The sequence below is a fragment of the Caretta caretta genome, chromosome 3, assembly GCF_965140235.1.
Source record: "Caretta caretta isolate rCarCar2 chromosome 3, rCarCar1.hap1, whole genome shotgun sequence".
In the NCBI taxonomy this organism is placed as follows: Eukaryota; Metazoa; Chordata; order Testudines; family Cheloniidae; genus Caretta; species Caretta caretta.
Genome location: NC_134208.1, coordinates 125,533,234 through 125,677,412, shown reverse-complemented (window position 1 = coordinate 125,677,412; position 144,179 = coordinate 125,533,234). Strand labels below are relative to the sequence as shown.

General features: G+C 44.4%; 1 long non-coding RNA gene across 1 annotated transcript; it reads right to left on the bottom strand.

The window, feature by feature from the left end:
- Positions 1-27,816: 27,816 nt before the first annotated feature.
- LOC125634963 (uncharacterized) lies at positions 27,817-111,515 on the bottom strand. The gene is made up of 4 exons (XR_007356099.2): positions 111,371-111,515; positions 70,365-70,507; positions 30,047-30,294; positions 27,817-28,150 (listed from the first exon to the last, which is right to left on the bottom strand). It is a non-coding gene; the product is annotated as an uncharacterized LOC125634963 (long non-coding RNA).
- Between the last annotated feature and the right edge of the window lie 32,664 nt (positions 111,516-144,179).

Genomic DNA, 144,179 nt, shown 5'->3' with positions numbered 1-144,179 from the left:
TCTTTGTGTTTTAGTTATTTACTTTACCCTGTGCAAATAGAAGGGACTGGTATGATGTGGTCGTGGGAGTCGGCTTCTTAGCACCCCAGGGAACAGGACTTAGCTGCCTACCATTGGACCCTGGATCAGACCCCAGTGGAGGGGTTGGGCCCAGGCTCCCCTGCTATCCTCTCAAGAGGGAAAATGATGGAAGTCTATCCCTTGGCAGGGAACCTAGTTGGGGGAATACCCTCTTAGTAAAAGTGTCCGGACCACAAGACGCCAACCCCAGGAGGAAGCCTTGAATCTCTTGTTGAATTCTGAAGACTTCCCAGTTGCTGGACTCTTATACATACCCTAAAAGGAGTGGATTTGAAAGTGTGATCTGGCCATAGGGTTAAGTCACTGAAAGAACAGACCACGGTAGGGTGGAGCTGTAGGGGAACACCCAGAAGGAAGACAAGCTGCCACACCTCCGCCTGACCACTAAGCAGCACTGGGGGTAAGTGTCCTCCATCACAGGTGGGTGCAGAACTGGTTGAAAGACTGTATTCAAAGAGTATTTATCAGTGGTTCACTGTCTAGCTGAGAGGATGTGTCTAGTGGGGTCCAGTCCTAAGTCCAGTGTAATTCAACATTTTAATTAGTCAGTTGGATAATGGAGTGGAGAATATGCTTATAAAATTTGCAAATGACACCAAGCTGGCAGGGGTTGCAAACACTTTGGAGGACAGGATTAGAATTAAAATGGACCTTGAGAAATTAGAGAATTGGTCTGAAATCAACAAGATGAAATTCAATAAAGACAAGTGCAAACTACTACACTTAGGAAGGAAAAATCAAATGCGCAATTACAAAATGGGGATTAACTGGCTAGGCAATAATATTACAGAAGAGGATCAAAGGGTGATAATAAATCACAAATCTAATGAGAGTCAACAATAGGATGCAGTTGCAAAAAAGACTAATATTATTCTGGGGTATATTAACAGGAATGTTGTATGCAAGGCATGGGAGGAAATTGTCCTGCTCTATTCTCCACTGGTAAGGCCTCAGCTGGAGTAGTGTGTCTGGTTCTGGGCATCACACTTAAGGAAAGATGTGGACAAATTAGAGAGTCCAGAGAGCAGCAACAAAAATGATAAAAAATTAAGAAAACCTGACTTATGAGGAAAGGTAAAAAAGCTGGATATGTTTCATCCTGAAAAAAGAAGACGGGGGGGGGGGGAGGCGGGGAGGACCTTATAACAGTTCTTAACGTATTTGAAGACTGTTTTCAAGAGGATTGTTCTCCATGTCCACCAAACGTGGAACAAGAAGTAATGGGTTTAATCTGCAGCAAGGGAGATTTGTTAGCTATTAGGAAAAGCTTTCTAACTATAAGGGTAGTTAAACTCTGGAATGGGCTTCCAAGGGAGGTTGTTGAATCCTTATCACTGGAGGTTTTTAAGAACAGGTTGGACAAACGCCTGTTGGGGATGGTCTAGGTTTACTTCGTCTTGCCTCAGTTCAAGGGGCTGGACTTGATGGCCTCTCAAGATCTTTTCCTGCCCTACATTTCTATGATTCTATGCGAATTGCAGTGATGAGGACACAAGAAATGGACTGAAACCACCTCCTGCTTCATGTAGCACTGCCAGATAACCATCAACATGTTAATGTTAACAATTTTATACTGTACCAATCAAGGCTATAAATGAACCGGTGACCTAAATGTGAATAGCTCTGTAACCCATTACTAACCTCCTGTGCATTCAGTCTTTTTTATATACTACTTTTTTCTGTTTTCAAAATTACTGTATCTATTATACACACCTTTGCATTTTGCTGTGGCCTCATAATATTTGGAAGGTGGCTAATAAAGGATTTCTCTCAGACCTTTGCAGACTAGTAATCTTTCACCTAGAAAAAACAACATGGAGAAATGTTCTAAATGCAGCAATTAGAAATAAATTATTCAAATGTAGTCATATTTGTATGGTGGTGTGACTTCTGCTCCTCCTGGGACTTCTTAAAGAAACCTGAAAATAACAAAAGGTGTAGTATGCAAAGTAACAAAAGGCTGATAAACTATTCAGTACTGAGATGAAAAAAATAGGCTCCTAGATTAACTTGCTCTTTGAAACCTTTTTCTAGCTGTAAATATACCCAATAGCATGAGGTTAGTGGACCTTACTCTTACTGGCACTAAATGAGTTAGAGCACATCAGGAAACCACAATAACATTCAAAACATAGGCATGTCATAGAATCATAGAAATGTAGTGCTGGAAGGGACCTTGAAAATAATCAAATCCAGCCCCTTGACTAGTGATAGGACCACGTAAACCTAGAATATTGTATGTCAATACAAACTGGCCACTAATCACTTCAAGACACGTCCTTCTTTTTTTAATCAGACTATGTGGAAGTTTAGTTTGCTACATGCACTAGGGGCATGACCAATCATGTCTCAGTTACATGTGTATTTATATTTAGTCAGAGATACACACATTTTGTCTATCTATATTTATACACAACTCTATGCATATACTCAAATATTAATAGCTTGTTTACTAGCTGGCAATCACTCCTGAATGTTTGTCAGTATTTAACTAATACCCCAGCATGGTGTTAGGTGGCATTGTACTCTTAGGTTGTTTAAACCATGGACCTGGATAAGTGAAAATCACTGGGAGTTTTGCTTTATTAAGGAAGATGAGTAAGGACTGCAAGACGTGGCACCATTATTGTAATGTATCCTCCCTCTCCCTTGCAAGCCAGCTATGTTAGGAAATGTGGCACTTGTTGCAATGGCTGGACTGTCAACTGCACTGTTGTGGGCAAATTCCAGTTTCAGTCATTACATTCTCTCTACCTCAGGGACAGGATGTGATCGTCCTTTAGACAGGTGCCTGCAGGAAAGCACAAAGAGCCGCCTCCTCTCTTTACATTCCCTATACAAGGCCCAGTTAAAATGGCAGAGCTGGGCACATGCTAAGGGAGGGAGTCAAGATGCACCTTCCTGAAGACCGATGCAGCCTGCACAGTACCTGAAACACTGGGGCCTCTGAGGGAGCAAATAAGCCTCCCCAAACTCCCTTTGGACCAATGGGGCTCAACACTGCCTGCTTCTCATCAAGCTAGTGTGAGTATAAAGAGAAGGTAACAACAGCAGAGGTGTGGCTGAGCCATGCCAAGTACATACCCACCGGTATGAGGCAGGTTTGTACTCTGCATGGCTCAGCCATACCTCATGCTACCACAGCTACACTGCTATTTATACATACACCAACTCAATGACAGCTCGCGTGAGTATATTTATACAAGCAAGGGAATCGCTCCTACCTCACAGTGTAGACATAGCCTCAGTGGTTCAGTGCAACAATTTGACTATAAATTCCCCAACAGTTTCATTTGGATTTGGTTTCATTTTTCCTTTCCAGGCCTAGTATGATGTAGTGTTGCTGTGCACTGTTAAAACAGCTTCATATTCTGACCTAGGACGTGTGTAATGAATCCATGTGCTGCAGACAACAGACACAAAGTATTAGACAAATCACAAACATCTTGGGATAGGGAGCCATGAGTAGAACACATTGTTTTAGCTCATAAAACACAAGCATCTTTCAGGGCAGCCCCAGGATATCTCCTATAACTAGGGTTGCCAGCTATCCGGTTTTTGACCAGAACACCTGGTCGAAAAGGGACCCTGGTGGCTCCAGTCAGCACTGCTGACCGGGCCATTAAAAGTCCAGTTGGCTGCCCACAGGAGGGCAGGCAGGCTACCTGCCCAGTTCTGCGTGGCTCCCAGGAAGCTGCTGGCATCTCCCTCTGGCTCTGAGGCACAGGGGCGACCACAGGGGCTCCACATGCATCAGGATTTTCCACAAGCCTTCCATAGTGAAATATGGAAGGGACACAATTCTGTGCTGATGTAAACTGAATGCCATCACCGGGCGTGTGTGAGGTGTAAAGTCAGTGCAGAATTTGTCTAATGACTGCAACCACATTTTAAAAGAAAAATCTATTAAATGAAACAAATGGGAATTTTGTTTGTGCTTTTTCATTTTCTGTAACTGCCTCAGTGTCTGTGAAGCTGTTTAAGCCCCAGTTCATACTGCACATGAGAGCAGTATAATCTCCCATGTAAAATACTGACTGTGATTTGTTCCTTGAGTGCAAAGAATAAGGGGACAATTAGGTTTTAATATATTATCATAGAATATTTGGATTTAGTAGTAAAATTAACCTTGAGCCAAGGACCTGCTAGGTGGATTGGGATTTATCTTGCTTTTTAACAGCAAGACCTAACAAATGATGTTCTCTTGGACCATAGTATCATTTATGTTCCAAAGTCTGGAATACACATGTGTAGCTTCAAGTAGGGCCTGCCCTTGGTATGTTACTGCTTAAAAGAAAATCTCCATATTCAGGTCCCTTAATATTTTTTGAATAGTTTTTAATTAAAAATTCAAATTATTATTTTTTGATGAATGACTGCACAGTGATAGACAGCTGCAGGTGTTTGCAATTGGCTGTGCTTCAGTATGTCTGTATTATCTGTAATTAGAGAGGGTCTAAAACCTGAGCTGATTTTTCCCCCCAAAGTTTGTGTGTGTTCAGATTGGAGGGTTTGTTTTGACTCCTTATGGAGTGGCTAATAGCAGAGTTCAGATCTACATGTGGACTTCCACAACGTTTGGCAGTATTTTGGTCCGATTCAGCATCGTATATAGGTATGTACTTAAATTCATCCCTGTGGAGCACAACACTTCAGTTTGATTTAAGAATGTGCTTAAAATTAATGGGATTTAAGCCTATACTTAAAGGTAAGTACTTAAATCATGTGCTGACCTATGACTTAGCTCTGTGGTTCTGATTAGGCCCATCTGTATGTGGAGTAATATAAACAAAAGTAATTATAAACCACAAAAAATTAAGAATTTATCATCAGGATTTTATAAAATTGCTAGAACCTTTTAGCCTTCTTGTTCTTTATGTAAATTCACCAGAGCTGCTCCCAGCAATGAAATTCATGGACCCCAAACAGTGGATGAGGCAAAAATTGCTTGTCACAGAACTAAGAGGTAGAACTTCTGTAATTTTGAATGTCTAGGTGCCATGAAAGTGGAAGAAACCCAAATCACTCTAGTGATAATGATTAGAATAAGGCTGGAAACTAGTACAATTGCAAGTTTGCAGCGCTGGCGGCATGGCTAGCTGAGGCTGCGAGGGGATAGTTGGTGAGGGGCTGCGGGGGTAGCTTCCCTGGCCTGGAGCTCAAGGGCCAGGCGGGCCGGTCCCGAGGGCCGGATGTGGCCCATGGGCCGTAGTTTGCCCACCTCTGTTTTAGCCGGTTCTTCAGCCACCCACTGGCCAGGCTGTCAGTGGCACCGGAACCTGATCAGCATAGCACACCACAGCCCAGAACCCCTGAGAAATCCGCCAGCCTCAGCCTCCCAAGTAGCTGGGATTACAGGCGTGCGCCACCCTGCCCGACTAGCTGCCTTAATAGAATTAGAATAATAATAAATAATAAACCCCTTTGTTTAAGATGGCATGGGATGTATAAAACCCACACTGGCTGAGAAGGGGTTAACCGAAGCCTGAGACCTCTGTTAGCTCCACCTTGTTACACCTGAAGTGTATATCAGGCTCAGGGAGAAATTAAAAGGAAGTAATTCAGAGCAGTTGGAGGATGGAGACCAAAGAGGGAGGTGGTGTGGAGTTCCCACTCTGTGGGAAGGGCCTGATAGGAGCCAAGCAGAGAAAGAATTGTAGGAAGGCTACAGGAGTGGCATTAACTTCTGTCGTGGAACTTTAACATGGAGCAACACTCCAGGGGAGCAGCACTGTGGGTCAGCTTTCTGTAGAAGAGTGAAGAACTGAGGAGAACCTGAACTGGATTAAAGGCTCAAGCCCACGATGGGGGGAAGTTGCTTTGTTTGTATATTGTCTGTTGTTGGCGTTGGCTGAAGGACTCCAGGGAGATGCCCTAGAGCTGTTGCTCTGGAAGAAGAGTGAGACTGAAGAGGAGCCCAGGAAGGGCAGAAGATGTTGTTTTGGTTGCGATTATTTTGTTGCACATTACTGGTTTGGGACACTGATACCCTGGAATGGGTAGAACTACAGTGTAACCATGCTGGAAGGCCAAGTCACCACCATCCTAGACCACTGAAGTCCCGAGGATGAGAGGGGCAGAGCTGCTGAAATATTGTGTCATGCTACAAGGGGACACTCTGGAATACTGAGACTTTGACTCAGCGCTTCTCATCCAGGAGATTTCAAGGCATTCAAGAAATTGTACAGACATGGCTCTATTCATTTGCCACTGAAATGCAGCCACTTCTGCGGTAAAGTTTAGCAGCTCTTTTTAGCCCTAAAGTATATATCTAAAAGTCTGCTTAACTCTTCTTTTGCATGATGAGGTCTCTAGTGAGTCAGAACTACCCCTCTTCCTCTTTCCTCCCATGCCTTCTTAAATTGGACTCAAAGTAATTTTCAATTCTTTCAGAGTATTTGCTTTTGAAAGGAGACTGTGTTAATGCTGAACATGTTGTTCTGAACTCCAGCAAATTAATCTGCCATTAATTCTTTGCTGCCCAGAGACAGGGAAGATGCCAGACTGTCCAGAGTTTTATAGGTTCCTCATACCTGGAGGTGACATGACAATCTTTCTCATCATTTGACAACAAATATAAAAATATTTGTCTGGAGACAAAAGTCACCACTATAAAGATTGCACAGCATGCTGCAAGATTTAGGCCATTGAGACTTATTTTATTATAGTGTCTTAGAGAGGAACGCTCTTTTGTAAACAGCCCTTGTCTTTGGAAAAGACCTTCCTCTACTCCTATAATTTTTTTTGTGCATCGATGACAGAGTAGGCATTAAATCTGGGCAGAGATAATGCCAGGTGATAAATTCTTTCACTCCTGACCTCATAAATCAATTGGCACCACTGCACATTGCTTGGTGTAACAGTATGCCATTTTTAATTTGTTACTACTGCAGTGCAAACTAATTTTAGCACCTTAATGCCTGCTCTTTACTGCAGTTTGCAAAGCAACTTCAGCTAAAACAATACAATGAGCTATATTTATTGGGCTTATACCAACAACTGACAAAATGAAAATCACAATTGATGCCAATATTAGTGTTGCTGCATCCTGGTGACGGCAAAAAAACAATTGCATTTTTAGTATGATTTTTTATCAACTCATAGAATTCTGTTAGTAACTCACTGGATCATCAAAAGGCCCTTATTCAGAAATATGGGACAGACATGGGGCATTCCCAGTGTTTATAGATCCCACTTTACTCAAGCTAAAAAAGTCTGATTCTCAACAAACATATTTATAGGTAGGAATGCTGCACCTCTGGATGGTCATAGAATCATAGAATCATAGAATATAAGGGTTGGAAGGGACCCCAGAAGGTCATCTAGTCCAACCCCCTGCTCAAAGCAGGACCAATTCCCAGTTAAATCATCCCAGCCAGGGCTTTGTCAAGCCTGACCTTAAAAACCTCTAAGGAAGGAGATTCTACCACCTCCCTAGGTAACGCATTCCAGTGTTTCACTACCCTCTTAGTGAAAAAGTTTTTCCTAATATCCAATCTAAACCTCCCCCACTGTAACTTGAGACCATTACTCCTCGTTCTGTCATCTGATACCATTGAGAACAGTCTAGAGCCATCCTCTTTGGAACCCCCTTTCAGGTAGTTGAAAACAGCTATCAAATCCCCCCTCATTCTTCTCTTCTGCAGGCTAAACAATCCCAGCTCCCTCAGCCTCTCCTCATAACTCATATGTTCCAGACCCCTAATCATTTTTGTTGCCCTTCGCTGGACTCTCTCCAATTTATCCACATCCTTCTTGAAGTGTGGGGCCCAAAACTGGACACAGTACTCCAGATGAGGCCTCACCAATGTCGAATAGAGGGGAACGATCACGTCCCTCGATCTGCTCGCTATGCCCCTACTTATACATCCCAAAATGCCATTGGCCTTCTTGGCAACAAGGGCACACTGCTGACTCATATCCAGCTTCTCGTCCACTGTCACCCCTAGGTCCTTTTCCGCAGAACTGCTGCCTAGACATTCGGTCCCTAGTCTGTAGCTGTGCATTGGGTTCTTCCGTCCTAAGTGCAGGACCCTGCACTTATCCTTATTGAACCTCATCAGATTTCTTTTGGCCCAATCCTCCAATTTGTCTAGGTCCTTCTGTATCCTATCCCTCCCCTCCAGCGTATCTACCACTCCTCCCAGTTTAGTATCATCCGCAAATTTGCTGAGAGTGCAATCCACACCATCCTCCAGATCATTTATGAAGATATTGAACAAAACCGGCCCCAGGACCGACCCTTGGGGCACACCACTTGATACCGGCTGCCAACTAGACATGGAGCCATTGATCACTACCCGTTGAGCCCGACAATCTAGCCAGCTTTCTACCCACCTTGTAGTGCATTCATCCAGCCCATACTTCCTTAACTTGCTGACAAGAATACTGTGGGTGACCGTGTCAAAAGCTTTGCGAAAGTCAAGAAACAATACATCCACTGCTTTCCCTTCATCCACAGAACCAGTAATCTCATCATAGAAGGCGATTAGATTAGTCAGGCATGACCTTCCCTTGGTGAATCCATGCTGGCTGTTCCTGATCACTTTCCTCTCATGTAAGTGCTTCAGGATTGATTCTTTGAGGACCTGCTCCATGATTTTTCCAGGGACTGAAGTGAGGCTGACTGGCCTGTAGTTCCCAGGATCCTCCTCCTTCCCTTTTTTAAAGATTGGCACTACATTAGCCTTTTTCCAGTCATCCGGGACTTCCCCGGTTCGCCACGAGTTTTCAAAGATAATGGCCAATGGCTCTGCAATCACAAGTCATCTTCTTCAGAGTAGTCTGTTGGTGCAATTTTGGGGGGAAGAAAGCTATGTGGGCATTGCCTCATAGAGTTCTTCCCATGTTGTTCCATCAGAGGTTGGGAGGGCTGCTTGTACAGGGAATTAGAGGAAGAGTGGGGGAGGCATACAGAAGAGGCATATCCTGAACTTGGTGCATCTCTGAGGAATCCAGCTACTTCCCTTTAGAACCCATATGCCTCCACACTAGTTTTGGCCCCTCGCAAGCCCCGGAGTTGCTCTACCAGAGATTCTTTGACTGGCCTGAGACCCCTAGTAGTGCTCTGTAGAAAAAACAACACAAACGTCTGTGGAAGATGATCCAGACGTTCGTGTTGTCTTTTCCACAGAGCAATGAGCTTAGGAGTCTGCTGCAAAGGGGATTGTTTTCTGAAATTGACAACCAGCAACAGAAAAGAGAACCAGAGAGGAGAATATAATACAAGTACAGTCCTGCAGTCCTTAAGAACATACTGGGTCAGACCAATGGTCCCTCTAGCCTGTCTTCCACCAGCGGTCAATGCCAGGTGCTTCAGAGGGAATTAACAGAGCAGGCATCCATCCCATCATCCTCCCATCTTCTGGCAATCAGAGACTATGGACATCCAGAGTATGGGATTACATCCCTTCCCAAATAGCTTATAGCCATTGCTTTTAACATTCCAATCATATGAATAGTCCACCAACTAGATCGAATTTATGCTCATAAATGAGCAATTCCAGTTCCTCTTGTTTGTTACCCAGGCTCCTCACATTGGTATATAGACATCTGAAGAATTTCTTCTCTTCATGTCTTTTGGTTCTTTTTTATTCATTTTGTTATCAACATCTTGATTTTTGTGCTAATTGAGTGCTCATAATTTCCTTCTTTTTACCATGTCCATGATATCTTTACAGACTCTGCAGCATAGAGGTGGGGTTGAGCTACATTCTGTGCAGGGTGGTGTAAGGGAGGAAAAAGGTATTTTTAAGCTACATTTTGCATCCCTTGTAGTCAGATCCCAGCTGGAGGCCTGCCCAATCCCTGGTACAGTTTAGAGCAGCTTGCTCAGGCTATACCCCCTCCATCATCTGCTAGAAGACCAGTTATAGTGATGGAAGCAAAGATCACTCCTTTACTTCTCTGCTAAGACTTCCATCAAGAGTGCTATTTACAATCAACATTCAATGACTTTTCTGATATAAATTTGTTTCCACAAGGAAATAGACACCAAACATTCTGACAATTTAGTAAATGTTTGTCTCTATCTACATCAAACTACAATCTCCATTTTGATTTATAAACATAATTTTGAGTGTGAGACTGTCCTGTGCCTTCCCTGTTGTCTTTTGCCTCTATGTTTGACTGAAATGTCAAGAGGTGTTGAGACAGTGCAAACAATGTGAAGTAATAAAGGGTCATTAACATTGAATGACTTTGCAGAACCACTTTATCTAGCCTGGACTTCAGTTAGGTGGTAACCAAGCAACAGATCACCTGATGGGGGACCTTGACCACCTGATGGAGGGGGGTTGAGGCTTACCAGGAGGGTCACATGATGGAGGACATTGGAAGTTATGAAAGGAAAAGGTCTGCTCTTAGTAGCTGATTCTCTAACCCAAAGAAGAAGGCAAGACTGAGCAGGAGGAAAGAAGGAGTAATGGGATCCAGGAAAGGGGATCTGAGACCCCTGAAAGCACTGACCAAAACCCAAAGAACAGTCAAAAATGGTGAGGACTCTGAGGGAGGAAACTGCATACTGTGTTTATTAATTTGCCTAGATCTGTGTATCTCTTGTGTTTTATGTATGTGTAAAGCATTTTTGGTTTAGAAATCCCTTTGGAAAGGGGGGTACGTGTGTTACTTCAATTATCACATATCCCTCAAGGGATAAACTTTAAACTGGAGTACCCCTAAGAGTAGAGCTCTGGAGGGTTGTGCGGTGCTGTAGACCTCTGGGGTCAGCAATGGTCCTGGGGCCCAGGGCAGCTGGACTCATTCCCAAGAAGTGGTACCAGCTGGAGAATGTGCCCGAGATGCCTGAGCTAGAGACTCTGACTGGAGTCTGCCCGGACCCAGGGGATCTTAGAAGCACATGGATCCAAGCGGAGCTGTCTGGCAAGCATTCTTGACAAGAGGTCAACCAGGACTGTGACAGCTGGCAATTCATTTCATATGGCTGTCTCTCTGAGGGTAACAATTTACTGTCAATAACAAGCTGGACTGGATTTGCAGATGCCTACTTTTCTGGATGGTGCTCTTCAAGTTGAAATAGCTTCCTTTACAGCAGGTACACCAATATATATGCTCACCCTCAAATCCTTTCATAAAATATCTTAGAATATCAGCACACATTGCATGGTCTACTGCACTTCTTTTGCAAAGCTCTTTTCAAAACATTTATCTAGTCTAATCTTCTTACTTCCTTATGCAAATGATTTCAACTGTTTGCAGCCAGGTACTTAAGGTTTTATCTCCTAAGGCTTCTTACATCTGGCTTAAATAAAAGTCTGCTCACTGAGTGGTCATAGCTAATGTACACTTTTCCTCTGTTGCATCAACTTTCCTAATTACCACTCTGGATTTTCCAACAATAAATAACCAGTGGAGGCCAATTTGGAACTCTTAACTATACTACAAGACTGAAAATCTGGATTCAGTTCTTGGTCAAATGGCTGGGAGAGTTATGTGCCTGGTCTCTGGAGGGAGGGAAAGCCTTGCATAGCTCAAAAGCAATCTTTCTTGTCCAGTCAAATAGAAGTATTGGTGGGATCCAGTGGGAGTAGAACCACACAGAACAAAAAAATTAATGCTTGTAATGTGGGACCTTTGAGAGCGCAGAGTGGAAAGGAAATAGGGATCCTCACATCTCCAATTGAGGCATAGATAATCATATTTAAAGAGTTGAATTAACCAGTTAGATGACTAAATATCTTGGTCATAAGATTTCCTGAGGGAGGAATAAGAGTGGGCTTGAAGGCTTGGGGCTGGGGTTATATTCCTGGTTCTCCCACAGATTCCATTGTGGGAAGGGGAGGTTGAGGAAGTCATTTGGTCCATAATTTTCGTAAGTGACCACTCTGGGCCTGATTGTTCAGAAGTGTTTAGCACGTATTCAACTCTGTTTTGGAGTCAGTGGGATCTGTGGGTGCGGAGCACAGCTGAAAACCAGACCCTATGTGTGTCAAGTTGAGCACTCAAAATCAGCTTATGGAAAATTTGCCTTCACCTCATGTTTCAATTTTTCAAGCTGTAAAATGGGGATAATGATGCTTTCCCTCACAATACACTTGTGAAATAGATAAATTCATTAATGAGTATGACATATTCTGATAGTACCATGCTGAGTGACCTAGCAATGCTTATAAAATAAATATAGCATTGTCACTGAAAAACTGTCATGTGAAAATGGTTTGTGTGAAGCCAGGGAGATGGTCCATGATTATAGATAGGGTGGGAGGGAAATTGCAAGTGGAATATCACAGAGATCAGTATTGTACCGTGTCTTGTTCACAACCATATAGTACATCAATGGGCTGGAGATGGGAACATGTAGAAGACCCAAGGGTGGCTGGCCAGAGCCAAAGAAGAGTGAATCTGAATCAAAAGAGGCAAAGAAAAATGGGTGATCAGGATGATAAGTAGCATAGACAATTTAATGTAGAAAAAACTTGTAAAGTAATGAGGCTAGGGTTGAAAATGACAAATGGGATGGAATTTTTATGTGTCACTGGCAATCCAAAATCACACCATAGAGTCACGAAGCCCTAGAAAGAATTAACCATGAAGGAAGTTTAGACATTTCTTTGTGCTGAGGATAGAAAAGTTTACTAATGGCACAAATCAAAGCTGCAGCTGTGAACATAATCCAAAGAATGTTAAGCAAGCACTAGAGGGGAAAAACATGACAGGATACAAATGCTAGATTTAATTGGCTACATGGTTTTATTCCATTCTACAATGTCACTCTGCAACCAGTGTCAACGTCGCCACTCATCTGCACTCCAGGTGGAAATAATCCCAGCTTTTGTACATGTCAAAATTGGGTTTTTTACTATTATTATTCCAGATAAATCTGCACATATAGTCATGTATTGTAAAGAATTCTTAACTTATTGAAAATTCCACTTGGCCATTTCACTCCATAAAAATGTGTAACTTTGAGCTGAGGTTGCTCAAGTGTATTTCTTATCAATGCACTAAAAGAAAAAAAAATCCAAGGAGGTGACAGGAAAGGCAACATTAACATCACAACTAATCTCTATTCACCTGCCTTACCACTCCAGAATCACAGTACCCAGTGCACTCAGCTTCATCACCTCCTCAGTGAACTCCCATTCATTTGCAACATACAGATACCCCCATGCATCCCTTTCCTGAAAAATCATACTCAAAAACCACAACCTGGCTTCTGACCTCAGCAAGCTGCTGATACCTTACCAACCACCAGAAAAACTTGCACTTTAAATGTGTAGAATGTATTATTTGTACCTATAAAGAATGATGAGGCTGGAGATAAACTTGTGCTTTCGAGAGTGATTTTTTTTGAGGACCTGAATGCAAGATATGCAGCCATGCAAATGAAGACGGCTGCTAAGCACTTCAGAGACTGAAGAGTATTAGTTCACCGTCTGTTGTTATTACCATTATAATTCTATTTCTAACTGCATTTGCTTTTGGCTAAAACTTGGCAGATGACATCTCAGAACTACATCCTACTCATGCTCACGCTGGTGCAGGTAGGAGAAGGGTGGAGATAGACACAAAACCTCCTGCAAAGAGTGATAAGTTCTCAGCTGCCAGGCAGAATCTCTCCATGGTGCTCTCAAGAGTGCATGGAGAAAGGCCTTATGGGGAGGCATGTGGTGTTCAGGAGAAGAAGTCTGTCTAGGCCTCCTCACTGCGCTGGTATGTATTTGGCTAGTGGCAGCAAGTAGTACCTGGCAATGGAAAGCGCATATGTTGTCTCTGCTCAGAGGAGCAGCAAAGCACACACACAGCACAGTGTCCAAGCGTACTTTGTAGACTCATGTCTGGCACCAGCAGGTTTCTTTTTAAGAGAATACTTTGGCCAGCATCTCTGCTCCCCTTTCCTACACTGCCGTGCTGGAACCATGGCAGAATTTGACGTAAGGCTGGTGCAGCCTGCACACAGGGTTGCTAAGGGAAGGATTATATTCAGGGAGGAACACTTTTTCCTGGAGTGCATTCTGTCCAGAAGGGCTGCAGCATCGCACTGCAGCTCACACAGGCCAGTGGCTAAATGCTGCAATGTAGCCTTATATTATCAGTGAGTTATTGCCCTTTGGCGACAGTATCACCTACCACCCATCTCTATACAGTTAGGGAATTTTTCAAAGGTTTTTCTCCTTACCCTTGTGAAAATTAGACTAAAAGTTCCCTTTCAGGCTTCCTAAAATAATGCTTAGTTCGTCAGAAAGTCTTGGATTCATAAAAGCTGAGTAATTTGGAATTACAGCTGAACCTGCAGGGTCAAAATCTCGTTTCAGTTACGGCAGTGTAAGCCCCATATAACCACCGCAGCCATGCCCACAGTGACAGAAGAATCTGGCTCCTAGGCTGTATTTTTTTTAATTAATTTGGACTCCTGCTTGTACAGTTGTTATTTAAACATATTCCTGGTTACCTATTTGTGGTTTTAATCTATTATTGCATTCATTATATAATTTATGGTGGTTTACGTACTGTATCACAATCGTAAACCACAGTACCACTATTTCATTTACATGCTTATTTCTGTATTCACAGCATTCTCAGCCTCTGTAATAGATCAAAAATAATAAAACATTTATAAACTAAGAATATTCCCTTGGCCTTCACTTGCACCACTTTTTAATTTAATTTTAATTATTAATTTTATAGTTGCTCTTTTCATTTTTACATTTTGCAATGTGCGAAGGCCAGAGTCTTGGCCTCAGTTTTGCAGCTCAGATCCCCCTAGATGTCATTTTCAGCAACACCGATAACCTTATTTCACCTTTGTTCGTTGAGGTTAACTTGGGAATAATTTGCTGGCATTTTTCCACAGATGCTGATGCATCATTACATTTTGTGATCAGGACGCACTGTTGACAACGTGAAACATGGATTTCAGGAAAGAGCTAGATACTACAATGTTGCCTGAGGAGTTCATGTTATGTTATAAATTATCAAAATGCTCTGACTTTTTGAGATGGAATTTCATTGGGTATGCAGTAGAGAGAGGAGCCAAAACTCTTGGTAAAAGGTTTCATGTCCAATCTTGGGTTCATCCATTTACTCGGCTTCTGAGCAGGACATGCCTCTTAGTATATGTGTGTCACCTGTTGCACCTGCCTGCTGTCTGGTCAAACGCTTCTCTGGAGGAAAATGCCACCCTATGAGTCTATAGATTTTTTTTAAGTGGCTCAGAAATCATGTCTGATGTCATTTGAATTCTCTTTGACTTCCTGACATTTTGAAACAAGCAGCATTCCATATAGAGGGGGGAAAAAACATTGAACAATGTGGAAACTATGTGACAGATATAATATGTGGATTTGTATTTTAGAGATTAAAATGAGTTTTATTGAACTCTTCAACCTCAATATCCATTGTTAAGACTATGTTTTAATCATGGGTATTTTTAGTAAAAGCCATGGACAGATCACGGGCAGTAAACAAAAATTCATGGCACATGACCTGTTCATGACTTGTACTATATACCCCTGACTAAAGCTTGGGTGCTCTGGGGCGCGGGGGGGGGGGGGCTGTGGGTGCTCTGGGGCTGCAGTGGCATGCAGCCTGAGACCCCCACTGGTCCTGGAGAGGGGCGGACAGCAGCGTGCAGCCTGGGACCCCTGCTGCTTCTAGGCAAGGGAGCTCGGTGGCCCCAGACTGTTGCTGCTGCTCAGGAGGGGCACAGTGTCCCAAGACTGGCCCAGCAATGGCCAGGGGAGCTGCCCATGTTGTGCAGGCAGCCCCTGGACCAATTGCACCCACCGCAGCAGAAGTCACGGAGGTCCCAGAAAGTCACAGAATCCATGACCTCTGTGACAGACTCACAGGCTTATCCATTGTGTGCAGGTAGAGGCTGCTGAGTTTCATGCAGCACCTGTCTTTAACAAAACACTGAACATATGCCCTGAGGGTACTTCCTTTTCTGATTCTGGCTTTATAGTGCACTAAAATTTTGTGTGTATGTGCAGAGAGTGTTGAGAGCTATGTTATACCCTGAAACCCCAATATTCACCACTGTCATGTAAATATGATATGTCTTATACAAAGTATGCCTTGTGAGGTGTCATTCTAAAAGTTTTGTTCTGCTAGATAGTAATATCTCATTGGATTGTATGTGCTATTGTTGTACGTAAAGTTATGATGTTTGGCTGTGTATGTGGTGCTGAAACATGTCCTGAGGTTGAAAACACCCACAAGCAGCCTTTCAGGTACGACAGTAAAAAGGCCAAACAATGTTAATGGCTTATTGAGGAAATGCACACAAGCACAAGGATTACCCCAGAAATTGTGTACAATAGAAACCTCTCAGAGATAGCACTACACAATGGGAACTGTTTGACCCAGGTCACAGCAAAAGAGCTTTCCAACAAGTGGGGAAATGACATTATGGGGGCACTGCACTCTCCCTGCAACAACACACGTGGAAAAATGATGAACAAAGACTGAACTGTGGGATGTGATGGTCCCAGACTAGAAGGATTTTTAGACTGTGTATGAAAACCTGGGAAAGCCAAGGCAACTTGTGACTTAAGAATCTGCCAGCTAGTTTATCACTCAGGGTGAGAACTTGCTCATTTATATCTTACCTATCTAGTATGTTAAGCTCAGTTTGTGTTTTTTGTTTATTTACTAAGGTAATCTGCTTTCATCTGTTTGCTATCCCTTATAATCGCTTAAAATTGACCTATTATCATTAATAAACTTGTTGCTTGTTTATAACATAACCCATTTTGTGCAATTCATATCGGGGGGGGGCAAGAAGCTGTGCATATCTCTCTCCACATTGAGGGAGAGGGCAAATTTTTATGAGCTTGCGCTGTGCAGAACTTTCTATACAGTGCAATACAATATTACTTTGGGTTTACTCCCCAAAGAGTGTGTTCATGTGAGTGCTGGGTGAATCTCCAAGCTGAACCCTCTCACACAGAGCTGACTTAGGTCTGTGTCTGCAGCTGGGTGTGGTCTTACCGGTGTGAGTGTGCTAGCAAAGGCTTCAGGGCCTGGCGCCACATAAACAGGGTGAGGAAACCCAGGCTGGTGAAACGGGCGGGCTCAGTGAGACCCCGGCACATCAGGTGGCATCCCGGATTGGGGAACCCATCACAATCTCCTTTTTTTATTTCTTTTGGCTAGTAGATTCCTTTCAGAGTGATGTAACAAGTGTTTGTGGGAGAGAATTAGAATAAAGTGGGTGAACACAAGAAATGTACGAAAATATGACAAACTAGAATTTATAGATTCATAGATTAAGGCAACAAAGGACCATTATGACATCTAGTCTTACCTCCCATATATATCACTGACCATAGCATATCATCCAGTTACTCCTGTATTGATCCCAATAACTTGTAGTTAACTAAAGCATATCTTCCAGAGAGACATCCAGTCTTAACATAACATAGGGCTACAGTGTATCTCCAATCCAAAAGTACAGCTCCCATCAAACTCAAAGGAAGTCTTATATCTGAGTACATTGGAGGCCTGATATGGGTTAGAAATGTTGAACTTTATTTCCCTCTGTGATTTTGTCTGTTTTAGGATTTTGTTGCCATACCCATCACTCTAGCGCTTCCCATGTAAATCAGATCTGCATAACAAGAGCCCCCATGGATCATAGTTTCTTCTAACTTCCGCCATACAGAGGCTGTAATTTTTTGTGCAAATGTTTTCTTCCTTCCTTTCCTTCTTGAAGGATCTGGATATTGTAGAAAGGTTCTGTCCAGAAACCAGAGTTTTGCGTGCACCCTGAAAGTGGTCAGGCTCCTGGTTAGCCTAACCTCCTTTCTGTTCAGGGTTCTATAGTGGTACCATACAGGCAAAGTAGCATCACACAGCAAACACCCCAATCGCAGCTAAGTGTCACTGTGCACTGTGCTAGGTAGGAGATATTTTTCCCCTCTGATCTTTATATATGTTTGAGTTATTTGCTCACAAAACGGGCTCGTGTCCTTAAAACTAACATTGAATAAATTCAGTGAGAAAGGAGCATTGGTCAGAGTGGAAGGTCATGATGCCCCATGAACGAGGAAAAGAAATAAATATTTTGAATTGCATATACATTTCCTTCAATATATCTTTATTGAACTTCACTAATAGACAGAAGCATCCAGCATCTTGAGTCTTCATTTGGGATCCCACAACTTGCGTAACTGCTTGTCTTTAAAACTCTCAAGTGCCCAAGGAGCTCCTTAGGTAGAGGGAAAGGTAGTGCAGTGTTTCTAGTACATCCTGCAAATGACTTAAAAGTGCATTTGGTATTATTTAAACCATTATACATAAACTGCAGTGTGTAATAAAGGCAATAATGATGCCTAAGCAATTTAGTAAGTTTTCTAGTCTCTCTTTGTTCTTCTTCTGTCATACTGATACTCACATGGTAAACTGAAAATGGATGGGATACAAATATTCAAACATGGTTTCTCATTTCTGGGAATATTCTATTTATAGTTTATAGTCTCTTTCTATGTAGCTTACAGTTAAACCAGGGAGAGCAGAGATAAGAGAGAAAAATCACCCTCCATCTCCTGTACATAAGATTTCTCTATTGCAACATGCTATCAATAGTTGAGAATTCATCAGTTTCGTAGAAAATTTACTTGTTCTATGGCATTAGTAATCTTGATCATATAATGTTTATATTTCCTGCTATTCGGCTTCATGTTGTAATTTCACCACATCCTTCTATCATGGCATTCCCATTCCAACCCCAGTTTATTCTCTAGTTATAGAGAATAAATTTGATCTGATTGTTGCCATCACTTTTTCTCTGCGACGCCTCAGGACACTCTCTCAGCCCTGTCAGAACTCTGCGGATCCAAGGGGATGCTGATTATACACAGCAACACATTTTCTATTGGCCATGTAGTAAGGACAAATTGTGATATTTTTCAAAGTATTTTGTGTGTGAATGATCTAATTAAGGGCCTGAGCCTGCCTTTACTTACCACCACTTACTATGCCTACTATAGGACCTACTTCATTGAAGACAAAGGGGATCTTTTAGTTGATTTTAATGGGCTTTGAATTAGGCCCATGGTGAGTAGTAAGTTGTGTCCAATTTTTTGGCAAATAATACATTTACCAAAATTCAAGCCATTTGCAGATTTTGGTCAAATTCAGTGTATAATTTCTGTCAGAAAAAGAGTGCACTTTTAAAAAGTTGAAACAGTTCATTCTGACAATTTTGAAAACAAAATGTATTGACTTTTCATTTTGAAATATTTTATTTTCAAATTTTGCTATATTTTTATTAAAAAAACACACAGAAAAAGGGTGAAAAACATAGTATGAAACAGAAAAAATTCCTGATTGAAAAACACCCCAGAAACTAAACAAAAACATGCAAAACATTTTGTTTAGTTTCGTGTTTCTCAACCCAGCACAAAAAATTTAGGGGCTTCTTGTTTTCTCAAGAAAAACCTGAAAAAAAAAATCAGTTTTGGTTCAAAATGAAATGATCCTCCACTCCACCCCCCAGAGGTGGGCTCTTGGGCCAAAAAAATCAATTATTCTCTCAGCTCTTGTGAACAGTCCCGGTGATTTCATTGGAACTAGTCAGAGTAGCAAGCACTGCTCCTGGTAGTAAGTATTGGGACTGAGTCTTCCACAACCCAACTCCTTTTATAAAACAATAATAAAATTGGATCACCTACAGGTGGTAAATACTGTAATATGAAGTCATTAGTCAAACTGAGAGGTGGTTATAAAATGCTAAATTTTTAGAAATGTAAGAAACAGCTATAGCTCCAGTTAAATCTGAGAGAAAACAAAAGCACACTGCTGTATCAAAAAACACTAAAAGTATTATCTATATAGAGATGTCACAGCTACCGTGCTCCAGGCTCCACATGAAGCATCAATCTATTACCAATGAGATCATGTGTACAGCACTCATAAAGTACTGCACTTAGGAAGGAAAAATCACACGCACAACTACAAAATGGGAATGACTGATTAGGTCGTGCTACTGCTGAAAAATGGATCTTAGGGTTATCCTGGATCACAAATTGAACATGAATCAGTTGTGGAAAAGGCTGGTGGTTGTCCTTGACTTGCTAACACCAACCCAGCGGTGACTGCTAGGCCAGATTGCTCACACTCTGGTCCCTCACAACTACTCAAAGCATTTGAGAAATTAGTTCAGTCAAGTAGTAAATATATTCTAAGGTCACACAGAGCTTTAAGTTAAACAGCTTCTGACACGTTTGGACAAATACATAAAATAGGGGTTTGGAACCCACGCTGGGGAAAATCACCATGGCTCCTTTGACGTCAATGGAGCTTAAACAACATTTGATCAAAACTCCTTTTGATTATCTCACACATTTTCTTCTCTTTCTGTCAATCCAGCACCTTTCACAGGTGATGAATTTACATGAAAAAAGAAAGTAAGTCTTGCTACAGTAATTTAAGTGATATTTTTATATTGCCTAAAGTCATGTACAAGCCTAGAAGAAAATGTGGTAATTAACAATCTGCACTTTATTGTGTGTTTCCAAGTAATACACTATTTAGCTTTACATGTAAGTACTAAGGACTTTCTAAATATATTCTGTTTATATCAGTTCATTTTACGCCTGTGGAAATAAGTGACTTTTTTTTTAATTTGATGTCTGAACCGAAAAGGTTTAAATAAAAAGTTTCAGGTCAAACATAATGTTTCATTTGAACTGAAATGAAATATTTCATTTTATTTTGGGCTTTTTAAAAATGTTATTTAAAACAATTACAAAAATGGAATAATGTCTTGAATCAAAATGCTTTTATTAGAAAACAAAACCTTTTGATATTTTTGGATTTTTCTCTTTTTTGAAACAATTTGTCAAATTTGATCCAAATTTACAAATTGTTTAAATCAACCCAAATATACAGTTTTCAGCCAAAAGAGGTTTCACGTAAAAATTTTAGTTCATTTATTGCTAGAACCTTCCATCCTTATTCACACTGAGTAGTACCTTACTCCCTGAAAGAGTCCCATTAAAATTAATGGGTCTGTTCATCCACTAAGCTACTACTAACATGAATAAGGGTATCAGAATCTGGCCCTACACCCCATCAATCTAATCTGAACTGTAAATGATTAAAATGTATACCCGAAATAAAACTTACGAGAGTGTGCACCATAGTCAAGTTACCATTGCTGTTAGCAACTTAGCTCTTACCTGTCCTAGCTTTTAAACACCCACTAATATCTCAATCCTGCAAACACTGAGGGATGTTAGTAACTTCCCACAGTATTCTTGCCAGTAAGTTGAAGAAGTATGGACTGGATGAATGGACTATAAGGCGGATAGAAAGCTGGCTAGATCGTCGGGCTCAACGGGTAATGATCAATGGTGTACTACTTATGGCTGCCAGTCCTGGTGCTCCGCCAGTAGCCCATTCCTACGGGGAGAAATTTAATACACTGCACCCGCGGACAGAACCCCAGACTGGCTCAGCCCGCCGCCAGTCTGGGGTTCCGGCCGCTGGTTCCTGCCAACCGGGGTCCCAGTCACCGGCCCCACTCAGCCTGCTGCTGGCCTGGGGTTCCGTTCACCCAGGCCAGCAGCGGGCTGAGCAGGGGCGGCTACCAGGATTCCGGCTGACAGCAGCATGCCAGTAAAAATTGGCTCGCGTGTCGCCTTTGGCACTCATGCCGCAGGTTGCTGACCCCTGATCTAGATTTAAGCTTTGCCTTCCAGCCTGTTCAATATTGATTTTTATTCTCCACGGTGGGGGAGAGAGAGAGACCGTTCATCTTCCTGACAGCAAAACAACTAACAGCCTTTCAATTTCAATCACAAGAAGAAGTAGTTTAGAAACTACTAAAATCCCTAAAAGACTACACAATGGCCACTATTTTATTGTAGGTATTTCCTGTTGCTTCTAAAAGACTCCCATGAAAATGGCAGGCTGTTTTTCTGGTATGTAGATCCTTTCGTAAACTCTAATTGAGTTACACTACGATTCTTTGAAATAAAATTCTGACCGTCCACACTGTGTGTGATAGCATTAGCTGTGCTGCTTGCACCTACTGGCATTTTTACGACGTGCCTGTCTCTCTTGCCCTGTTAAAATATGCTACTGTGGGAATTGGCCTGTCTGTGTTTGGAGGTATGGCAGCATTTTGGTGGGTGCTTTTATTGTCAGCTGTATTCCTCCCTGATTCATCTTCTCCGTCTGAGACAAAGCCATCATAGAGAGTCATAGAGAGACTGTGTCACTGGTAGGTTTCCCCCACAGTTATTCTATCAGTTCTGGTCTCAGAAGCATCCCTCTGTACAACAAATTTCATTCTCTCCATCTTTTAAGTCAGTTGTCTTGTTGTCACTGATAGATCAGAGCCCCTTCAATCTGTTTAATTGGAAGTGCCTAGTGAGGGGGTATCATGGCATTGAAGTACAGCAGGGTTTAATGCCTCTGTTGGATTGGTGGGGTTTTTATGTGAGTCTTGAGTGGACTGATGTCTTACATATCTCTTCCTCTTTCTTCCTCCACCTCATTGCAAGCTATGGAAAACAGGCCTGTTAGGGGTTGCTTCATTGTGATTGATTGTACTAGATGGACTGTGCTGTAAGAAAATAGGAAATTGACTTAATGAAAGGAATTGAACTTTGGAATTGTAGACATGTGAGGGTGTCTATCCACTATTAGTCCTTGATTGACTTGGTTGTAGCTCTCATTGACAGGTGTATAAGCTTGTCTCCATGAATCAAAATGAACCATTCAAGATCTTGGTTACTAGAATGGAGGACCATAATGATCTTTAAGGGATTTTCATAGGTTACTGGTTTAAAGCCAGCTTGATGAGGTGCTTTTATTTTTTTATGCTAAAAAAAACATTTGTTTGATGGCTGGTGTAAATGCTTGGCAGAACACAATGTCAGCTGCACAGCATGGTGTGTAGGAAGGAAGGCACATAAGAAAACAGTGAAGGATTGTACCAGGATATACTAAATGCACAGCCAGCTAGTAACAGTGTTAGCACCATATAGGTTTTGCTTCACAAACTTTGGTTTAAATAAGCAAACTGAAAAGAGGTTGGCAATCTAAGAACAAAATGTCCGCAAGCCATGGACAACCCTACAATTTGCTTATCCCTACTTAGGTGTGCTACCCCGTGCACTACTGACTTTCTGTGGAGTCGAAGGAGATCACCATAATTAAGGCTGAATGACAGTTAGGTGTTAAGCCTTATTTCTAACTCTCTTATCTTTTTCAGAAGACCTTTTAAAGCATGAAGTTTTTCAGCCTTTGTTTCAATTCTGGGTAGACACTTTTTTATGCTTGTACTTTATCAAAGAAAAACATTCGGAGCAATGTGATTTGATTTGGTTTTTAATTGCTTGCTTTTCCATTTCAGAAAATTATTCAAGCTTTCCTCAGTAAGCTGTGTTTAAATTGTGTGGATTAAAAAAAAGTACAAACCAGTCTTCTTTTTTCTTTGAAGGTCACAGGAAAAAATAGGTATTGACATCGAATCATAGAATATCAGGGTTGGAAGGGACCTCAGGAGGTCATCTAGTCCAACCCCCTGCTCAAAGCAGGACCAATCCCCAACTAAATCATCCCAGCCAGGGCTTTGTCAAGCCTGACCTTAAAAACTTCTAAGGAAGGAGATTCCACCACCTCCCTAGGTAACGCATTCCAGTGTTTCACCACCCTCCTAGTGATAAAGTTTTGCCTAATATCCAACCTAAACCTCCCCCACTGCAACCATTACTCCTCATTCTGTCATCTGCTACCACTGAGAACAGTCAAGATCCATCCTCTTTGGAACCCCTTTTCAGGTAGTTGAAAGCAGCTATCAAATCCCCCCTCATTCTTCTCTTCTGGAGACTAAATAATCCCAGTTCCCTCAGCCTCTCCTCATAAGTCATGTGTTCCAGTCCCCTGTTCATTTTTGTTGCCCTCCGCTGGACTCGCTCCAATTTTTCCACATCCTTCTTGTAGTGTGGGGCCCAAAACTGGACACAGTACTCCAGATGAGGCCTCACCAATGTCTAATAGAGGGGAACAATCACGTCCCTCGATCTGCTGGCAATGCCCCTACTTATACATCCCAAAATGCCATTGGCCTTCTTGGCAACAAGGGCACACTATTGACTCATATCCAGCTTCTCATCCACTGTAACCCCTAGGTCCTTTTCTGCAGAACTGCTGCCTAGCCATTCGGTCCCTAGTTTGTAGCGGTGCATGGGATTCTTCCATCCTAAGTGCAGGGCTCTGCACCTGTCCTTGTTGAATCTCATCAGATTTCTTTTGGCCCAATCCTCTAATTTGTCTAGGTCCCTCTGTATTCTATCCCTACCCTCCAGCGTATCTACCTCTCCTCCCAGTTTAGTGTCATCTGCAAACTTGCTGAGGGTGCAATCCACACCATCCTCCAGATCATTTATGAAGATATTGAACAAAACTGGCCCGAGGACCAACCCTTGGGGCACTCCACTTGATACCAGCTGCCAACTAGACATGGAGCCATTGATCGCTACCCATTGAGCCCGACGATCTAGCCAGCTTTCTATCTACCTTATAGTCCATTCATCCAGCCCATGCTTCTTTAACTTGCTGGCAAGAATACTGTGGGAGACCATGTCAAAATCTTTGCTAAAGTCAAGGAACAACACGTCCACCACTTTCCCCTCATCCACAGAGCTAGTTATCTTGTCATAGAAGGCAATTAGATTAGTCAGGCATGACTTGCCCTTGGTGAATCCATGCTGACTGTTCCTGATCACTTTCCTCTCCTCTAAGTGCTTCAGAATTGATTCCTTGAGGACCTGCTCCATGATTTTTCCAGGGACTGAGGTGAGGCTGACTGGCCTGTAGTTCCCAGGATCCTCCTTCTTCCCTTTTTTAAATTTGGGCACTACATTAGCCTTTTTCCAGTTATCCGGGACCTCCCCCGGTTGCCATGAGTTTTCATCTCCTTTCTCTATAGACTAATCCTATTCTAGTCAACAGGACCATGTGCATAAGCAAGGTGAGAAGGATTTGACCTCTTATGATCACTAACCATGTGGATGCAGTGACCTTCCCAGTGGTATTTACCAGGGCATAAAGTGGTTTTATATGGTTATAAGATGGGTTGGTCCTGTCCATGCAGGCAGAAATTTAAAATTGGGTTTGTGAGGAGTCTTAAACCCCATCACCTGGAAGAGAATAATTAGTTATGCTCTGCATCTGGGAGGTGATTAACTGACTCCTGGTCTTGGGAGTAAGAGATAGGGAGTTCCATCTACCTGGGAAGGGCCTGCTGGAAGGGGTAGTAGACTTGGCTGTGGTCAGAAAGTAGAGCTATAGCAGCAGGGTTAGCAGCTGTGGTGGGACCATAGAATGAGATAGGGTCTATGACCACCAGGGAATAAGATAGAAGCACAAGAGTGATGGAAAGCTAAATCAAGTGGTATTTGGACTCCTAGCAGGGAAAATCAGTGGCGGATCAGTGCCCTGAGGAGGAGGAAGAATTGAAGTCAAGCCCAGGATGAGCAAAGAGCCTCTCTTTTCAGAATTGAGCCCAGGAGGCGCAAAGGACTCTTTGTTTACATCTGAACCCCACGAGGGCTCAAACTGTTGTGTGACATGGCCAGAGCTACCGAAGACCCAGTAAGGCAGTCCAGGGAAGGCACTGGTCATCATGGCTGAGGAAGTGGCCGCCAGAGAGAATACAAGAAGCAACAGTGTCCGGACAGGAGGGGCACCCTGGAGGTAAGGACAGTCCCTGATAAAGAAAAAGAAACCCTTTTCTGCTGCAACAAGAAATGTTGCCCCACAAAACTAAAAAATGTTCTGTATTTTGTGACTTAAATAATATTTAGTGAATGTTTCTAAAGTGCTCTGAAGATGAAAACCGTTCCGAGGCCAGGTGCTCAGTTGGTAAACTTGGGTAGCTCCACTGAAATCAGGGTTTACTAGAATAAACTATTCCCTGTCTTGCCTGATTTTCCTGCAGTTGATTATTTAACAATATTAAGACTAGTTGATGGAAATCAGTGTAACTCCGCTGAAGTCAGTAGATATAGGCTGACTGTTACCACCTGAGAATCGGACACTACAATTGCCAATAATCTACCACAATCTTCTGCAGAAGGGTAAATATTATTTTACAAATGGAGAAACTGAGGCAGAGAGGCTAAGTAGTTTTCCCAAGGGGAAAGTGGGGATCTGTGTCAGAGTGTAATGTTAGAGCTTAGCTAGTAGCCTTGTGATGATGGAGTAGGCTAGAAATACACTCCAGCAAGTTGAACCCTAATCAGAACTCTTTGAACTTCATTGCAAATCAGCTGATTTGTCCTGTTCTGGTTGGTGAGGCATCCTCAACACTGCTCCAGGGCTATTGTTCCAAGAATATTATGTTGTAATAGTGTGGTCTGTTCCCTTAAGGTCCAGGATGGCTGGGGCCAGCTAGCTGTGTTCAGTTATCGGACCCATCTGGCAATGGGCCAGGTGATCACTATAAAGGACTGAGAGAGTGCAGTTGGTGCAGTAGGCCTTGAAACAGGGGGATTGAAAGGAAGGGTATGTCCTCCTTTCAGCACAGAGAGGTCAGGAGAAAAGCCCCTGTGAGCTCTAGCCCATGATGGGCAGAGGAAATGCTTTGTTTTGACATTTTGCATAAGTTTTATGTGTAAAGAGTAAAACTGTGCTCTGAAGAAAGTGCCTGAAAAGACTGGGTGTGGTATTAGTCCTTCCTGGCTGGGAAGAGAGGCCAGCAGCTTACAGGTGTGTGGTTACCTTTGTGTGGGATGGGGGTAGAAACTAGATGCATTCCTTTCACTCTTTAATTCATAGATTCTTCAGGAAAGGCAGGCAAGTAGGATTGCCAACCCTCCCAGTTTTGCCAGGAGTCTCCCAGAATCGGGCTCTATCTCCCAGAGGCTACTGAAGCCAAAGTGGGAGATTTTAGGCCGTTAAAAGTCTGGTGGCACAGCAGGGCTGAGGCAGGCTCCCTGCTTGCCCTGGCCCTGCACCGCTCCCGGAAGCAGTTGGCATGTCCCTGCGGCCCCTGGGAGAGGACGGGGCGTCTTCGCATGCTGCCTGAGTACTCACTCCACAGCTCCCATTGGCTGGGAATTCCAGCCAATGGGAGCTGTGGGGCTGGTGCCCGCCCAGGGGCTGCATGGATGTGCGGGCCACTTCCAGGAGCGCCGCACGGAGGGAAGAGCCTGTGGAGCTGCCTGGTTCCACTTACCTCAGGCGGCTCCCAGGACAGCTAAGACAGGCTCCTCCCCCACAGCTCCCATTGGCCACAGTTTCTGGCCAGTAGGAGCTGTGGAGTTAGCACTCAGGGCGTGGGTAGCGCGCGGAGACCCCTGCCCCTCCTTCAGGAGCTGCAGGGATATACCAGCTGCTTCTGGTAGTGGTGCGGGGACAGGGCAGGCAGGGAGCCTGCCTTAGCCATGCTCCACTGCCGCCTTGGAGCTGCCTAAGATAAGCACTCTCCGGCTGGAGCTCTCACCCCCTCCCATACCCCAACCCCCTGTCCGAGCTTGGAGCCCCTTCCTACACCCAAACTTCCTCCCAGAGCCCACACCCATCATCCCCTCCTGCACGCCAATCCACTGCCCCAGCCCTGAGCCCCCTCCCGGAGCCTGTAGTCCCTTCTGCACCCCAACCCCTCGCCCAGCTGTGAGCTCCCTCCAGCACCTTAACTCCCTCCCAGATCTTGCACCCTACACCTGCTCCTGTACCCCACACCCCCTCCCACACTCTGAACACTTCGGCCCCAGCCCAGAGCCCACACCCCCTCCCAGAACCCAACCCAGCCCAGTGAAAGTGAGTGAGGGTGGGAGAGAGTGAGCAACGGAGGGAGAGGGGATGGAGTGAGTGGGGCGGGGCCTCAGAGAAGGCTCGGGGAGGGGTTGGGGTGGGGCAAGGACGTTTGGGCTTGTGTGATTGGACAGTTGGCAACCCTACAGGCAAGAAAGGGAACAGATTATCCTGCTACTCGTACTTCTCCCAACGCAGCTGTGGTTCTTAGAGGTGTTCAGATTGCCTCCAGCTCACTCTCTCCAGATCTGCTGCTGCAAGACCCAGTGCCCTTTACCAGTGCTGCCAGACTTCCTTCATCAGATGGACCTGGTGCTGGGCTTTTCTTCTAACCTAGCTGACAGAAGGAGAAAAAAATGTGAAACATTTTTTTTTTTATGCAGCCATGTCATGTTAATATAACTGGCTGACGATCTTTACTGGTTAAAATTTCCTAGAATAAAGATAGTCTTAGATGTGCTCTCTCTTTGAATTAGAATATAAATAACTTGATGATGAGCTACTCACATTTTACATTTCCTTCTGCATTATAGCAGGGAAGAAATGTACAAGGAGGTTTAAGTGGAAGAGTAACCAAATTCTTCACAAAAAATGATTTTGAGTTGTGGAATTGTGGGGTTTTTAAATGAGATCTGTAAAGGAGAGAATACAAGCTACTTTAGCTGTGGGTTGGTTGGGCTGTAAGCTACTTTTTGATTACTAATGTGCATATCTGGAATATAGTCTTTGCTGCAGGTTCGAATTTCAACCTTTGAGATTACTTGCTAAACTCCTTGCTCTCTAACCTTGCAGTTTATCCACCCCAGAATTTAGTTATTACAATAAAATAAGCTACTGAAATAAACAGGAAGCACCTTCAAGTGGTCATTAAACATCCTGGGCCAATAAACCCCTCGGCTTTCAGTTTTAGCATCTGGTGAGTTCAGGATAGGGTTATTATTGCATAAACAGGAAGCATGCTGATTGCCCTGTGCTGGAAATCCACATTGAAGATTGACCTACAGTATGGATTCAACAGCTGAAAGGTATATCTTTGTGCTGGAAAAGCAAATCAATCTGCAAGACAAAGGGGGAACTATATTCTGAATAGTGTACTGTAGTCTGAGTATTTGAAGACTCAGGAAGGGGAAGTAACCCCTTCTCCCATACACCCACACCTTGTCCTTCTATGAAAAGGGTATAGTTTTGATGAGATGCCCTTTCAGAAAATAAATTGTGAATTTCTGGATTAATTATGCAGTTATTATGTATGTTCAAGCCTCTATATTCATTAAAGTAATACTTAAAAATAGCAGGAAGCATGCACAAGTCATCTAAATTGTACAATTACCAGTTTAAAAGCTAGCAGTCAGAATGATAATATCCTATTGAAAATATAATCTGTTTTAGGGAACAAAAGAGATGTATGAGGAAAAAGAAAAGGGTTTGTGTTTTGTTTTTTCCCCCAACATATGGATTTCTTAGCTGAATTCAGAATAGCCATGTAATCTGGGGAGATGTAGTGTACTATTGGTATCATTCTGACAAACCACCAAAATAACCTTTAAAAATTGGATGGCATGTCCCTTTAAATGCCTTCCGAGACATTCCCTAAAAATAGTTTACAAAGCAACAGAATCAAAGTGTTGGGGAATTGCCCTCAAATGCATTAGTGAGTCTATTCCTGTGGCACTTAAGCCAGCCAAAGTAATAAATATAAAATGGTAATTTTTCTCTGTGAGCCACGCTTGCAGCTCCCACATGATTTCATTCCCACCCAGGAGTAATATAACACTGCCTGCTCACACAATCCCTTGGATTCATGGAATAAGGCAGCATGTGGCTGCTACTTTGTTAAATGTGCTCAGAAGAAGTCAGCAATTACAATTAATCCCTCCTTTGCGTGAGCACAGCCCATCAGTATTTCCAAACCACAAGTGTCACTGGGTTTTTAAGTTGCAAGGAAATCTAGACCAAGCAACAGATTAGAAGAATCTATTTTTCATTTTTTTGTTTCATGTGCAGTGTTGGCAAAATAGGATTATGCTCTATTTCCTGTCCAAGATTGTTTGTGTGGCCTGATACTTCATTGACTTGGGGGTAATAAGCAGTGTAAATACTAAAAATAGGCTTTCAGAGAAGTGCTGCCCCATCATTTCTCATTTCTTTATCACTCCCAGAATTAATGGCCGTCTCTTCAGTTGGTGTAAAGTGGCATAGCTACATCTACTTCAGCAGGACTGTGGAAACTCACCCAGTTGAGAATCTGGTCTGTTGTCTCAAATTCTGCAGGGCGTACTCTGTTTACTCTGGGTCAGAGTCTTCTCTGCTTAGATTTTGCCAGTGCTGCTCAATGAGGTTGTGGGAGTGCTCGGGGAGCTTTCAGCTATGTTGCGTGTGTTGAAGCCATGCCCCTCCTTGCTGAGTAATGACCGCTTTTGGCAGTGCATGTTGTCCATTCCTGGAGGAGACTGCCACTTCCTTGCTTTGGCTTCCTACTTCCTGTGAAAGTAATTATTTAGACCCACGTAAGAAACCAAGTCTCAAATTGTTTTGATTCAGTACAATATTAATGTGTGCACCTGAGCTGTGCAGGTGCCTCATGGGCACCCATTTTCTCTCTGGCTGGTCTCTCTGGGCAGACTATCTCCTATGATGGAACTGTGGTCTCCCCTTTAGGGAGCTACTGCTGTGCATCATAGGAACCCTGTAACTGTAGACATCATGGGACAATCAGGGATCAAAGCCTGTAGAGGAGAATGGAGGTGTGATGGCCCTGAACTTCAACTCCTGTGAGGCCCTGAGGCAGCTTGGGTAGATGTAATTTGATGCTGAGCTGAGGCAGAATGAAACATTTCGATGCAAGATGAAAACCAAGGTGGAGATATCACAATTTCCAGTGGGCCAGGAATTCTGGACTCTTGACCAGTTCTAACATTGAATCAAATATTTTAGCCTTGTTTTCTGTATCAAATGTGAGACTTGATTTTGGAAACACCTTTGTTTTCACTCTGCCTACAAATTCACCTGACAAGGAGCTTTGATTTGCTCTGTTTCTCAGGTAATAATAAAAAGAATCCTGCATGAAAAAGGGAATGGCCTGTCCTGTCCTGTTCTGTCCTGTGTAGACAAGTGTTGGTCCTCCCTTTGCGGGATGTCTAAGACTGCATGCCAAGGACACTTCACCTCTCCCTAGTGACAACTGAGAGAATTAGGTCAACCCGAGTGGTGAGTGCCCCATTATTTTAAGCCGCCGTGATTCTATCTCTTCCTCCAGACTGTCATACCCACAGCATATTGGATTACTTCCGCTAGGGTCAGTTTGGTTTTATTGGAGTGGTGAATTAAGTGGATAATCCATGTATTGGAATTGGAGGTAATTAAACCAGCCATTATACCCAGCACTACTGGCTGAAAAGGAGGATTTCTGAAGAGTGGAATGAGATGGCTGCTTGCGGGGGAGGCAGAACGATACATTGGCCCAGGTCCTTGCCAGCCTGGAAGGTGCCTCTGCTGAGTCCTCAATTCTCTCATTTCTGGCCAAGAAGTAGTTGTGCCATTCACTCCCCGGACAATTTCCTTCCCAGGAGAGGGTACACTAAACAAGGGTTATGGACTGCCATGCATTGTTCTGTATGCAATGTTGTTGCAGCCGTGTTGTTTTGACAGAGAAGACTTCTTAAAGGATCCCATCCCCTTGGAGCACCCCACGAGCCATACGGTTTACAGGCCCGTAGCTAAAGACTTCCTCTGCCTCCTTCAGCCAGTGTTCCAAGTTGCTTTCTGTTCCTGTCGCATCTGGGTCAAGATTTTTTTTTTCTAGCCTTAGCAGAATAGTTGAAGTGAACAAAGATTTTTATATGCTTCAGTGTGCTTATCTCTTTATCTCTTATGCTCAAATAAATTGGTAAATCTCTAAGGTGCCACAAGTACTCCTTTTCTTTTTGCGAATACAGACTAACACGGCTGTTACTCTGAAACCTTATCTCTTTAAAGGTTTTGCCCTGAGCATTAAAAGCTGTTGCTTCCCTTTGCCCATCAAATATATGTGCCTGAGGAGCAGTGAGGTGATAATAGGCCACTCTGAGGAGCTCTGTGAGCATTTCACCTGCCTTGTCACTCTGAGCTGCTGTTTTTCCTCTCTGGCTGAGCAACTAAGGAACAGCCTGAAATTTCTCTCAACCTTCATCAGCATCCTTGATTGTGACTTTCCATACTCCTTTAGAGTGCATTTTATTTACCATTCATACATTTGTATGATTTTGGGGAAACACTAGGAATAATTTGACTTCTGTGTGGGTTTTTTGTTTGTTTGTTCGCTTAAGGACTGCGGTAAGAAGAACTACTCTTTTTTTGCAAGTTTCACTAGGAGTTGCTGACTTTGTTTTTTCCAGAACGTCTCCATCAGGAAAATTGTCCCACTACAGGTACTTTATTTTTAGTACTGCTAAATGGACATGTACACATCTAGGAACAAAGAATGCAGGCTATACTTACAAGATGGGGTACTCTATCCTGGGAAACAGTGACTCTGAAGTTTTAGGCGTTGTGGTGGATAATCTGCTGAACATGAATTCCCAGTGCAATGCTGTAGCCAAAAGGCTAATGTGATCCTTGAATGGACAAATAGGAATCTCAAATAGGAGTAGAGATGTTGTTTTACTTCTGTATTTGGCCTAGTGCAATTGCTACTGGAATACTGTGTCCAGTTCTGGTGTCCGCAATTCAAGAAGGATGTTGATAAATTGCCGAGGGTTCAGAGCAGAGCCACAAGAATGATTAAAGGATTAGAAAATCTGCTTTATAGTGATAGACTCAAGGAATTCGATATATCTAGCTGAAAAAAGAAAAGGTGACTTGATCAAAGTCTCTAAGTAACTATATGGGGAACAAATGTTTGATAATGGGCTCTTCTATCTAGCAGAGCTGTAACGAGATCCAATGGCTGGAAGTTGAAACTAAACAAATTCAGACTGGAAACAAAGTGTATACTTTAACAGTGGGTAATTAACCATTGGATCAGTTTACAAAAGGTCATGGCAGATTCTCCATCTATGGCAATTTTCAGATCACAATTGGATGTTCTTTGAGAAGAGACGCTCTTATTCAAAAGCACTTATTTTGGGGAATTTCTATGGCTTGATTATTCAGGAGGTCAGTTCAGGTTTTTGGGAAAGGCCACAGTAATGTTCACTCAGTACATTTTTAACTAGTCTGAAAAGCAGAATGGAAAGCTTTTTATGAGTTGTTTAAGATCCTAGTCTAGTTACAGAAAATATCTAGTTAAACATTTAAAAGTAAGTAATTTTAAATGATCAGGGGGTAGCCGTGTTAGTTTGTATCCACAAAAACAACAAGGAGTCCAGTGGCACCTTAAAGACTAACGGATTTATTTGAGCATAAGCTTTTGTGGGTAAAAACCCCACTTCTTCAGATGCGTGGAGTGAAAATTACAGATGCAGACATAAATATACTGGCACATGAAGAGAAGGGAGTTACCTCACAAGTGGAGAATCAGTGCTGACAGGGCCAATTCGATCAGGGTGGATGTAGTCCATTCCCAATAATAGATGAGGAGGTGTCAATTCCATTATTGGGAATGGACTACATTCACCCTGATCGAATTGGCCCTGTCAGCACTGATTCTCCACTTGTGAGGTAACTCCCTTCTCTTCATGTGCCAGTATATTTATGTCTGCATCTGTAATTTTCACTCCACACATCTGAAGAAGTGGGGTTTTTACCCACAAAAGCTTATGCTCAAATAAATCCGTTAGTCTTTAAGGTGCCACCAGACTCCTTGTAATTTTAAATTAGCTACTCTAAAACTGCCATTGTTGAAATGTTAACCTCTTTCCTGTTACCTTGAAACTTGGCTCTCTATTTTTTTAGAAACTTGTTTGAGTATTGAATGGCAGTAAAACTTAACATGGGCATAAGACGGTTACACATATATATGACTCCACAAACAAATGGCATTGAAATCCTAGCTCCTTTAACGACCTTGAAGTTTAGAGGTCTGTTTCTCTTTCTGCAGATGATTGGATGGAAATATATTGGCTGGGTCAGTGTTAGGGCAGTGCCCCTGGCAAGCAGTTGAAGTGCAAAGAAATTGCCTTGGTTAATCTCACATTCATGGTTCAGTTCAACACCTTTTCTCAAAAGGTGTAAAAGTCAAAGGAAACAAGAACAAAAGCAATGCAGCAGCATCTTAATTTTTTAGAAGTTATTTTCCACTTGTGCAGTTTTCATTGGCCTAATGGCTCAGGAAATCTTTACTAACTTTAATTTGATCAATTATTTCTGCAAGGACCTAATTCTGGCAGCTCACACCTGGAATCCTACTGACACTTGGGCTGGCATGGAAGAGATGGTCGAGGCACTACCCTGTTTGTTGCTAGGCCTTACTGAATACAGTAGGTTGCAGGACTGCTACTAGCAGGTCAGGCTTCTGTCCTAGAGATGGACGGGAACAGAGCTTCTGTCTCAGAAGGATATACACCGGCTGTGATCACTATACGATCCTTCAGTGATCTGCCAGATATGAATGCTAGCTTAAATAAGGCATGTTACATACAGTGCCGTGCCATGGCTGAACAGTAGAATAGTTGAACATTCCATTACACCCATCTCTTTTGGTGTGCTGTGGGGATTTTGGCTAGACTGGCATGTACTATCCTGGGTACCTTATGAGATCCAGAGCCAGGATCTCCTCTTCTGTGCATCTTACCAAGTCTAATGGCTCAGGAAATCTTTACTAACTTTAATTTGATCAATTATTTCTGCAAGGACCTATAGGACTATAGGACTTGCTTAGATGTGGGGTAGGGGGTTGCTGTTTCAGCACTTCTACAGAAACGAAATGGCATCGTCCACACAGCAGGACCTCAACTTCACCTGAACTGTCTGGGTATGCTGGCAGGGTCCCGAGTATCTATACTTAAAAATAGGACTGCATCCAGGCATAGGGAGGAGAGAGAGCACCATTTTCCTATGAACCTTGTGCCATTTACTAGCTTGTGTCTTAGGAGGCATGAAGTAAATGAGGAAAGTCTCCTGTAGAACTCACTGTCTACCATCACTAAGGTTTTAACTGCGCAGGTAAGTTAGCCAGGTATGGAGAGCATGCTGTTATGAGCACAGTGTTTTCCTGGTTAAAAATACAGTGCCGTATGCACAGTACTCAGTTTTCAAATACTCCTTCCCAGTTACAACAAAATACACTTTCACTGGCACATTCAAAGGCACTCCTGTCCAGAGAGGGCTATTTACATGACGAACTTCAACCATATCAGGTTTCCCCATTGCTCTGTCTGCCATCTAGTAGCTAGATGGTAACATGGAGTCAACCATTTAGCAGAGTTCCCCATCCAAGAACTGGACTTGCTTTGTTTGAATCGTACCCATTACTAAAGCTAGAACGTGAATTGGAACTTTGGTGCTCTCTAGAGAGTTGGTGCAGCCAGGTGATCAAAAAGGGAGCTAAGCGAGTAGGAACTGTGTTAACCAATTGCAGTACCACTGAGTCTTTTTCCTAGCCTCTTTGTATACAATGCTCTACCCCACTTCCTCTGGGTACAGTTGCACTAGTTAGCCATGCAGCTGTGTGTGTCTCTGTATCCATATATGAATTATGCAGGTCTAGCTGATCTGAAGTGTGCTCTTTTCAAAATTCCAGGATACCTTTAAAGCTAGAGGTTTCAAAGCAGTGTGAAGGAGATACTCAGAAATCCTGTTTAATGGAAAATGGGACTGTATATACAATCCCTACAGCATACCATGGTGGAGATGTTTGCTGATAGGGAAAAGCCTAGAAATGGATCTATAGTAAGTTCCAAAAGACCAAAATAAATCTTAAAGTTTTCAGCTTCTTCTCCCATGCCTGCTGCTCTTGGTTTTCATCCCAAGTATTTAATGTGAGCCATAAAGTTGTCATGGCTTATAAATCTGTGAAATTAGCACTCTAGAACATTTAATCTAGAGAGAGCCAGCAATATCTGTAATGGACAAAGCCATATTCTGTAAGTGACTGCATATACAGACTTATTTGTGTGACCAAGAGTAGCTTATAGCATGGTTCATGAGACAATTTACTTTGTCAAGACCACACAATTTCACCTCCGTTCTTTTGGGAACAGAATCAATACTCTCATTGGAATTTAAATTAGAATGTAACCAGATGGGGGCCTGCAGATATCTAAATTTATCAACTCCAGTCTAGTCAGATATACCCAGACTGTGTATTTTAAAGTTAGATATGACTGCCTTGGTCTCTGTGTCGATTCCAATAATGTTGTTTTAGTAACTGTTGTCACTTCTTCCGTCATCACACAGTATAGAATCAGCCACCAGAGGGAAAAAGAAATCACCGTGTTTTCTTGAACCTTACTGCCCTTCCCTTCTTTAGTCTAAACAAGGTATCTTATTGTGCAAAAATCACAGTACCCTGCTCTTAAAATTTCATAAGATCCTTCTGTTTTGACCATGGTGAGTGGGGCTTTCAGTGCATGCATATGAAACAGACCATCTCCTGGTAAATCATGAGTGATGATTATGTACAAGAAGCAACATGGCTCATGAGAGGCCTTGGCCTTAGAAATATGTCTTCAGTCTATTGAAATTCTGGCCACAGATTTATTTCCAGTTTTGTAAAACAATCTTATGTACATGTGATACAACTGTAGATCTCAGGCATTGTGGAAGGCTGCTGATATGTAAAAGCAGCTATAGCTTTCCGGATCCAAAAGGCAGAGAATCTTTCCCAACTAATCAGATTTGTTCTTTCAAGCCACGTCTTTTTATAATAAATAACACACAGCAGAGCATGTGTTCATTAATCAATAAGCAGTGCTGTCAAGTAAGAACTGTGGTGATTCCCGGTGAATAGCTGACAATTTGCAGAGGGGAAAGTCTCTGCAGCTAGTAGAAAGATTTTGTTGTTGAATTAAAGAGGTATTTTAAACAATCTTAACATTCAAACACTGCTCCTAAAGTAGCCCAAGACTTTTCCTCCTGGCATTGAGGGAATCCATGCCCTGCACGTTATTGTGGGGTATTAATGGTGTAATGTTGCCAGGTGGGGGCAGGATGGGAGGCATTACCTTAACTCTCTAATTCCTGGGTTTCAGAGGCTTACGGTTGTGTTGCTTTCACTCTGCATTAGCTGACATTTTCCAGAGATTTGATTGGCCTCCCTTCACATTCTGGAAGGGTGAGTGGCAGCACTAGGCAATTTTAACTTTGCATAATGTTCTGTGCCCTGAATGTCTTGATAATACTGGACCTAATTCTCCAGTGCCTTGGGTCCTCCACACCTGTGCAAAGTTGGTAAGATGCTGCCATTTTGATTTGCCAGCACTCCATGCATGGCTGTCGCAGTACTAAATGACAACACAAGGTGACAACAATCAGCTTGATGTGTGCAGCACGTGGATGTACAAAAGTTTCCACACGGGCAGTTTACAGAGGGCTTGCATGTTGTGGGTTTATTTTGGCTCTATTTTTAAAAAGAGAAGCAAGAGGGAAGAAAATGCAGAGGGCGTTCAGTGTTCTAAATCTTCAATCTTGTAATGCTTTGACACTCCATACTCATGTAAGGTTTCTGCATTCGTTACGTGAGGAGGAATCCTTACTTACGCATGTAGCTATTCAATGGCTATTAGCCTGGATGGGCAAGAATCGTGTCCCTAGCCTCTGTCTGCCAGAAACTGGGAATGGGCGACTGGGGGTGGATCACTTGATGATTACCTGTTCTGTTCATTTCCTTCTGGAGCACCTGGCACTGGCCACTGTCAGAAGACAGGATACTGGGCTAGGTAGACCATTGGTCTGACCCAATATGGCCATTCTTATGTTCTTAGTCTCATCAAAGTCAATGGGACTTCTCACACAAGAACTACTTCCCTTCAGGAAGGGTTGCGGGAACTGGATGCTAGTTATTTTTCTCTAGAACAATGACAAATGTTTTAAACTCCCTCTCTTAACTCAACCCTCTGTTATATTTGCTATTCTGATATGGGCTGTAAAATTCTGAACAGAGAGGGAAATTAAAAACACTAATTTTAAAAATCTGCAGCAAAGGAGGAACAAAAATAATTTTGATAGTGGTCTTGCCACAAATGATCACAGTTCAGCTCTGCCATTTGCCTTTTCCCCTTTCTGTTTCCTGACTCTTACCTTACTTTCCTCCGCTCTTTGCCTAGTTCAAGACCATTTCTGTTAATTATAAACCTAATTCCAGGAACAGGTGAGATGTTCCCCATAATATCTCCATTTATCCTGGAGATGATTACTACCAGATGGCAAGAAGTCAGGGACAGGAAAGTTGCATAGTTTATAGCCACAGCACTAGAATGATTTTCAAAGACACTTGAATTCAGAATGCTCTTTTGAGTGTGAACCTTCGTTAATATTCATTAGCTTGAATTCCCTTCATCAGCTTTTCTTCGTCTTCCTTCTCATTCCCACAGTGAACCCTGGAAACAGTAGGAAAATACGAGAGCTTCTGAGGATATGTCTCTGCTGCAGCTGAGAGCGTGCCTCCCAGCTTGGGGAGACAGGCATGTGCAAGCTCTGTTCCATCTACCATGCTAAAAATCTCGGTGTGGAATTTCAGCACGGGCACCCAAGTACAAGCCTGCTCATCCCCTTGGGTCTGAGCTCGGGTAGCTAGCCCATGCTGCTGCTGCCTGTGCCCTGATGTCCGTACTGCATGAGGTTCTTTTTTTGGTTTTTGTCATTTTTAAGTGGGCTAGCTCAAACAGAGCTAGCACATCTGTCTACATGGGCTGGAAGGCACAGACCTACTCTAACAGTCTTTGAAAACCTAGTGTCTTGCTGTGGGAAAGGGATACTGCTACCTATTAACTGTGGGTGCAATTCACCTCTGTGCAGAAGGTCAGAGTGAATCCGTTAATGTGAGAACCTATCCAAACTGCCACCCTTTCTAGGAATAGAACTTAAACCTTGAGTAGAATTACAGAAGAACAGACTCATCCCATTTCCATCTCACTTGTCTGTCTCACTTGTCTTTCTGATGCCTGGAACCTTTTAACTCTCCTTTTGGTGAGTGGCTTCCTCCATGGCCCTTCAAAAGGCTTTGCCTAGTCTTTTCCTTCACAAATCCCAAGGGGTGACTCCAGCCTACTTAAAGGTCATCCTAGTCCATGTCCAAAGACCTGATCCAAAGTTCCTTGTGTCAGTGGGTGGAATCTTTCCATTGATTTCCATGTACTTTGCACCAAGCCTCTAGATCCCAATAGTCATACCTGTGATAGACTTACCAAGACTCCCTCTTTCTCTGACATCCCCCTAGATTCTTCTGTTCCCTTCACCTTTAGAAGACCTTTGTGGGATCCAGCATGTCATGCATTGTAACTGACTGATCTCCGGTCTGCATCTCCTGTCACACTCCGGTCTCCTATCTGTCACACTCTGGGGCTTCTCCAGAAATGCCTCACTCAGAGTGTATATTGCTAAGTATATGTATGCTACTTGTACTGGGGTGTGTGTGTGAGGTGTAGGCAGGAAGGGTTGGTGTGTGTGTGTGTGTATACACAAAATTTCAGAAAATGTCACATTTGTATCTTCTTTTGAAATAGTCATCTTGGCTCTGCTTTTAATTAGCAACTGAAATGCAATTACTGAAATAATAAATCTCAAAGTATGTGTCATTTTCCAGTTAGCAGCAGTCACTTCCATAAAGACATATGAAAGGAATAACCTTGAAAACTGCTGCCTTATAGAGACAAGTGTATCAGAGGGATTTTTCTCATAGTTCATGTGGTATCTAAATTATTAACTTTCTTGATGAGGTTCACAGAAATTCATTTAATAAGTTGCTATGATATTAACCTTTTGTGTTATACAAGAATTGCACTTAATGATGTTTAAATGAAACTATTTGTAATCTCTTTGGCTTTAATCTGATGTCTGTATTTTTTGTTTTAGAATGCAGAAATGGTGAAATTTAGTCAGGGTCAGTAAAGTGACAGTACAAAAATGAAACCTTACTTTTTGTAACTGAACTTCTACCTCTGCAATTTTGTGCCTCATCGCTCCCTCAAAAGCATACATAAGCATTTGCCTTTTTAAAATTGAGCATGCAAACATACATTTGATTTTGGATATGTTTCGTGTCCAGCTACTGAACATGCATAGGCAAATACCAATGCATGTATGTGCTTGTGGGATTGTTTGCTGTGTATTCACTAGGAAATTACATCGTTAGGAAATTTTCTAACTCATAAGGTGTAAATCGGGCCATATCCTGTTTCACATCATGTCCGCTGATTGTGGTTAACTCCCTTCCTCTCCCAACCCCCAGTTAATCACAACCAGCTGACATGGTGTGAAACATAAGTCTTGGCTTATGCTTAGTGCTGTGGTATGTTTAACATCATGTTAACACTTATTCTAACACATTGTAACTTCCTACTGTTGACAAACTCTGAGTGCATTTCTTTGAGTTCTCACTTCTGCCTAATCTTCTCTTCTCTTCTCTTCTCTTCTTTTTTTTTTTTTTTGAGCTGAATTTTTTAATTGTCAGGCACTTATAATGATGGTTCAGGAGGTGCAGAGTTGCGATATGCGGCTGCAAAGTGACTGTGACTATGTCAAAGAAAAAGAGGTGGCACTCACCAACTATCAATGACAATTTTCTTCCAAGACTGTGCTACCCGTGGCATTTGGTTGTGGAGGGACATTGCCATCTTAGAGGAAACTGCTACAGAATGATCAGTCTTGACAACTGCTGCAAGAGAAGGAGGGAGGGTAGTGGCGGGGGGAGAGGAGACTAAAATCTGTCTCTTAAGTATTTATAGAGCAGCCCTCATTATATTATTTGAGCATTAAGTAAAAGCCACACAACCAGGATCCTACTCTGAATACATGACCTGATAGGGAAGGGAATCCTTTTAGCATATGTCCTCTGGCTTGGTGAACTGAGAGGCAGACCAGACTCCGATACATGAGGTCACACTAGAGAAATTTAAAACTGTGGCAGATTCTTTTTCCCTTGGAGTCATTCCAGAGGAGAATAGCTAACTGCTTAGGTATGAAGAAAAGGAGGACTTGTGGCACTTTAGAGACTAACAAATTTATTTGAGCATAAGCTTTTCAAATAAATTTGTTAGTCGCTGAGGTGCCACAAGTCCTCCTTTTCTTTTTGCGAATACAGACTAACACGGCTGCTACTCTGAAACCTGCTTAGGTATGGTACATTGCTTACAAAGAGGGCAGTAGAGTGTTTTTCAAATGGGAGTTTAAAGTCTCTGCTTTCCTCAACAATCTTTAAGTGAAGCATTCAGCAGGCTGAATTAGGTTGCAACTGGTTACATCAGATCACCTGATGAGGTGAGAGTCTTAATTTTGTACCTCTTCCTGATCCTTCTTCAGCATTCAAGAAAATTGCATTTTTTTGGTAAGACTAAGGGCAGCTCTGCACTTAAAACACTGCAGGGGCACAGCTACGCTTGTGCAGCGCTTCAGTGAAGATGCTGCTGTGCAGCTGGGAGAGCTTCTCCCGTTGGTGTAGTTAATCCACCTCAGCGAGAGGCAGTAGCTATGTTGACGGGAGAAGCCCTCCTCTCAACATAGCGCTGTCTACACTAACGGTTAGGTTGGTATAACTACCTCACTCGGGGGGTGTGGATTTTTCACACCCCTTAGCAATATAGTTATATTGATTGTAAGCTTATAATGTAGACCGGGCCTTAATCTTGAAAGCAACAACACTTGGGTTTTCTCATGCTATTCTGCATTTAACAAACCCTGCCTAAGGCACAGTTGAGAGATTCAATCTAACGTTTGAGTTTTTTCTTAATTTTAAAGAAACCATGAATGACATCCATATTCTTTTGTGATAGCTGTTACAGTGGATACTGCTAGGGCCAGCTCCATTGTACGCATCCCACAGGTGGTTGCTTCTAGGACCTGACACATTAAAAGAAGCATGATGTTTAGGGACTGTGTGTGTGACTGCGTGTAAGGAAGGGTGGATATTTTCCAGTTTGCCTAGAGCAGCAAAACTCTGTAGAGGCCGGCCTGCTGCCCTAGATCTGCATGTACAACTTCCATTGATACTGGTGTGGGTCCCCAGTGGAAAGTGACTCTAGGATTAAAACTTGACAGACAGAAGAGACTTTGGTAATACTTTATTGGTAACATTTATCAATTTCTACTGCTATTTATTAGTCATAACAGTACAATCTTCCCTTATTATTAAGTGGATTATAGCATTTTATAAAAACAATTTTGAATGGTTAATAAACCTGGTACAAAATATAACAAATATGTAAAATCCCTCTTACATTTCTCTACAACGTGCTTTATAATCAAAATAATTTATTGGGGAAAAAGCAATATCTATATGTAAGCAAGGTCTGAATGAGCTTTCCCCTAAAAGCTGGAGATGAGCTATGGGGCAAAAGGCTTCAGGACTAGACTGTATTTATATGAACACACCTACTCTGCCTGGTATCCAGCAAACAGGGCTGTGTTGACCTAGTGATCAATTTTGGCTGGCATTGGGTTACAAACAACTTCAGTATTGAATGCAGGGGTAATGAAATGTTGTTATCCTTATTCTATGAGTAAAGGGCAGCAACTGTACTTAGCCTGTCCTGATGGAAAGTGTCACCCTTAACTGAACTGCACTTGCTAAGCAAGGGGTTTGGATGCCAAATCCCAGTAGGGGGGGTGAGGGGGAGAGCGGGAGGGGATAGATATTTCTGCTTGGTGGTGTGGGATCTGCCTAAGAGTCATAGGCACCATTTGACCTACCCCTCTCCTCTGTTAAAAGATAGAACTGATTATGCTCCACTGAGAGTCTTTTGTTCTGTTAAGTGACCACTAGAGCTGAAATCACTGATAATCAGGTCTAAGTGCTTAGACTTGCTGTCGGAGATTGCCCAGCTTGCGCTAGAGGTGAAGTGCCTCCACTGGGAGCTGGGTGAAACCTCAAGAGACCGACTCACAAAGGTCACAGTAGAGAGGCAGGTGGCAGCAGAAGATGACAGCACAGGGCCGTCAGCGACAGAGCAGATGACAGCATAGTGGAGTGAACAATGGCACAACGAATGACGGCAGCAGAGTGAACAATAGCACAGAAGTGGCAACAGGAAGTGATGCAGAGTGAACAGCGGAAGCCGTAGCAAATGCATTGCTTGACGTTTCTACTCCCCCACCCTGAGTGGGAGGTGTACTCAGGCAAATGCACCTCTGAACTCTGGGTCTCTGATGACCAAGGACAGCAACTGTGAGTGAGGTATGGCCAAGGTGGGCATGTTAAAGGGACATTTGTTTGGACTTTCACACCGGAAAGTGAGAAATGGAGGCAAAGGATACTGCCCAATGTACTCTGGAGTGCGGGAGTCTTGCTCATGGTCAGATGTATTCGAATCATGGTTGTGGTGTTTTCCCACGTTCCTTTCCTCTTCTTATTAAGTTTTCTCCGCTACACACAGACTCAGTGCTTGTGAGTGGGGAAGTATTACCTCTTAGGGTATGTCTACACTACGGAATAAGGTCGAATTTATAGAAGTCGGTTTTTTAGAAATCGGTTTTATAAATTCGAGTGTGTGTGTCCCCACAGTAAATGCTCTAAGTGCATTAAGTGCATTAACTCGGCGGAGCGCTTCCACAGTACCGAGGCAAGCGTCGACTTCCGGAGCGTTGCACTGTGGGTAGCTATCCCACAGTTCCCGCAGTCTCCGCTGCCCATTGGAATTCTGGGTTGAGATCCCAATGCCTGATGGGGCTAAAACATTGTCGCGGGTGGTTCTGGGTACATATCGTCAGCCTCCCGTTCCCTCCCTCCCCCCGTGAAAGCAAGGGCAGACAATCATTTCGCGCCTTTTTTCCTGAGTTACCTGTGCAGACGCCATACCATGGCAAGCATGGAGCCCGCTCAGGTAACCGTCACCCTATGTCTCCTGGGTGCTGGCAGACGCGGTACGGCATTGCTACACAGTAGCAGCAACCCCTTGCCTTGTGGCAGCAGACGGTACAGTACGACTGGTAGCCGTCATCGTCATGTCTGAGGTGCTCCTGGTCGCCTCTGTGAGGTCGATCAGGAGCGCCTGGGCAGACATGGGCACAGGGACTAAATTTGGAGTGACTTGACCAGGTCATTCTCTTTAGTCCTGCAGTCAGTCCTATTGAACCGTCTTATGGTGAGCGGGCAGGCGATACGGACTGCTAGCAGTCGTGCTGTACCATCTTCTGCCGAGCAGTCATGAGATGTGGATGGCATGCAGTCCGTCTGCTGCCAGCCAAAGATGTAAAAGATAGATGGAGTGGGTCAAAACAAGAAATAGACCAGATTTGTTTTGTACTCATTTGCTTCCCCCCCCTCCCCTGTCTAGGGGACTCATTCTTCTAGATCACACTGCAGTCAAGGTGCAGCGAGGTAAATCTAGCCATGTATCAATCAGAGGCCAGGCTAACCTTCTTGCTCCAATAAGGACAATAACTTAGGTGCACCATTTCTTATTGGAACCCTCTGTGAAGTCCTGCCTGAAATACTCCTTGATGTAAAGCCACCCCCTTTGTTGATTTTAGCTCCCTGAAGCCAACCCTGTAAGCGCCCCTCCCAGCGTCAGAGCAATGGCAAACAATCGGGCATCTGAGAGTGCTGTCCAGAGCAGTCACAATGGAGCGCTCTGATGGGGCTAAAACATTGTCGCGGGTGGTTCTGGGTACGTGTCGTCAGGCCCCCGTTCCCTCCCTCCCTCCGTGAAAGCAAGGGCAGACAATCATTTCGCGCCTTTTTTCCTGAGTTACCTGTGCAGACGCCATACCACAGCAAGCATGGAGCCCGCTCAGGTAACCGTCACCCTATGTCTCCTGGGTGCTGGCAGACGCGGTACGGCTTTGCTGCACAGTAGCAGCAACCCCTTGCCTTCTGGCAGCAGACGGTGCAATACGACTGGTAGTCGTCCTCATCGTGTCCGAGGTGCTCCTGGCCGCGTCGGCTGGGAGCGCCTGGGCAGACATGGGCGCAGGGACTAAATTTGGAGTGACTTGACCAGGTCATTCTCTTTAGTCCTGCAGTCAGTCCTATTGAACCATCTTATGGTGAGCAGGCAGGCGATACGGACTGCTAGCAGTCGTACTGTACCATCTTCTGCCAGGCAGGCAAGAGATGAGGATTGCTAGCAGTCGTATTGCACCATCTTCTGCCAGGCAGGCAAGAGATGGGGATGGCTAGCAGGCGTACTGTACCATCTTCTGCCAAGCAGCCATGAGATGTGGATGGCATGCAGTCCTTCTGCACCGTCTGCTGCCAGCCAAAGATGTAAAAGATAGATGGAGTGGGTCAAAACAAGAAATAGACCAGATTTGTTTTGTACTCATTTGCCTCCTCCCCTGTCTAGGGGACTCATTCCTCTAGGTCACACTGCAGTCACTCACAGAGAAGGTGCAGCGAGGTAAATCTAGCCATGTATCAATCAGAGGCCAGGCTAACCTCCTTGTTCCAATAACAACGATAACTTAGGTGCACCATTTCTTATTGGAACCCTCCGTGCAGTCCTGCCTGAAATACTCCTTGATGTACAGGCACCCCCTTTGTTGATTTTAGCTCCCTGAAGCCAACCCTGTAAGCCGTGTCGTCAGTCGCCCCTCCCTCCGTCAGAGCAACGGCAGACAATCGTTCCGCGCCTTTTTTCTGTGCGGACGCCATACCACGGCAAGCATGGAGCCCGCTCAGCTCACTTTGGCAATTAGGAGCACATTAACCACCACACGCATTATTCAGCAGTATATGCAGCACCAGAACCTGGCAACGCGATACCGGGCGAGGAGGCGACGTCAGCGCGGTCCCGTGAGTGATCAGGACATGGACACAGATTTCTCTGAAAGCATGGGCCCTGCCAATGCATGCATCATGGTGCTAATGGGGCAGGTTCATGCTGTGGAACGCCGATTCTGGGCTCGGGAAACAAGCACAGACTGGTGGGACCGCATAGTGTTGCAGGTCTGGGACGATTCCCAGTGGCTACGAAACTTTCGCATGCGTAAGGGCACTTTCATGGAACTTTGTGACTTGCTTTCCCCTGTCCTGAAGCGCATGAATACCAAGATGAGAGCAGCCCTCACAGTTGAGAAGCGAGTGGCGATAGCCCTGTGGAAGCTTGCAACGCCAGACAGCTACCGGTCAGTTGGGAATCAATTTGGAGTGGGCAAATCTACTGTGGGGGCTGCTGTGATGCAAGTAGCCCACGCAATCAAAGATCTGCTGATATCAAGGGTAGTGACCCTGGGAAATGTGCAGGTCATAGTGGATGGCTTTGCTGCAATGGGATTCCCTAACTGTGGTGGGGCTATAGATGGAACCCATATCCCTATCTTGGCACCGGAGCACCAAGCCGCCGAGTACATAAACCGCAAGGGGTACTTTTCAATAGTGCTGCAAGCTCTGGTGGATCACAAGGGACGTTTCACCAACATTAACGTGGGATGGCCGGGAAAGGTGCATGATGCTCGCATCTTCAGGAACTCTGGTCTGTTTCAAAAGCTGCAGGAAGGGACTTTATTCCCAGACCAGAAAATAACTGTTGGGGATGTTGAAATGCCTATATGTATCCTTGGGGACCCAGCCTACCCCTTAATGCCATGGCTCATGAAGCCGTACACAGGCAGCCTGGACAGTGGTCAGGAGCTGTTCAACTACAGGCTGAGCAAGTGCAGAATGGTGGTAGAATGTGCATTTGGACGTTTAAAGGCGCGCTGGCGCAGTTTATTGACTCGCTTAGACCTCAGCGAAACCAATATTCCCACTGTTATTACTGCTTGCTGTGTGCTCCACAATATCTGTGAGAGTAAGGGGGAGACGTTTATGGCGGGGTGGGAGGTTGAGGCAAATCGCCTGGCTGCTGGTTACGCGCAGCCAGACACCAGGGCGGTTAGAAGAGCACAGGAGGGCGCGGTACGCATCAGAGAAGCTTTGAAAAACAGTTTCATGACTGGCCAGGCTACGGTGTAAAAGTTCTGTTTGTTTCTCCTTGATGAACCCCCCCGCCCCTTGGTTCACTCTACTTCCCTGTAAGCTAACCACCCTCCCCTCCTCCCTTTAATCATTGCTTGCAGAGCCAATAAAGTCATTGCTGCTTCACAGTCATGCATTCGTTATTCATTCATCACACAAACAGGGGGATGACTACCAAGGTATCCCAGGAGGGGTGGTGGAGGAGGGAAGGAAAATGCCACACAGCACTTTAAGCACAGCACTTTAAAAGTTTACAACTTTAAAATTTATTGAATGACAGCCTTCTTTTTTTTGGGCAATCCTCTGTGGGGGAGTGGCTGGTTGGCCGGAGGCCTCCCCACCGTGTTCTTGGGCGTCTGGGTGTGGAGGCTATGGAACTTGGGGAGGAGGGCGGTTGGTTACAGAGGGGCTGCAGTGGCAGTCTGTGCTCCAGCTGCCTTTGCTGCAGCTCAACCATACACTGGAGCATACTGGTTTGGTCCTGCAGCAGCCTCAGCATTGAATCCTGCCTCCTCTCATCACGCTGCCGCCACCTTTGAGCTTCAGCCCTGTCTTCAGCCCGCCACTTACTCTCTTCAGCCCGCCACTTACTCTCTTCAGCCCTCCACCTCTCCTCCCGGTCATTTTGTGCTTTCCTGCACTCTGACATTATTTGCCTCCACGCATTCGTCTGTGCTCTGTCAGTGTGGGAGGACAGCATGAGCTCGGAGAACATTTCATCGCGAGTGCGTTTTTTTTTCTTTCTAAGCTTCACTAGCCTCTGGGAAGGAGAAGATCCTGTGATCATTGAAACACATGCAGCTGGTGGAGAAAAAAAAAGGGACAGCGGTATTTAAAAAGACACATTTTATAAAACAGTGGCTACACTCTTTCAGGGTAAACCTTGAAAGTTAACATTACATACATAGCACATGTGCTTTCGTTACAAGGTCGCATTTTGCCTCCTCCCACCGCGTGAACGGATTTTGGTTGAATGCCAGCAAACATACACTGCAATGCTTTGTTCTACAGTGATTCCCCAGTACGTGTTGCTGGCCTGGAGTGGTAAAGTGTCCTACCATGAAGGACGAAATAAGGCTGCCCTCCCCAGAAACCTTTTGCAAAGGCAGAACCGCAAATGCCAGGGCAAAGTAATCCTTTCACATGCTTGCTTTTAAACCATGTATAGCATTTTAAAAGGTACACTCACCAGAGGTCCCTTCTCCGCCTGCTGAGTCCAGGAGGCAGCCTTGGGTGGGTTCGGGGGGTACTGGCTCCAGGTCTAGGGTGAGAAACAGTTCCTGGCTGTCGGGAAAACCGGTTTCTCCGCTTGCTTGCTGTGAGCTATCTACAACCTCCTCCTCATCATCTTCTTCGTCCCCAAAACCTACTTCTGTATTGCCTCCATCTCCATTGAAGGAGTCAAACAACACGGCTGGGGTAGTGGTGGCTGAACCCCCTAAAATGGCATGCAGCTCATCATAGAAGCGGCATGTTTGGGGCTCTGACCCAGAGCGGCCGTTCGCCTCTCTGGTTTTCTGGTAGGCTTGCCTCAGCTCCTTCAGTTTCACGCGGCACTGCTTCGGGTCCCTGTTATGGCCTCTGTCCTTCATGCCCTGGGAGATTTTCAGAAAGGTTTTGGCATTTCGAAAACTGGAACGGAGTTCTGATAGCACGGATTCCTCTCCCCAAACAGCGATCAGATCCCGTACCTCCCGTTCAGTCCATGCTGGAGCTCTTTTGCGATTCTGGGACTCCATCATGGTCACCTCTGCTGATGAGCTCTGCATGGTCACCTGCAGCTTGCCACGCTGGCCAAACAGGAAATGAGATTCAAAAGTTCGCGGTTCTTTTCCTGTCTACCTGGCCAGTGCATCTGAGTTGAGAGCGCTGTCCAGAGCGGTCAGAATGGAGCACTCTGGGATAGCTCCCGGAGGCCAATACCATCGAATTGTGTCCACAGTACCCCAAATTCGAGCCGGCAAGGTCGATTTAAGCGCTAATCCACTTGTCAGGGGTGGAGTAAGGAAATCGATTTTAAGAGCCCTTTAAGTCGAAATAAAGGGCTTCATTGTGTGGACGGGTGCAGGTTTAAATCGATTTAACGCTGCTAAATTCGATCTAAAGTCCTAGTGTAGACCAGGGCTTAGAGGCGCCTGGAGTGGCATTCAATTTTCCCAGATTACTGTGTGGGGGCTCGAGACAGTTCTGTGTTATGTTGTTGAGGGACCCTGGTATATTGAACCTAGCCCTTGTTCCTGCTGGCTCCACCTGACAGAAGGGTTACATATATATCAATAGCTATATTTACATTTATAGGCAGAGCTGGCAGTGAGGCTATTAGTTAAGGTTGCCTAACACTTTCCATTATAAGACCCTGTTTTCAGTTGCTTATAACTTTGCAACATTTAACTGTTTGGGCTGAGATTTTTTTAGGACAGGTTTCTAGCTAAATGCTCTTGGAAATTGTCAGCAAAAATGGTTCAGAAAATGAGGCTGGAGAAAAATAGATTGTTTTGACAATGATCAAAACATTGATCGATCAATGTTCGAGCCATTTTAATGCCTTCAGGGACTGCAAGTTTGGCAGAGGGGTTGCCTGAGAGAGAGAGCCGTATATTGCTGGCTGAGGAAAAGTCAATCAAATCTGGCAATTATAAGCCTCTGAAAATAATTGCTTTCACATGCTCAGGAGAGGTTACTTAGAGGCTGGCAGCAAAGTTCTCCAAAAGTTTCATTTGCTTTGAACATACCCCACCCTAGGGCTTCAGGAACTGAGCAGGACTTTCCCTGCATTTACTCCTCATGACTGCCAGGAGCAGCTGTGCTGCCAGACATTGGAACTGAGAGCAGAAGACTGTTTCTCTTGTGCTTTCAGTGCATACCATGTTAGTATGAAAGACAAGGAGGAAGCTTCCTGACTCAAATATAGAGGAAGGTCGACTGGGGCAAAAGGGAAGAGGCTAGGGGGAAATGCTAGAGGAATGGGGCAGGCTGGGGGGAAATGGGGACAGAAGGACCTGTAACTACTAGATATACCCCACTCCAGAACCTGGAAAAGAACCCAGGTGACTTGAGTCTCTCCGTTACTCTGCTGCCAGCAAATATCTGTGAATCCCACTATCCAAGTGTGTTTCATTCCCTTCTAGTGACTGTTTGATGGAGAATAACCGTCTGCTACTGCTACAAGTTATTGTGGATGCAGTGGTCCAATCTTGCCATGGACGATGGGTATAATAGGCCAGGAAAGGCTCTGCACCCGGTTGCAGGTTTGACAGGAGAAGATTTTTGCTTTATTATGCCCCATGTAGTTTCCGGGGAGGCTGAGAAGGCGATATGTGCTATTCAGCTTCCTGATTTCTCAGTAATCTCCCTGGACTCCAGAGAGATTACTGATGAATCCAGAAAACTGAGTAGCAGATACTGGCTTCTCAGCTGCCCCAGAACGTGCATGGGGCATATCAAAAGCTCAGGTTCTTCTTCAGGGAAGAGACGCTGTCATGCTGCAGCTTTTCTCGGGCAGGTTGGGGTCTGGGGGGAGGACGGGAGGGGAAGACGAAGGGAAGTGCGGCTGCGGCTGGCCCGGGGCTCCTCTGGGCAAGTGTGTGTGTTGGGAGGAGGGGGTTCGGGGCTCCTCCCAGCAGATGGAAGTGGCTCGGATGGGGCTTCTCCCTCTGAGGGTGAGGGGCGCTCCGGGCTCCTCTGGGCGAGGGGCATGGGCAGAAGGGGCAGAGCTGTGGTGGGGAGGCTCTACCCACCACCCATAAACTTTGCTAATAAAACATGTGGATGGTCAATTTGGCTCCACACGGTAGATTTTTTTTTTCAGTTTGCCTTTTTAAACTTGAGAAATTACATTTTAAACAACCTCATAGCCCATTATGAAGGTTGCAAAGTCAATCAGTCAATCGGTCAAAAGTGAGGAAATCTCAGAATTAAGGTGGCCTGGGCAGTACTCTAAACCTAGACAGTACTACAAAAATGCTAAGCCCTCTGTAAAATGACTGCACCTTCTAGAATCCCTACAGGCATTTTCCACCCCAAAGGTGCAGGGAAGAGGCATGGCCCTGGCCTCAACCCCTCCTCCACGCTGGCCTGCAGCACATGTAGGAGAACATCTTGTATGCCCTGTGGGTGCCAGGCTGTATGCTGGCCAGGGAACAGAACACAGTGTCAGCTGCATCCACTGCAGCCTAGCGGGTCACCTTAGCCACCAATTTCCCTTTGGGGTAGGGGCACAGGATGTTGGTGTGTGCCAGACCATCTGGGCTGGTTCCTGTATGGCCTCCTGTATAGGAAGGGCCAACTTGGACAGTCCCTGTGGCTAAAGGATCTGCAGGAGATGATGATGGGAATCTTGGACTGTCAATTCCACATCTTCCTCCTCGTACACTGATGGAGCTGGCTGGCACATGGGGGAGGAATGATAAGACCCCTGCGATGGTGCCTGACATCTATGGTGTACAGGTCCCAGGGGCTCCAGTAGAGCCAAAGCAAGGGGGTCCATCAGTCTGGGTGGACCCCCTGGAAAGCAGTATCAGGCCTCCAGGGGACGGGGGCGGTAAGGGTGACTCGGGCTGTCTCTCCGGGGTCCTGCACAGCAGAAGAAATGTTGGTGGGACTATGTCCTGGGACTCCTCTGAGTCAGATGATGGTTCTGTCAGAAATGGCAGGTCCCAATCCTATGGCTGGGGAAGGGGCTTTTCCTATAACAGGAGAAATGGTTCATCCTTCGGCACAGGGACCTCCCAGAGAGCATATGAGAGCCCAAGAGGAGTGGAGGCATTAGGAACATCTCTGTACATTCCAGAGTCCATGGGGTGCCTGTGGAGACTCCAGAGAGACCTGGTCTGGTTGTTGGAGCTGGCTGGTTTGTGTGTTGGTGAGGTGGCACTAATGAGATATCTGGAGCCATACTCATAGGCAGGTGCTCCATGTGTCTTGTTACTGAGGTCACCAGTGGTACGAAGGGTTCCAACTTCTTCTTTGCCTTATCCTCCAGCTCGGGGGCTTTTGGGGCCTGTTCCATGGGATCCACTTGTGACATCTCACCCCACCCGGCAGAGCTCCCAGAGGAATGTGTCTCTTATGAGCAGTCCTCTGTGGGGACCTGATCTTATGCCCATAAAAGAGTGTTTCTTACTCTCATAGTGGGGCTTGTCCTTGGACTTTGGTGCCAGTGGCTCTGCACCATGGCTTGTACTCAGAGGGCACTACTGATCGACAGAGACCACTGTAGTGGAGGCGGCGGGGGGGGGTTCCTCCCTGGCCTCATAGCCATCATGAACTTGTGGAGTCGGAGTTCACAGGCCTCTCTAGCTCTGGGCAGGAAGGACTTACTGGTGCCACACTTCATCAAAATGTGCACCTCGTGCAGACAGCAGAGGGACTGTTAATGTGCATCACTGATGGAAAAGGATTGAAGGCAGAAGATGCAGTTCTTGAAGCCAGGGAACTAATTACACAACAACTCTTAGCAAGATAAGAACAAAGGCGGGGAAACGGTTACTTGCCTTCTCATAACTGTTGTTCTTCGAGATGTGGTGTTCACATCCATTCCAATCAGGTGAGCATGCGCCACGTGCATGGTCCTCGGGAAGTTTTCCCTTAGCAGCTCCCATCGCGTCAGCTGTGGAGGCCCCTGGAGTGGCGCCTTCATGGCGCTCAATATATGACCCTGCTGACCTGACCCCCCTTCAGTCACTTCTTGCCAGCTACTCCAGCAGAGGGGAAGCAGGGTGCGTATTGGAATGGACGTGAACAACACATCTCAAAGAATAACAGTTGCAAGAAGATGAGTAACCATTTTTTCTTCTTTGAGTGCTTGTTCACGTCCATTCCAATCAGGTGACTCCCAAGCTCTACCCCGGAGGTGGGGTCGGAGTTAAGGAATCACTGATTGGAGCACCGCCATGCCAAATGCTGCATCATCTCTGCCATGTTGGGTGATAACATAGGGAGAGGTAAACATATGCACCGATGACCAAGTTGCTGCCCTGCAGATCTCTTGTATCAGCACCTGGGCCAGGAACGCAGCTGAGGAGGCTTGTGCTCTTGTGGAGTGTACTGTAAGAGTTGGGACTGGGACCTTGGCTAACTTGTAACATGTGCGGATGGAGGATGTGATCCAGGAAGATATTCTTTGAGATGAGATTGGGAGTCCTTTCATCCAGTCTGCTACCGCCACAAACAGTTGGTTTGACTTCCTCAATGATTTCGTGCACTTGATGTAGAATGCTAGTGCTCTCCGAACATCCAGTGAGTGCAGACTCTGCTCTTGGGTACTGGTGTGAGGCTCAGGATAGAAGATGGGTAGAAAAATGTTTTGACCAGTGTGGAATTGTGACTTTCATCTTCTCCTTGTGAAAAACCTTGTAGGGTGGGCCGGAGGTCAAAGCCTTTAATTCGGACACCTGCCTGGCTGACGCGATGGCTACCAGGAATGACACCTTCCACAACAAATAGAGCAGGGAGCAAATTGCCAGTGGTTCAGAAGGGGGCCCCATGAGCCTGGTGAGTGCCGGATTAAGGTCCCATGTGGGAACCAGTTGCCTAATCTGTGGATATAGGTGTTCCAAGTCCTTGAGAAAATGTCCTACTATGGGGTTAGCGAACATGGAGTGTCCAGACATTCCCGGGTGCAAGGCTGAGATAGCAGCAAGATGCTGCAGATAGGGCCTGCTGTTTGAGATGCAGAAGGTACTCCAGGATGAGTGTTATAGATGCCTGGAGTGGAGGTGTGTGTTGCTGGGCACATCAGCAAGTGAATCTCTTCCACTTGGCTAGATAAGTAGACCTTGTGAAAGGTTTCCTGCTGCAGAGTAGAACATCCCTTACTGGCTCTGAAGATAGGAGATCTGTGGGGTTTAACCATGAAGCTTCCAGGCCATGAGGTGGAGGAACTGGAGGTCTGGGTGGTGGAGGCAACTGTGGTCCTGAGTGATCATATCAGGGCAGAGTGGTAGCAGGATGGGGGTGTCCACCAACAGCTTCAGAAACGTGGTGTATCAATGTTGATGGGGCCATGCTGGGGCCAGCAGAATCAGCTCCGCTTTGTCCCTGCAGATCTTGAGCAGCACCTTGTGCACAAGCAGGACCGGTGGGAAAGCATATATGAGGTGGTCTCCCCAAGGTAGCAGAAATGCATCCATGATTGAACCCGGGCTGTGTTTCTGGAAGGAGCAGAACATGGGGCACTTCTTGTTGCTCCGGGTGGCTAATAGGTTGACCTGGGGAAATCCTCACCTTTGAAAGATGGGATAAAGAACATCTCGATGGATGGATCATTCGTGGTTGCAGAACAATCTGCTGAGATGACCTGCTAGCTCATTCTGCACTCCTGGGAGATAGGACGTGTCCAGGTGAATAGAGTGGGCTATATAGAACTCCCATAGCTGGAGGGCTTCTCGACATGGGGGGAAGAATGGGCTCCACCCTGTTTGTTGATGTACAACATAGCAGTGGTGGTGTTCGTCATCACTGCCATGCTTTGGCCTTGTAACCAGGACTGGAAAGTTTGGCAAGCCAGTCGCACTGCTCTGAATTCCCTGATATTGATATAAAGGGAGAGCTTGTCCTGTGCCAACAGGCCCTATGTTTGGAGATCTCCCAGGTGCACCCCCCAACCCAGATCTGATGTGTCCGTTACTAGGGACAAGGAATGCTGTGTGCTGTTGAAGGGGACACCTTTGCATACCATCTGAGGGTTGAGCCATGACTGTAGGGACTTGAGAATGTGTCCTGGCACCTTCACTACTGAGTCCAGCCTGTCATGCCCCAGCTGGTATATCTGGGAGAGCCACACTTGAAGGGATCTGAGCCTCATTCTGGCTTGCTTGACTATGTATGTGCAGGCCGCCATGTGTCCCAGGACACTAAGGCATCCCCTTGTAGTAGTGGTCGGGTACCACCTGAGACTTTGAATAATGTCTGTCATGGCCTGGAAATGGGTTTCTGGCAGGAATGCCCTTGCCTGTACTGAGTCCAGCACCGCTCCAATGAATTCTATTCTTTGGGTCAGTAGTACGATTGACTTACGTTGAGGAGGAGTCCAAAACTCTGGAAAGTGGACCTGACCATACATGAGACTCTACCTGCTTCCTGGTATGGCCCCTGAGCAGCCAGTTGTCTAGGTATGCATATACCTGCACCTGCCTTCTCTGGAAGAAGGCTTCTATGGCCGACATGCACTTGGTGAATATTCGGGGGGGGCTGTTGACAGACTGAATGGGAGGACCGTGAATTGATAGTGTTTGTAGTTGAGCGCAAACCAGAGAAAATGTCTGTGCGCAGGTCTATGTGAAAGTACGCGTCTTTCATCTCGAGGGCGGTGTACCAGTCTCCCAGATTCAGGGAAGGGATAATAGTGCTCAGGGAGACCATGCAGAACTTCATCTTCACCATGAACTGGCTGAGTCCTCACAGGTCTAAAATGAGACACCCCCACCCCCTTTGCCTTGGGAAATAGTGGGAGTAGAATCCCTTGCCCCTTAGCTCCCAAGGAACCTCCTCCACTGCCCCTATGGCGAGGAGCGATTGCACCTCCTGGGTAAGGAGTTGCTCATGAGGACCACAGTGGTGCCAAGGACCCATGCACTGACGACCGGTGTCGCGATGAGGTGTGGGACCAGTGCTGGGATGATCTCGCTGGGGACCAGTGCATGGGATCCGGCGATGGGGAATGGTAGCGGGTATCTGATGCTGGCAATTGAGGATGAAGGCCTGGTGCCGCGGGTCGGTACTGGTCCTCTGCTGGCGCCGGGGATTGGTGCTGGTCTGGCCTCAGTGTCAACGACGGGGAACATCACGTCACCAGTGCCAGAAGTGTTCTCATGGGGCTCAGTGCCAGGGAGCAGTGCTGCAGCAAAGGCGACCAAAAGCGGTGCCGGGTATGGTGTCAAGCTGGGGACTGCAAGTGCCACATCATAGTGGGCTTGCCTCTAGACAGTACTGGTCTTACCGGAGGCTTGTCCCTGAGAGCCGGGGACTGTGTGGGGTGGAGGGTGGGTCTAACACCTCCACCTGGCACTGCTCTGCTGGAGACTCACTACATGCCGGACTCAATGGTCCCCTGTGGGGCACCAAAGTCAATGGCACCGACTCATGCTGACTTGATGCTGGGTCCTTTCTGGGGTGTGCTCATGCATCCCCTGACAATCCCGTAGATATTGGGGCTGGTGAGCGCCCTCTCTCAGCCTTCTTGTGCCTCTTGTGTTGCATCAGGGAAGTTGAGTGGTGCTGGGCCACTATCCCTGGGTTTGTGGCCGCGGAACACCCATGGTGAGGGTCATAGGTGCTGACTGCCCCGCCCCTGCACCACCCTCACCCAGCAGTCAGGCTCCAATTATTTCCAGAGCTTTTCATACAGGACTGAGGCAGGCTGAAGCATCCAAATCCAGGCTCTTTTCACCTCTTGATCTGGTGTATGGATGGGCATCTAACATAGAGTATGCATGTTCATCCCCAGTCCAGCAGATCCTTCACCAGAGTAGGAAAGAGTCCACCAGAATGTGCTACAGGGTGAAATGGCATCACTTCCTGGAATGGGCCCACTGCCATCACCATTCTCTTGACACGATGACCATTCAGCCATCCTAGATTACCTCCTTGCCCTGAAAACATTGGGCTTACTTCTCAGCTCTCTTTGTGTGCTCCTGGTGATATTTAGTGCCTTTCTTCCTCCAGTGGAGGGATGCTCTATTTTTACATATCCTACAATGGTATGCTTCATGAAAGGCTTGATCAAAACCTTCCCACCACTTGTCAGATCTATGCCCAGTAGGATCTTAACCTTGTCTTCTCAGCTGTCACGGGACCACCCTTCAAACTTAAGGCAACCTGTACCATGACTAATCTTTCCGTGAGAGTGGCATTCCTAGTTGCCATCACTTTGGGCAGTCAGTGATCTGGCAGACATGATGGCAGACCCTCCTTCTGTGGTCTTTCACAGGGACAAGTTTTCACTGAGGCTATATCGCAAATCCCTTCCCAAGGTTGTGTCTGAATTGCATCTCAACCAATCAGTCAACTTACCTGTATTCTGTACAAAACCACATGCCTCTCCTGGCGACAAGAAGCTACACTTCCTCACATGTGCCCTGGCGTTCTACCTACACAGAACTAGGCCCTTTCAAAAGTCTTGGAGACTCTGTTGCTATGGCAGAGAGATCAAGGGGCCAGGTCATATCCCCACAAAGGATCTCTAAGTGGGTCTCATGTTGCATACTGGAATGCTACAAGATGTCAAACCTCTTCCCCTCCAAGGGACACTCTCCCTGTGTGTGCACAGGTCACTTTCTCCACTTTGTTAGTGGATGTTACATGGCAGGACATTTGCAAAACCACAATGTGGCGATCTGTTCACACTTGTACCGCACACTATGCCCTGACTCATGCAGCAGCCATGGACACAGCTGTAGGATGAGCTGTCTTACAAATGGCTCTGCCATCAACCTCCTCGCACCCTCCTCCACACTGATTACTGCTCACACGTCACCCATGTGTGTAATACATGTAGGAACTATCACTCGAAGGAGAGGAGCTTGCTTACTGTAGCTGGAAGTTCTTCAAGATGTGTGATCCCTATCTGTATTCCATTACCTGCCCTCCTTCCCCTCTGCTTTGGACTTGGTTGCTTTGCAGTAAGAGGAGGACTGAAGTGGAGTCAACCCACACCGCCCCTTATACCTTCAGTCGGGAGCACAAGGAGAGACCCTGCACACATGTGGGTCAATGGATACTGCTTGGAGAAAACTGTCAGACTCAAGCGCATGGTGCACATGCTTACCCATGTGTGTAATACAGATAGGGACCACATATTTTGAAGAACCTCCAATTACAGTAAGGAACCTCCTCTTACATCCGCAGATTCACTGGAAACCAAACACCAGTCACGTGAAGAATGAAACACAAAACTCATATCTGGGGGGGGGGTGAATAAGACTGGGAGGAGATGGTAGGAGAGAAGAGAGGCTTGGAGAACGAAGAGCCTCATCGATGAGCTCCAAATTGGGGGTCCAGAGCTGGGGAGACCCAACTTCCTAGAATTCAGTCAGTGGGATGACTCTCTATCCCCTATTCCTCCAGTTAGGTCCTTGAAAAATAATGCAGAATCATTAGAGATTGCTACTGTAGCTGTAGAAATAAAATGTAACAGGTACAATTACCTTGCTGATGCACGCAGAACTGTTTGGAAGCACCTGAGGGAAAAAATGAGTCTTCAGGATAAGTTAAAATTGTATATAGAGTAAACATCAAATCACTTGCATTGAAGTCTAATAGAGTTTTAAGGATGTGTAACATTAAATAATGGAATAAGAAACTGATTACTCACTGCAGGTGTACAACGGTGTAAAAGACAGGAAATGATTATATGAAGGAAAGTTCAAAGGGTTTCTCAGCTTCCAGAAGACAGTGCATTGAATGTTCTCCTACGTGAGTCAGTAACACATCATTTGTGCCAGTAAGGATTAACTCACAGGTAAAACGATTGTAAGAGTTTCTACCACTCTCCTAGTAATAAACAAGTTAGCAAACTGGTAACTTTCTGAAGACTAAAGAGTTAAAACAGAATACATAGGTGCAACAGATAACTGAAGCTGAAGTAATGGAAGAGAAGTTGTCTGAAATGATTTGTCTGTTACTCCAGGGCTGTCACAAGAGCCCAGATAAATAATGTGTTTAGTTTTGGCTATTTCCCTTGGTCAGTTAACTCGTAAACCTCCTTGTTCAAGGGCATGTAGTGAGGAGTCATGAAGGTCATGGGAGCCATGATTATGTGAAATGAAGTGGAAAACTAGAGGTCTTTTTGGAGCACTTCTCATGTTCCTGATTCTGTTAGCAAGACAACTACCGATTTCCCATGGGAAATACAAGGAAAGAAACCATAAGAACAATCCGTGGAGAGGGAGGCCATTATTGGGAAGGCAACAAGTTCTGCCATCCAGCAAAGAAAGAGAATGGGAAACTATTATGGCACTTGTGTACTAAACTTCTGCTAGTGTTAGGTGCACACTTACATACAGAAATTAACCAATACTGTGTATAAAAGAATGAGTTACTCTATGTATAAAATAAGATTAAGCTGTTTTATCAGATTTTAAGATAGCAAATGATTGCCATAGCTTCCCAAGTTAGAAATGTTCCCATAGCAAAGGAAAATGAAATGGGTGGCTAGACCTTGATATACAATTTTTTGCAGAGTTGCCAGCTTGGTGTACGGCTGACTCATTGTTCCGGTCACATAAAGTAGCTGACAACTACCATATGCATAATTCAGGCCTGTTAATGGAAATTAATATCTTCACTGCACAACTGTTGATATTAAAAAGATGGTAGAGAGATCCTGGCATTACTACTCTGGAAAAAACAATCAGCATTCTGCTATTTAAGACTTTGAATTTGATCATGCACTATGATTTCTAATCCAATATTTCAGTCAAGCTACTGATTGCAAACGCAAGGTTATTTTGTGTAGGTGGAAAAAACTGTGAATGAAAAAGAAAATGCTTCCTGAGATTATTTTGAAAATTACCATGGAACAGGAATCATTGCTATGCACATAATATAACTGATTAGTGCACAAAAATCTACATTAACCCTATAATGGAATGTAAAAACAGTGGCTTAAATTTTCAAAAGTGGCTAGCGATTTTCAGAACCTCAATTTTTGGGTGCATTAAAAGCACCTGATTTTCAGAAAATGGTGAGTATCAACCCTCTGGAAATCAGCCCCATTTAAGATCTCTCAAGTTGGGGGCACCCAAATATTGAAGGACACAAAATCACTAGCCCCTGTTGAAAATCTAGGCTATTTTCTGTAACCTGTTCAAGCAACACACTTGAAAAGGTGAGCTCTCTTTAGAGCAGTGTAATTTAAACGTGCAAAACTCCAGCAGAATTCCACTGTAGTTAGATTGCAACTTGCATGAAGAAGAGGGGCTGCAGAATGCAAAAATGGGAAGTGATGGCTACATCTCCAAATGTTTGTCAGCTTATTAGTATACGTGTGAAGAAGTATCAATGCTTATCCAGAGCTGCTCAGACCTTTCTGAATGTCTGTGGAATCAATCTAGAGATCATCTGAAAACAGGTTGTTTTCTGAGATTTCCAGGATTTTTTTTCTTGAGGTCAGGCTAGAAGTGTTGCAAGAACAGAGTGATTTATCACAGAATTCTGCCATTTCTGTGTCCAGTCAGAATCTGGAAATTCAGAGGGGCAGAAAACCAGAGAAGTTAACTTTTTTGGGTTTGAGCTTGCTCCATGTTTGGGATGAAAGTTCAGAGACTTTGATATAGACATGGATGAACTGGTCTGTAAGTGATACAAAGAGAATTTTAAAAACAAGTGATGATGGTTAGCACTTAAATACCACGCGTCACCAGTGAATATCATGTTAGAAATGGGGATTCGAGTACAGAGACTTTAGCCTGCTTATTCTAGGGTAGCAACAAGCATCAAAAACTTTGTAACCTTTGATTAAAGATACCAAACAAAAGGGAAAAAACACAAACGTGAAATGTATAGTGTTAAATAAGGAGTTCATTTTAACGATCTATTGGTCCCTTTAGCTGTAAAGAGTTTCTATAAGGAAACCTCCCTCCGTGACAGTCTTTTAGATGGTATTAAAGATGGTGGTAACTGTCCTTGTGCGGAAAAGAGAAAAACATTACTGTAGATGGACTGCAGCTGCTACTGTTGCTGCTGTTAAAGTCGGATCATTTTTCTGTGAAGAAAAATATAAGACCAACATGCACAGGGGGAGAGAACAGCAAAGATAGAACATGCCGCTTCTGGGTCTGCTGCTGACTCTTATTTGCAGCCTTGCTGCTGGAAAAACACAAGTACAGCAAAAACAGCCTGATTAGCCACTCTGAGCCCTGGCAAGCGTGTACCATGGTTGGGGTGGTGAGGGAAATGCTTTTAGTTTCCTCTCTGATGTTCTAAGCCCTAAGATCTGACACACCAAATGTAGTTCATTTAATTTCCAATTCCATTCTCCTTCTATTTATCAGTCCTAATATAAAAACAGTCTTTGGGTAGTATCAGTAGATCATTTTGTTTGGACTAATCTAGTCTGTTTCCTTTTCAAGCCCGTTCTATATTCATTGTTCAGGTTATAACACTACGAACTTTCACCTATTTTGCAACAGTTGAGCTCACAATAGGGGTAGGTATGTTAGGTTTCAGTTATTACAACCGTGCCCCAACAACTGGACTGTACTTCTCTTGGAATCCTTAGTAATGTACCTTTTCTAAAGGGCCTAGTTAAGGCAGAAGCACATGCCTACCGCCCTGGTTTCTGGAGTTATGTTGTCACAATCTCAGCCATGACTTAAGCTCTCTTGATTGTGAAGAACATCTTAGGATACGTCTTCACTAGCAGCATTAAACCATCCCAGTAAGGGGAGCCCGGCTACCAGCGCTGGGAGCACTGTCTATACTGCCACTTTACAGCACTGAAACTTGCAGTGCTCGGGGAGGGGGAGTGGTATTTTTTCACACCCCTGAGCGAGAAAGTTGCAGTGCTGTAAAGTGACAGCGTAGACACGCCCTTAGAAAGGTGATCAGAGTGTAACTGATGCAGTGGCTTCTGCCCAGTTACACAGCCAGCCTGAAACAATTGCTCTGTGAGATGTGAACTTCCTCGTTCATCTCAATGGGCTGTTCAAAGCAGCCAGTTTCAGAGTGAGGAATGTGTGTGTGTGTGAAGTTGCTGGCCTCCATTGTCACCACCTCAGCAGAGGACTGTGTGTGTGATGAGGAGAGAGGCCTCACTGCTACCCCCATCTCCACCATGCTTTGTTGGCCTTCCCCTGCCATCAGTCCACACACAGAACCCTCTGTGGGCTGGATGGGGTTGAATCTTCCCTCCTCCAGGGCAAACCACAGCCTGCCTAAAGGCTGGAAAGGAGAGAGACTCCAACCTGTACAAAAAGGAGTGTTTAGTTGTGCCCTGAGCAGTCAGCAGATGGCGCTTGAGTGAGTCTGATCACTACTACCCCAACCAAAATTGTGGCCACAGCCTGGGGCTATTGTGTGGGTAGGGCCATAGGAAATCCCCTATGTGTGCTTAGGACTTTACTCTTCCTTATTATATCCTTGCAGTGTAAACTGCAGATCACTTACACTGTAATTTGATTATTTTGCTGTTGTGCATGATGAAGTTCCTCCATTGACACAATCAAGGCCTTAGGCTTCCAGGTTACAAGTGATCTTTCTTCAGATTTCAGCTTGTTTCCAGGCTTCAGTCTACCAGCCTTTGCTAGTGCTGTTACAGTGGTAATCAGTATCTGTAGTTATCTCCTTTCTTTCAGTCCCTTCATCTTTGATTTTCTTTCTTTTGTGACCTCTCTTTCTTCTTTGAATTTATTACTTACTTTCCTTTGGCTACATCTGTAAATATGGGTATCACAATTAGTTTCCTCTCAATGTGTAGGGGATTTATGCCTCTATATCATGCTCTCCACTTAATTTAATGACAGGTTAATTAGATCCTCCATTTAATTAGATCAAAACCTTTCTTGAGTCAAATTATTTATATTAAAATGAGACAGCACAACTTCTACTCTTTTTAGTTTGATCACTTTAAACAGGTACTCTTGGATAATTCAATCATGGAGTGTAGACATTTTCGATTTAATAAGAAAGGGCAACACTCTGAATGACAGAAGAAAATGCCCGAAGACCCATGAGAGTGACTGAACAAATGTTGACTTTCTTTGCAGACACTTGCTGCAGTTATGGCCTTAATTCTGCATCCTCAAAGTCTGCCCCGGGAATTGTGTCATTGACTTCAGTAGGAACATGACCAGGATGTGTAAGACCATATATTTGTCACCTGCAGCATCATGGTGGTAGCTATATGACTGCATAATTAACTGTCAACATGTTCAGAGTTTACTGGATTGAAATACGAGGAAAGCACTGTATCCCATCATTACTAATGAGAATTAGCTGCAAAAATCTATGGGAGAATAGACCCACTGAATGTTTATGCATCTCATTACACTGTCAATTTCAAAGCAATGATGATACATCTGAAAGCTGGTTGGTGAGGCATCAGTCTTGAGTAGTTTAGTTTCAGCTGGTGGGCAATGGGGAAGGTGACCTTTGGTCATACAGTGTCCAGCTCTGCTCTTTAGTAATTGCCAGTGTGTTGATAAGGTAATGCATCCATATTCCCATAATAATATTGATTACTTGTATTATTATGGCACCCCAATCTGTCTCAGGGCTGCGTTATGCAATATGCGGTAATATATGTTATGCTATGCAATAAAACAGTAATACTAACTTTGGTTACTAAGAGGCCAGTGTTATGTGGTGTGTAAATTCACATACAACATCTGAAGGTATGGGGAAATTATGTGCTACTACACTCTTTGGCTTCAATGGGACAGTTTCTGTAAGAGCTCATTCACATAAGTATATGCTGCACAAGCAAGCCCAGTGTGACTTAGAGATGTGTCCAGATGTGTATTACGAGACATTTCTGAATTCTAAGCAACTAATTGTCCTAGAATTTATTGTGACCATAACTAGAAGGATGGTAATGTGACCCTAAGAACTCCTCAGCTCAGTGACAACCTCAGCTACTCCTATCAAGGCGGACACATTCAGGTTCCCATAGCAAAGTGATAAATTCACTTTGCCATCATCAGATGTTGGGCCTAGTATTCCTTGATGTAGAAGCCTGGATTATCCCAGCAATTCAATAAATGTTGGTAACACTTTAAGTTAAGGCAGCATTTCTATGTATTGTACTCTGTTAATACTGTAATTAACAAAGGATTAATAAAACTTGCTAATACTTGATGATTTTCAAGTTAGAGTCTGACTCTAAGAATAATATTCAACATCCAACCCTGGTGCCTTTTACTCCCTCCTTTTTGAGAGTTGCGATATTAATATCCAGAAACTCCCTACAGATTTTAAAGTATGAGACTACCTCTTATTACAATTTTTAGGGAGGGAAAAGCAATTTCTTGTAATTGTTTATAAGTTAATTATATGAATACTTCATGTAACCTTAATTTGGAATATTATGTAGATTCTCCCTCCCCTTTTTTTATTATACTTGGCAGGGCTCCTTATGAGCACTCAGTATTTTTCAAAGAAACATGCAGCTATTTGTGTTCTCACAAGAGGAATAAAGTGGCTTCCGGTTGTGAAGCTGTTTAAAATCTTTTTAATTATAACACTTTTGTAAGTAAAAGTACTCTTTGTCCACTGATTTCGCAAAACACTTTACAAAGGTGAGTAAGTGTCATCATTTCCCCTGTGTTACAGGTTGGGAATTAAGGCACAGCAATTGATTGGATTTTCAAAAGTAGCCTCTAATTTTGGATGCCTCAAGTTTTGGTGAACAACTTTAGGGCAAAATGTTTAAACTTGGACTAAAATGAGGCTGCAATGCATAGTCTGCTACCTAACTATAAGTGGCCCAATTCTCTGAAGACCTGGGTTTGCAGAGTTCCCATTCCGTTCCCTTGAAGTTCTGGATTTTTAGTGTTTAAAACAAGGCCTAGGTTTCTGAAGATGGTTATTTAAAAAAGCCTCCAAAATTACAGGCCACTCGTGAAAACTTGGGCCTAATATTTGCTGTATGACTTTGGGCAAGTCAGAAGCACAGCGGGTCCCATCCTGCAAACACAAAGGCTGCAATCCCACAAATCACTCTCTGCAAGTGCAACCCTTTGCTATTGCAAAGGGCCTCTGTGTCAGCACAAGGGCCAACTGCACAAAATGACTTGCAGGATCAGGGCCTTATGTGCAGGCATAGCTTTCTACATGTAAGTAATTCTGTTGACTTTGATGGGACTACTCAAATGTAAAGTTAAGCTTAGGCCACATGGCTTTTTTTAGGCATGATATAATTTTTCTAAGATGTTAAGTACTAGTCATTGTTAAGTATCAGTCAAGTTCACATAAGAGAACATGGGAAGAAATAGAAAAGAGAAAAACCACCGTTGCAAAAGTAATTCCATCCCATGTTTTCCATAACGTATGAAGATGAGGTAGGTTTTAATTAGCTGTTTTTATATGTGGGGGAACTTTGCTTTGCTAATTTATTGCATAGCAAGTATAAGAACTTGATCTCGGGCTCGGAGGGGAGTAAAACCAAGTGTTGAATAAATTTTGGTTGTTTTTCCGAGAACCTAGCTATTTTGCCATTTTTAATGACGAGAAAAGAAGTTTTCACAGTGGGGCAAAATTTCACTTAAGTAAACTAATTAAATGAATTTGCTCTCCTTAGGAAAATTGCCATTAAACTGTCTTGGCAAGTGCAAATGATGAAGTGGCCTCCTTAGACAAATCCAAAAGTTCTTGTGAAAAAGCTGTGAGACTTTTCAAAGAGAAAATGGATTTTCACGTGACTGAAGAAAGAAAATGTGTTGTCAATAATCTAGTCCAGTTTGATAGTGACCAAAATTGCTCCCATCTGATGGCAATTTGGTGGCCTGAAAGCAATGAATTTAGTGGTGTCAATCCACTCAATCTCAGTTGTTTACATCACTAAATCTATCATAATTGAGTCCAGTTGGTAGGATCAGCTGATGGATATGGAGCCTAAACTCTTTTCTTCTAGGGAAATAACCCTTTCAAAGCAGGGCTTTCTTTGGCAACAGGGTGGGGCAGCATTGGGAAGCTTGCTTTGCCATTTGTTCGATGGCAGAGATCTTCCGTTTCCAGGGCAGTCAATCTGGAACCTTTTGCCAACACTGTCACTTTAAAAAAATGAGCAAATGCTATTCTGTTGGGAATATATTGTTCCATACATGCTGCAAAATGTCTAAGCAGCCTTCCCAAGTTAATAGCACTGGCATAAGAGTGTTGGGAATTTCTGGTTTCTATAGAAACTTTAAAAACATTTTTAAACCTTTCACTTTAGCAAATATGTTCTATTTTATGATAAACCAGATGCTCCAACTGTTACCTTTTCAATATTTTGAATAATTTAGAAAAATTGGTGTTTGTAGAACAGTGTCAAAATCTGATGAAATTACAGAATTCCATACAATCTCTTTCAAGCAGTAACTTGCATATTTAATTTAAAAAAAACCCTATCCTAAAAGAACTTTACAGTATTAAAATGTCTTGCAAGTATGACACTTGAGAAGAGGAGCTAGTGTGGCCTAGCGCTTACAGCAGTGGTTTTCAATCTTTTTTTAATTTGTGGACCCCTAAACATTTTTGAATAGAGGTGCAAACCCCTTTGGAAATCTTAGACATAATCTGTGGACCCCTAGGAGTCCATGAACCATAGTTTGAAAGCCACTGGCTTAGAGCACTGAATGAATTAACACATTTTGCACTAAACTTTCCATTCTGAGAGAGTTCACACCACTAGCTCTGTTCTAACATGGTTGATTCAATTCTACACTTGCATGCCTTTTCAATCCTCCATGCAGAACTGCACTGGATTAATTAATCTCAAGAACTCAGCAGTGTTCTCATATAGCTGTAATCTTAATTGATTTTTATCTGCACGTGTGAAGTTTTAGTTGATACATTGAATCAGAATGCCAACCTCAAAGAGCTATGCTAAACATCTGTAGTGCACTTAATCTAATCCTCTGCCAGAAATATACAAAGGCATGATGTCTCAATACTAATTACTGAATCACTGTGTTGTCAGAAGGGAGAAGTTCCCTTTTTTATTTATATAGTGGCAAGTCTCCATTAAAACCTTCTACAGTTGCATGCTTTTTTAGTGGTGATCCACAAAATGGCATCCTGCATGGGCCGTGACCTCCGGATTCCGTCCGAACGAACATGATAGATGCCACTTTGTACAACAGAATAGCATCCTTCGCACAGCGTGACCTCACACATGCCATACATCTGAGGACATGCTCCATGGAGGATGACATTTTGTTCCACATGCACTCCACGCGCTTTCAGGAGCCAGATGGAATAGTCAAGGTTATTCCACACACACCACACATACCTGCAAGTAATAGGGTGATTATATTTCACAAAGGGAAAACGGGACAATGCATGAGGCTAACCTGAGCCACTGCCCGCCCTCCCTCCACACATGGGGCTGGCCTGAGGCCTGCTCCCCCCACCCCATGCAGGGCTGTTATGCAAGCCCAGCCTGCTCCTTGCATAGGGCTGGCATCGCTCCTCACCCAAGCCCTGCCTGTCCCCCTGTGCAGCTGGCATTGCTGCTCATTGGAGCCCTGTTTTCCCCCACAGGCCTGGTGTCGCCATTCACCCACCTGCTCCACACCTTCCTCTGCACCCTGCTAGAAGTGTGCACCCCACTTTTTTGGCAAAAGTCAGGACGGCAAGGACAGGGCTTAAAAAAGGGACTGTCCCGGCCAAAATGGGACATATGGTCATCCTAGCTAGTAAGTTTAATCTCCTGGTTTTTAGCTGTCTGGTAAAATTTCCAAGCCTTGTGTAACTGAATGAGGGTGAGATAATGTGTTTGAATTGGTGTGGGGAGGATTGTGTGTGTGTGAATAGGAGTGGGAGAGACTGATGCAATAAGTTATAAAGATACAGAAGAGAGACCAATTTTTCAGAGAAAAGTAGGAAAGGGGAGACAGAGAATACAGTATAGGGCAAGACAAAAACAGATTGCTCTTTTCCTTCCCTCTCTTCTACCAAGGTCGGGGATACTGAAGGTTACTCCACAGTAATTAAACTTTATCTGTCATAGTAAAGAAAAAGTAAAGGGAAGCCAGGAAGGGAAAGTGCAATGACAGTAAGTGAGATACAGTAGGTCATTTAAAAAAATAGTTGGTTGACAATGGTACAATTAGAGTGCAAAATATATAGTACACAACTGTATTAGTCCTTTGAATTACAGGTGGTGTGCCTTTTTGGTGGACATGGCCATGGTGAAGTAACACAGCTCTCTTTCACATTGGCTAATAGACTTGGTCCTTGGATTAGTGAGTGTCCCGGCACTAAAACCTGCTTAAAGCTACTTGGAGTCATACACCTCCAATAAAATACATAATCCATTTATCTTCTATGCACCTGCAGTTTTTCATGTCACTCAAAGCTATTTGTTTTTAACAAGGGTTTTCTTTGTCTCAGCCCATCTTCTTCTCCTATTAGCTGACGTCATGCAGTGCTGATATGGTGACACTGCAATCTCTTTCATTGCAAAAGTCATTAGGGATGTACCCAGCAATTTGAAATATGTAAATATTCTGACAAGTCAATTGCCCCCTGCCCACTTTATACTCATCATCTGCCAAGGTAGGCCTGCCATTACAGACAACATTATCACTAACACAGCATGTGCAGTCAGAGTGATATCTAGCAGTAAGTTAATATATGGCTTGGCGAAGAACAACAAAAAAGCAACTTCAAACAGCAACAACCTGCCAGTTGCAAAAAAAATGTTGCCCTGAGGAAATTAAAAATTGTACACTATGGTGATCATAGTATATGCCTGACTACACCCATGGATGCCATAAACATAAGATTATGAATGCACTACAGTTGAGGCAGAATCTGAGGTGTGACAGAAAGGTCTTGCTCAAATCTTAATGCCTCTAGTAATAAGAATGCAAATATGAAATATTCATAACAAAATGTGGTATATATTTTTTCTTAATGGTGTTATGTTTTCAAGTTTGCCTTGGAAAAGTTCTTCTCTAATGAAATGCGCAGAAAGACTTGCAAATCCCAAAATATGCACAGTGCTATTTTGTGGTTCTGCTTTGGGTAAAGAAAAAACAGAGCAGATGCTGTTTCAGGTAATCAAAACAAATTGCAATCTTAAAAGATCATAAACATACACCATATTTTCATATTATTCAACAAGATCATTGTCGGTAAAGTATTCTTTTTAAAACAAGATTACCAGAAGTAAATTACCTTGAGTTACCGCAATTAACATTACCTGTTGCTTTGGACTTAAACCTGAATATTAACACTTTTTCCGGTGAAGGAGTACAGCACTCCCTGTGGCATACAGAGGTTAAGTGACTTGCCCAAGATCAAGCAGAACTAGGATCTGAACTGCTGCTGAGGGGTCAGTATGAAGATATTACCTAAAATGGCATATGGCCCATCTGTGACTGCTGTTAACATATCTCCAATGGATGGAGAAGGGACATTAGATACAGAGGGCTCTAAGTTATTACAGAGAAACATTTCCCAGGCTAGTGGGTCTTGTCCAAGTACTCTGGGTCTAACTGATTGGCACGTTTTGCAGTTGGGAAGGAATTTCCCCCATGTCAGATTGGCAGAGACCCTGAGTGTGTTTTGCCTTCCTTTGCTGTGTAGGGCATGGGTCATTTGTTGGTTTCAAATAGAGTCAATGGTGGATTCTCTGTAACTTGAAGTCTTTTCATTACAAGTTGAGGACTTCAGTAGCTCAGCCAGACGTTATGGGCCTTTTACAGGAGCGGATGGGTGAGGTTCTGTGGCCTGCAATGCACAGCACGTCAAAGTAGATTACCATGATGGTCTCTTCTTGTCTTCAAGTCTGAGCCTATGAACTCATGAGTCCTGTCTCCCAAGCTTCTGTAATAGCCATGAGGCCACATTCTCAGTCATCATCAGTATTCGACTATAACTTCAAGCTAAACTTGAGATAAAATTAATGGAAAATGCAGTTGCTTTGCTTATAGTCATAGAACCTGGTTTTCCTACGAGTTCCTCTTTCAGGACACACTATTGCACAGAACTCAGAAAACACCTTTCTTCTCATTGAGTCTTCACTGCAGATGCAGGTTTAAAACATTTGGCATATTTCCTGGAATTCCCCTGAAAAGGGTGGTCTTAGGGATAAGGCATTGAGGGATTATTTCCAGTACTAGCTAAGTGTGAATTTAAACCACTATAGTTAAACTAGGATAACTCTCCGTGTGGGTAATTGTGTTGAATGAGTGCCTTTTTCAGTTTTGCTTATATTGCTCTGCAAGGGGTTTAAGCTAAACCAAAAAAAAAAATCACTCTTATTTGTCCCCATTGGAAGTTATACTGGTATAACTGTAGTGGTTTAACTGTTCAGCTATAATTATACTGGTATAACTGGTAAAATTTTCCTGTGCAGAGAAGCCCTAAAACTTAGGAGACCTAGGTTCAATTCCCAGCTCTGCCACAGATTTCCTGAGTGATCCTGGGCAAGTCCCTTAGGCCACGTCTACACTACAGAGCCTTAGCCAGTATAGCTACACCGGCAGAGCCCTTAGTATAGACTCAGTTTATGTGACAGGGGTTCTGCCAGTATGGTAACACCAACTCCCTGGAAGATGTTAGCTCAACTGACTTTAGCACTCTTCTGTCGGTATAGTTGCATATACACTGGGGGTTTTGCTGGCATAGCTATGCTGGCTGGGGCTGTGAGATTCCCCCCCCCCCCCCAGACTCCTAACTGACATAACTATGGAAGCAAAACTTTGTAGTGTAGACCAGGCTTCCGACCAATCTCTCTGCCTCATGTTCTGCTTCTGTATTGTATCCATTTCTCCCACCCTTTCTCTCTTGTGCATTGAGATTATAAACTCTTTGGGATGGGCATTGTCTCTTATTAGGCATATGTCAAGTGCCTAGCACAATGCAGCATTGATCGCAGTGGAGGCCTCTAGGGTATTATAAATAAATAATAATTCAGTAATAGTCAATGGCAAACCTTATTAGCCTCCAAACGTTTCATTTCTCTGCATTGCTTGTGTTCATGCTGCTGGAGATTTTCACTGTCTCTGCTTTTCAGCTCCAAGCTCCAGGTGATGTGAGCCTTTCATCAACAGCCTCCCAAACTGTGGCTCTTGGATTCTATGTACATAAATCATAAGTCAGAAATGGACTTTCAATGAAGCGGTTAAAATTTAAAACCTCTTCCTTTGTATCTTGGTACATCTGGGGACATGTAGCAATGTTTTTAAATGTCATCTTATTAGGTAATTTGAGACCATGTAGCCCCAAATACTGTTTGTTTAAAAAATGAATTGCTACAAATGTAAAATGGTAACTCTTCTGTGGTATACTGTTGTTTTTTTCAGTAGTATTTCAAGAACAATGAGGGTTACAATGGTTGAACTCTCCACTACATCACAGAGAAATTACAGGTTAGGAGTGTCTTGCTCCATTATTGGTGAATAATAACCTCAAATATATGCCTAAAGGCAATGAGCCCCAAGGTTTTGATAAATGTGTGCCTTTTATCAGTGTAGCTGTGAGAGTAGCTTAAGCAATCAATGTGCTCTCACTAGTCCTCATTTTAAGAGGGAATAGAGCACAGTATAAGTGGTTAGAGCAACAATCAGGGAGTTAAGATTCTTGTGTTCTATTCTTGACTCTGCCATTTACTCCTCGTTTAACCTTCAGCAAAATACTTAGTGAAAGACAATCGTTGCGTCAGCTAATGCATTTGTAAATGAGTATAACAAAACTTGTTTAGCTTACTCTCGTTGTGGGGCTTGCTTAATTGAGCTTGGTAAAGTGAGTTAAAATCCTTGGATAAAAAATGTTATGTAAATGCCAAATATTTTTATTTAAAGTTTTTTAGACTCTTACTTAATACTCCTGAAAATATTTTTTTCTCCATCTCAATGGGATTTATAGTATTTAGGAGACTATCTAGATGAGCTGCAGCAGAAATGAAGTAGTATACAAGCTTCTTGTATGATTACGGGTAAAATATTCAGTAAATAAAACAAATTAATACAGTTAGCATGTTCCAAAAGATACCCTGAAAGCACTGGTGTTCACTAATTCCTTGTGGAAGGAATGATGGCTTTTGTACATAGATCCAAAAATATGATTTCTTTTATTGGCAGCGGGTTGGGGAATAAACTGCATCAAGACTAATCCTGAAGAAGAAAACACCATTTGATAGAAGTGCACTGCTAGGAAAATGAACATTGAAATTATATAAATGCAAATTTTGCTGAGGTTTTGTTTATCCTAATGTTAAAGATCAAGAAACTTCATTAAATCAATACCATGAATAAATACAGTGATAATGATTGATAGTAATTTGGTTGGACAAAACAATGTACACAGGTAAGCAGTGGAGAGAGCAGCAGTAGAGTTTCACATTAAGTTGAAGGGAAACTAACTAAATCTGGGCAAAAACTAGGCTGGTTTGAGTCCAGATGGGAATGGGGTATTTATAAATAGGAGAAACATACAGTTTATCATAACCCAGCTCTTATCAGTGCATTTTGTACTATATTATACTGATTTTCCCTCTGCCTCCTCTTGAGGTTTTGGTGTTTCTTGGCTTCCTTGGTCTGTTAGTGGCTAAAACTGAAAGACTTGGCATTCTTGGTATTTACACCCAGCTAAAGATGTGCTTGAATTCCTTGCTGAGTTGAGCAATCACAGGTTAACTTATAGATCTTCCCTAGATGGTACAAAATAATTTTGATTTATCATTGTATTTAGTCAGGCTTCTTAGAACTCACAGATAATCAGAGAATTCCCAGATTTTCCATATTTCTGGGTAGCTCCCAGATTCCCATGCTGGAACTGTCTAGTCACAGATTACTTCACTGATTGCAGTGATTAGTTCTTGGCTACTTCAGAATACTTGAGAGAGGGAAAGAGAACCAGGCAAGCCTCACTGCACTGACCATCAATGCAGAGTCAACTATCTTTTTTTTTCCTTTTTGTGTGTGTCAATAACAGGGTTAAAATACTTTAGTTGAACGTCTGTAAGAGCGCAGAAGCTAAATTAAATGAGGATAGAATGGTCCAAATGATCAAAAAAGTGTCACAATGGACTCCTTTAAGTCTGTCTTACTGAGGCAGATTGGTGACTCTCTTAAAATGATGATCATCGGGCTCAATGAGTAGTGATCAACGGCTCCATGTCTAGTTGGCAGCCCATATCAAGCAGAGTGCCCCAGGGGGTCTGTTCTGGGGCCGGTTTTGTTCAACATCTTCATTAATGATCTGGATGATGGGATGAATTGCACCCTCAGCAAGTTCACAGATGACACTAAACTGGGGGGAGAGGTAGATACCCTGGAGGATAGGGATAGGGTCCAGAGTGACCTAGACAAATTGGAGGATTGGGCTAAAAGAAATCTGATGAGGTTCAACAAGGACAAGTGCAGAGTCCTGCACTTAGGATGGAAGAATCCCATGCACTGCTACAGGCTGGGGACTGACTGGCGAAGCGGCAGTTTTGCAGAAAAGGACCTGGGGATTACAGTGGATGAGAAGCTGGATATGAGTCAACAGTGTGCCCTTCTTGCCTAGCTAACGGCATATTGGGCTGTATTAGTAGGAACATTGCCAGGAGATTGAGGGAAGTGATTATTCCCCTCTATTCAGCACTGATGAGGCCACATATGGAGTATTGTATCCAGTTTTGCCTCCTCCACCCCCCACTACATAAAGGATGTGGACAAATTGGAGAGGTCAGTGGAGGGCAACAAAAATGATTAGGTGGCTGAGGCACATGACTTACGAGGAGGGGCTGAGAGAACTGTGCTTATTTACAAAAAGAAAAGGAGTACTTGTGGCACCTTAGAGACTAACCAATTTATTTGAGCATGAGCTTTCGTGAGCTACAGCTTACTTCATCGGATGCATACTGTGGAAACTGCAGAAGACATTATATACACAGAGACCATGAAACAATACCTCCTCCCACCCCACTCTCCTGCTGGTAATAGCTTATCTAAAGTGATCATCAAGTTGGGCCATTTCCAGCACAAATCCAGGTTTTCTCACCCCCCCCCCACAAACTCACTCTCCTGCTGGTAATAGGCTGATTGGCCTGATGGGCTCAATGCTCAAATAAATTGGTTAGTCTCTAAGGTGCCACAAGTACTCCTTTTCTTTTTGCGAATACAGACTAACATGGCTGTTACTCTGAAACCTGTGCTTATTTAGTCTGCAGAAGAGAAGAGTGAGGGGGGATTTGGTAGCAGCCTTCAACTATCTGAAGGGAGGTTCCAAAGAGGATGGCGCTTGGCTGATCTCAGTGGTGGCAGATGACCAAACAAGAAGCAATGGTCTCAAGTTGCAGTGGGGGAGGTTTAGGTTGGATATTAGGAAAAACTATTTCACTGGAGGGTGGTGAAGCACTGGAATGGGTTATTTAGGGAGGTTCATCCTTAGAGGTTTTTAAGGCCCAACTTGACAAAGCCCTGGCTGGGGTGATTTAGTTGGGGTTGGTCCTGCTTTGACCTCCTGAGGCCTCTTCCAACCCTAATCTTTTATGATTCTTTGATTATCCCCCAAATATAGCTGCATCTGAATGTTGAAAGGTGCCTGCATTTGCATGGGGGGGGAGCACAAGATGACACAGGGCACTCATTCTTACGTGTATGTTTGAGGTTGTGTGTGCTGATTAAAATCCACACAGCCAAATGCTGAAACTAGCCTGCAGCCTAAGTGGTTGGGTTATGGGCTGGGGATCTCTGTGGGGGCAGTGTGGAGAAGGAATTCTCCACCTCCAAGACTGCTCAGCAATGCTGGAGATACACAGGAGAAAATGGCTGTTGGATCAGTGTAATTTTGGATTCCTAGGCTCATCCCCAAAATTCCCTGTGCATTTTAGTACAGAGAATGCCCATGCTCCATGGGGTATGGAGCCTCAGTGTGGGGTCCCCAAATTCTACCCCTCTTCCCCCCCCTCCCCCGCAGAGGAACTGCACCAGTTCTGTTGAGTCAGAGCCCCACGAGTGCCATGGAGTAGCAGGTTTTGGTGTTTACTGAGTGACCATTCTGTTAAATGGCACTTCCTTGCATATATTGTATGCCATTCTTTTTACAAAGTGGCTTCTACAACATAATTTTCTTTTACTTGACTGATCATATATCTGTTGAACTTGCAAGTGATTTCTGAAAGCCACAGAATAAGAATACTTGCAGTGACACCCAGTGATGTGCGAAGAGCTGCTTAGCTGTGAGGCTTCTAATTAGCTCACCAAAATTTAGACAGGCATGACATTTACATTGTGATGTTTGCAATCAAACTCCATAAGTGATTCAAATAGTAGAGCCATGAATGTATCTATAATACAGTTGTTTTCTCCTGAAGTGATGAGCCTAAAATGTAGGAGGTCCTAAACTAATGGCTTCATTTATGGAAGCTCTGGCAGAAGTGATATGACAAATCCATGTATTATTAAACATACTGTATTGCAGTTCTGTTCCCAATACAATTTAGTCAATACATTTCAAACAATACTAGTTCCCTAAAAATCAACTCCTATATGATCTTCCCCTTATCTTGAAGTTAGATTAGTTAGTCGCCTGGATTCATATAACCATTGGTAGAGAATTCTATTAGCCTATGAAGTGTGGCTTTAGGACCTATGATCTTTTTGATGACTTCTTCATTTAACCCACTTCCTCTAGGCTCTTCATACCTGAAGGATGCTTTTCTGAGGCCGGGGAAAGCTTTTCTCTTGAGTAATAGGTGGGCAATAGTTCTGCAGTGGCAAATGAAAGCAGCACTCATTTTGTTCAGCTTAGGTTTCAGGGAGGGGAGTGAAGGTCTTTAGATATCTAAATGTAATGTGAAATTAAATATTAGGAATACAAATGGGCCTCCTGCTGATGGCAGCCATCTTGTTGCATAATAACATCACTTGCCAAACCAGAAGAATGGGATCCCAGTCTCTCAGATATTTGTAGTAAATCCATTTCTATCCTGTTTTAATGGTGATTTAGCCATTCACTTCAGGGCGTTACTATTTAAGGCGATATTTACTTAAAGTGGTGCAGTTCTTTTTCTGATTATTATATCTGCTGTTAAACCAGTGTGAAAATTGATTTTGTATCTGATGTAGGATGCCTACACTGCTAGTATCACCGATTTTACTCTGTAGCAGTGATGCTTCACAGGATTGGTTAATGCAAAAAGGAGCTTTCACTCCTCCCACCCTCCAAAATATAGCCCAGATTGGTAATGATTAAAACCTGTAATTCTGTGATATCGGAAAGCCCCAATTCATTACTTTCAGTCCATTTTTGAGCTGTCAAGTGTCTTTGGCACAAAACAATCAACATGATTGGCACTATCTAAAGGAAAGGAAGGATGGATTTGTGATTAAGACACAGAACTAGGTCTCAGATGTAGATTTTTTGCCTGTCTCTGCTATGGACTTCCTGGTGATATCACATGTGTCTTTAAACATTCACCTGGGATGTTGTGCAAGCAATTCTACCAGCCAGACTGGCCAGCCCTGCATGGCTAATAATGGGAAAGGGAGCAAATACCATCATTGCCCTTACATGTGCAGTGAGAAGCCATAATTGAGATTCCTTGAGTAGAAATTCATTGCAGACTTAGCACAGCTTGCTGTTAGTCCACCTCTGGAAGCAACACTACTGTATCCTATTAAGAGGCGGCATTGTGCCTGTGTTGCGCTGGCTTCCCTGGGAGTTCCTGGGGCCATCTTAATTCTTAAAATAATATAATAAATATAGCACTGGTGAAAGGCATCAGGTGGATGCTGTGTGGAGGGGGTGATGAGCCTCTGCGCTATCCTTGGTTCAGATCTATGACTTAATGCCAAAATTTAATTCTCAGACTTTGTGTCTCAGTTTTCCAGCTATGAAATGAGTACCGTAATACCTACCTTACCAAGGTGGCATGAGACTTAAGGTTACAACATTCAAAGCCAGATGAAACACACATTGTGGTTTTTGGGTTTGTTTTTTTTTAAGACAAAAATTGGATTATCTTGGGGAGAGGGTCTGACTCTGTGTTTTTTATAACCACTGTGTTTGGCAAAGAAACATTCTGCACCAGAGTGTAAATACACCAACCTGAGCTCCAATGGGAGATTGATCCATGGAAGTTACTTGTTAATTTTGCATAAGGAATGTTAAGCAAACCAATGGGATGCTCAGACCTGGCTTCCCATGTTCCTGGGAGATTCAGGCACCCAGGGGGCCCTCCCAGGGGTTCCTGAATCTCCTAAGGGTAACAGGGAGACTCAATAGGAAATGGAGGGTGAGATGCTAAACATACCCCACTCCTCATATGCCTAGCCTCCATGGTCTCTGGTAGGTTTCTCCAGTCTGACTGAAGCAAAGTAGTAGAGACCATAGAGAATAGGAATGTGTGCGGATAGCATGTTTGCCCTCCCTTCCTGTCAGAAGACAGAGGATGGGACTATAGAGTGTGTTGGGATGGAGCACCTCCTACCCGCACTCTGTGTGCAGAGGGGTGGGGGCTTTCAAAGCAGGATTAGCAGCTATGGGGAGGAGGAACAGAGCACAGAATGGCTGCTAGCAATGACAAAACAGGGCCTGGGGTGACTTCTTTGATCCCTGGAGTGCCAGGTATCCTATGGCATTAGTAACAGGAAGGGACTTAACATGGCATTTTTCTTCGTTTGACTAGAACAGCTTTCTCTTCTCACCATGATGTTCGAGCTCAAGAGTTTAACTTCATCTTATATTTATGTTTCAGTTTCATGAGGATTCAAAAGCTCCTAAATGTATAGTATACTTTCTTTTACTGACTTTCACAGCCTGAAACTGTGGAGAAAGCTGGGAGTAGCAGAAGAAAACAAGAACTTTGTATTTTTGTGAAATCTGCAAATGTGGCAATGCATATTGATCAATATGCCAATTAATGCATTGCATTATTTGCATATGACCATTAGATTTCTGGATCTTCATGGTTAACAGAAATGGAAATAGCCACTAGAAGGAGCCATCATGGACTCTCTGAGGGATAAATGGGATGCTCCAGTAGAGCTGAAGGGGTGAAGCAACCAAAAAATGCAGAGAAGAGGAGCTTGAATCTTAAAACAAGCAATCAGAGACCAACTTCAGGCACAAGGTCACCAGCAAAGGCACTGGCAAGGGCAGCCAGAGTAGCAGCAAAAGAAAGGGAGGGACAATAGTGGTTTACCAGACACCAGTAGACCTTGGTAGCTGCAGCCAGGATAGATCCAGCATATGTCTTGGGGTTCTGGGAGGAGGAGCAGTGGTAAGTGGTTCCCCCACCCTCTCATCGCCTGGAAGCACAGACAGTGAAGGTAAGTGCTATACTGGTGTTTTCTGGCTAGCTAGAGAGCTGCAGGTAAACTGACCCTCTGTGCCACACCTGGATCCTTCTACAAGGAAGTCCTTCACACAGACAGACAAAACCAGAATTGTCTAATTAACAAGCAAAAAGACCCACCCAAAGCTAGTGCAGAAATAAAACTATTACCTCCACATCCAACCAAGCCATAAGCATCTCCAATAAGTACATATTATATTTTGTCCCTCATCCGTGTCTTTCAAGAACCTTTCCTGACACCAAAGTTGCATGTCCACAGCTATAGATTTCCATGTCTTTCTTTGATCCCTTCTTAAATATGTATCATATTAGTTTTCATAGCTTCTATAAATTTCTCTCTTTCTATTTTGCCTCCAAAGACTACAAGACAAAAAAATCTGCTTCTGGTTATTTTACTTCATTTGCCATCTCACACGGCTATGGATTTGCAGGAGCTTTCACCATTCAGGATTCCTTGATAGATTAAGTAATATTAAGGCAAGCATGTGAACAATGTATTTATTTCAGAGAGCAGGCACATAAAAATCTTTCAGGAGAAAACAGGAAATAGAATCTCTTGTAACGGTTCATTTACAAGTAGCTATAAATACTTCTCTAATGGTGCAAAATGCTTCAAGATGGCAAAAATGTATGAGCTGGATATTTCACAGGCAGGATTTCCCTTATTAAATAAGACAAACAGGTATTGTAAGGGCTTTGTCTCTTTGCTAATAAATCAAAAATGTTTTTCTTCACAAAAGAGAACTATATGAATCTAGTTCAGTGATATTATGCATCTAGCTCTTGTTTCAAGGAAGAGGCTGGTTGAAAGGGATAACCAAGTATAGGGCTATTCAATTACAGTGCTTTGGCAGGTCTGCTGTTGCACCTATGAAACAAGTCACTTTTTAATAGGCAGAGCGGGATCCTTGCAGAGGGCAATAAAGCTCAGCTTTGCTCTTACAGGGATTAGTCATAACTGCTAGTGTGTACGCTAACCTCTTGAAATCTGACAGAATTCTGAGTCCCCTGTGACCAAGTGAGGCCCTGTATACACACCCTACACACCAATGTAATAATCTTTGCACAAAATGTTCTTTGTGAGGTATTAGATTTCAAGTAATAACTTTCTGGTCAATAATATCATGGTAAAATGTGTGTAGCAACATTACGTGTAAAGTTGTGACCATAAAAGGTCTGAAATGTGTTTACCAGACTAGTTTGAGTAAACCAGTTTCTCAAAGACAAAGGACAAGCTGATGCTTCTAGCCAGGTGTCATCAAAGTTGATGGGCCGTCACCTATCTGGTGGCCATTCTTTGGCAAGGAACAGATCTGCATTTTAGCAAACAGCATGGAACCTCTTTCACCACCAGACTCCTTGTCTCCATCCTCACAGCAGGAAGGAACTTTATCTAGGGGTGACCCTCAGGAAAATGCATTCTCAAAAGGTGACTGAACTATAAAAGTAAGGGACAAAACACCCCTTATCCATCTATCTCTGTCACAGAAGACAAAAGAAACAGCCTTTTGGGCTTTGGGAGCTGTTCCTGGCCTGAGAAATGGGTCAGCAATGTTACCGGGAATATGTGGTAAGGGATTTCACCTTGAACCAAGTCTAGTTTAGGTTTTAGTACTAGGAAGCGTTTCATCTTGTAACCATTTCTGACTTCAAAGCCTTATACTTGTACTCACTTAAAACCTATCTCCTTGTAGTTAAACTCATTTTATTCCTTAATCAAAATTAATCCAGTGTTGTGAACTGTGAGGGTAACTCCATTGGGGGTAGCAAACTGTTTGGATATCAATCCCCTTACAGAGGGAAATGAACCTAATATATCTGGACTGTCCAGGAGAGGGCTGGGCAGCACAGAACTCATGTTTTGGGGGGAAATCCAGATTTGGGAGTGTGTTAGGGTTACCCTGCAAGTGGTAACTAAGGCTGGTGGAAACCAGAGTGTGACTGATTTGTGGCTGGTAGGCTGCAGCTATACAGACACTCAGGGTGCTACCTGCCTTCTGGCAGGCTGTTTGTGAATGGCCCAGGTATGAGCTACAGCAGAAAAGCATTGTGAGGCACGCAAGGTTGCAGAGCAGGGGGTTACACAGCCCCTCATTGATCTGGGTCATATCCCCAAAAGAGGAAACAGCTTCATTCATACCATCCTAAACAAAACCTCTATCATGGCTTTGGGGCAGGAAGGGGCTTTGGACTCTTTGTGTATCTGAATTATTTTATGGCTCCTGGTGTCTCTGCTTTCTCTCCAAGGAGATAAACATTCTAAATATAATTTAAGTGCCCTGAATATATGATTTTCGCAAAGGTACTTATCTTCATTGAGGACTCCAGATATTTAGAGAGGAATGGTTATCTTATGATTAAGGCACTTGAATGGGACTCAGAAAAGCTGGGTTTGATATTGACTCTGTCCCAGATATATTATATAATCTTGGGCAAGTCCCTTAATCTGTTACTAAATTGCCTAATATGGAGTTGTTAATACTGCCTTTATCATCCTTGTGTATTTAGTCAGTAAGTTCTTCAGTGCAGGGACTCTGTGTGTGGTTTGTTCCCTCCCACCACCCATAAATGCCTAGCACATCCAGTTCCATTCTCAGTTGGCTCCTCTAGGTACTACCTATCTTAATATCAATAACAATATTAGGGCCAAACTCTGCTGTCAGACAAGCAGGTATGTAATCCCCTCAGTCCATCTTGAGGAGTTACTCTGTAATTACATCATGTGTCTTACCAATGGGCAGTCAATCATTGCCTGTAATGTGGAAGAGCTGTAAGGTATGCACTGATAGAGAAAGGACACCAAAGCATAAGGGACATGCACAAGTCAACTGGAATCTTCCTGTTTCTGGCCTCTAGCCAACCTCCTAGTCTGTGTTGTCTTTTGCTTATTCTGTTCAATAGTGCATTTAAACAGGCATAAAATAATTGAAACCAGATGCAGCTGGACCAGATTCTAGTTGTTGTGACAGTCTCAGTCTGGAGGAATTCCACTACTGTGAGGTTCAGACACCTGTGATCTATTTTCATTATTTCTGCAAAGTACATAGAACAGCAGGGTCAATGACACTTCCTTCTCCCTCTCTTGCGGCATGAATCCGAAGCGGAAATCTATTTACTTATTTTTGAGTAGGTTCTGCTCTTGAGCTGAGGTTGTCAGCCATGTTTTTAGTAGTTGCCCAGGTACTACAACTACTGCAGGGGCAGAGGTCCATATTGATATCCTAGGTCTCAATCCTGTAAACATGGACTAGCGCATGGAATGTGAGCATTGTGGAAATCATGCAGGTCAGAGATCCATGCTAGCATATCTGTTGGCAGCACTGAAGCCCTGGTATATATGTGACTGCCAACAAAGTCCAATGGCAGTTATGCAAATGTACCGAAAGAATAGAATTTGGCCCATTTTGTAAAATGCTTAAGGAACCTTATAGATGAAAAGCTTTTATAAATATGTACTATCAGCTTGTTAACATTTATTCCATTGAACTTGGAGTTTTGCTTATTTCAACTGAACCTAATACTGCTAACAGAGAGACTGAAATTAGGTTTGAAAAATGCAAGTGGGCTGATTAAGTATAAATATTTCCAGGAAAATAAACTTGATGGAACCATAGAAAGGAGAGGACTTTCCACATGCGTCAAACGAATGCCAAAGGGCCAGATATGAAATGATTTCTACCATAGCTCAAAACTTGCCCATTTGAATTAAAGAAACCTAGTACAGAATGAAAAGTGTTCTCTGGAGCTGTGCACTAAATGAGCTGCACAGAGAGAGAATGAGATGTTCATCTGATTTTCCACTTAGCACATGAATTCTTATAATGCCAGGCCTGCAATGGTGCCAGGAATGTCACAGACTGTAGACCATGGAACACAATGTAATGACCCACCCCTACCCCTGTTCTCATTCTGGCACCCCCTTTTTAAATTCACTCTTCATAAAATAATACAAAGCCAAGAATTTTTGTGTACAAAAGTGACAAATTAGAACATACTGAGCAGAAACATAGTTGTAAGCCACATTAAATGAAGCTATTTAAAGGCAAGGGGGGGGGGACTTAAAAGCATGAACACATTTATAACAGGTTTTAGCAGTCTGGACAGATATGGCTCCAGCAGAACTCTGGGGCTTGGCTCAATCCTTTTCTTCCTGCTCCAATACTCCCATTAAGTCAGGATCTGACCTAGCTGTGGCCTGCTTATCCTTTGGAGTGAGTCGCCTCTCAACTGGACATCCTAAGAATGTGTTTGGCTGGTAATATGGCAAACTCCAGTGTCCTTATCTAGTCATTTTTGCTGGTAGGTGTTGGGGAGGGCTCTTTTCTGGGTCTTCCTTTTCCTTGATAGTCAGAAACTTGATATGAACACTGATTAGGGAGATTGTTTGATGGGAGCTACAGAATTGTGATTTTGTTCAGGTGATATTTTGAATCCTGAAATATACTGGGACCATATCTAACATCAAGTGAAAATGTGTGGCATGAGAGAATATGTGAGCAGCAGGTTCATGCAAATGGGCAGATAAGACTGGTGTTTTCATAGCTGATGTCTCCTTTAACAGGACTTGTGGATGAGAGTGAGAGGTTGTTTGACTCAGTCAAATACAGGAGGCCGTTCTAAGCACAGGAAATTGCTCCATGTTACCAGTATAGCGGGTGTTGCAGATGCTGAAAGATTACAGAAAACTAGGCTTATTTAGCCTAAAAGAAGAGACACAGGGATCATCACTGAGGTATTCATGCTGGTTAAAAGAAAAGGAGTACTTGTGGCACCTTAGAGACTAACCAATTTATTTGAGCATGAGCTTTCGTGAGCTACAGCTCACTTCTGAAGTGAGCTGTAGCTCACGAAAGCTCATGCTCAAATAAATTGGTTAGTCTCTAAGGTGCCACAAGTACTCCTTTTCTTTTTGCGAATACAGACTAACACGGCTGTTCCTCTGAATGCTGGTTAAAATAGACTGTAACAGGAGTAGGGACATCTGTACAAGAATGCTGCTTATCCAAGCCACAGAGAGAAAGGGGCAGCTCTTCCTCTGCATTTAGTGGGGGCGGGTGCTCCTACCCTGCCACCCCCAACACTCCCTGTATCTATATCCCCACAGTATTCACATTATTATGGGCATAATGAAAACACAAGAGCCCCTTATTTTCACCCTATCACAAAATATGGGTAGAAGCAGACATGGAATAAAATTTAAAAGGCAGTACATTTAGATCCAATAAAAGAAAATACTTTTTACATAGTGTGAGAGGGTCAGGCCAGATAGCTGGAGTGATAGAAGGCAGGTATATTAGCCCCAGGTTAAGTAGGTCCCTTTTCCCTGGGTAAGGTAACAGGGAAAGTTTTTTTTTTTTTTTTTTTTTTTTTTTTTTTTTTTTTTTTTTTGAAACAGAAAAGAAATTTATTTGTAACAATTACAGAAAGTACAAAAGGATAAAGAAAAACTTAGCAACAACACAACGCAATCAGAAGGTATAACACAACAGCTTTTCAGGAGGGAGAGGTGTTCAGGTAGCCCAGGCCCAGAGCGGGGGGGCTTCCTCGACACTCGCGGTCTTCCACCCTCCTGAGTTACCTGGTGGCCTAGAGCGGGGGGGCTTCCTCGACACTCGTGGTCTTCCACCCTCTCGAGTTACCTAGTGCCACGCCCAGGGTCACCGACCCTCCCTCTCCCGAGAGTGCCCGACAAGATGGGCACGGCTGCGGGGTGGGTGGTTGGGAGGGAAGGGGGTACACCCATGTATTATAGGACCCTTCCTAGAAGACAATAATGATGGTATTCACAGCAACTAACGGCTGTGACTGGCGGCTCTCGCTCTTTCCCTCAATCAGAGGGTCAGACGGAGGGAACCGGACGGGGTCACCGAGCAGAGAACCCCGGACAGCGCCCACCGCTCCTCAAAGGTGTCAAGGGAGTCGGTGGACGCTGCCCAGAGGAACTCCGCCCGGATACGTGAATGTACTGAGAGTCGGAAAACGGCCTCACAATCGCAGGACGCCTCATGAGCCAACCTCCGCTCTCTGGTCTTATAAATGGCTGTTTTAGCCAAGGCTAGGAGGAGGTTAACCAGGAGATCCCGCGACTTGGTGGGGCCACGGATGGGGAGTGTATAGATAAAGAGGTGGGGGGAGAAATGAAGCCAAAAGCGCAAAAGAATATTTGTGAGGAGCCGAAAAAGAGGCTGCAATCTGGCACACTCTAAATAGACGTGCGCCAGGGTTTCCCTCACGTTGCAAAAAGGGCAAGTCTCCGGAAGGGAGGTAAAACGTGTCAAAAACACGCCCGTGCTCACAGCCCCGTGAAGGAGCCGCCAACTGATGTCCCCGACGGGCCTCGGGACCAAGGTGGAGTACAGGCTGGCCCACCGAGGTTGCTCACCCTCCAAAGGTGGTAAGAGATCTCGCCACTTTGTATCGGGGCGGGACACCAGGGTGCGGGCATGAAGGGTATGAAGCGTGAGTGTATATAAATATTGCCGTGATGCAACTTGAAAACCGACCGGTTGCAGTTCATGCAGCCGGCTTGCAGTGAAAGGATGAGGGGTGTGTTGGGATCGGCAGGGTAGGGGCCCAACGAAAAGGTCCGGCGGGCCTGGGGTAAGGGATGGGCGGGGCGCGCCCTCGCGCAAGGCTCGGCTAACATAAGCCCGAGCGGCGGGGGTCAGAGCGGCCTCCACCTCCTGAAGCACGCGCCGGGGGGTGCGAAGGCTGGAGAGCCCCATGCGTCGAGCGAGCGTCAGGGGATCCAGCCAGTCCCCCCGGTCGTAGTCCAGGAGGTCCCCGACCCTCGTAACTCCCGCCAGGACCAACCTCTGGCGCACCGTGCGGGACTCCGCCGCCTGCACACAAAGTTGGGGGTTGTGTAGCAGGGGCTCCGTGAGGAGATCTGCCCCCACGATGGCCGCCACGGACCTGGTCGTTGAAAACAGTTTCCAGGCCCGGAGGAGGTCCTGGTAGAAATCCGGCAGCCCGGAGAGGTCTCGCGGAAAACCTCTCGGACAAAGATAAAAGAGCTGTCGGTCATATCGGAGCCCATGGAAGCGGCGTAAAAAGGCATGCGCCAATATGCTCCACGTCGAACTACCTGCACTATAAAGGAGCCTCTGCAGGGCCTGGAGGCGGAAAACGCGGACCTGAGTGTACAGACACTTCAGGCCCTGCCCTCCTTCCTTCAGGGGCAAGTGGAGAACTCCAACAGGGGCCCAGTGCAATCCTGACCAAAAGAACTCCAGAATCAATCTCCGGAGGTGGGACAGGAAACCCGGGGCCGGGGCTAGGGTGTTGAGCCGGTACCAGAGCGTGGACAGGACTAGTTGGTTAAGCACCAGTGCTCTCCCCCGAAGGGAGAGACATCGGAGTAGCCTCGTCCATTTCCTGATCCGCTCAATCACGCCGCCTTCCAAATTTTGCCAGTTCTCCGGCGGAGAAGGGTGCGTGGCAGAAAGGTAAACGCCGAGATAGAGCAGAGGGCCGGCACTCCACCGGATGGTCTGAAGCGCGGGTGGGAGGGAGCTTACCTGCCGCCAGCCCCCTACCGCCAAGCCAGAGCTCTTGACCCAGTTGACTCGGGCGGAGGAGGCTGCCGAAAAGATGGTTTGGCATGCCTCCACTCGCACCAAGTCGCCCGGGTCCTGGACCACGAGGAGGACGTCATCGGCGTACGCCGACAGGACCAGCCGCAGCTCCGGCTCCCGCAGCACCAACCCCGTCAACCTCCTGCGGAGGAGACAGAGGAAAGGCTCGATCGCCAGAGCATACAGCTGGCCTGAGAGGGGGCACCCCTGCCGCACCCCTCGCCCGAAGCTGACCGGTTCGGTCAGGGTCCAGTTGAGCCTAACCAGACACTCCGCGGAGGCGTACAGCACCCGGAGAAAACTCACAAACTGAGGTCCGAATCCAAACGCTCGCAGGGTGCTCAGGAGGTACCCATGATCTACCCTATCGAACGCCTTCTCCTGATCGAGAGACAGGAGGGCGAACGACAGACCGTCTCTCCGCCCGAGTTCCAAAAGGTCTCGGACTAAAAAGAGGTTGTCAAAAATGCTGCGACCCGGGACAGTATAGGTCTGGTCTGGGTGAATCACGTCCGCCATCACGGACCCCAGCCGCAGCGAGATTGCTTTCGCTACGATTTTGTAATCCGTGCTGAGGAGTGAGAGGGGACGCCAGTTTCGTAAGTCGCGGAGGTCCCCCTTCTTCGGCAGCAAGGCGAGCACCGCTCGTCTGCACGAGAGAGGGAGGACCCCGCCCTGCAAGGACTCAGCCCAGACAGCGACTAGGTCTGGGCCAAGGATGTCCCAGAACGCGCGGTAAAACTCCACGGTCAGCCCGTCCATGCCCGGAGATTTATTGGTGGGCATGCGACGGAGGGCTTCCGAGAACTCGGCCAGGGTGAGAGGCAGCTCTAGCCGGTCTCGGTCGCCCACGCTGACCGTGGGGAGTTCCTCCCAGAGCACCCCGCAAGCGCCAGGATCGGTCGGATCCGGGGAGAAAAGGTTTGCGTAGAAGTCACGGGCCCTCCCACACATCTCCTCCGGATCCGTGAGGGGGGTGCCGTCTTCCGCTAGAAGGCAGGTGACGTGTTTTTTGGCCCCCCTCGTTTTCTCCAGGGCGTAGAAGAAGCGGGAGCCGCGATCCATCTCCCGAAGGAGGCGGATGCGGGACCGGACAAAGGCACCTCGGGCCCGGTGGTCCTCGAGGGCTCGAAGTTCCTCCCGTTTCTCCCGGCACGCTCCGCAGAGGGACGGGTCCCCGGGGCTGGCGGCCAGGCGCCTCTCCAGCTCTAAGACCTCCCGTTCCAACTGCTCTATCGCCGCATTTCTCCGTCGGCTGGTGCCCCGAGTGTAGTTGCGGCAGAAGAGCTTGGCACGTACCTTCCCTAAATCCCACCAGCGCCGCACCGAGGGAAAGGCACGCCACTGCTCCCGCCAGGCCAGCCAAAACTCCCGGAAGAACATCACAAAGCTCTCGTCCTCCAACAGGCTGTTATTAAAATGCCAGTAAGCCGGCCCCGGTCCCCCTGCACGGAGGGAGACCGTGACGGCAACCAAATGATGGTCGGAAAAAGGGGCCGGCCGAATGGTGGAGGAGTGGGCCTGTGAAAGATGGAGACGGGATAAATAAATACGGTCTAACCGAGAGCGGTGTGACCGACGGGCCTCCACCCGAACAAAGGTAAACGTGGAAGTATCATCTGGGTGATGGTCACGCCAGACGTCCACTAGGGAGTGATAATCAACTATGTCTCGGAGAATGGTCGCAGCGGCCGGGCTCGGCTCGGCCCCCGAGCGGTCCCGTTCCTCGAGGGTGGTGTTAAAGTCCCCTCCCAGGATTAGGCACTCGTGTGAATCTAGGGTGTCGAGAAATTCGGACACCTGCTGGTAAAATTGTGGCCGCTGTGAACTCACTTGCGGGGCATAAATATTAACAAAATTGACCACGAGCCCCTCCAGACGAACTCGGAGGTGCAACAAGTGGCCCGGCACGGCCTCAGTGACTCCTAGCACCTCGGGCCGCAGGGTGGGGGAGAACAGGGTCGCCACTCCAGCTTGCCAAGCCGTGCAGTGGCTGAAGTATACCCCGTCCCCCCACTCCAGCCGCCACCTATCCTCGGCGGTCGGGTCCGTGTGGGTCTCCTGCAGGAAAACCACAGAGTACCCCCCCTCCCGGAGGTAGGAGAGCACCTGGGACCTGCGGAGAGCCATCCTACAGCCCCTGGTGTTCAGGGTTACAATGATGAGAGGTGTCATGCGGAGGGCTGGGGGGGTGGGGAGTTCTCATTGGTGGGGGTACACGAGGCCCCCGGCGGGTCGCGTAGCAACCCGTGTCCCATCCCGTGAGTAAGTAAATCTTTCCGGAAGCTGCGGGCCCGCTCGTAGGCCGCGGCACCGCCCTTCCCTTGCCCTCTACCCTCCCTCATAAGGGCTCTCGCGGCCCGAAGGAGTCGATCAAAGTCCCCCCACTGCTGGAGAGCCAGCTGTGCCCTATCGCGGGCACCACGGCATTGTTTTAAGAACTCCCGTAGTGCATGCTGCAGCTCATGGGGGGGTAGGGTTACAATTCCCAGAGCAGTCCCTGGTGCGGCTTTTGATACAACCTCGTGGTCCGCTAAGGCGGGTAGGCAGGGTGCGGACCGCCGACGGGGTGTCTGACAGGCTGGGGTTATTAACTCCATCTCGTGCCTTGGGGCGGACGGGGATGGCAGGGGGAAAGGTGCAACTCCTGGGGAGTCGCAACTAGAAAACGTAAAGACTGCTCCCTGGGGGGAAACTGCAAAAGGCGGAAAAGAAATAACCCCAGGGGCGGCGGTAGCCTTGCAGGAGGAGGGAAACTGAACCGGAATAGGGGTGGGGGCAGGGGCAGAGGTAAGGCCCTGGGCTTCAGGAGGCGAGCAACAAAAAGAAGGTGCCTCCCGAGCAGGGTCGGGGGTTAAGGGGCAAGGGAGGGGGCTCCGAGGAATGCTAGGTACTGGCTCCGGGGTGGTCGTGGCAGCCATGGCCTCAGGTGGTAAACCACTTTCCATGGGGTGCTCACCCGGAAAGGCGGTCAGGGGGAAAGAACATGGGGAGAGGGGGCCTGGGGTGAGATTGCCCAAATCGAGGCCGGCCGTCAGTAAATCATCCCCTCCCTGGGTGACCGGGGTCAAATCAAGGGCTTCAATCTCTGCGTACACAGAGGAGAGGCCAACTCCCACCACCCCAGGGGCCTCTCCGCTAGGGCCCGCCTCGACGGTCACGTCGGGGTTCGCTGGGAGTTCAGGTGGCATCCGGTTAGAAGGGGCTTCCCCCGGGGCTTCGGAGGGGAGGGTCCCCCGCGGAGGGGGGATTCCACCCTCCAATGCTGGTCTATCTTCACCTCCCGACACCAGCGAATGGATCTCACTCGTGGCCGAGGCGGGAGGCTCAAGGTCGGTGCCTCCCTTCCTGGTCTTCCGGGGGGCTTCCGCGTCAGATGAATGCAGCGGAGCTCGAGCCCTCCGCTTGCCTCGCTTCCCCTGGACTACAGTCCAGCCCTCCATGGCGTCGTCCGGGGGTTGAGTAGCAGGGGACGGAGCGGGGCGCGGAGGCAGAGGTTCAGGGGTTTGGGGGGGTAGCGGTAAGGCAGCATTAGGGGCGGGGGGTTCTCCGTGGGGCGAGCCCTCTCCTGCACCCGGCAAAAGCTTTGCCACACCCCCCTCCATGGACTCTGCCGAGGTGGTTACGGCAAGAGTGGGACTCCCGTGGTCGCCCGGGCGTTGTTGGAGGGGCGCCTCTAGGGCCCGGACGGGGGCAGCGGTGGATCGGGTGGGAGGGGGGGTGGTGTCGGGTGCCGGGTGGCCGGGGGTGTCGGCAACAACAGGGCCGATATCCCGCCGGGTCTCGGGGGTCTCAGGTGCCCCTCTCCCCCGGGCCAAAGGGCAGTCCCTGCGGACATGCCCTGCCGAGCGGCAGAGGTAGCACCGGGCCTCTCCGGTGGAATAAAAGACCCTATAGCGGGCTCCCTGGTAGGGAACTTGGAAGGACCCCTCGAGCGCCTCTCCGTCACGCACCCCCGCCGGCAGTGAAATCTGCACTTGCCGGCGGAACGAAAGGACGTGACGGAGGGCGGGGTCCTTACAGCCTAACGGGAGAGGGCTAATAACAGAGACAAGCTTCCCCAGGGCGGAAAGAGCAGGTAACAGGGCAACATTAGGCAAAAAGGGAGGAAAGGAGGTGAGGACGAAGCGAACGCCCAGATCTTCTAGCGGTTCTAGGGGGAGAAACACCCCCCCCACCACTAGGCCCTTCTCCACCGCCTCCTGGGCGGCAGTCTCCGAGGCCAGAAAAAAAACGACCTTCCCATACATCTTGGAGGCCGCCACAATGGCCATGGGTCCTACCACTTTCGCCAACGCCTGCACGTATGCCTCCACGTGGGGCGAGGCGGGCACTAGGAGGCAACGGACACCGTGCTTCCTGGTCAGGGCGGGAAAAGGGCCTCGATTGCTAGTGATGGCAGCGGAGGCAGTGGGTGGGCGAGATGAGGAGGCGGCAGGTGAGGGGGGGCCTGTCGCCACCCGGGCATACGTCCTGGGGGCCGGGGGAGGGATGGTCGCAGAGCTGGTGGAGGGAACAGCTGGGAGGGGTGCCGCGATCGATGACGAGGCCACTGTGGTGGGGGCGGCCTCTGCCACGGAGGGTCCAGCGGCATTAGCGGGGCCCTTCCCTTTTGGCCCGCTTCGATTTTTCCGTCTAACCGGGGGGGGGTTCCTAGAATCTAATGGGGCAGAAACCAGAGCAGCAGTAGTAAGCGCCCCGGTGCCTCCTACTGCCGATGCCCCAGCGGGGGCGGTGGCAGGGGTTCTAACAATGGAGGCGGTGGGGATATCTTGAGGGGTGGGCAGGAGGGTAGATGGGGAGGGGGCAACCAATTTCGGTGGGGGGGCCTTGCGTCCCTCCTTCTCTGCCATTGTAAGCAGGGAGAGACAGGGAGACACTAGGAGGGGGAGGGGGGGCAAAAATCGGGGTCCGGTAGTAGGGGTAGGCTATGGGGTAAACAATCCGGGGGGGTGGGGTGGAGGGAGGACAACCCACCACAAGTGTCCAAAGAGTCTCGCTTGGTTGGTTATTATGCCGGTCCAAAAGGCAAAGTCCAAAGCAAACAGCTGGATCCGAAGGCAGATGGCAGATTGCCAGCAGGGACGAAGCAGCGGGGGCCGTGATAGTCGTAGTAGTGGTGGGGGGGTTGGGGGCACCGATGGATCTGGGGGTAGCTCCCTGCTACACCCTGTGCCGCCACAGACGCAGCTGAAATGCAGTCAACTCCCCCCCCCCCCGAGGGTAGAATTCAAAAGAAATCCCTCAGTCTTACGGCCTCTCTCCACGATGATTTATAGCTGCCCGGGCGAATTCTCCGGCCTCTGGCGTCTGCTACAGCTGTTGGCTCTGTCCCAAGGCTCTCGGAAAAAGTCCAGGCAAAAAACAAAACAGCTGGGTCTGGGGGGGTCCACTCCCCTCTCTGGACAGCAGGTCGGCAGTCCTCCCCCCCTCCTCCGGGGGTTTCAAATAAGCAAAGAGCAAAGTCCAAAAGCAGGCATCGGGGGGGGGGGTGCTGGCGACCGGCTAGCACACTGACGCAGCTCAGGAAAACGGGAAAAAACGAAACCAAAAAAACAAAGCGTCCGGCCCAAACGCGGGGGGGGAAACTAAGCAAAAGGAAAAGTGTGAAAAATCCGGGCCGGGGGGCTTTAGGAAAGAAAGGAAAGCAGATAGCTCAGGAGCGAGTGAAGAACGATTCCGTCTCCTTAACAGGGAAGGTTCCAGAACAATCAGGAACCTTCTGGAGACAATTAAGACAAGACAGGCTGATTAGAAACACCTGCAGCCAATCAAAAAGCTGCTAGAATCAATTAAGGCAGACTAATCAGGGCACCTCGGTTTAAAAAGGAGCTCACTTCAGTTTGTGGTGCGCATGTAAGGAGCTGGAAGCAAGAGGCGCTAGGAGCTGAGAGTGAGAACACATACTGCTGGAGGACTGAGGAGTACAAGCATTATCAGACACCAGGAGGAAGGTCCTATGGTGAGGATAAAGAATGTGTTGGGAGGAGGCCATGGGTAAGTAGCCCAGGGAGTTGTAGCTGTCACACAGCTGTTCCAGGAGGCACTCTAGACAGCTGCATTCCACAGGGCCCTGGGCTGGAACCTGGAGTAGAGGGCGGGCCTGGGTTCCCCCCAAACATCCCAACTCCTGGTCAGACACAGGAGGAGTTGACCTGGACTGTGAGTTCATGAAAATGGCCAAACTGAGGGCTGCCGTGAAGCTCCAAGGCGAGCAAATCCATCAATAAGCGCAAGATCCACCAAGATAGAGGAGGAACTTTGTCACAATAGTGAACTGTTCATGTGTAATTCAGTGCCTCAGAAGGTCATCAAGGCAACTATGGTATTTCAAAAGCATTTGGTAATATTAGGATCATTAATAACTTTTGCAGCTGTGCAAGTTTAGATAATGACTCAAGCTTCAGCTCACAAGGCAAATGTGGGTGGCGAGAGAGAAGTTTCTCTTCTATATACAACATTTCCCACTAGTCTAAATTTATAATGGGTTGTTTGCCTTCCTTCGAATCGTCAGATATAGTCCATCCCAGAGGCCAGATGGACCTATAGTCTGATTAAGTATAGCAAATTCTATATGCCCAGCAAATGATTATCTACTTTTTCTGAACCACATATGCAGGGAGTTGGTAAAGGGCAGATTCTTTGCCTTGCATAAGGAGGATTTGTTGAAGGTGATATATATCTAAGATGTTTTGTTACACAAGACATTATTATTCTGTCTGATAACTGGTATAAGACATTGAATATTGATCAAATCACATAATGTATTTGTATTATGTTAGTGCGTTTGGGGTCTCAGGACAATATTTTTTGGTGGCCTCAAAGTACAGCCATCAACTCTTGCTGGTGGCCACTCTCACACTTTTTCCTAAAATACTTAATTAGCATTGTGCAATTTATTTATTTTTCCTATCTACACACCCAAATCATTGTAATGTATTTATTGCTAGCTAGTAAGTTTATTGTGAAAAGTGATATTAACAAACATACACGTATCACTTTTCACAGCAGACTTACTCCGTCCTGGCAAGCCTGAGGACAAATTAAGCCCTGGATGGGGAGTTGGGGGAGGCAGCAGGAAGCTGGAGCCTGAAATTCCACACCAGGGGACAGGGCCTGGGGATGGAGCCCAAAGCCATGTGGCCAGAGTCTGCTGCCCCACCACCCCAGGGCTGAAACCTAAAGCCTCAGCCTCACCACCCCTGGGAGGTGGGGAACACACTGGGTGCCTACTCCTCCAGCTTTGTGACCCAGGTGTCTCCAGAGTGGGGCAGAGCCTAACCCCTGCTGATGGTCCCAGCAACTAACACCAATGCAGGGCATCCAGAAGCAACAGGGAGGGAAGCCACTACTTTGCCCACTCCCCATTGCAGCCTGTGGATGCAAGAAAAGCCCATGGTGGCCACATTTGAGAAACACTGGCATAGGATACCAGGTTATGGACCAGGATCCCATTATGCTAAGCACTGTACAAACACAAAACAAAAAGATGGCCCATGACCCAAAGAGCTTCCAATCTAAGCATAAGACAAGAGACAGAAGATAGATGGAGAAGCACAAGGAAATAATGAAACAAAATTGGTGGATATGCTGTGGTCTCAGCATACCAGCTGCTTAACCATTTGAAATTCTTTGATGGCATCATGACAAAAGAGAGTTTTAAGGGATTTGAAATAAGGGATTTGAAATAAGACAATAAGGTCGCCTTGTGATGTTTGTGGAGAGCTCCTTTGATCTGTGAGGAGCAGAATGGGAAAAAGCACAAAGGTGCTTATTTTAAATTTATCAAGTGGGCAATGAAAGCTAGCATCACTAGCAGAGCAGAGGTGGGAGTCGACCTCTCAATTGCATAAGAAAGACGATAGGTCAAGTGGCAATAGCCACAGGGGACCTGGAAAGTAAAAACAAATAGGTGGTTTGATGCAATGGAGAGAGGGGAGCTAGTGGAGGAATGCAAAGAAAGAGTCACATTGACAAAGTAGGAGAATGATCTTTGTAGCAGTGGTTTGAATTGATAAAAGTGGGGCAAGACTGCATTTCTCAAGCAAATGAGTGTTGCAGTAGTTAAGATGTGAAATGAGATCCTGGGTGACCGTTTTAATTTTATGGATGGAGGAGAAAGGCCATATCTTAGAGGTGTTAAGACAGAAAGAATCTGCAAGATTTAGACATAGCCTGTATGGAACTACCTAGAGAGAGGGCCAAATTAAAGATGATACCCAGTTTATGGTCTTGAGTGATAGGCAGGATGGTGTTGTCCACATTGACTGAGCAAGAAAAGGTGGGGGAGGACTTGGGATGAAAGATTAAGAGCTGTGTTTTGGCCATATTGATTGTAAACTGACTGCTGGAAATCCATGAAGAAAGGTCAGTAAAACGGGCCAAGATCTTGGTGTAGGCAGAAGGAGATGGGTCCAGAGTACAGAAGTAGAGATGTGAGTCATTAGCATAGAGATGATAGTTAAACTTGAGCTTGGAAATGAGATTACCCAGAGACAAAGTGTTGAATGAGAAGGGGACCAAGAACAGAGCTGTGAAACTTATCAGAAAAGGAAGGAGGAGCATCTGAATGACACTCTGATGATGCAATTTTTTTCAATTTAAAAACTTTCCATCGTTTTGTTTCATGTCAATATTTATTCTTGCCAATAAATACTACAGTCATCTGTGAGGTGCATATAATAAAGAGGTTTTCTCATACAGATAATGGCATTGCAGTGTATTACTACATATTTTCCTTAATATGATGTTATGAATGCCATTAAGATGGAATGATTTTTGAACATTTGCAGACCCTTTAGCATTTATACTGTATTCATAACTCTGGCCCTCCTATTTTCAAAAATAATAAAAAATTATAAATGTCATCTGAGTTCCAAGAAGAATAACTTTCAAATATATCCTAGTGCCCCTTATTTCTTGTAAAGTGTGATCCAGGATTGTTAGGCTTTCCGGAGCCCTGTGTTAAACTTGCCGCCTCACAGAAATAAAGCTAACAAAGATGATAGGAAAAGGGTATCTAATCTCATATACACTTGCCAAGAATAAAGCTTGCTGTGCCATCTGCCCTGTTTGTAAACCAGCAAACACTCTACAGCTGGGCATGCTGATTGTGACACTATGAACTCTTTCCACTACCACTTGGATTACTGTACTTTGTTCAACCTAATACTGTGTAGCGGGTGTGGGAAAGATTTCTGTGTTGGTGGATTTTGGAAAACACTGCATTATATTCATCAATACTGGCTTGCTATGCGTATTATACCAGCACTGTTTTTTATAAAAAAAAATAAAACCCAACATTTTATACTACAGAAAGAGGAACGTAAATGTAGAGCAGCACAGCTTCCTTAGTTAATCTCTCCTAATATGGGTTATAGATGACAAACTCTTGGGCTCTCTTTCTAATGTCTTGCAAATAGGGAGAACTTAATAAGGAAAAACCTTCAGAATTTCTTTTTTTTTTTAAAAAGTGAAGGGACCTCTTTTGTGTAGAGTAGAAACACCTTTATCTGCTGCAGTTAATACTTCTCCTGTTACCCACTGTGCCAGCTGGTAATGCCCAGCAGTCAAGAATCAATGTGCTGCCTCTGTTCAATACTATTGCACCAGCTGCTTCAAAGGGTGGACAGCATGACATGTTATCCGAGATGTGACATGTAAAGAAAGAAATGGATGAACACAAAGCTGTGAGAGGTACTGAAATGGTTGTAATAACAGCCATCCTGTTTTTGAAATGCAAAACAATAGAAGCTTTCATACCAGTAGATTACGCTAACTGTTAAGAGGGATTGGACTGGAATTGCATATTATCAACAGTCAATGGAATTTAATCTATTTTCCACATTTTCTTGCTGTAATTTAGCCTCAGCGTGGTCTGAACTAATAACTATACTTTGAGATATTTCTAGGGAAGGCATTATAGCAATACAAAGAACTTACCAAATTGTAATGAATTTAGCCTCACAATACCCCTTCCGAAGAGGGAAGTATTACCAACCCCATCTTACTGTTCAGCAAGGCACAGAGGTTAAGTTGTAACTTGCCTAAGATCACGCAGGAAGTTTGTGACAGCTGGGGCCTGATGCCCCAAGCCAGCAAAGCCCTTAAGTGTTTGCTATTTAAAGTTTTAAAACTTAGTATTTGTATTGTGACAGCACCTCAGTGCCCCAGGCCTAGAGCAGGAGTCAGGACCGCATTGGGCTAGGCACTGCACAAAATACAGAACAAAAAGACATTCTGTCTGACAATCTAAATACAGAACAAGAGCTAACTGGTAGATTCAGACAGAGAGGGGATCCCAAGAAAACAATGAGACAATATTGGTCACATGATAGGCAGTGGTCTGAGCCCAGCACCTGCCTAACCACTGTTAAGGGGTTTTTGTGTGTGTGTGTGCTTAGCTATAAGCATGTGATTAGTCCCTTTGGGCTTTAGTAGGACTTCTCATGTGCTTAAAGAGGGGGTTCAAGTTGTTTGAGGCCAGAACCCAGATTGCTTGGCTCTCAGTTCTGTGCTTCAATCACAAGGCTGTGCAGGGCTTCCTCACAGAGAAACTGGCCAAAAGCAGAGCCCTGCCTTTAAAATTAGGGGCAGGGAGGAGTTTAGATATGATCCTTATGTGGTATTGAGGAATTTGTTGGAATTCAAGTCTATCACTTTAAGGGGACTTGGAGTTTCTGGACCTGCTTGCAAGCTATGGGGCTCTATACAGAAAGCATGCAATCTATCAGCATCAAGCATGAATCAGCCAGCCTACAGTAAGGTGGGGTGAGTTGTGCCTCTTTGTTTCTGGGAACAGTCTGCTTTGTGTCTCTGTGTGTTTGGGTTTTTGTGCATGTTATTGTTCTGAATTCTAAGAAATAAAGTAGTGTTATATTTCAAACTTCCAGCAAGAATATTTTTTATTTGTGATTAAAGACTATATCATAATGCATATGCACACGGGGGCTGAGTTACGGTTGCACAGGCAGCTTTAATTCTGGTATTTCCTAACTTCTGAGTGCTTGACTTTGCAACCTTAATGTTCTTTTAACATAGCTTTTTGTATGTCACTTCCTAGGTTGAAAAAAAAACAAACTGACAGAACAAACTCTATTATGTGGTGGTGTATTGACACCCACATGGACCATCAGCGTGGCAGGATCCTTCAGATCAGCACACCGACTGCTAACTGAGTAACTGGTAGCAGTATTAGGTTGTTATCCTGTATGTGAAGCAGCACTAGAGGGGGAATGGGATACTGTGCTAGTGGGTTTCATGAATATTTTCTGACTGCAGAGGAATTATGAGACCTAGATATCATAGGTTCCATTCCAGGCTATGGAGATGTGTGTTATCATGTGGGTGCTGATTTTTATGCCTCTTCCCCACAATCTTGACTACCTCTGCCCTAACCCCTTCAACCTGTCCCCCGAATTCCCAGTCTTATCCATGGCACTCTCCATTCCAGGCTCTTTGCCCAGCCATTCCTGGTTCTCCAGTCAAGCACAGCCTCCTTGTCCCCAGCCTCTTTGCCCAGCCAATCCCACCCCTTCCTGGCTCCTCATCCTGAATGGTGACTGTTTGACAAAATTATAATCAGCCAAAACCAGGGTCCTATAATGGGAAGTATCTGGCAACCTTAATATTAGGCAATGTCAGCATTCAGAAAAGTCTGAATCAAACCATCCTCTCCAGAAAGGCCTGGAAAAATACATAGGTCTTGCAGCAGGTTCTGACAGGCAACAAATCTGTGCTACGTTAGATCAGGGAGTGTGCAAGGCTCAATAGTTAGTGGAGGGGCAAATGGCTTCTGGCTTCTCTGGGATCTGAAGGAAATACTCATTTCCTATGTCAAGAAGGGTAAGTGGAAGGGAAGGAAGCAGACCCTTCCCTTCTAATGAAATAATCCTAGTAAACTGTTCTCCCACCTCACATTCTCCCTTCCTCCTCTACGTGCCCTCCTGCTGTTGTTTCAAAAGAGGGGGTGATGATCCAGGCCCAATGCCCATACATGACCTGTCTCTAATATTAAACTAGTCCGCAAATTGTATCCAAGGGCACTTTTTTTTTTTTATGTTCAGGCTTCATCCAGGCCTACCCTCCATAACCTTGTTGACGGAGGCATCACGCAATCTTGAACAACCTTGGATTGCAAAACATGTCCCGCTTATTTCTAGGAATAAGCTACAAGCTTCATAAACCTAAGGGCGGAAACAGCCATAGAATACAGAAGAACTAGAATGCAAACAATCAGCTTGCAGTTCAGGTATATGTGTAGTGATTGATTTGTTTCACTAGCAGCATACCCATTCTATTGCTGACCAGTAGTAGGTCTTTTGAAGTAAACGTCTGTCTTTGGTTGATATAGTTGATACAGTAGTTTGGAGCTTCTGTTGTGTAGCTCAAAATCTACTATTTTTTTAGAGAAAATTATTTTCCTATCTGCTGCTAATACAGCAGATTCTGAGGTGTAGTTTTGTCTGTCTTGATGCGTGGGAAGTTATGAGCATACAGTCATGCCTTTAAAATGTTAATGGGGGTTGTGCGAATAAATCACTGACATTAAAGATTGTATCTCTTTTAGTCTGCAACTTGACATTTTCAGAGACTGCACTACACTCTTTCTGGCTACAGTTTGTGCTTCTCACGTCTGGTGTCTGTCAATCATTTCAAAAATGTTTGCGCCAAGTGTTAGAATTCATAACAACGTAAACAAATTAAACAAAGTAATTTTCAGATTTATTTTGGAGCTGATGCTCTTTCTTTGCATCCTTCATTGCTCTCACCATTGGTGTATAATGGTCAAGCTTTCTCGAACAGTATGCTTGACCGGGTACTCATCTCTAGTGTTTTTACTAGTTTTTCCACACCAGAGAATATCTTTTACTATTTTTCAGGGAGTTCAGGTAAGTAGTGGCAGAGGATCCAGGCAACATCATGTCTCCAAATATCAGTCTAGATGTCATTTGTCTTCTGTGCTTCACTCACACCTGATGAAAGATCACTCTAGAAATTAACTCACTCTATCCAGTTTTAGTGACAGAGTTCAGACTCTTACATTTTCTTTTTTCCTTTTCCCCCCTGACACTAAAGAACAGCTGTAAAGCTAGAATTGGCACTATTGATGGCACTGAATTACTAGATACAGCTAATTTTTTTATTCTAATGAATTAGCTGCTACAGTTTATATACCAATTCTAAATTTTCCCCCTACAAATATGCATGGTACTTCCTAAACGAATTAACCTGTTAAATAAAGCGTGTTCATTCAAAATGATAAATTGAAATAAGTTAAGGGAGTCAGCCAAGTTAAATGAACAAACTTCTCTATTGATCCTTGTCAAAGCTGTCTATGAATATGATGAAGCATGACAGAAATTCATTTAGCAATGATCCCTGCGGCTATGGACTCTGGGTGGATGAGACAACAATGTGAGTTTATATGAATCAACCTGAAAATGCACGTGGAGCAACCAGGGTTGTCAAGGTCCATATACTGCTAGTAAAGACTTTAGTTAGGGTGCAGCCGCCATAAGATGTCTTTTTTTTTTTTTAACAAGCCAGAGGACTTTCTGCGTTGCAATTTACTAAATCCTTTATGAACCCGACGTTCCAGATCAATAGGCCTGTGGTCATGGAGAAGTGCTGTTCTAAACATACAAAACTAAAACAGACCTGCATAAATAATCTGAATATTTTAGTGAGATCTGAATGTATTAGAGCTTTTGTTGAAGATAGCAGTTCAATTTTTCACCCATTTTTCAAAGTTTTGACCCTAGTTTGTTTATATCTTTTCAGCTATCTAATGTGTCTTGTACCCTTCTGCTGCCTTTGTATCTGAGCACCTGAATACTATCTGACAAAGGGAAGAAAGATGGTCTGGTGGTAGGGCACCAGGCTGGTACTTGGTAAACCCAGGTTCAGTTCCTTGCTCTACCAGACTTCTAGTGTGACTATGGGCAAGTCACTCAGAGCCAGATTTTTAAATGTATTTTAGATGCCTAAAGGTGCAGATAGGCACCTAGGCACTTTTGGAAATCCCTCTAGGTGCCTGTTTGTATCACCATGTGCTTAAATACTTTTTAAAATCTGGCTTTTAATTTCTGTGCCTCCATGTCCCATCTGTGAGATGGGGGAAATAGCACTTCCCTTCCCCATAGGGCTGTTGTGGGGCTAAATACATTAAGGATGATGAGGTGCTCGGATAGTCTGGGGGCGGGCAATATAAGTACCAGAGACAGAGAGATTTCTTCTGTGGTGTTCATAGAAAATATTTTTATATACCAATGTTTGTTCCTAAGATATTAAAAATATGCAATATTATACAGAATATATCATTGAACTCTATCTTGTTTTACAGATACACATTTTAGCATTTGTCAGTATTTTTCTCTGTATACTACTCTTTCCTGCAGTGCTGATACAATATCAAATGTTTTCGTGAAATCCATATAAGATTCTGATCACTCATTTCTTTTTATTGTCCAGTGAATCCATTATGTATTTCATGCAATCTAAACTCTCTTATTGACTTTATTTAGAGCTTTGGGTGCATAAGGCACACTGGGTCAGGCCCCTCTTCAAAAACTCAACTTGCCAGCCAGAGACCTGCTGAATTTATGCTTTCCTAAATTGTTTTGTAACTTTGGTCCTCAACTAATGTCTCTAAATTCTTTGCTAGAGCTGATTTTTTTAAGTCAACTTTCAAAATTTTGGCTACATTTCAATGAAAATATAAGAAAAGTATTTTGAAAGAAAATTCACAGTCATCCTCTCCTTTCTCTCCCCTTCACCATTTTTCAATTCCTCAAACTGATCTGATTACGTCATAGAGACAACTTTCATGTTCCTTAATTAGACAAAATGGCCTATGTTTCAACTGAAGTTTTGGCTGCGTAAGGACTGCAGAGATAGGGTCTTAGTTTCTTGTTCCAGTCTTGTCCTGGGATGTAATGTCTCCTAAAGCTACTCAGAAAAGTGTCACTTCTTAAAACAATACCGCACAGTAATTTGCAAGCAAATCTTTCATACTTTTTTGGTGATTTTTTTTCTGAAACACTTTTACTACTTTTTATTTTTGTTGCTATAGTTAAAATTAAAGTTGTGGGTCACAGTTGAGGGGTAGTAGAATCCGGAGGCCAGGTGCGAAGCTTCACGTGCTATGACATGTTTTTGTGTCATGGGTTGTATCTGCGTAACCTGTAGTACTCACACAATTAGTGCTAGGAAAGGGATACAGTATTGGTTCTTGGTAAACTTTGGGGAGGATTTCTTAAAAATTTGCTCCCAAGATGGTAGAACTCGCATTTACAAGCTCGCCAAGTGCCAGCTTCAGATTCACCCCCTTAAAACATCATGTTATACCTCTAATAGAATCATAGAAATGTAGGGCTGGAAAGGACCTCAAGAGGGTATCATGTCCATACCCCTGTGCTGAGGCAGGAGCAAGCATACCCAGGCCATCCCCGGCATATGTTTGCCTAACCTGTTCTTAAAAACCTCCAGTGATGGGGATTCCACAGCCTCCCTAGGTAACCTTTTCCAGTGCTTAACTATCCTTATAGTCAGGGGGTGGGGGGGAATCTAATGTCTAATCCAAATATATCTTGCTGCAAACTAAGCCAATTATTTCTTGTCTGACCCTTGGTGGACATGTAGAACAACTGGTCCCCACCCAACTTTGTAAATGGTTGTCATAAAGAGAAGACTGTTATTATGTCTCCCCAGAGACTTCTCTTCTCTAGACTAAACATGGCCAGGTCTTTCAACCTTTTTTCACAGGTCACATTTTCTAAACCTCTTATCATTTTTGTTGCTCTCCTCTTGCTATCTCCGATTTGTTCACCTCTTTCCTAAAATGTGGGGCACCAAATTTGACACAGTACTTCAGTAGATATCTCACTAGTTCCAAGTAGACTGGAACAATTACCACCCATGTTTTATATATTAATACATCCCAGAATGACATTTGCCTTTTCCACAACAACATCACAGTATTGATTCATATTTAATTTGTGATCTGCTGTAACCCCTAGATCCTTTTCAGCAGTACTGCCACCTACCCAGTTATTCCCCATTTTGTATTTGTGCATCTGATTTTTTCCTCCTCAAGTGAAGTACTTTGCCCTTGTCTTTACAGAATTTCATCTTACTGATTTCAAACCAGTTCTCCAGTTTATTTAGATCATTTGAATTTTAGTCCTGTCCTCTGAAGTACTTGCAATCCCCTCTCATCTTGGTGTCATCTGCAGATTTGATAAGCATCCTTTCCCCTCCATTATCCAAATTGTTAATGAAAATCTTGAATAGTACCAGACCAAGGACAGACCTCTATGAGATTCTACTTGTTACATGTTCCCAGTTGGACATTGAACCTTGATAACCGCTCTTTGAGAATCGTCTTTCAACCAGTTATGCCTCCATATTGTAGTATGTTCATCTCTAGATCATATTTCCCTAGGTTTTTTTTTTTTTTGGGACTGTATCAAAGGCCCTAAAATCCAACTACATCACATCTCCCACTCCCTTCCTATCCTCTAGGCAGTCACCTTGTTCAAGAAGGAAATTAGAATGATTTGGCATGATTTGTTCTTGACAAATCCATGTCAGTTTACCACTGTATTAGTATAATCCGCTGTTCCTTCAATGAGTGCTTAGTTCAGGCCAGAATTTAACAAGACTTTGCGTGCTGTCTTATGTCACCACAATTTTCTGGAAAAGTATCATAACATTAAATAGATAATAGTTTAATAGCCCATGTGCAGAATTTTTAATCTATAGAATTCTATTACAAGGCTACAATTCTTTATTGGGTACTATAGGTTGATTAAAATTCTATAGGAAGGATGTAATTCTTAAGCTCTTTAGTCTTAAGAATCTTTTAACATTTCTATAGAACCCTATTGGTTCCGTCCCTATTATAATGTATATGTTTTTTTCAATAAGCACAGTTCTGTTTAGTCAGGCAGTTAGAGAGCCTAAAATAATACAGGATCACGATGTGTCCTGCAGTCTCAATAAGGCTTTATATTTATTATTGACTTCAGTGGGCTTTGATTCTGGCCCCTATAATAGTGTCCTGTATCTTCTCTACCATGAAGGTCATGGTAGTACTTCTGGAATGTCAGTCTTTCCTTTTTGTTTGGTAAAAGTATCATATGCTACCATCATAATTAACTAAAGCACTCACTGTATGTTCAGGAGGCATAGAATTGCTCTGCATATGCAGATGTACAAGACCTACAGGTCTGCTGAGCCATTAGATACATGCTTAGTGTTGGCATTACTTCCTCCACTCTTGATTTCCTTCTGTAGAGATAAGTGCACCAATACATTATTTTTCAAGGTTGTTGATTTTTTTTCCTTTGCAGTTCTAGAACTGTATGTCTAATTTGTTTGTTTTATTTTATTTATATGTAGATTAGCTCCTGTCTTCATTATTTCACTAGGCTTTCTCTTTGGTATATTTGTTTGGTCACTGGCAGAAATGGTTTATGAATTTAAGTCATTGAAGGAGAAATATCATTGTAGACTGCATTGTCAAGTCTTCAATTAGATGTGTGAAAGATCGAAGTTTTTCCTCATTGTTACTGTGATCTTTAACTCCTTTTTGGGGCAATGTGTCATTTTCTGGTCTTAGAGGGACAAGGTAGGTGAGGTAATATATTTTATTGGACCAGCTTCTGTTGGTGAGAGAGAGCTTTGGAGATTACATTGAGCGAAGATTGAAAGTTTGTGTGTCTCACCACAGAAGCTGGTCCAATAAACTATATTATCCCACCTCCTTTGTCTCTCGACTGTTCTGGGACCCATACAGCTACACCAACGCTGTATTTGTCAAAGGGGTGCATCTAGAATCTCTGTAGTAGGTTCAAGTCTGTTCTTCTTTCAGTCCATCTGATTTGCACATCCCTGGTATCTGTATAATGTATATATCTTAATTGTACCTATAGTGCCCATCTCGGTAATAGCTAAGGTCAAATAGTATAACAGTGTATAAGCAAAGTAATATAGCAATGTGCTCTAATGTTTTGGATCTTGGCAGTTATCTGTATTCTCTATTTCCACTGATTGCAAGTTTCAACACAACCCTCCTCCCTACTCCAAGGGTAGGAGTGGGATGGCTAGGCCATTTAAAATAAGACCAGTGATAACACAATATGCTGATGTGACTGGGCTACGATGGCTCCTTTTTCCAATTGTTTCTCAAATCCAGGATTTGGAAAGCTGGCTCACTGAATAGACTATTGGCTAACCTTTCAGCTCTAAAGAAACTGAGGTAAATTGCTATTTCCCTACCCAGAGGGCACTTGATTAGATGGGAAGTGGGAAGTACAGGGTAGAAGAGAAGTACTAATGTGCTCTCAGCTCTGCATGATCCCAAATCTTCCCTCACTCACCTCCACCCTATTATTTTTTATTATTATTATAGTGCCTAGGAGCCCTAGTCAGGAACCAAGACATGACTGTGTTAGGTGCTGCACAAACACAGAACAAAAAGATGGTCCTTGGCCCAAGAGGGTTACAATCTGGATATAAGATGAGAGACAATAGATGGTTACAAACAGATGGTGAGTATAAGGAAACAAAGAGACAGTGTTAGTTAGCATGATATGCAGTGGTATCAGCATACCCGCACCCTCACCATAGACAAGTTTTTTGTAGGCATCACAGCAAAGGAGAGTTTTAAGGACAGTTTTGAAGGCAGGTAATGAATTAGTTTTGTGCATATGTCTATGTGTGAGGGGCAACATGGGAGAAAGCATGAAAGTGCTTGTTTGAAAATTTAACTCCTGAGCAATGGAGGCTGGCACCATTGGCTGATTAGAGATAGGATTTGACATCTTGATCCTGAAATAAGAGAGGATAGGAAGGGTAGGGATAGGCCTTGAAAGTGAAGACATGGGCTGCTATACAATTAACAGGTGAGTCCTTGACAGCTGACTTCTTGCATTCCTGCTTTCACTGTGCAGTCAGTCATGGGAATGGTTCCAGCTCAGATAACAGTCCACCAGCCCAAGCTTTTTCTCTTCATTCCTGAGGCAGAAGGCTGAAAAAGTGCCTGTGTCTTGAGCCTAGAAGCCTTCTGTTGCATACAGAGAGGACGAGTCAGCAGGGGAGTGGAAGAAAAAAATAAAAACTTGAAGTCAAATAACAGAAGAAAGGGAAAGAATAAATAGAGGAAAGAGTTAAGAGAATGGATGGGGGAAAAAGAGAATGTAGCAACTGTCAGGACAAGATGAGTTGGGAACATAAAAGAACACATATCTGATGAGCCATTGGAAATGGGTTCCATCATAAAATGGCTGCAACACACTGGATTTAGATCTAAAGTGGTGGTGTGCTCCACCTGCGCCCTAGAACAGGCATCCATATAGCAGTGCCACCATGCAATTTGGAGTCACAGGTGCAGACAGATTTTGGTGACAGAGTAGCGGGGCAATTCAGGTAATTATTTAGTCACCATGGGAGAATGGAAACCAGAACCAGGCTTGACTTTGCCAACACTATGAAAGGTATTTTGCTTTCATGAACACTAAAGCTAGCCATATTTAAAGGGGCAGGTAGTTTATTCATCAGAAGTCATTGGCAGCCACTCTGTTAGCTGTTAGAACGCCTTTCGCCTGCTGTATAATGAACTTAATCTATTAGACATAAAAGTTTTGAAAACACATTTTCCAGACCAAGGCTGAAATAGGAAGAGAAAATGGCACAAATGAGTCCATTCTTCAGATTTAGACTGCAACAAGCACGGATAAAGGGTTATAAATGTAAATTTTCTCATTTAAAATCTCAAATAGGGTAATTTTGCTGGCCTCGTCTGATGCCGTAAATGTTCCTTTCTTTAACCTTAGCTAATTTTTTTTTTGCTTCGTGTCAAATTGATGGTTGGGGAAATGTCCTTTCTGTAACAGTTTGATTAATAAAAATGTATACTGGAGATAGGGGAATGTATGTTATGATTCCAGCCCGCGGTTGGGTTAGTAAGAGGTGAGCGGATATGCAGATTTATAGGTATCTACAAAAATTCTAATCAGGTGTTGAACTCCAGCATTTTATTCAACATTAGTACTTGTGTTTGCCTCAAGTATTGTCTAATAAGCAGTCAGCATCGCTGCCATATTATGAAGGCCCCCCCCAAAAAACCCAGAAGGAAGAAAAGCAGGGGCTCCTTTCTCAACCCATCCATGCTCAAAGCAACAAAATAGGTCATATACTTTAGATGGATCCTCACTGGAGCACATAGGGGTTGATTTCATATTGGTCAGCAGCAGTGACCAGGCTTCTGAGAAAGACTTATGACCGGTGATAACACCTGTAAATTACATGTGATAAAATAAGAGTAATCAAGTTGCATGCTTCAGAGGTAAGCTGATTTCTGCTGAGGGCAGAGAGGACTTACTTCCCCACCCCCGCTCCCACCCGTATACCATTGCATAAATGATTAGATGCATTTTTCCATATCAGATTTACCTGTCTGAAATATAAGATACTGGCTATTTGCCAAAGACAGAACACAGAACTTACTGAATGGATAGTCGATTATTTTTTGTCAAGGTCCAAATTTCTTGGTCAAGGTATAGTCAAGATTCAGATGCCAGAGAAACATTTTTCATGCCACAATAATGATAAAAAGTAAATAAAAATATTTGCAGTCCATTCAAAAGCATCTGGCGGTCTGGATTTGGCCCGCGGTCCATCTATTGACTACCCCTGGCTTACTGGATTAGTGATATGATGAATAGTATCTACCTATACCCCATAGTAGTTAAACAGAGACCATCTAACCCACTTGGGAGGTGGGGGAGGCTACTTCAAATTAGGCTGGGTTGCCATGACAACAAAAAATAGTGCCAGGTGAGGGTGCTTTTGTCAACACTCTATATGTGTCAGTGCCAACCATGAGCACAGAGGTTCTTTTCTAAATTTTGGCTCAGTAAGCATGAAATAGAGGGCCAGTCTCTAGCATGGACTAACGTTTAGCTGAAAGGCTTTCACTGACAACTTGTATAAAATGGATTCTTCCCCCTCCTAAATGGAGCTGGAATTGCAAAGGTGGCTGACGCATTTTGCAGTCAATTGAAAGAGATTTTAATGCATCTTGTAGCAGTGGGGTGCAAAAGTTTGATAGTTTTCTTTCCAATGAGTGCCCAGAGGAGCAGGAGAGCCAGTTTAGCTATGTTTATTTTTGCAAGCTTTGGAGCTGAAGAATGCTTCAGATGTAAGCTGATTACTGCTCAGGACAGAGGACTTGATTGCCCCTACTCCTGCCTGTATGCCATTGCATAATTGGTTAGATGCAGGCAAAGAGTCAACATGGCTTGGAAAAAAGTCAACGTGGCTTTTGCAAAGGGAACTCATGCCTCTCTATTGCCAATCTATTAGCATTTTTTGAGGAGGCCGACAAATGTGTGAACAAGGGTGATCCAGTGGATATAGTGTGCTTGGACTTTCAGAAAACCTTTTGACAAGGTCCCTCACCAAAGGCTCTTAAGCAAAATGAGCAATCATAGGATTAGGGGAAGATCCTCTCATGCATTAATAACTGGTTAATAGAAAACAAAGGGTAGGAATAAATGATGAGTTTTCCCAGTGGAGAGAGGTAAAAAGTGGGATTCCGCAAAGATCTGTACTAAGACCAGTGCTGTTCAATTTATTCATAAATGATCTGGAAAAGGGGGTAAACAGTGAGGTGGCAACATATGTAGACTATACAAAATAATTCAAGATAGTAAAATCCAAAACAGACTGCAAAGAGTTACAAATGTGTCTTACAAAACTGGATGACTGGGCAAGAAAATGACAGATGAAATTCAGAGTTGATAAATACAATGTATCGCATTTTGGAAAACATAATCCCATCTACACATACAAAATGATGGGATCTAAGCTAGCTGTTACCACTCAAAAAAGAGATCTTGGAGTCATTGTGGAAGGTTCTCTGAAAACATCCACTCAATGTGCAGCGGCAATTGAAAAAGTTAACAGAATGTTAGGAACCATTAGGAAAGGGATAGGTAATAAAACAGAAAATATCACAATGCCACTATATAAATCCATGGTACATCCACACTTTGAATACTGTGCGCAGTTCTGGTCACTCCATCTCAAAATAGGCACATTAGAATTGGAAAAAAAATCTATAAAATCATGAATGGTGTGGAGAAAGTGAATAGGGAAGTGCTATTTACCCGTTTACATAACACACAAACCAGGGGTCACCAAATGAAATTAATAGGCTGCAGGTTTAAAAAAAAACATAAGAAAATACTACTTCACACAACTCACAGTCAACCTGTGGAACTCCTTGCCGGGGATGTTGTGAAGGCCAAACATATGACACAGTTGAAAAAGAATTAGATAAGCTCATAGAGGATTGTCTATCAATTGCTATTAGTCAAGATAGTCAGGGATGCAACCCCATGCTTAGGGTGTCCCTACATCTCTGACTGCCAGAAGCTGGGACTGGATGACAGGGGATGGATCACTGAATGAAGTGCCCTGTTCTGATCATTCCCTCGGAGGCACCTTGTACAGGCCACTGTTGGAAGACAGGATATTGAGCTAGATGGACCATTGATCTGATGCAATGTGACCATTCTTATGTTCTTAAGGATTCACTACAGCCTTTCTTGTAATAGCCCTGCAATCTTTCCAATTTAAAGCTTCCCATTTAATGCTGATATTCATCCTACAAGGCATTGCATTCTCTGTTAATACTAGATCTGAACACCACGGGGACACTGAATTAAATTGAAAGGAGGGAAAGTGAAGACTGATCAAAGGAAGTATTTTTCCACACAGCCTATAATCAGACTGTGAAACTCATCGCCACAATAAGTCATTAAGGCCAGAAACTTAGCAGGATTCAAAAAGGAACTGGACATTTATATGGATAACAAGAATATGCAGTGTTATAATTTTTAATGCTAAAAAATACTTTGGAAGCAATATTAAATTTCATGCTCAGGGTTTAATGCAACCTCCAACTCTTAGGAGTTAGGAGGAGACTTCTATAAGGAGCAGATTATCCTACATAGGCCTAATATTAGGTTTTGTACTCCTTGTTCCAAAGCATGTGGTGCTGGCCACTGTCGGTGACAGGACTAGATAGCCGATAGATTTGAACCCACATGTCAATTTCTATGTTCTCATGTAAAGTATGGTGTAAATCTATGGTGCTATTTAACAACACGCACAAAAAAAACTGTTAAAAAATATTAGTAAGGCTGCCAAGTCAAGCACTTAGTACTAATACCATTACTAAGGTTGCCTGTGCAAGCTTCATTCGCCCCCTTTGTGTGCATGCGTAACGGTGCAGTCTATAATTACATCATCACATGCTATTCTTTCTCCATGATCCCAGCATATGCACAGTCCTATCAATACTGGGAGCTTCAAGGGGATGGAGAATGCTCAGCGAGGCCAGAAGCTTTAGGGATTTTAGCTGTTAAGCTTTAGCAAGTCTGAGTATGTGCAAACTGTATTTTTTTCAAGGGTCTAGACCTTGGCCAAATTTGGGTAGACTTTCATGGAGACAGCAAAAGACACCTCACACACACACACACACACACACACACACACACACACACACACACACACACACACTCACTGTCCCCATGGCCAAAATTTCAAGTCCCTGCTCCAAAATATGGGGCACTAGAGCTTTTCAGAGAAAAGATCTCAATAATTTAACATGGGCAGAACAATGTATTTTTCCTAGCCTCATTCTCAGAAATAACTGAGCCATGTTGGCTGCAGTTTTCCAGAACAATTCAGCTTGAGGCAGACCCCCAGCATGGAAAACTTCAGCTCAGATGGTTAATATTTGGCAAGGTTATAAGCAATTAAAGGCAGGGTCTTATAATGGGAAGGGTTTGGCAACCTTAATAATAGGCTGTGCTACCAGCCCCAACTATAATAATTAATAATGCAAAAGCACACAGTCTTAACAAATAATGTTAAGCAAAAGAGAACCAAAACAACCTCCCTTTCCACATGAGTTCCGAAATACACCATATCATCACAGATAATAGAAAAGGAGGACTTGTGGCACCTTAGAGACTAACCAATTTATTTGAGCATGAGCTTTTGAGAGCTACAGCTCACTTCATCAGATGCATACTGTGGAAAGTGTAGATCTTTTTATATACACAAAGCATGAAAAAATACCTTCCCCCTACCCCATTCTCCTGCTGGTAATAGCTTATCTAAAGTGATCACTCTCCTTACAATGTGTATGATAATCAAGTTGGGCCATTTGCAGCACAAATCCAGGTTTTCTCACCCTCCCCACACACACACACACACAAACCCACTCTCCTGCTGGTAATACCTTATCTAAAGTGACCACTCTCCTTACAATGTGTATGATAATCAAGGTGGGCCATTTCCAGCACAAATCCAGGGTTTAACAAGAACGTCTGGGGGGGGGGGAGGTAGGAAAAAACAAGGGGAAATAGGTTACCTTGCATAATGACCCAGCCACTCCCAGTCTCTATTCAAGCCTAAGTTAATTGTATCCAATTTGCAAATGAATTCCAATTCAACAGTTTCTCGCTGGAGTCTGGATTTGAAGTTTTTTTGTTGTAATATCGCAACTTTCATGTCTGTAATCGCGTGACCAGAGAGATTGAAGTGTTCTCCGACTGGTTTATGAATGTTATAATTCTTGACATCTGATTTGTGTCCATTTATTCTTTTACGTAGAAACTGTCCAGTTTGACCAATGTACATGGCAGAGGGGCATTGCTGGCACATGATGGCATATATCACATTGGTGGATGTGCAGGTGAACGAGCCTCTGATAGTGTGGCTGATGTTATTAGGCCCTGTGATGGTGTCCCCTGAATAGATATGTGGGCACAGTTGGCAATGGGCTTTGTTGCAAGGATAGGTTCCTGGGTTAGTGGTTCTGTTGTGTGGTATTTGGTTGCTAGTGAGTATTTGCTTCAGGTTGGGGGGCTGTCTGTAGGCAAGAACTGGCCTGTCTCCCAAGATTTGTGAGAGCATTGGGTCATCCTTCAGGATAGGTTGTAGATCCTTAATAATGCGTTGGAGGGGTTTTAGTTGGGGACTGAAGGTGGTGGCTAGTGGCGTTCTGTTATTTTCTTTGTTAGGCCTGTCCTGTAGTAGGTGACTTCTGCTTTGTGTGTATAAAAAGATCTTCTACACTTTCCACAGTATGCATCCGATGAAGTGAGCTGTAGCTCACGAAAGCTTATGCTCAAATAAATTGGTTAGTCTCTAAGGTGCCACAGGTACTCCTTTTCTTTTTGCGAATACAGACTAACACGGCTGTTACTCTGAAACCTATCACAGATAATAAATCTTTTGATCTTAGCCACCAGGCCACACAACCTCTTCTATAGACTTTTAGCACAACTGCATAACTGTAATTGATCTGTTTTATTTTGGGGTGGGTGTCAATAGGAGAGTACTAACAAACAGTAGGATTAACCTGCTTGTCCTTCAAATGTCATCGTTTCCCTGTGGAAATACAACTGCATTTTTTTTTCTTCTGGGTATCAATATAGTAATCCTTAAAGACAAAATACGGAACAGTCAATTTCAAGCATCTGCTTCACCATCAGCCAGTAAATAAGGATATTATAATATTGAGATGCCCTTGATCTGCCATAATATAACACTGTTCACATTCATTGCAAGTCAAGTTGCTTAGATACAGCAGTGATCCCTGTTGCAGGAATGTAACAGAGAAACAGGTGAACCTTTTCTAATGTACAATTCAAGACATTCAGACTGTTGTTTCAGGGATGCTGACTTTGTGTTTTCTAAACAACAAGAGACAAAACATGTTTAAAATATAAATATTCTTCACAATGCATTGCACATTAAGTATTTTATTAGCATTATTAATTACTATTATTAGATTATTATTTGTACAATATGGGAATCTTTTTCCAGACCATACATTTCAAAATTACCCTTAGTAAAGCTTGCACATATCCACAGGGCGATAGGTGAAGAGCAGGAAGAACCATTACGCATTTAATAACGGACTATATAATTTAAAAAAAAACATTTTTGAAACTTTTGAAAATTAAACAATGTAAAGTCAAAAATACATACCTGGGGGAGGACTGAGCAGCTGGGATTGGAGGATTTATGGACTGGGACAAAGAGAGAGACGAATGAAATGGAGGAATGAGAGGACTAATGGAATGGAAAGGGAACTGATGGATAGTGAGGGTAGATAGAATTGGTGGGAGACAAATTGATGGATTAGGGCAAGCAGCAAATCAGTGCACTGAGAGAGAGGGAGAACTAATGGTGGAAGGGGTAGAAATGCTTGAATATGTGTGGAGGTGATTGATGGATGTGGGTGGGGTTCTGTAGCATGGGCCCCATGTTGGGTTTTTTAAATTTGCATTACAAATCCTGCATATAAATGTTATGCAATTTTTTTCCTCGGGCTTTTGCTGTACCAAGATAGGCAGGTCTGGACAGGACACTACCTGTTTGCTTAGCTATAAAATTTATTTTGACAGAGTTGGGTAATGTCTTTTATGGTCCCTGAACAGGGGAGGTGGTGGTGGTGAGGGGGAGCAAGCTTTGTACATGAGCATAATGAAATAAGTAAGCTATGTGTAAATGCCAGCTAAAGCTGGTTAAGAGGGTTTGTGTTAATGCCTTTAATTTGCTCCAGATGTGCTTGCAAGGGAGAATTTGGATTAGTGAAGCTTGGAAAGGTCAAAGGGAAAGCAACGTTCTCTGATTTACAAGTGGAATTACTAGGATGAAAACTGCCTGTTTTGATAACTCTGCAATTGTCAGAGAAGTTAATGATTTTATTCACCGTACTGGGAGAGACTTTGAAAGGGCACTGGGAGAGACTTTGATCTTACTGGAGGAGGTATCTCCAGCAGTGAGTTATTAATATTTTAGGAACATACCAGCTATTAGAGAGTACCCAAAATGCTTGTGCTGATGGGGTTCAGAGTGGTTACTGGATTTCACTTAGGTTTCGTGGGACAAAATGTCCACATTACAAAAACCACTGCTGCAATCAGCTTTAATTAGCGTCTTTGTTGGCTATATCTGCAAATGCATCAAGGACTTTTTTTGTATGTGAACTTAAAAAGCAGCATTAAATGCTGACGTCCAAGTTTGTCATCCATTCTGTCTCTTCCAAGGACTGAATGGTCATAGAGGTCAAACAATCTCATTGCCCTTAGTGACTGGCCTGCAAGAGGACTGTCTTACTAGAAAATTAGATCATGTTAGAACACAGCTGTGAGAAGCAGGTCCTCAGATACTATGGTGAGGATCATGGCATGAGAACCTATATAGATTAGAATAGAAGTCATGTTAATTAATATGATAAATGTGACTCTTAGTTGCAGGTGATTGTTAGGGGGCTTATTCCTTCACCCACTTACTTCCCTGGTCCTTCTCGCATGAACAGAGAGCAACAATACCCGAAGTCCAAAGGTGCAAACAATTCGATGTTTATTGGGGTGAACTTCCAGCAAGCATGATTCCAGTTTCCTTCCTTAGTATCCTCCTTCCCAGCTCTGACACCATAGAGCCTTACACCTGTGTCCCTGTTCCCATTCCTACCCTTAGCCAAACATGATTCCAATTTTCTTACCCCCATTCCCTGCTCCCATTTCCCACACCCACATGCCCACCCCCACCCACACCCACACCCAGTCACTTCCTCATTGACTACAGATTATATAGTAAAACTTGAGTTCTGCTTAGCTATACCTTAACCAATCATTTTCCTGAAATTTAACTAACCAATCCTAACATATTGTAACATGATTATGTAACCAATTATATCCCACCACCTTAATTAGTTTACACCCAGCAAAATTAATTATACAGCAGACAGGAACAATCACAGAACCAGACAGAGATTATACAGACAAACAATAGCAAAGTGGGAACTACAATGACAAGACAACACAGAAGTGAGGATTTCACATCCCAGCTATTGATAAGTGAGTTCTTGCCAGACAGGATGCTATCAAACTAAGTTTCCTTTTACATTTTCTAGGCACTTCCCTTTCTCTGGAGGTGATAGGAATACAATCCTGTCCTGATAGTGCCTAACAGCCCAATAGCACCTTATTTCAATGTGACTAGTTTGGAATGTGAGGATGTGACCGTTCGCTTCCCAGGTTATGGCTGCCTCTGCTGCTTAGCCAAAGGCCTGAGCCTAAGCACAGGGCCACAAACTGTCACAGTAAGAGAAGGCCCTTACACTGGCAGACAGTGGTTTTGATTCTTTCTTTTATACCTCTGGAACTAGCCAAGTGATAAGAATACACCTAAATTCTTAAAGTACAGGCCTTTGCAGACAGGCCTGAATATCTATATCCTAACAGTCATGTTTAACATTGTGTCAGCTGGTCGCAGGTTAACACAGGGTTAAGTGTGACTTTTCTGTCTACGCTAGCTACAAAGTCAAATTTAATATTGTGTGTGTTAACATGTCTCCAGGTTTGTATTCTATAAGTCTCAAAGTCAGGGCTGAGACATGTTGGTAGGGCAATGTGGAGAAGCTTCCACTTTTGATGGCCATGCCCTACCTACTCTGTAAAAAGACTGAAATCTTCTGTTTATCTACCCAAGTATCTTTGCAAGCATTACATTTACATTGTATTTATTTTTTTAAGTAGAAACAAACAAAAATGGACTATAATAAATTGTGTGGTTGATTGAAAAATTCTTTATGTGGAACTACTCTGTGACTATAGCACTTCTGTTTAAACAAGAATCATAAAATCATAGTATCGTAGGGCTGGAAGGGACCTTGAGAGAGATCATCTAGTCCAGTCACCTGCACTCAAGGCAGGACTAAGTATTATTCTAGACCATCCCTGACAGGTGTTTGTCTAACCTGCTCTTAAAAATTTCCAGTGATAGAGATTCCACAACCTCGCTAGGCAATTTATTCCAGTGCTTAACCACTCTGACAGTTAGGAAGTTTTTCCTAATGTCCAACCTAAATTGCACTTGCTGCAATTTAAGCGTATTGCTTCTTGTACTATCCTCAGAGGTTAATGAGAACAATTTATCTCCCTCCTCCTTGTAACAACCTTTTATGTACTTGAAAATGGTTATCATGTCCCCTCTCTGTCTTCTCTTCTCCAGACTAAACAAACTCAGTTTTTTCAGTCTTTCCTCACAGGTCATGTTTTCTAGACCTTTAATCATTTTCATTGCTCTTCTCTGGACTCTCTCCAATTTGTCTACATCTTTTGTGAAATGTGATGCCCAGAACTGGACACAATACTCCAGTTTTCAGAGTAGCAGCCCTGTTAGTCTGTATTCGCAAAAAGAAAAGGAGTATTTGTGGCGCCTTAGAGACTAACCAATTTATTTGAGCATAAGCTTTCGTGAGCTACAGCTCACTTCATCGGATGCATTCAGTGGAAAATACAGTGGGGAGATTTATATACATAGAGAACATGTATATAAATCTCCCTACTGTGATTTCCACTGAATGCATCCGATGAAGTGAGCTGTAGCTCATGAAAGCTTATGCTCAAATAAATTTGTTAGTCTCTAAGGTGCCACAAGTACTCCTTTTCTTTTTTGCGAATACTCCAGTTGAGGCCTAATCAGCATGGAGTAGAGTGGAAGAATTACTTCTTGTGTCTTGCTTACAACACTCCTGCTAATACATTCCAGAAGGATGTTCGCTTTTTTTACAACAGTGTTACATTGTTGGCTCATATCTAGCTAGTGATCCACTTTGACCCCCAGATCCCTTTCTGCAGTACTCCTTCCTAGGCAGTCATTTTGCATTTTGTATGTGTGTAACTGATCGTTCCTTCCTAAGTGGAGTACTTTGCATTTGTTCTTCTTAAATTTCATCCTATTTACTTCGTGCCATTTCTCCAGTTTGTCCATTGTCTCTCCATTTTGAAAGTTAATCCTATCCTCCAAAGTGCTTGCAACCCCTCCCAGACTGGTCTCATCCACAAACTGTATAAATGTACTCACTCTGCCATTATCTAAATCATTAATGAAGATACTGAACAGAACCAGGCCAAGAACTTATCCCTGTGGGACCCCACTTGATATGCCCTTCCAGCTTGACTTTGAACCAATGATAACTGGTTGGAAAAAACGTTCCCAGAGACTAGTTATGTGCCCACCTCATAGTAGCTCCATCTAGGTTGTATTTCCCTAGTTTGTTTATGAAAAGGTCATGTGAGACAGTATCAGAAGTCAAGACAGTAAAGTCTTACTAAAGACTTTAGTAAAGTCAAGACACACTATGTCTACTGCTTCTCCCTGATCCACAAGGCTTGTTATTCTGTCAAAGAAAGCTATTAGGTTGGTTAGACACAATTTATTCTTGACAAATCCATGCTGACTGTTACTTATCACTTTATAATCTTCTAAGTGTTTGCAAATTGATTGCTTAATTATTTGCTCCCTTATCTTTCTGGGTACTGCAGTTGAGCTGACTGGTCTGTAATTCCCCAGGTTGTCCTTATTTCCCTTTTTATAGTTTGGTGCTATATTTTCCCTTTTTCAATCCTTTGGAATCTCTCCTGTCTTCCATGACTTTTTGAAGATAATTTCTGTTTGCTCAGATATCTCTTCAGACAGCTCCTTGAGTATTCTAGGATGTATTTCATCAGGCCCTGGCCAACTGAAGACATCTAACTTGTTGAAGTAATTTTAACTTGTTCTTTCCCTATTTTAGTCTCTGATCCTACCTCATTTTCACTGTCATTCACTGTGTTAGATGTCCAATCCATATTAAATTTTTTGGTGAAAACTGAAACAAAAAAGTCATTTCACACTTCTGCCACTTCTACATTTTCTGTTATTGTCTTTCTCGCTCACTGAGTAACAGGCCTACCCTGTCCTTGGTCTTCCTCTTCCTTCTAATATATTTGTAGAATGTTTTCTTGTTACCCTTTATGTCTCTAGCTAGTTTAATCTCGTTTTGTGCCTTGCCATTCCTAATTTTATCCATACATACTTGCGTTATTTGTGTTTATTCATCCTTTGTAATCTGACCTAGTTTCCACTTTTTGTAGGACTTTTTTGAGTTTCAGATCATTGAGGCTCTCCTGGTTAAGCCAGGGTGGTCTCTTGCCATTCTTCCTATCTTTCCTATTCCGAGGGATAATTTGCTCTTGTGCCCTTAATAATGTCTCTTTGAAAAACTGCCAACTCTCTTGAACTGTTTTTTCCTTTAGACTTCCTTTACATGGGATCTTACCTACAAACTCTCTGAGTTTGCTGAAGTCTGCCTTCTTGAAATCCATTGTCTTTATTGTACTGTTTTCCCTCCTACCATCCTTAGAATCATGAACTCATCATTTCATGATCACTTTCTCCCAAGCTGCCTTCCACTTTCAAATTCTCAACCAGTTCCTCCCTGTTTGTCAAAATCAAATCTAGAACAGCCTCTGCCCTAGTAGCTTTCTCCATCTTCTGACATAAAAAATTGTCTCCAATACATTCCAAGAACTTGTTAGATAATCTGTGCCCTGCTGTGTTATTTTCCCAACAGATGACTGGGTAATTGAAGTCCCACATCACCACCAAGTCCTGTGCTTTGGATGATTTTTAGTGCTTGTTTAAATCCTCATCCACCTCTTCTTCCTGGTTAGGTAGTCTGTAGCAGACCCCTACCAATACATCACCCATTTTTTACCCCTTTTATCATCACCCAGCGACTTTCAACAAGTCTGTCTCCTATTTCCAGCTCATCTTCAGTCCAAGTGTTTACATTATTAATATATAAGTCAACACCTCCTCCCTTTTTCCCCTGCCTGTCTTTCCTGAGCAAGCTATACCTTTCTATACCAATATTCCAGTCATGTGTATTATCCCACCAAGTCTCTGTGAGGCCAACTATGTCCTAGTTGTGTTTACTAGCTAGTATTTCAAGTTCTTCCTGCTTATTCCCAATACTTCTCACATTAGTATACAGACATCTAAGATACTGATTTTATTTCCTTCTCCCCCCAGCCCCCAGTTATCTCTTGTCTCTCCCTTATCCCTGCTGTAACGGCCCATGCTTCCCCCAGATTCTGACCCTTCTCCCAGTCTCCTTGTTTTTTAGTTACCTATGGGTCACAAAGTTGGGTAACTATCTACACAGTACTTCAGGAATATTTGTTCCTATAAAAATGGGATTTGCTACAAACATTTGCTTTCTATGTATGTTCTGGCAAATGCGCTTACTAGCAGCAACATGCATGAAAGCTGCAAACTTTAAGTGAGCAACTGGAGAATATACACAAAAAGCAAATTTTCAATTCCTAAAAGCAAGTATGCACACCAGAAAGTTGATTCTAAGAGTTAGTCTCTCTGATTCAGAGACCAGAAACAATACCATGGGATCTATATATCTAATCCAAGTCAATCAGTACAGTCAGTTCTCAGATGCTGTTTATTTGCACTGACTTGCTCATGAACAGCTGCAAATCAAGAAGTATTTGTGGATATTATTTGTCATATAATTTTGAATATGAGACAATTGTAAGATGCTCTAAAATAATCCATGAACAGGAAAAGAAGCTAAATTTGTCAAGTTTATAGCTATAGTTGATACACTTGGCTCAGATAAAGAGCAACATTTCTAGCCTATTTGGACATCAGTGGGGGATAATTGATTGGAGAAGCCCTTGGGGGCAGGAGGGGAGAGAGAGAAGAATCTAGCAGTATCTCTAGAAGGGAAGATTGAAAACTGTTGCTATATTCTGTATATGGAAACATGACTACAGTTGCTGCAGGGCACTGGCGTCAAACAGGCTATTCCAGTGTAGGCTGTTCCAATATGTTTGGTTTGTATGTTTTAATTTGCTTTTGTGTGTGGAGATGACCTTGGTTGTCCTTAATTCAATATTATTCCCAGGTTGAGAAGCAATCAACTTTCTACAGTGGGCAGCAGTGACAAGTTGCCAACCACATGCTTCTGGCTATGATGCACCTAGATAGGTGGGATCCTCTAAACCCATCTGTATGCCAGGATGTTCCTATTAGCACACTGTAGGACATTTTATTCCTTCTGAATCATGAATGCAGTATAATCCAAAGCCTAACTCTGAGGAGAGGAGAGGAGATACTGTAAAAATAACACAAGCCAACCATCGGAAAGATTTCTTCCCCCTCATGAATCAATCTCTACAACAGTGCTTTGTGACTTTTCCAGTCTGTCACCTCTTTTCCTCCAAGGATCTGCAATATACTGAGTAAAAAGCAATCTTGGTGAGAAACTTAATTAACGCCCTCTAACATCATTATCAGCACTTCACAGCACTGCAATCCTAGCCATTGTGTGGGGTCCTCCATTACAAAGTGATATATTGATGAAAACTCTCCCTTGTGAAAACCACTTATGCAATGTATGTGGTAAAGCGTGCAGCATAATGGTTTCCGCAGGTGCCACTGTGGCTGGAAACAGTGGAAAATGGCAGAGGAGAAGAGAGAATAAAAAAGAGGGTGTAAAAATAAAACAAAACAAGAAACCCTCAGTTTTGTAGAAGCCATTTACTGTTGATGTAATGGAAATGGAAGTAAGTTTAAAGAACAGGTTTAAGCCCCCGCTCCGCTTCCCTCTCCCCCCGGCTAAATTGCAGTGTTCCATGAGGCACCTTCTACTGCCTGCAATGGCACTAACATAAACAATAGGAGATGAATGGTGTTTATATGTTATTTAGTTTCCCAATAAGTTGTAGTATGTTATGCCTCTTTCTGTAATTGTTAGGCCCCCACAATAGATCACCAAGGAAAAAAATAAGGATACTTGTAGTACCCTGTTTTGAAGCCACCCAGCATAGGAGATAATTCTGATAATGTACATAATTTTTTTTTTGTTCAGTTGAAGCTTCTTTCTATCAATCTACTTTCTATTGTTTTCCCTAGTAATATCCTGGGTAGTAACAAGAGGCCCAGAGTCTCCCTTTTTCCTACCATTAATGTTCACTGAACCACATTTAATTAAGGGAACGTATATTGACATGCATAACATAATCAGGTCAGGGACTTGAGCTGAAATTGATTGAGTGCAGCTCTTTCACACTTATTTCAATTTATGAATGTTCTGATGTAGATGGCTAGTGAAAAGGTTTAATTTCCATTTGCGTTGTTTGCACAATCTTTATAATGTAAGCATTAATTGAACATGCTCTGTGTCAGCATGGAGCAATCAAGCATGTCCAGTTTTCATAAGCGGAGGTCACAGGTCAATCTTGAGCAAGTTCTAAGCAATCTAGTTATAGAAATGTATTTACATTTGATCAGCTGTAATAGGAAAAACTATGAATCTGGAAAATTAGCATTAGGCCAATGAGGTAGCAAGCCTCTTGGAATTGCAATTCCTACATCAAAATAACTGCTGTTCTATTTTCCTTTAATGTCAGGTGTGGAATGAAGCTTATCCTCGTTTTGGTACTTGCATTCATTTCCTTTGGTTAGGTCATCTTGAACATTCCTTGCAAAACCATCTCAGGGTTCAGTGCTAAGATTTCAGTTTAAATTGTATTCATAATTTTCTCACCACACATTCTAAGTCCAAATCATTTTGATCCGACAGCCCCATGGCAATCATGAGTCACACTGTTTTTTCATTGTATAAAATATGCAGAATTCCCCACCTGCTGGGTAATATTCTCTACATATTAAACCACGGCAGTATGCAGTGCTCTTTCTAGAATGCTTATTTTGCTAGTGAAAGAGAACTTCATCCACATAACGATCTTTATTGGTTTATGTTTGATCAGCAAATGGATATTTTGCACAGTGCACCATGCGCATAAAACACATTTCCTCTCATGCTCCTCCTCATTGTGTTCACATAATGATTTTGCAAATGTTAATAGCTTGAATGGAAAGATGTAAGTAACTCTACATTTTGTCCACATGAGTTCTGTGATTTATTTGTGTATTCATTTGCTTACTGGGGGGACAGGCCATTAAGATACACATCTCATTTCCAATTTAGATAGCTCATAAATTCTGTTTGGTTGATAAATTAATGGGAAGGTCTACGGATTTCAGTCTGGGAATTCGTCACGTTAAGCATCCTGCTTTCCCTTTAGACTTTAGTGACAGAAAGGAAAACACAGTGCACCGTTTTGGGAATGCTCCTCGGGGACTAAGAGTCCGATTTTAAAGATATTGAGGTACCTACGGGTGTAGATCGACACTTGGTGGGATTTTCAAAAGTGTAGGCACTCCTGTTGAAATCAATGGGAGTTAGGCACCCAGGTACTTCTGAAAATCCCAGTAGCTGTCTACCTGCATATTTAGGTACCTAAATATCTTTAAAAATCTGTCCCTGAGGAATTTCTTATGTATATTAAACTTCTACAGTAGAGACAGAACCGAGGTCAATTTAATATTCTGGGGCACTTTCTGTATTAGCATTGATCACAAAGGTCACGTCTCTTGTTGACATACCTCATTCACGTCTAGATTGTGCTCTCGCCTTACATGGCCATGCAGAGCAGTAGGAAGAAGGAAGAACCCCCACCTCCCCCTGCTTCCTTTTACGGGGCCCATGTAAAGTCAGAGTATAGTTGCAGCCCCAGTGCTTGAGGAAGTGGAGTATCTGTGTCTCAAATATTCTCCACCAGGAGCAACTGGGCAAATAATGTTAAGGGAGGGGCAGGGAGTAGGCAGAATCATTGCTCAGACCCTTCTGCCCTCCCCTCCACCCCCAATGCTGGCCAGTGGAGCTGGCCGCAGAAGTTGGGGAGGATCATGTTCCACCCTGAAAATGAGTGTCACAAACATGCACAAACAGGGAGCCCCGTGAAGAACCTGGCCTCCAGTTCTCCCTCAGTAGCATTGTAGCTTTTGCACAGCCTTTAACTAGCATAAACTATATTCCTTTTGCTCTCCCCCATTTAGGCAGTTAGGAAACAGAATTTCCAGTCACTTTAGTTATCCTAAGCTCTTAGGTACCCATCTTCAGACATTTGTATAAAGAGGACATGATGTTGGTGATTCAATGGGTGGCACATTTCCTACCACATCAGTATCGGACCAATGCCTCAGCATGGGATTAGGAGGCACCATGATGCTTGAGATGCCAACTCAATATATGTCCTGACTAAATTCTCATCTGGGGACTTACATTCCAACTACCTAATTGCTCCCTGTACAGAATACTATAATCTTCTTTGCTTCCTGTCCTAAACTGTTGTATGTGCTGCTAAAATAGCAACCATGTTCCATCCTAGAGGTGGCTGTATTCCAGTGATTCCTGTAAATAATTTGTAAATTGTTTTGGGATGCCTTGGAATGAAAGATCCTGTACAAAATGTAAGAGAACATCATTAATACTCCCCCTCCCCCAAAAAAACAAAACAAAATCCTTCTGAGTAGCATTCTTTTCTGGAGTAAAACAGTTTGAAATAGAAAAAAGTGTAACTTTGGGTTTTTTTATAAAGGCTATTTGAGGGAAACAATGTCACATCTTTCTATTGCGTGATTACCTGTGACTTCAAGATGACATCAGGTGAGGACTACATGTCCCTCATCCCAAAAGCTGAACCTCAGTGCAGGATACAAAATATGAGGACTAACCTTCCAGTCACTGATATTTTTGCCAAATGCTCATTTACTAGTGGTCACAACGAAGAGTCCATTCATCCCTCACATCTGGTTTCCCAAGCCACCTTCTCCATGGGCTCTGCCCCATATTTCAGACTTTCTGGAAGAAATGAATGAAGTGCCTCCCTAAAGGGACTGGGCCACTTTCAACGATTTATCCATGTATGTACTGTCTACTGCTGTGTTAATGGCAGCTCTGTTGGATCTCAAGATATGTGAGGTAGCTGGATAATTATTTGAATAATGGGTTAGAAAATACAGTTCCAGAAAACAACACACAGATAAATGGAGCAGTTTGGAGTAAATTGCTGTTATCTCTAGGGGTAGCCAATAACTCACCAAACTGGTAATAGGACTGCAAATACATTATTTATTCGGTATGTTGTTTTTGGTGTTTCCAATATACAATGAAGTCGTCAATTAGAATGTTTTTGTGGAATGTTGAAAAACAAGCCTCCACCCACCAAATATCAAGTGCCCATATTTGTACCCTGTGCTGCAGGCCTTACACCAGCGCTGGGTGAATGATGGACTTTTCAGTTCATGGGCAATTTTGAAAAGCTTAAAAACAGTTTGGTTTGGGTCAACCGAATATTTTGTTTGACCCAAAACAAAACCTTTTTTTTTATTTTGAGCATTTGTAAATGTTTTTGAATTTTTTAAAAAAATTGTTTTTTGAACAGTCATTTCAAACCAGACAGGAAAAATGAGCAATTTGGCAATGTTTTGGTGTGGCTGAATCTGCATTTTTTGTCAATAAAAATAAAGTGTCAGTCAAAAATATCACCCAGCTCTACTTCCCCCAGGTGGGTGAATTAGATTCTCCCCGATAACAGGGTAAGATTGTTCTCTCTGTTTCTGCAAGCTGAGGGAACGGAGCTGTGACAAAGCCCAGATGAGAGCCATTTAACTAGGGAATGTTATGTTTATGGCATCTTCCTCCCCACCTTTTGGAAACCCTCTCCTTGGGAATTAGTATTCATAACTGGAAAAGAACCAGCAGTACAAAGAGAAGATAAATGTTCTCTGTAGTATGACCTCTTTTTTCAGTCAACTCTGCAGAAATTCCCCATGTACTTCAATGTTGATTGTAATGTATCTTCTGGGAGCAGTGATTAGTGGAGGGACTCGTGGAGCATGCCCTCAGATGGATACATCTGACGTCCGTGGGTTCAGTGGCTGAACCTTCTACTGTTTGTATATTGGAGCAAATCTTGTCCCCCACATAAGAACGTTCGTACTTGGTCAGACCAAAGGTCCATCTAGCCCAGAATCCTATCTTCCAACAGTGGCCAATGACAGGTGCCCCAGAGGGAATGAACGGGACAGGTAATCATCAAGTGATCCATCCCTTGTCACTCATTCCTAGCTTCCGGCAAACAGAGGTTAGGGACACCATTCCCGTTCATCCTGACTAATAGCCATTGATGGACCTATCCTCCATGAATTTATCTAGTTCTTTTTTTAAACCCTGTTATGGTCTTGGCCTTCACAACATACTCTGGCAAGGAGTTCCACAGGTTCACTGCATTGTGTGAAAAAATACTTCCTTTTGTTTGTTTTAAACCTGCTTGCCGTTTATTAATTTAATTTAGTGACCCCTAGTTTTTGTGTTATGAGAAGGAGTAAATAACACTTCCTTATTTACTTTCTCCACATCAGTCATGATTTTATAGACCTCAATCATATCCCCCTGAGTCATCTCTTTTCCAAGCTGAAAAGTCCTAGTCTTATTAATCTTTCCTCATATGGAAACCGTTTCATACCCCTAATCATTTTTGTTTCCCTTTTCTGAACCTTTTCCAATTCCAATATATCTTTTTTGAGATGGGGCGACCACATCTGCATGCAGTATTCAAGATGTGGGCATAACATAGAGGCAATATGATATTTTCTGTCTTGTTATCTATCCCTTTCTTAATGATTCCCAACATTCTGTTCACTTTTTTGACTGCTGCTGCACATTGAAGAATTGTAGTGAAACTCTGAAAATGCAAACTCAGTTTCCTTAGCCCTACATTGGGCTAAACTTTGTAAGGGAGATTCTGAGCAATAGAGTTTTAATACATAGTTCATGGAAGGAATTTACTCAAAGGGATGTTCCTGTAAAACAATGGATACTTGAATTCTCAATAGCTCATTTATATCCAGTTTCACTTCAATAGTATGAAAACAACTGTTCTCTAATATTAAAATAGGATAGATATAGAAAGACATTTGTGTAATGCTGTAATTAAATAATGCCATTTCAGACTTAACTCTTTAATCTGTTTGGGAATTTTAGGTTGAAAACTGATAACATATCACTAATTGGCCAAGGGGACCTTCAAGAGCCATTTTTCAGAAGGGAGAAGCATAGCAAACATAACTGAATGACCTTTTTTCCTTTTGTAAGAAAAGTTTTTAGCCGTTCTAATTGTCACCAGGGGGAATATAATAATAATTAATAAGTAGTTAGAATAGAGACTTTGCATAACGGTATGAACACATTTACATGCTTCTCCACTGACCACCTCATTTTTGACAATTGCCATTGCCTCATATATAAGACCTACCTATTCCAATAGTGTGTTGGATTGATTGTATTTGAAAACTATTTTAAATTTAAAAAATAAATTAGAAGAAAACTTAATACCACATTATTCTATTAAACAATGCAAGATCTCCCATCATGCACTGTAGTCACAGGACTCCCATGGTGAACTGTGGTGGGAGAACCAGATGGGAAAGGATGATGGATCATGGGAGAAATAATCCAGCTAGGGAGTCTGGCCTGTAGCGGAGAATGGTGGCATGAAGCACCTTAAGTGCAACTCAGATGATGCACCGCGGCAGCTCAGGCAGATGGAAGTCAGCCTTGAACTGACCCAAAACTAAAAGTCTTAGTTTTGCTGAAACCACATTTTCCATTGAAACAACATTTTCACAGACTATTCCCAACCAATTCAAGTCTATATGTACTTTAGTCATGAAAATGTTCAATAAATACCACTAATATTCTTAGAAAGCTGTGGTGGTGGTGGGAATAGGGCTAGCCATGTAAGAGGAGAGTAGTAGTCAGACATTCATGCACCAGCTGCTTCTCTGAGGGGCAGAAGAAGGGAATGGCCTCCCAACTATTTAAAGAGACAAGCTTGTCCCTTCCGCTAACAGAAGTTGGTCCAACAAAAGATATTGCCTCAGCCAGCTTGTGTGTATCATATCATGGGACCAACAAACCCATAGCAACATACCAAACTATTTAAAAATACAAATGAGTGTTAGAGTAAAATAGAGCAAGGCCGTGTGTGTGTGTACAGGAAAAAAGGAAGGAAAGAGAAACAATATTGTAATCTGGGAGAAATGGAAATGTTGTGCCAAACTGTTGTCTTTTACTCTTACACAAAACCAACAATATGAAGAAGCTGCACAAGCAGAATTGGGTCCCAAATAATTGTTTACTAACCACCTACAAACATGCAAGGCTTACACATACTGGTGTTTTGATTGGTTTCTGGTGACTTCTAAAACACAGGACATAGTGAGCACCGCTGGAGGGCTCACAAAGTATCTAAAGGGATTTAAACCCTATTTTTACATATTACACAGGCACTGAGGGATTTATTCCTGAGAATGGAGAGGAAGTTACCTTGTAAAGAATACTATAGCATTCTAAAATAATATCTCAAAACACTGCAGTGTATTGTTACTGTAAACGCTATGAGTGAAATTCTGGCCCCATTGAAGTCAAAAGGAGTTTTGCCATTGACTTCAATGGGGCCAGGGTTTCATCCTGCATGGCTTGATTCTCCCATTGTCAAGCACATTTACTGTAGTGCAAACTGAGTGTGAAGCTCTACCAAATTAGAATGGTAGCATTTTACGCTTGACTGGTGCAGAGCAGCAGGGAATCAGGCCCTGTAGTGTTCTGGATCATTACAGTAGTATTTTTTTCATAAAGGTGCATAGGATGAGATAGTGACAATTCAGAATGAAGACTGATAAACTCCTGTGGAAGTACAGCTGATGGGAACAAATGTAAGATTTTTCTATGTTTAGAAAATGAGATTTTTGAAGTATGATAGCTGGTATCTGAGCAAAGCATTGGGCATAGACTAAAGGATAAGAGCACACAAGTTTAAATATGTTTTTTTCTTATAATGAGTTATTTAATAAAAACTTTATTAAGAATAGAAACTGAGTATGCACTAGCTGCTATCCCAGCTTCACAGAATGGGTTTCCTTAATTTAAATATTTGCTAGCAATGCTTAAGGAACATGGGCATCTAAATAAACATTTTCTGCATGTACCATAGTTTGGTTTGGTTTGGATGTAAATATTAAAGTTCAACCAATAATATTTTATTTATTTTGGGTCCTTCAGCCTAAGTGATTTTATGACCATATACATACCGTGTCAAATGAAGGTCTTGATATTACTCCTGCTCAACTCACATTGACTTGAAGGTGCAGGATCAAGCCCTTAATGCTTAGGAGTAAAGGGGAAGCAGCTAGGTAGACAACCAATCTACAAAATATGTTGTGGGAAGGGAGTGGAAATTATGGTTATCAATATAACTGCAAACTCCATCTCCTTCATAAAATGCTGCAAAATCTTTAATGGGAAGCAGACCAGACTTTGGTTTTTAAATAGATCTGGACAGGAAATGGTTTTCCTGTCTCTCAAGAATTTGATATTTCAAAAAATTTTCCTCTCCCATTTCATCAAAAAATTCCTGCCCAGCTGTTTTTAAGGTCTTATCCAAAAAGCCACATAGCTTACTAATGGAGTAAATGTATCTGCTTCAGAAAGGCAAAGGGCTGTGACAACTTTGCCAGCGTTTTAACTTGTTGACTTAGGATTCTAAGTATTTCAAGCCAGGAGCTTAAACCACTACCTAATATCCTTTAGCATATCTCACCTAAGTTTATCTGTACTTATCTAGAACTATTTGGGCTGGAAATTTAGATGGAAATGTCATGAGAATTGGGAGAGTGAGGCTTCCAGTATTTCCTGACTTTGTCTGGGTTGGAAATATCATACAAGGGGCCTCCTTGTTGTGTTTCTACTTTTGGTCCAAATTAAAACCAGGAAATTCAGAGAAGGGGGCTAAAATTAAAAACAAACAAACAAAAAACCCACCTCTTTTTCATACTTCAAAAAGGGTTTTATTGAGTTGGAATTAGTTCTTATTTTATCTTAGCCAGTTAGCCCTCCCCTCAGACTTGACTGGAGATGGATATGCAGTGACATAGCTGACCTGCTCTATTATTCTCAAACTCTTTAAACTAAATAACCTATCTACCCACATAGGAGATTGCATAGTAGTGGCTGAACTTTTAGATGGCAAAATGCATGTTCTCAATAACCACAGTGATAGGTGCTGTCTAAGAAACTAGAGAAATACATTGACATGCGTCCTGAAAGTATTTTTAATCAGCTTTGAGTGATAATGTGATGCCATACTGGGACGTATCGCTTCAGAAATAAGCACTTCCAAGAGTATCACTCAAGCAGTATTGTAGTGGTAATAGCCAATCTAGTCAGGTGTCTCTAAACTCTCCCAAACATGAAGATAATCAGAGTATAGAAATTATGTTCACGCCATTGCTTGCACTATATCAAGAGAGTACAGTACCCATATGACCTCATCTAACAAAATCTGTTTCTGCCGGGGATAGACCAGGAATGGAGTCTTAGAACTTTTAGTAAGTAATCTAGCTAGGTACGTGTTAGATTATGATTTCTTTAAATGGCTGAGAAAAGAATTGTGCTGAATAGAATAACTATTTCTGTCTGTGTATCTTTTTTGTAACTTAAGTTTTTGCCTAGAGGGATTCTCTACGTTTTGCATCTAATTACCCTGTAAGGTATCTACCATCCTGATTTTACAGAGGTGATTTCTTTACTTCTATTTACTTCTATTTCTATTAAAAGTCTTCTTGTAAGAAAACTGAATGCTTTTTCATTGTTCTCAGATCCAAGGGTTTGGGTATGTGGTCACCTATGCAAATTGGTGAGGCTTTTTATCCAACATTTCCCAGGAAAGGGGAGGGGTGCAAGTGTTGGGAGGATTGTTCATTGTTCTTAAGATCCAAGGGTCTGGGTCTGTAGTCACCTACGCAAATTGGTGAGGCTTTTTACCAAACCTTGTCCAGGAAGTGGGGTGCCCATTCACCAGATACCTCACTAGTCTTGAGCTAATTGTATCTTCAGAAGACCTGCCATGCATCTATGACATTAATTTCTTTAAAAATTGTAGCTCTTCTAAAACCCAGGGAGAAATAGTAAAACCCAACTGAAATTCAAGGGCAAAACCTGCCCAGTAGCAGTCAGCTTCTCTGTTGTGCTCTCCCTATACATGTCGAGCGCTCATTGACATCAAGAGCAGAATACAGATGGACTGTTACCATATAAGTCTCTGAGGATAAAGTCCCTACCCTGACCATACTATTGGCATCAATGGAGCAAAGAGCAAAATCGGTCATTTAAAATAAACTGAGTTGAAACAGTAAATATGAGATCAGGTTATTAGGCATCTCATCTGAGGATATTTTAAGAGGGGAAATAGGAGATTTGACTGAAATGTTGTTAAAAATAGAATGTAAAAATATTTGTACATTTATTCTCCCATATCTTATTTTTGAACCTACATGTGGCTCTATGAGATGTAAGAATTTGTTGTAAAGGGTGCAATTTATTCCTCAATAAAAAAAGATAAAGAAGTTAATTAACTACATCTTTTGAAGACACTTGCAAAATTATTTTTAAGCATTGTTCTGCATTCAAGGAGAAATGAAACTTAAAAAAAATAAGATCTTATGACTAAGATAAGAAACTTTTCCTGTTTGATTTTGAATTCTACTGAGGTACTTTTTATGCTTTTAAAAATCTTTGCTATGAGAATGGAGGCAGCAGAATTTTATAAAACATATCTTGCTGCTCTTATCCAATTGTATAGCTGGATTGGCTGAGGCTCAAGATGGTCACCAAGTGAGTTAGTTGCTCAGGTCATATTTGAACCCAGGAGCTCCCCAGGTCCCAACCGTTTTCTGTAACCAGTAGCCTACACTATGTTCTTTAGTTTAACTGGGATATTTCTGACATGCCTAATTTTCTCCAAATTCACCAACTTTCCATTACCTTCTGCTATTCACGGATTTGCCAAAAAGCATTAAAATGGCAGGCAAGTAGAAATGTAGTAGTAGATGGAACAAGGTCAAAATGTAAACTTATGAGGAAAGTTGGTGTTCAATGTATGGCTTCTGTAGCTAGTAAACATCTCCTTTGGTGCAATTCTTAGCTCATTTACATCAGTTTTAACTCCATTGATTTCACTGGAGTTATTCCTGACTTGATATCTACCCATATAAATTAAATCAGAATCCAGCCCAATATGAGTAATAGTTGTTTAAATTTCTGGAGGAAATATGAATATTTGTGACCAGATAATCTAATCTTCTTAACTTTGATGAAAAAAAAAAAAGGATGGCAGCAAGACAAGGGAAAGAAAATTAAGCCGTTTTTGTGTGAGAGGTAAAGTAGTGTAATGGATTAGAATGTAGCTAAGAAACAGAAAGCAGGAATAAATGGTCCATTTTAAACACGGTAAAAGTTCTGTACTAACACTGGCTCCAGGATATGGGGAGTGCTGAGCGTCGTTCTGCAGAACCTGAAGATCAGGGCCATTGTCTTTCATCCAAAACCTTAAGTAATATGTTCCGCGGGCCAACTTTGTGCTTCTCTGACCACCAGGACAGCTGGGGGACGAGGGGGTGTTGCATGAGCAAGTTTGGCTTCCAATATAAATGGCTCTGATCCAGCAAAAAACTTACACACCTGCTTAACTTTAAACATGTGAGGAGTGACATTGACTGTAGTGAGATTATTCAACTGTTTAAATCTAAGCTCATGCTTAAATGCTTTGCTGGATCAGCACCAGAGGGTTCAGTATCTTGTAGGATCCAGACCCAAGCCGAGATAATTTAAGTCCAATGGGAATTCCTAATATGTCCCTACTTTTCTGAAACAGGTCATCTTTTTAGTGAAGCATGTTTTTATTTATGCAAGTTACTGCAGAATGCAAATTATAAAATAACTGCACAAATTCCATCACCCCACCCCTCTGCTCCAAAGGTATGCTCACCCCAACTGTTGCCTTAAAAAATGAAGACCCATACTCATCATATTATTGGTTATTTATTTTGGTTTCTGTCAGATGTCACATTGAAGGAGTGCAGTTGATGTGCACCATGCTGCAGTATTATTTAGTCCAATATTAGAGTACATCCACTCAAGATTTTTTTTTCCTCAGGCAATAAAGGTGTGTTAAACTGGGTTAACTATGTACTTACATTTTAATTGTTTAGTTAAAAAAGGACAAGTTGCAAAAAACTCTCAGCTCAAGTTTCTGTTACAACAACTAGAATCTATTTTGTTTTGGTGTTGGCCATGAGTAACAAACATCGCCATTTTCCGAAGGAAATAAACATTTATTTAATCATTAAAGGAAGCACAAAATATGCAACTTGTGCTGGCCCAGTTCAGTTCTAGACTGCATTTTGCAAGAACTTCAGTAAGGTAGGGATCAGGATTTAGCACTAGTGGCATCAAATAGGAGGAGACAGCCCATAGCAAGTGTGGATTCATTTACAGAAAAGCTGTGCTGTGTTTTGCAAGAGTAGAACAAAATCCTTATGCCTTCATTTAATTACATATTGTGTAATGTCTAACAGCAAAAATAATTACTAAGTGTGAAGTTTTTAGTTCTGTTTTCCAGTTTAGTTTTTCCAATAAATAAATTGCAGCCTATAAAAATATGAAAGAACAGATGAAGCCATGGGGCCTGATTCTGCTTCCCATTATACCAGTGTAAATACAGAGTAACACTCTTGACTTCAGTGGAGTTATTCTGGACTGATGCTGCTCTAACTGAACAGGGGCCAGATTCTGCTCAAATAATAAATACAGGTCATAATACAAAAGTATCCAGGAGGTTTATGGACCTCTAGGGAACAGTCAGGAGAAAAGGGCTGTTTCTGAGGCAATGAAAGGATTATTTCATATATCTTGTTCCCTGACAATGACCACTATTGCTTTGAATGACATTCTCCTGGCATTTGGTTATGATGGAAAAGGAAACAAAGGTAATTCCTAAAAGTTCTACTAAATTTTAAATCCAAAATTGCCTGCTCCAAAGGAACGGGTGGAAACACTTTCAGTTTCCAGAGGAGTCTGCTGGTTGGTCCAAATGCATGCAAATAAGGATTATAGCAATTTTGGAAGAGGAGCTGAAGCTCCTCTGGCTGCTACTTGGTTCACTTACAGCACTAGAAACTATGCCAACAAGAAGTGTTTAGAAGGACACTGATATTCTGTCAAACTGAGGCTCTATCTGTTCTATATGGTCATTAAAGATTTCTAAGGGTCGGTGTTTGCCTCTGTCACTGGACAAGCTTTTTCCTTCTACTTCCTGTTCTGCAGAATGCTATGCACTGGGTAGTTGCCTTCCTCAACCACAGAGAGAAATGCATTTCAGTGGCTTGGAATGCAGTTTTGGTGAGTGTGCATTTTACAAAGTGCTTCAGATCCCTAAGATTCAAAGGTTCTATATATTGTGACAAAGTTCCTGTGCTACCTTGGTGGATCTTGCACTTATTGGCGATTTGCTCGCCTTGGAGCTTCATGGCAGCCCACAGCTTAGCCGTTTTTCTGAGCCCACAGTCCAAGTTGACTCCTTCTGTGTCTGACCAGGAGTTGGGAGGATTTGGGGGGAACCCGGGCCCACCCTCTACTCCGGGTTCCAGCCCAGGGCCCTGTGGAATGCAGCTGTCGAGTGCCTCCTGGAACAGCTGTGTGACAGCTACAACTCCCTGGGCTACTTCCCCATGGTCTCCTCCCAACACCTTCTTTAGCCTCACCATAGGACCTCCCTCCTGGTGTCTGATAATGCTTGTACAATTCAGTCCTCCAACAGTCCGCGTTCTCACTCTCAGCTCCTAGCACCTCTTGCTCCCAGCTCCTTACATACACACACCACAAACTGAAGTGAGCTCCTTTTTAAAACCCTGATTAGCCTGCCTTAATTGATTCTAGCAGCTTCTTGATTGGCTGCAAGTGTTCTAATCAGCCTGTCTTAATTGTCTCCAGAAGGTTCCTGATTGTTCTGAACCTTCCCTGTTGGGAAACAGAACGTCCTTTGCTTGCTCCTCAGCTATCTGCTTTCTATTCTTTCCTAAAGCCCCCTGGCCTGGATTTTCTTACTTTTTGAACCTGTCTTAGTTCCCCCCCCTGCCCCGACCGGGCCAGATGCTTTTTGTTTTGGTTTGATTTTTTGCTATTTTTTTCTTCTTGCCGTTTACGTGCTAGTCGGCCTCCAGCTTGCTGCCAGCACCCGCCTCCCCCCCCCACGCCTGCTTTTGGGAGCAGCTATTTGCCTCAGCTGAGCCCCCCGGAGGAGGAGGGGGAAGATTGCCGATTTTGCTGTCTGGAGGGGGGAGTGGAAACCCCCAGACCCAGCCGTTTAGCTGGCAGCTCGGATTTTACAACATTCTCAGCATGCCGGAAGCCCTGGAACACAGCCAACACAGCTGGAGAAGAAGATTTCAGAAGACAGGAGAAACAACCGAGGGAAGCTACAAATCATCATGAAGGGGGCCGTAAGACTGAGTCATTTTCTGAATTATACTCCTGTGGGGGGGAGTTTGACTGTGGTTTACTTGCGTTTGCGGCGGCACAGGGGGTGTGGCGTGGAGCCCCCCCCGACCCATCAGTGCCCCTAACCCCCCCACCATTACTACAACTGTTACGGCCCCCCCGCCGTCCGTCCCTGCTGGCAACCTGCCATCTGCCTTCGGATGCAGCTGTTCGCTTTGAACTTTGCCTTTCGGACCGGACATAACAGCCGACCAACCAAGACTCTTTGGAAAAACGTGTGTGGGTCTGCACACCCCCCCCCCCCCGGATTGCTTATCCCACAGTTTGCCCCTATTACCAGACCCCGATTTGTTTTTCGCCCCCCTCCCAGTCCAACCCCTTCGGCATTCCCGCCCCCCCTGCCAGCAGGGAGGAGCGGTTACTCTGCTTCCCCCTCCCTCCTCCTCCTTCCGGTGTCTTCCCATCTCTCCCCGCTCACAATGGCGGGGAATGAGAGGGGCAAGGCCCCTCCAACAAAATCAGTTGTCCTTCTCCCACCTCCCCCCCCGCCAGACCCCCAAGGTCCCCCCCCACTATTGTTAAGATACTTGCCACCTTCCCCGCTGGGGCACCGGTGGCAGGAGGCACCGGGGTGATCACTGCTGCTGCTGCGCCCACCGCCCCCCCAGATTCTAGGAAACCCCCCCCCAGCTGGCTGGAAGGGCCAGGGCGGGAAGAAAGGAAAGGGCCCCGCTAAAACCACTAAGTCCTCCATGGCAGGGGCTGCCCCCACCGCTGTGGCCTCGTCATCAACCGTGGCGCCCCTCCCTGCGTTTCCCTCCACCAGCTCTGTGATTGTCCCTCCCCCGGCCCCCAGGACGTATGCCCGAGCGGTGACGGGCTCCCCCCTGCCTGCCGCCTCGTCATCTCGACCCCCGCCTCCGCGACCATCACCAGCGGCCGGGGCCCTTTCCCCGCCTTGACCAGGAGGCACAGTGTCCGTTGCCTCCTGGTGCCCGCCTCGCCCCACGTGGAGACATACGTGCAGGCGTTGGTGAAGGTGGTAGGACCCACGGCTATTGTAGTGGCCTCCAAGATGTATGGGAAGGTCGTTTTTTTCTTAGCTTCGGAGGCTGCCGCCCAGGAGGCGGCGGAGAGGGGCCTGGCGGTGGGGGGGGGGTTTGTCCCCCTAGAGCCGCTAGAAGACTTGGGCATTCGCCTCGTCCTCACCTCCATTCCTCCCTTCTTACCCAATGTTGCCCTGTTACCCGCTCTCTCCACTCTGGGGAAACTTGTTTCTGTCATCAGCCCTCTCCCGTTGGGCTGCAAGGACCCCACCCTCCGTCACGTTTTTTCGTTCCGCCGGCAAGTGCAGCTTCTACCGCCGGCAGGGGCGCATGACGGAGAGGCGCTCGAGGGGTCTTTCCTAGTCCCCTACCAGGGAGCCCGCTATCGGGTCTTTTACTCCACCGGAGAGGCCCGGTGCTACCTCTGCCGCTCAGCGGGGCATGTCCGCAGAGACTGCCCTTTGGCCCGGGGGGAAGGGGCACCCGAAACCCCCGAGACCCGGCAGGACATCGGCCCCGTTGCTGCCGACGCCCCTGGCTGCCTGGCACCTGAAACCAACCCTCCTCCTACTCGATCCATCGCTGCTCCCGTCCGGGCCCAAGAGATACCTTCCTTACAACGCCCGGGCGAGCAAGGGAGTTCCACCCTTGCTATTCCCAACCCAGCAGAGCCTATGGAGGAGGGTGTGGCAAGGATATTACCGGGTATAGGAGAGGGCCTGCCCCAAGGAGAAACCCCCGCCCCTCATGCTGCCTCACTGCTACCCCCCCGAACCCCTGAACCATTGCCTCCGCCCCCCGACATGACCCCTGCTAACCAACCCCCAGATGACGCTATGGAGGGCTGGACCCTAGTCCAGGGGAAGCGAGGCAAGCAGAAGGCTCAAGCTCCGCTACATCCATCCGACGCGGAAGCCCCCCGGAAGACCAGGAAAGGAGGCACTGATATTGAGCCTCCCACTATGGCCACAAGTGAGATCCATCCGCTGGTGTCGGGAGGGGAAGACGGACTGGCATTGGAGGGCAGAATCCCCCCTCCACGGGAGACCCTCCCCTCCGAGACTCCTGAGGATGCCCCTTCTGCCTGGATACCACCCGAACCCCCCGCGGACCCCGAGGCGACCGCTGAGGCGGGCCCTAGAGGAGAGGCCCCCGGGGTAGCAGGAGCTGGCCTCTCCCCCATGTATGTGGAGATTGAGGCCCTAGATTTGACCCCCGTCACCCAGGGAGAGGATGATCTACTGCCGGCTGGCCTCGAGCTGGGCAACCTTAGCCCAGCCCCCCTTTCCCCATGTTCCCTCCCCCTAATTGCCTTCCCGGGTGAGTACCCTGCAGAAGGTGGTCCACCACCTGATGCCATGGCCGCTAAGACCACCATGGAGCCAGCGCCTAGCACTATTGGGAGCCCCCTCCCTTACCCCTTAACCCTTGACTCTGCTCAGGAGGCACTTTCCTTTAGCTGCTTGCCTCCTGAACCCCAGAGCCTTACCCCTGCCCCCACCCCTGTCCCTGCCCAAGTCCCCTCCTCCTGCAATGCTAATGCCACCCCTGGGGTTATTTCCTTTCCGCCTTTTGCAGATTCCCCCCAGGGAGCAGTCTTTGCACTTTCTAGCCGCGACCCATTAGGAGTGGCAATTTTTCCCCTGCCATCCCCCTCCACCCCAAGGCGTGAAATGAATTTAATAACCCCAGCCTGTCAGACGCCCCGTCGGTGGTCCGCACCCTGTCTACCCGCCTTAGCGGACCACGAGGCTGTATTAAGAGTCCCACCAGGGAACACCTCGGGAATTGTAACCCCACCCCCCAATGAGCTGCGGCATGCACTACGGAAGTTCCTAGAGCACATCCGTGGTGCCCGCAATAGGGCACAGCTGGCTCTTCAGCTATGGGGGGACTTTGATAAAATCCTCCAGGCCACAAGGGCCCTTATAAAGGAGGGCAGGGGGCAAGGAAGGCGCGGTGCTGCGGCCTACGAGCGAGCCCGCAGCTTCCGACGCGATCTATTCACCCACGGGATGGGTCACAGGTTGCTGCGCAACCCGCCAGGGGCCCTGAACACTCCCGCCAACACGAAACCCCCACCCCCCCAGCCCTCCGCATGACGCCTCTTATTATTGCGACCCTGAATACCAGGGGCTGTAGGATGGCTCTCCGCAGGTCCCAGGTGCTCTCTTACCTTCGGGAAAGGAGGTACTCTGTAGTTTTCCTACAGGAGACCCATACGGACCCGGCCGCCGAGGACAGGTGGCGGCTGGAGTGGGGGGACGGGGTATACTTTAGCCACTTCACGACCTGGCAAGCTGGAGTGGCGACCCTGTTCTCCCCCAACCTGCAGCCTGAGGTGCTAGGGGTCAATGAGGCCGTGCCGGGCCACCTGCTGCACCTTCGAGTCCGTATGGAGGGGCTCGTGGTTAATGTTGTTAACATCTATGCCCCGCAAATGAGCTCCAGGCGGCCACAATTTTATCAGCGGGTGTCCGACTTTCTTGGCACCCTGGATTCGCACGAGTGCCTGGTCCTGGGAGGGGACTTTAACACCACCCTCGAGGAACGGGACCGCTCAGGGGCCGAATCGAGCCCGGCCGCTGCGAATATTCTCCAAGGGATAGTTGAACATCACTCCCTAGTGGACGTCTGGCGTGACCATCACCCAGATGACACCTCCACGTTCACCTTTGTCCGGGTGGAGGCCCATCGGTCACACCACTCTCGGTTGGACCGTATTTACTTATCCTGTTTCCATCTTTCTCAGGCCCACTCCTCCGCCGTTCGGCCGGCCCCATTCTCCGATCATCATTTAGTCACCGTAACGGTCTCCCTCCGTGCAGAGAGACCAGGGCCAGCCTATTGGCACTTTAATAACAGCCTGTTGGAGGACGAGAGCTTCATGACGTCCTTCCGGGAGTTTTGGCTGGCCTGGCGAGAGCAGTGGTGTGCCTTTCCCTCGGTGCGGTGATGGTGGGAACTCGGGAAGGTGCGCGCCAAGCTCTTCTGCCATGACTACACTCGGGGCACCAGCCGACGGCGAAATGTGGCGATAGAGCAGTTGGAACGGGAGGTCTTAGAGATGGAGAGGTGCCTGGCTGCCACCCCCGAGGACCCATCCCTCTGCGGAGTGTGCCAGGAGAAGCGGGAGGAGCTCCGGGCCCTCGAGGACCACCGGGCCCGAGGTGCCTTCGTTCGGTCCCGCATCCGCCTCCTTCGGGAGATGGACCGCGGCTCCCGCTTCTTCTATGCCCTGGAGAAAACGAGGGGGGCCAAGATACACGTCACCTGCCTTCTTGCGGAAGACGGCACCCCCCTCACGGAACCAGCGGAGATGTGTGGGAGGGCCTGTGACTTCTACACAAGCCTTTTCTTCCCGGATCCGATCGATCCTGGCGCTTGCGGGGTGCTCTGGGAGGAACTCCCCACAGTCAGCGTGGACGACCGAGACCGACTAGAGCTGCCTCTCACCCTGGCCGAGTTTTTGGAAGCCCTCTGTCGCATGCCCACCAATAAATCTCCGGGCATGGACGGGCTGACCGTGGAGTTTTACCGCACGCTCTGGGACATCCTCGGCCCAGACCTCGTCACCATCTGGGCTGAGTCCTTGCAGAGTGGGGTCCTCCCTCTGTCGTGCAGGCGAGCGGTGCTCGCCTTGCTGCCGAAGAAGGGGAACCTCCGCAATTTACGAAACTGGCGTCCCATCTCACTCCTTAGCACGGATTACAAAATCGTAGCGAAAGCAATCTCGCTGCGGCTAGGATCCGTGATGGCGGACGTGATCCACCCAGACCAGACCTATACTGTCCTGGGTCGCAGCATTTTTGACAACCTATTTCTAGTCCGAGACCTTTTGGAACTCGGGTGGAGAGATGGTCTGTCGTTCGCCCTCCTGTCTCTTGATCAGGAGAAGGCGTTCGATAGAGTAGACTATGGGTACCTCCTGAGCACTCTGCAGGCGTTTGGATTTGGACCTCAGTTTGTGAGTTTTCTCCAGGTGCTGTATGCCTCCGCGGAATGTTTGGTTAGGCTCAACTGGACCCTGACTGAACCGGTCAGCTTCGGGCGAGGAGTGCGGCAGGGGTGCCCCCTCTCGGGCCAGTTGTACGCTCTGGCAATCAAGCCTGTCCTCTGTCTCCTCCACAAGAGGATGACAGGGTTCGTGCTGCGGGAGCCGGAGCTGCGGCTGGTCCTGTCGGCGTACGCCGATGATGTACTCCTCGTGGTCCAGGACCCAGGTGACTTGGCGCGAGTGAAGGCATGCCAGGCCATCTATTCGGCAGCCTCCTCCGCCCGAGTCAACTGGGTCAAGAGCTCTGGCTTGGCGGTGGGGGACTGGCAGCAGGTGAGCTCCCTCCCACCCGCGCTTCAGACATCCGGTGGAGTGCGGGTCCACTGCTCTATCTCGGCATTTACCTTTCCGCCACGCACCCTTCCCCTCCGGAGAACTGGCAAAATTTAGAGGGCGGGGTGATAGAGCGGATCCGGAAATGGACAAGTCTACTCTGATGTCTCTCCCTCCGAGGGAGAGCACTGGTGCTTAACCAACTAGTCCTGTCCACGCTCTGGTACCGGCTCAACACCCTGGCCCCAGCCCCGGGTTTCCTGACCCACCTCCGGAGATTGATTCTAGAGTTCTTCTGGTCAGGAATGCACTGGGCCTCTGTTGGAGTTCTTCATCTGCCCCTGAAGGAAGGAGGGCAGGGTCTGAAGTGTCTGTACACTCAGGTCCGCGTTTTCCGCCTCCAGGCCCTGCAGAGGCTCTTTTATAGTGCAAGTAGTTCAGCGTGGAGCATACTGGTGCACGCCTTCCTGCGCCGCTTCCAAGGGCTCCTATACGACCGGCAGCTCTTTTATCTTTCTCCGAGGGGTTTTCCGCGAGACCTCTCCGGGCTGCCGGTCTTCTACCAGGACCTCCTCCGGACCTGGAAACTGTTTCTAACGACCAGGTCCGTGGCGGCCACCGTGGGAGCAGATCTCCTCATGGAGCCCCTGCTACACAACCCCCAGCTCCATGTGCAGGTGGCGGAGTCCCGTTCGGTGCGCCAGAGGTTGGTCCTGGCGGAAGTCACGAGGGTCGGAGACCTCCTGGACTACGACCGGAGAGACTGGCTGGATCCCCTGACGCTCACTCGGTGCATGGGGCTCTCCAGACCTTGTACCCCCTGGCGCGTACTTCAGGAGGTGAAGGCCGCTTTGCTGCCCGCTGCTAGAGCTTACCTCGATCTGGTCCTGCTCGAGGGCAAGCCCCACCCACCCTCTACCCTAGGCCCGCTGGACCTTTTAATTGGACCCCTGCCCCATAGACCCAATCAACCCCCTCATCCCTTCACTGCGAGCCAGCTGCAGGAACTGCAGCCGGTATGCTTCCAAACTGCGCCAAGGAAACATCTATACATGCTCGTGCTCCACACCCTTCACGCCCCCATCCTAGTGTCCCACCCCGACACAAAGTGGTGAGACCTTCTGCCACCTTTGGAGGTTGAGCAGCCCTGGTGGGCCAGTCTATATTCCACCTTGGTTCCGAGGCCCATCAGGGACATCAGTTGGTGGCTCCTTCATGGAGCTGTGAGCACGGGCATGTACTTGGCGTGGTTCACCCCCGTCCCAAATACTTGTCCCTTTTGTGGTGTGAGGGAAACCCTGGCGCACGTATATTTGGAGTGCGCCAGGCTGCAGCTCCTTTTCCAGCTCCTCACAAATCTCCTATTACGTTTTTGGTTACATTTTTCCCCTCACCTTTTTATTTATGCACTCCCTCTCCATGGCCTCACAAAGTCGCGGGATCTCCTAGTTAACCTCCTCCTGGCCCTGGCTAAAATGGCCATCTATAAAACCAGACAGAGGAGGATGGCCGATGGAGTTTCCTGTGACTGTGGGGCCGTTTTCCAATCCTCGGTCCGTTCACGTATCCGGGCAGAGTTCCTCTGGGCAGCATCCACTGACTCCCTTGATGCTTTTGAGGAGCGGTGGGCGCTGTCTGAGGTTCTCTGCTCGGTGTCCCTGTCTGGGTCCCTTTGTATGACCCTTTGATTAGGGGAGAGAGTAAGGGACCCCCAGCCCCAGCCATTGCTGCTGCGGACACCACCACCTTAGAGAGGTCCTTTCACACGTGGGTGCACGTGCCCCCCCCCCAGGTTGTCCACCCCACAGCCTGCCCCTCTTGTTGGGTGCTTTCAGGGGAGGGAATTGTTGGTGACACTGGGCATGGCGCCAGGTAACTCAAGGGGGTGGCAGACCTTGAGAGTTGATGAAGCCCCCTCGCTCTGGGCCACCAGGTAACTCGGAAGGGTGGAAGACCACAAGAGTCGAGGAAGCCCCCTGCTCTGGGCCTGGGCAAGCTTGAACACGTCCCTCCCCAGAAGCTAATGAGAAAACAATTGTGATTGGTTGCTGTGTTACACATTGCATATGCTGCTGTTTTTACTTTGTAAGTGTGTTATGCAAATAAAAACATCTTTTGCTAAAAAAAAATTACTCTGCTATAGCCATCTGGCCCGACCCTGTCACAATATGTACGCAATTATTATTCAGTGTGGTGGAAATCTTTCTAGAAGTACAATCTGACAAAACAGAACTACCACATATTACACTGAGAGAATGCAAACCAGTGCACAAAAAGCTATTAAATGCCTTCTTTGCAGCTGCCCATGAGCAATAGACCCTATGGTTCCAAAGAGAGCAACAAAGTAAAGAGGAAAAACAAATGAGAGAAAAGGGAAAAGTGGGGGTGGAGGAGAACTGTCCATTTCCCGATCCTGATACCATACAATCACTTTTGCCTAAAGAACAAGTGAGAATTACCTTCAAAGGCTTCCACCTACTATATACATTAAATATCAAATGTATTAGTAGTATAATAAATTGCTCTCATTCTTGTTTGTAATTATGCTAAGCTGAAAAATGAAATCCATTTCCATACTAGAATTTATACTTTCCTCTATTGTGATCACCTCCTAGTTTGTTAGTGTAGGTTTATTTGTGCATACTGCACTGCCAGCATTGCTTTATCTTTTAAATGTGTGTGTTTTTAAAGAAAAAATAAATGAATGTCTCCCACCACTGACATCTCTCCATCTTGCATCCAAACTGGTGTTTTAATGAGTTTTATTTGAGGAAGCTCATAGGATTTTTGGTTGCTGGGATTTTGTCTTGTTCTATGTTTGGTATAGCATCATTCAGGCTTACACTGCTCTTTCACTCACAGATATAACATTTGTGAACTTTTCAAACAAATAGAAGGCAGGTTAAATTTCTGTCCTCTGAGTATGACAGTACCTCCTTAGGAAGTGAGAAAAATGTAATTAATTATATTTTGAGCACTTATAACCTAGCCAGTCAGAAAAGGTCCTCTACAGAAACTGCCTAAATAACTTTATTTTGAAAAACATTTGCTTCTCTTTCTAGCTATCCCTGAACTCCTATGGGCCCCCGCTGCTATAGTAACTGAATGCTTCTCAAACATTAATGACTTTATCCTCACAACAGCCTCATAAGGTAGGGAAGCATTATTATGCCTACTTTTCAGATGAGAACTGAGGCACAGACAGATAAAGGGACTGATTTTTCAGCGGTGCTGAACATCCATAGTTCTCGTTCACTTCAGTTGGCGTTGTGGATGATCACTGCATCTGAATTGGGCACTAAATTGCTTGCCTAAGTTCCACAGGAAATCTATGGCAAAGCCAGAAATTGGTTCCAGATATCTTGAGCCCACCCTAGTTCCCTTCACTGTAGAGGAAGGATGGCCTTTCAGTTTGCACAATTAATATTATTATGTATTTATATTAAAGTAGTACCTTCAGGCCCCAATCCAGAGCAGGGTCCCATTGTGTTAAGTGCTCTACAGCACATAGCAAGAAACAGTCCATACCCAGAAGAATGTACAATCTAAACTTACAAACCATGGGAAGGGAAACAGAGGCTCAGAGCGTGGAAATGACTGGCCTAAGATCACACAGCATATCAGTGGTAAATGTAGATATGGAAATGAGAGAAATCATCCAACACTAACAGAAGCCATTATTCTCCTTTACAGCAACTTTTTATCTAATTAACCAGCTGAGCACAAAAAACACATTTAGACAAGGGTCTAGAGTGGAAAGGGACAAGTAAACTCTCTTTGCATGCACTGCATTGCACACTGCAACCCACATGCAGTGGTTTTGTTGTATCACTAGTAAATAGATGCTTACATTTTGTTTTTGTAATGGAAGGATATTGCATCAGCGGATTATATTTGAACAATGAACATCAAAGCAATCTTTTTTTTTTTACAAGGAGACAAATTTGAGATTTTTTTTAAACAGCTAGACAGGGATGTTATGGTCTGATTTACTCCAGCACCTAAGGAAAATCACCACTGCCAGTGCTTGCTTTGCCGAAGAAAAAATAATTCTAAGCGAGGCTGACTTTTCACTTCCTACAGAACTTATTCCCAACCTGTACATGCCACTTCCCCAGAGATCTCCCATGCTCAAGTAGGTGATCAGCACTACATGATTCACAATAGCAAAAGGCTTGGTGTCAGCAGCATCCTTCAAAAAGATTTGTGGGGGAAAAAATGAAAGCCAACAGTAACTGTGGAGATATTTCCATGTGGTTCTTATTCCTAGTTTCTCACACATCTATTGATGCTCCTCTGATGACACAACTCGCAAGTTATTAAAAATTTAACATTATTCAGAACCATCTATCCCCACACATTCCAAGCACTACTCATTTTCCACACAGCCTCAAAACTATCTTAATTCCTCAAGAAAAACAGGAGGAAAAAAATCTGTAATGTATATTATGTTTAATGTATGGTGACTGGTCTTTATTCATGTACATAAATGTCACAACAGATCAACACATTGAGTATTTCTTTCTCTAGTATTTAGAGATCTGTTTCAAGAAAGCTTTAGCTACTGTTTCTATACAGAGAGTATATATGGGCTAGAGATGGGCCCAAGCAACAAATGTTTCAATTTAGGTCTAAACTTCCCCAAAGCTCAGGGGTGTTCGAATCTGGTTGTGACGCTGGTAAACCAAGTGCTAGCTTTGGCCAAAACTATAGGGGTATTAACTAAGAACTGACATTCATAGCTGGAAACCAAACCAGCGCACACCTGTGTTCGTTTTGTTCAAAATAGATATTAGTCTCATAACAATGCATTTAGTTTTTAGACTCTATGAAATGCTTGTAAATTGCTGCATTCATTAATCTCACTTGTAATGTGGGTGTTCCATGTAATAAGGAAATATGCACGTTTTGCTTTGAAAATGTTCGCTCTGAACTTGTGAAGCCAGACATGGGAATTGCCCCTTCCTCCCCCTCCTCCCCAGCCATCCATGAGGACTATCAAAAATTAAATGGGCCATTATAAGACAAGCTTTAATTGCCCCTATCCACCCATAGAAAAGTACATGCAGAAGGCCTTGTCCCATCTGTATGAATTCTGGAAGAGGAAAAATCTTTGTGTCCACTATTTTTATTTCCATCTCTTTGCTATTTGAAATCTCTCAGAGCCAGAAACACTAAACTGAAGCCAGAGATCCCCAAGGGTTACCCCCGAGTCCTCCCTGAAAGACATTTTGAATGGACAGATTACTATAACTCTGATTTAGATTGCAACTCACTTGTGTGTATATGTTTCCTTGCTTTTATCTGTAAATAACACTCATTTATTTTTCCTAGTTAATAGACCCTTCGTTTATTATGGGATTGGCTACAGGCATTGTCTGTGGTGTAATCTAGGATAGTGAAGTGGGAGGAAGCGATGGTCTCCTGGGACTGGAAGCAACCTAAATGTGGTGTGATTTTTGGTGTAAGTGACCATTTATCACTAAGTCCAGTTTGTCTGAGTAGCAAGAAGGACTGGAGAATCTAAGGAGACTGTCTCTGACTCCATGATAAGGCTGTTACAGTGATCTAGGAGTTCACATTGGTTACTGGCTTGGTGAAATCTAATTATAGAACATACCACCAGGAATGTTTCCCCTGTTATGACAGTCTGCCCTGACACAGAACAAGAAGTAATGGTCTCAAGTTGCAGTGCGGGAGGTTTAGGTTGGATATTAGAAAAAACTTTTTCACAAGGAGGATGGTGAAGCACTGGAATGGGTTACCCAGGAAGGTGGTGGAATCTCCTTCCTTAGAGGTTTTTAAGGTCAGGCTTGACAAAGCCCTGGCTGGGATGATTTAGTTAGGGATTGGTCCTGATTTGAGCAGGGGGTTGGACTAGATGACCTCCTGAGGTCACTTCCAACCCTGATATTCTAGGATAGGCACTCGTGGTCGTGAGCCACTCTAGATAGTGTGACACTGGGGGTTCAGTTTGACTCAGATTCAATGCCAACTAGACAGTTAAGACGTGATAAGTTGGAGTTTGGATGAATTATGCCCTTCTAGTCCAACCAAGGAACTTGGCCTGTATCTCCCATAATGCACCACAGTGTTCCCCCCATACTAAGTTGTATGGTGCATTATGGGAATCACATGATTGTGGGTGCATCAGAGGAATTGGAGTCAGACCAGGGAGCCTTGCCCATAGAGGGTAATCGGGACAAGAGGAATTCAAACTATAATCCCCCTGACATATCATGGCACCATAGGCAAATGCAGTTTAATGTTGAACTGACTTTGACATGAAATATTTCAATTTGTCATTAATAAGGCCCTGCAGCT